At 45.4% G+C, this 144,179-nt stretch overlaps 1 protein-coding gene and 1 pseudogene across 6 annotated transcripts; both read right to left on the bottom strand.

The window, feature by feature from the left end:
* Nucleotides 1-26,834: 26,834 nt before the first annotated feature.
* asl (argininosuccinate lyase) lies at nt 26,835-136,811 on the bottom strand. 6 transcript variants are annotated; one of them, XM_078224977.1, is made up of 19 exons: nt 136,352-136,811; nt 128,808-128,937; nt 92,284-92,365; nt 69,453-69,563; nt 65,536-65,730; nt 59,929-60,012; nt 53,393-53,449; nt 51,547-51,644; nt 49,753-49,830; nt 48,211-48,288; nt 47,017-47,069; nt 46,242-46,304; nt 44,155-44,269; nt 40,590-40,674; nt 38,469-38,528; nt 33,650-33,733; nt 32,325-32,405; nt 29,891-29,997; nt 26,835-27,292 (listed from the first exon to the last, which is right to left on the bottom strand). In XM_078224977.1, exons 4-19 carry the CDS (start codon nt 69,465-69,467, stop codon nt 27,145-27,147), a joined length of 1,401 nt encoding a protein of 466 aa, XP_078081103.1. In that variant the 5' UTR covers nt 69,468-69,563; nt 92,284-92,365; nt 128,808-128,937; nt 136,352-136,811; the 3' UTR covers nt 26,835-27,144. The 6 variants fall into 6 exon arrangements, with proteins under 6 accessions (XP_078081103.1, XP_078081105.1, XP_078081102.1 ...); XM_078224979.1 differs by lacking the exon at nt 92,284-92,365 and having other exon boundaries at nt 136,352-136,386; XM_078224976.1 differs by lacking the exons at nt 92,284-92,365; nt 128,808-128,937; nt 136,352-136,811 and adding an exon at nt 69,670-69,980.
* Nucleotides 127,300-127,740, bottom strand: LOC144501881 (histone H2A-like; annotated as a pseudogene).
* Nucleotides 136,812-144,179: the final 7,368 nt, after the last annotated feature.

Genomic DNA, 144,179 nt, shown 5'->3' with positions numbered 1-144,179 from the left:
GTTTAACTCTGATCATAGAATCCCAACAGTGCAGAAGGAGGCCATTCAGTCCATCGAGTCTGCACCGACAGCAATCCCACCAGGCCCTATTCCCGTAACTCCGCATATTTACCCCGCTAATCCCTTTAATCTACGCATCCTGGGACACTAAGGGGCAATTGAGCACGGCCAATGCACCTAACCTGCACATCTTTAGACTGTGGGAGGAAACCCACGCAGATACGGGGAGAACGACATTGTTCCCCATGATCAACTGATTGTCAATTCTCAGTATCCATGGAATGATTGGTGCCCATGATGGGACTACTGGAGTCCATGGGGGCCAAACTTGATATCTGCCAAAATGAGCACAAGGATCATGATACATGATTAAACTGTTGCTTCCAATACAGGTAGCAGGCCAACTTCAGGCACCTACTACTTTAATGATTGCTGTGTTTCCTAATAGTAAATGTGCGAATCGCTTCAACAAGCTCCAAAGTCTGTGTCAGGCTGGCACCAATGAAAGGAAAGATGCATTCTGGCTCATTAAAGTGCTGAAACTGTTTGTGGGAAAGAGTCTAATGAGGAAGAAGAATGAATTATAGCACAATGTAGCAGAAAGTGTTCTCCAAGGTTCTTAGACACAGCACTGGAGTCCTTGGTGAAGGAGGTGGAGAGGAGTCCCTCTCTTTGCAGGGGATCAGGAGGGCAGCACAGTTGTTAGTACTGCTGCCTCACAGTGCCAGGGACCCGAGTTTAATCCAGCCTCAGGTGACTGTGTGGAGTTTCCCCGTGTCTCCATGGGTTTCCTCCAGTTTCCTCCCTCAGTCCAAAGATGTGTGGGTCAGGTGGATTAGCCACGCTAAATTGTCCCTTAATGTCCCAAGATGCATAGGGATTAACGGGGTAAATGTGTGGGGATAGGGTGGAGGGGAAGGTCTGGGTAAGATGCTCAGTCAGATAGTCAATGCAGACTCGATGGGCTGAATGGCCTCCTTCTGCACTGTAGGGATTCTATGATTCCATGACCTTCAGACAAACTCTGCAAATGCAGTAGAAACAGATAGCCTTGAAGGCCATTGCTAGCAGACAAGCCACGAGGACCGGATGCAATGTTGTAACAATCTCAATGACCTCACATGAATGGTCAGTGAATTCATCTTCAAATGCCATATCTCACCCACCACAGCACTAACTTACATCGCACACCTATCATTCACCTGCCAACAATCTCTGTCAACCACAATTGCAACCTTGTACTCATAACTTCATCTTACCTTCCCAAACTCAGACTGCTGTAACCCACATAGCTACATCTCACACCTTGCACAAAATGCCAGCTATTCAACCATGACAGCCACATCACCTAAACAAATTGCATCACACTCACCGGCACATTGCCCACTCATTTGTAGGAGAAGATTGATGATGGAATACAGCAAGAGCTAACCAATGGAGATGAGGCATGATTGTGATGGGGGAGATGGTGGTTGCACCATTAGAGCGACCATCGATGAGAGAGTGCCCAGCGCAGTGTTGGACACACTGAAAGGGAAGTTGTAGTTCGGGTGTTCCCATGTATCTGCTGCCTTATAGACAGTAGACGTCACTGGTTTGGAAGCTGTGAGGGAAGCCTTGCTGATTTGCTGCAGTGCATTTTACATGCACTACTGCAGGTACCATGCACCAGTGGTGAAGGAGTGCATGTTTCAGGTTCCAAGCAAGCAGACTGCTTTGCCCTGGATGGTGTCGAGCTTCTTGAGTGTTGTTGGAGCTGCACACATCCAGGCAAATGGGGTTATTCCATCACACTCCTGACTTATGCCTTGTAGATGGTCGATAACTTTAAGGAGTTAGGAGATGAATCACACTGCAGAATACTCTGCTCTGTCCTATTTTTGTAGCCATGATGTGGAGATGCCGGTGTTGGACTGGGATAAGCACAGTAAGAAGTCTCACAACACCAGGTTAAAGTCCAACAGGTTTATTTGGTAGCACAAGCCACAAGCTTTCAGAGCACTGCTCCTTCATCAATGATAATGCTATTGAATGTCATGGGGAGATGGTTAGACTCTTTCCTGTTGGAGATAGTCATTGCCTGACACTTGTGTGGTGTAAATGTTATTTGCCGCTTGTCAGCCCAAACCTGAACATTGTCTAGTTTGTGCAGCTTGTGGACAAGGACTGTTTCATTAGCTGAGGAGCTGTGAATGGTACAGAACACTCTGCAATCATCAGCAAGCATCCCCACTTCTGACCTTATGATGGAGGGAAGCATGTGGTAAGAGACTGGACACAAGTATCCCAGCCAGGACAGGGGACCATAGTATCAAAGTGCCAGCTTGCCAAAGGGGGAGGTCGCAAATGAGTTCTGCTGCAGAGGGATGAGGAGAGGCTGTTGAAGGGACAGAATACAGAAGGTTGCTGATGGATATCCACAGTGAAATACTTGTTGCATTGGCAGACTGACCAGAAAATATGAGTGTAATGTCGGGGAGTACGGAGGGATCTGACACCAACTTATCACAGAGCTTTGCACAGAGCTTGGAGCCCATCCTCTCCTGTGTGGGTGTGATGGCCAACTCCATTAGCATACTTGAGTACACAATCATGAAGCAGTGACCGATCGCCTTGTCTCAGCTTCCATTGCAGCGCAAGCAGAGGCCACCCATCATCTGGATGCTGCAGTGCAGCTCAGATTGCAAGCTCAGCTTGCTGCTGTCATGTCTGCGGGTACTTGCAGGATCTCAGCAGTCTGGCTATCTGTGCTGCAGCACTTGGCTGGATTGACGAGGGACCCCTCCCCCCCTTCCCTCACCAGAAGTGGCAGTGACTTCATGCAGCACAAATCTGTATCCTCCCTCAGGATGACATACACTCCCTGACCCCGCTGTGTCTTTACTGTTGCTTGAAAACCAGTCAGCCCTCACTGCTGCTGCCCACGCCAAGATGGTGCAGTTGAAAGCCGGGACTCCGAGGTGCAGAGGTCTTCGAGGGCATCCTCCAAGGCCATCCAGAATCTCCCTTTTTGAAAGTCAGCAGCCCTTCACAAGTCATGCTGCAGTCACTGGGCAAAGACTGAGCAAAAACACCAAGCCAGCCAAAGGGATATGGAAGACAGAAGCTAACGGTACAGATAAGGGTGATTGGTTAACATTTGCATGCAAAATGTATACATTCATACATTTGGTCTGGATTGTTTATTATGAAAGTAAGGTGTTTGGACAGCTAGTGAATGAGGTTAGTGTTCGATGTACTGGCACCACAGTTGGATAAATAATTCATGGATAATGCAGCCAGAAAGGGCTTGTCTCGTTCCTGTCCTCCCTTTCCCCTCTTCCTCAGTTGCTCACCATATGGTTGGAGGCAAGGGCCGTGCTCCCATGATGGCAGACCACCACGGATCTTAACATGCAATGTGCTGGTCACTGCAGGCTGCTGCTAAATAGGCAGTGGAAGCATGGTTTCAGCTTGTCAGTGCTGTGCTCTGACATGGATTTGGCTTGATATGTGTTGCCCCCATGTGCATGGGTTGTGCACTGGAGCATGTCATCAGCGATAGCCTTTTCCACCCCATAACCACATCCTGGTTGACACTGCAGATTGCCATGGAATGACAGCATCGTAACGGCTGCCAAAGCATTGGACCTCCCCGTATTTGGCTGGGCACCAGCTGGACTTTGAAGAGGTGGAATTCCTTTCCGATGTGGTAGATCTCCATGTTTACATGCAACGTTTGAATTTTGACCAGCCTTTCAGACCACGGAAAGAATGAGCAAAGTGAGGAGATTTTCAGGAAGGAATTCCAGACCCACTGAGCCGTGGTAGATGAAAGCTGTGTGTTTAGGAGAGGATGATCGGGTTGCCAGAGTTGAAGGATCAAAGGACAAATGCTGGAATGTGGGGCTGAAGGAGATTTCAGATATTGGGCAGGACAAGACCACAAAGACTTTCACAAACACAAACAGGGATTGTGAGTTCAGTGCAGCAGAAGGTATAACTAGTGCACGTTGACAAAGGGAGGGGCAATGTGGGCAGGATAACAACTAGGTAGCATTTGTCAGTGGATATAACTATTTTCTTCAACTAGCTGAAATGGCAGTTCACTAAAAACCATGATGATAACTGATGGGTGGAATCTTCCAGTCCCGTTAGCAGCAGGATTCATGGCAGGCGGATTGGAAAATTAGGAGTGTGGTTATTACAGAAAGGAGAGGAGAGTGTTAATTTAAACAGCACCAATTTTTCCTCTCACCACGCGTCTGTGAGGGAAACAGAAAGGTGATTGTGATTTGTTTACCCCTTTTATAAGCAGTGACACATTTCCCCAACCCCTCAGTTTTGGTGCGATCTAATTTCTATTGATAATCTCAAAGTGAACTTGAGATAGGATGAACTCAAAGGGTTAGTTTATTTGTACAGACTCATCTATAAGACCATGACTGGTCTCGACTGGGTCAATGTTGAGAGGATCATAGAAATCATAGAAACCCTACAGTGCAGAAGGAGACCATTCGGCCCTTCGAGTCTGCACTGACAACAATCCCACCCAGGCCCTATTCACATAACTTTACATATTTACCCCGTTAATCCCTCTAACGCATCCCGGGACACTAAGGGGCAATTTAGCATGGCCAATCAACCTAACCCACACATCCTTGGATGCTTCATCATGTGGGAGAATCTAGAACTAGGGGTCACTGTTTAAAAATAAGGTGTCACCCATTTAGGACAGAGATGAGAAGAAATCTTTTTCTCTCAGAAGATGGCGAGTCTTTGGAACTCTCTTCCTCCAAAAGGCAGTGGAAGCAGAGTCTTTGAATATTTTCAAGGCAGAGGTATATAGATTCTTGATAAACAAGGGTATGGAAGGATATTGGGTGTAGCGGAAGGTTAGGCCCGACTTGTCCTGATCTAATTGAATGGCGGAGCAGGCTCGAAAGGCCGAATGGATTACTCCTGCTCCTAGTTCATACATTCATATGTCAATGTGGGGGAGGGGGTGGGGGGTGTCACCAAGTTAGCCCCTTTGCATTCATAAGAAAAGAGTGAGAGAGAAAAGAAAGATTTACAGTACAGAGACCACAGAGAAAATAAATGATATTGTACAAAGAACAAAGAACAAAGAACAGTACAGCACAGGAAACAGGCCCTTCGGCCCTCCAAGCCTGTGCCGCTCATTGGTCCAACTAGACCATTCGTTTGTATCCCTCCATTCCCAGACTGCTCATGTGACTATCCAGGTAAGTCTTAAACAATGTCAGCGTGCCTGCCTCCACCACCCTACTTGGCAGCGCATTCCAGGCCCCCACCACTCTCTGTGTAAAAAATGTCCCTCTGATATCTGACTTATACCTCACCCCTCTCACCTTGAGCCCGTGACCCCTCGTGATCGTCACCTCCGACCTGGGAAAAAGCTTCCCACTGTTCACCCTATCTATACCCTTCATAATTTTGTATACCTCTAGTCGGTCTCCCCTCATTCTCCGTCTTTCCAGGGAGAACAAGCCCAGTTTACCCAATCTCTCCTCATAGCTAAGACCCTCCGTACCAGGCAACATCCTGATAAACCTTCTCTGCACTCTCTCTAAAGCCTCCATGTCCCTCTGGTAGTGCAGCGACCAGAACTGGACGCAGTACTCCAAATGTGGCCTAACCAGCGTTCTATATAGCTGCAACATCAGACTCCAGCTTTTATACTCTATACCCTGTCCTATAAAGGCAAGCATACCATATGCCTTCTTCACCACCTTCTCCACCTGTGCTGCCACCTTCAAGGATTTGTGGACTTGCACACCTAAGTCCCTCTGTGTTTCTATACTCTTGATGGCTCTGCCATTTATTGTATAACTCCCCCTTGTATATGGGTTCCAGAATCCAGAATCAAAGTCCAATGAGGTACTCCTTCACTGCAATTGGCAGGTTGAAAAACAATGCTGGATAATTCACTTTTCCAAGAGAGGGTGACTTCACATGATGAGATGGACTTGCAGAGATGAATCAAGTGGTACAGAAATTCCACTGAAAACAGTGTAGATGGGGCCAGGTGTTCAAATCTTGCCAGAACACCTTTAAAGTTAAAGTTTTAAAGTTAAAGTTTATTTATTCGTGTCACCAGTAGGCTTACATTAACACTGCAATGAAGTTACTGTGAAAATCCCCTGGAAGTTCAAATTTATCTTTAAGCTGTTAACAGTCTCTGGAGATTGTAACAAAATTGAAGTTTAATCACGTCTCTACTTGACAGATCGAAAAACGTCAGGTACACTGTAAACCAAGAATTATGGTTTTCACCACAGTCACTGAGAGAGAGAGACACTGGGGGATCTTTTTTAACTTTGCTGTCTAGGGGCTCCACACCTTTGCACGCACATTGGCTTTCATTAAATGGAGTTAATCCAGCAGGAAAAATTAAAACTGACCTGCAGCTGAGAGAAAAGAAAGACAATTGACATGGACTAAGCACTATCCAATTGTCAGGACCATTCTGAATTCCACATCCCTGCAAGCATAGTTATGTAGTTTGCAAACTGGCGATGAAACAATCAATAATTGCAGAAACTTCTCTGTAATCCCATCAATGTCTTCAAACAAACCTGATATCGGGTAGAACAAATCAATAGCATTCATTGCAAGCTGCGAGCAAAAATCTGACATCAAGGAACTGCTCCGGATTATCCACATTGATGGAAGTGTTTCTATGGAGTGATCGTCATGCTATTTTTATGACTTACTTTCAGCAAAAAAGGCATGAAAAGAGTTCAATGTCAACAAGTAATTTCATTTGGTATCTTTCATGAATTACCAAAATCCGTGGTAAATGATACCAATTATACAATTGTTTAACCACTGGACCATGAAATGTTTGATTCTGGAGATAGCCAGAGAAAGCTGGAGAAGAGAAGGAGGTTCATCTTGATGATGGCTTTTGAGAGTAGGGTAAAGCCATTATGGCGACAAAATGCTACAATAGTGGGATAAGTAGAATTAGCCCACGAGGAGGCAGTTACATGGATATTTTGTGAAGATTCTATATTCCAATAGAGTTATCCTGTGAAACACTGACTCCAACCTGATAGCATCTACCCAAAACATTGGATCTGGTTGGGTCAGTCATTCCTCATTTGGAGTGATGTGCACAGAAGAACATGCTACAATATTGTTGCCACTGTGCCAAAAGTGTTGGTCAAGGCAAAACATGGTCCTGATAAAAATCCATGCAAATTGCACAGCCGATAGTTTTAATAGATTGAGAGTAACAAAATGGATGAAAAAGGTGATTGATTATTTAGATCTGTTGATAATGTGTTTAATAAATCTATAATAAGTCCTCGGAGGCTGAAGTCCCTTCACCAAAATCCCTTTATTTACAAGTCTGACAATAGCATACAGAGTGCTCTCTGTTATCAGACTACACTCGGAGTCCCAGAGGAACTGACATGCCTGGTTAAGTACAAAGCAAGAGGCTTCCTGATTGGCCCATCAATTTGGCCCTTAATCAGGGACATCTTTTTGTGTCCAACCAAATAAACAAACTCAAATTAACTTAGGGACAACTCAAAAGGGGCAACTCCCTAAAAGGAGGGGAACCATCCACCCTTAATCAGGGAGTTCATATTCTAACAGGCCCACCTCAATTGCCTGATTAAAGTCGTTACAAACTCCAATATGGAACCAAAGTTTGTCTTGCTTGCATTACTTTTGTGTGGTGGAGGAGTCATGTTACCTTTGATATGAATGATTACTTTATAAGTTCCTCAAATGCCTTTGACAAACACTTTCACACAGCACCTGAAGCAATTTAATAGTTAGCTGTTTAACTGGATGTCTGGTACTCAATCATGTTTGGACATACTTTTAGTTCAGGATAATGGACACAGCCTGACAATGCTTCCATTCCTAGTGGTGCACTAAAGCAGACTTTCATCTCTTTCCATAGCTAGTATTTTCCAGGATAGACCGCTAGTCTGCCACCAGAGGCTGATAATGTGAGGGCTGCCATTCCCCATCAAACCTGGCTGACAGGAGTCACTCCCACTCTTACCGCCAGCCTTTGGTGTGTTTGGAAGGATTTGCAGGTTGACACATTTAACCTGTTATGAATGGATTGGACTCGAACCTGGAGCTTCTGGCAGGACGCTACCCACTGCGCCACAAGACCTTCACCTGATGATGGTTTGTGTGTTTCAAATGTCATGCCAAAGCTTTTTAGCCACTGTACTGTATTGAAACTTCATGCAGTATCAGTGCAAGGCCAACAACGCCACTAGATGGAGCAACTGCTGTAGAGAAAGAAGCATGTGCATTGCTATTTTTACTTCAGGTAAATGAAATCCACTACACAGCTAGTGAGCATTTCCAGAGCTGTAGGCTTTATTGCACCAGGATCAGTTATGTAATGAAAAATGCTTTTGCTTACTTTTGAAGTAGAAATCCTGCAAATTCTGACAACGTTGGGGCAGCACAGTGGCACAGTGGTTAGCACTGTCGCCTCACAGCCCCAGGGACTCAGATTCGATTCCGGCCTTGGGTGACTGTGTGGAGTGTGCACGTTCTCTCCGTGCCTACGTGGGTTTCCTCCGGGTGCTCCGGTTCCCTCCCACAGTCCAAAGATGTGCAGGTTAGTTGGATTGGCCATGGTAAATTGACCCTTAGTGTCTCAAGATGTGTAGGTTAGGGGGATTAGCGAGGTAAATACATGGGGATAGGACCTGGGTGGGATGCTCTGTTGGAGAGTTGGTGCAGACCCGATGGGCTGAATGGCCTCTTACTGCACTGTAAGGATTCTGTGGTAAACAGCATCCAACTGGTGACAGGTTGACACCAATCAGAAAACAGTTGGAGTTATCCAAATTGATTGCCACAGCGAACAACGCTTACAAACATTAACTAATGAATATGTTGCTGGTGGTAAAACAGTAAAATGGAGAATTAGACTCAGTGAAACATGGACCATTATTTAGAGAGATAGAAGACTTAGAGAGCAGAGATAGAATTGCTCAATATACTGAAATGTTTTATGGCACGTAAGAATCCATTTTTTGTCGTGAAGTCAATATGACCACCCATGAAATGGCAAACTCACAGAACTTGATTATCTCATGGGATTTGAACAAAGATTTCAAAAATGTCACAAAATTTGCATACCGTCTGGAAAAGAGGCAAATGAATTTGAAAAGAATAGCAAAGAAAAAATTAATAAGGGGATCAAGGGTTATGGGGAAAAGGCAGGAGAATGGGGATGGAGAAAAATATCAGCCATGATTGAATGGTGGAGTAGACTCGATGGGCCGAGTGGCCTAATTCTGCACCTATGTCTTATGGTCTTATGATCTTATAACCAAAGATCAAATAACCAAATCCAATAACTACAATAACCAATAAGCACAAAGTCCAAAGATGTGCGGGTTAGGTTAATTGGCCAAGGTAAATTGATCCATAGTAACAGGGGGATTAGCAGGGTAAATTCCTGCGGTTATGGGGATAGGGCCTGGGTGGGAATGTGGTCAGTGCAGGCTCTGCCCCGAATGCCTTCCTTATGTACTGTACAAATTCTACGATTCTATGACGATCATCAGATCTACTTAATTGGCATTGACATTAAGGAGGTCCAGGGAAGAGAAATTCATTCCCAACATTTCAGCCATTTAGTAAACCCTGAAGTACAATTCTTTTTTGAAACAATAACCTTGTATTGTAAAACTAATTCAACTGGGCCGTAGCATCTTTCAACATTGTAAAGACTTTATTTAGCATGAATAAAATCCTTATCAATTAGCTCTTCCAGTTTTGTGTTTCTGGATCATATCATAGAAATCATAGAATCCCTACAGTGCAGAAGGAGGCCATTCGGCCCATCATGTCTGCACTGACAACAATCCCACCCAGGTCCTATCCCCATGAATTTACCCTGCTAATGCCCCTGACACTAAGGGGCAATTTAGCATGGCCAATCCATCTAACACTCACATCCTTGGAGTGTTAAGTCCCAGGTCATAATTTGAGCAATATTCCACAAATGTTATCTTCATCTGGACTACAACCGTCCCGGGGGAGGTTAAGCAAAGAGGAATTGACTGGGGGCGGTTTGATTATTTAATAAAAGAAAAACTAACAGCAGACACAAAATACATAGCAGCCATCCATGTGCTGTTGTTGAGTGGGGCAGGTGAAACTATTAATATCTTTGATTCATCATTGACTAGTATCCGAACTTGACCAAACTATAAAAAAACACCAGACATACAAGAGCAGGGACATCTCCCCTCCTAACTTCTCAAACCTTTTCACCATCTATAAAGCTCGAAGCAGAAATGTTAGGGAATGCCACTTGCTTGTATGAAGGCAACTTCAGCAGCACTCAAAGAAACTCAATATCATCTGGGACAGAGCAGATCATTTATTCAGTGCCTCTCCCACTGGATTGGTGATCCAGCCCCCTCCCATCAGAGATAAGTTTCAACAACAGTAACCAGAATTACAGCTCTGGATACAAATATCAAAATGTGGAGATGCCGGCGTTGGACTGTAAGAAGTCTAACAACACCAGGTTAAAGTCCCTCTCCACTTGGAGCCGGCGGTTTGCGGTGCCGGTGGCTTTTGCTACCAAATAAACCTGTTGGACTTTAACCTGGTGTTGTTAGGCTTCTTACTAAAAATATCAAAGCCAACCTGGTTGGCACAGTAGTTAGCACTGCTGCCTCACAGCGCCAGAGACCCGGTTCAATTCCGGCCTCGGGTGACTGTGTGGAGTTTGCACGTTCTCCCCGTGTCTGCGTGGGATTCCTCCGGGTGCTCCGGTTTCCTCCCATGTTCCAAAGATGTGCGGGTTAGGTTGATTGGCCATATTAAACTGGCACTTAGTGTCAGGGGGTTAGCAGGGTAAGTACATGAGGTTATGGGGATAAGGCCTGGGTGAGATTGTTGTCAATGGACCGATTGGCCTCCTTCTGCACTGTAGGGATTCTATGATTCTAATGCCAGATTTTCAGGCAAATCTGAGACTGAAATGTAAGAAATTCTTTGATGGTGTTAGCAAGCAATAGGTGAAAACTCGGTGGTTAAATATAATTCATATAATAATGAAATATAGAATTGTTAATGTTTTTATTTTGTTTGAAATCTTATTTTGTGTTTTGGAAGTTTCATTACAGGGGATATATTGTGGATTCTTCATGTCTGATAGAGAGGTAGATTCATCTTCAGATCCTGCTAATGTGAATTATGTTGATATGGGCGTTTGTTTTGCGAGGTAAAATTGGTTTCTCCTGATTTTTTTATTAGGTGCACCAGCGCGCATACTTCAGGAGGCTGGAGTTAAACTGATTCCTTTAGAAACCTGCCAACAGAGCAACTGGTACGGCCAGACTGTAAATGACCACATGATCTGTGCAGGTTTTGCAGGAGGAGGGATTGATGCCTGTCAGGTAAAACACTGCTTCCCTTGTTGCTATGTCTGGAATATCAGTTAATGATATGCCTTGTGCTAAATTCACAAGTGCATGTACCACAAAATTCCCCATGCATTATTAACCTTGGCCCGCTGTTCCGATGTAGACAGCACACAATCTTTGTGCTACCTCCTTATTCATGGTTGCAGCATGCAGCCAATAGTATGGGCACTTTTGAGCATCTGTAGCCCCTTGCAGGCTGCATAAGATTACAAGAGTCTCACATTAGTTCAGCTCGCCAGCACTGTGTGGAATCAGCCTGCAGTTCTTAAAGGAGAGCTGCATTTTAACTGGAAAAGTCATCTTGGAATCATAGAATCCCTACAGTACAGAAGGAGGCCATTCAGCCCATCATAGAATCCCTACAATGCCAAAGGAGGCCATTCGGCCCATTGTGTCTACACTGAGCACACTCCCACCCAGGCCCTATTCCCATAACCCCATGCATTTACCTTAGCTCGTCCCCCTGATGCTAGGGACATTTTAGCATGCCAATCCAACTAACCCGCACACCTTTGGACTGTGGGAGGAAACAGGAACACCCGAAGGAAATCCACGCAGACACGGGGAGAATGTGCAAACTCCACACAGACAGTGAACCGAGGCCGGAATTGAACCCGGTCCCTGGCGCTGTGAGGCGGCAGTCTAACCACTGTGCCGCCGTGCTGCCCATAATTATTGTTAGAGGGTGCGAACCCAGTGAGCGAAGTAAATTTGCAGTGAAAGCATTAAGTACTCCCGTGGTCTACTCAATGACATTTTATGTGACAACATAACTCTTGTTCTACACGTGCTGTACACATGTGGTGGATTGCACTCAGCAGTCGAGTCTGATAGCGCTTGTCACCCAATAGCCACTCTCTGGTTTCTCATGTTGGTTCAAATGCTGTTGGTACAGCGATCGGGCACAGAGTAAAGCCGTTGTGATTGCTTCCAGGATGGAGCTGTGTGAGGTGTGGAGTACATCACACTGAGAGAAAGGAATTCCTTCAGGCTGTGGCATGTCTCTGAATTTACACATGGTGCTTGCAATGTAAAAGTGGGTGCACTCAGTGGCACCCTGCACCATGGGGAAGTTTGCTATCCTGGTAAAGACATGTGCTGGTTCTGCTAGCTTCTCTCTGGAAAGAGAGAATGCAGCATGCTCCATCTCCTTGCATTCAGAGCAACAGGGACCTCCCTGAATGAAGGACAAACAATGAGGTTAGAGATGTCTCCTGCTCCAGCCTGGAAGATGCCCAAAGTGAAGAAGTCTATGGTCATGGTTACCTTTCTAGCCACTGGCTGTACTTGCTCTGTGCGGAGGCTGCAGGTCTGTCTGTTAACAGGCGGCAGGTCTTTGTGAGTGCCTCCTTCAGTGAGATGGAGAAGCCACACAACACTATTCCTCAGTGAGGTTGAGATAGAAAGCCCCAGGCTGAGCATCCTTCTCCCCCATCTCTTGCTCCTTGTTCAAGAAGCTTGTCCTCTGTGTTGCCTCTGCTCATTCTCACTACAATGTTAAAGCCTCAATATTTATAGGGACTCCTGCAATGGGCAGTGTGGATCCATTCTACAAGTGTCATGATAGAGACAGCAACGGCTCTGATAGAGTCTCAACATCAGGAAGCCCTTCCCTCTGGTTCCCTGAGGCATCCCGGCAGGTTGTAAAGACCGGCAGAGAAATATTCTTCCTGGCAGACGGGAGGAAGAGGCCGGACTCTGAAACTGAGCAGGCATGGCGGGAAGTGGTTGCAGGGGTGAGCAGCAGGTATGTGGTCTCTTACGGTTCATTGCTGCAAAGGGTTCAATGACCTTATCAGGGTAGCTGTGTGCCAACTTCAAGTTTCAACTCTCTCAGCTAATCAAATGTGAGCCTTTACAGCTGTAAAGATGTGCAAAGTCCAAAGATGTGCAGGTTAGGTTGATTGGCCAGGTTAAAAATTGCCCCTTAGAGTCCTGGGATGTGTAGGTTAAAGGGATTAGCGGGTAAAATATGTGGGGGTAGGGCCTGGGTGGGATTGTGGTCGGTGCAGACTCGATGGGCCGAATGGCCTCCTTCTGCACTGTAGGGTTTCTATGATTTCTATGATGATTCCAAACATTATTCATGTAAATTGAGTTTGTGTCATGGTGCCTTGTTTGTAATCAGAACTCCCACCCACCTGACAAAGGGACAGCCTGTTCCGAAAGCTCGTGGCTTTTGCTGCCAAATAAACCTGTTGGACTTTAACCTGGTGTTGTTAGACTTCTTACTGTGTTTACCCCAGTCCAACGCCGGCATCTTCACATCATGACAGGCTGTGGCAGCTCTAAGCCACCTGATGGCAGCAGAGGTCAGTTCTAATTGAGTGGTTCGGTATCTGTTGCGTGTGGATGGCTCTCAAGGACACAGCTGCCTAGATCGCTAACCCCCAGGATCACCCCAGCGTACAACTGGAGACATTGGCGGAATCTCTCAAACAGCCGCAAGTCATTGCATCAAGATTGTGGGCCAGTGCCCTCTTCAGGAGTGCCAATGACAACATCAACTTCACAACAGATAGTCTGGATGAGAGAGCTAGAGGCTTCTGGGATATGGTTGGATTTTTCCGAGTCAAAAAAATTGTTGAGTGTGTGTGCTGCAAGGTGGCAGCCAGGTGGATTCTGCTGCTGCTGAATTTGGCAGCTAACCTACCTTCCCCTTTGCAGTCGTTGCTGACAATGTTGTTGCAGAGCTGGAGGCTCAGCCACTGGACATGGCTGCTACTTGAGGCTCTGGCTGCCAATACCCCACCTCCCGGACCCCAGGCTGTGGCTATACCCCCCTCCGGGACCCCCAGGCTGTGGTTGCCGACCCTCCTGCCCATAAGCCTTCATTTGCTGGCAGTTACACTGGCCGGCCTCCAATTGGCCATCTGGTGCTCAATCATGGCAATGAGTGCAGACTCGATGGGCTGAAGGGCCTCTTGTGCACACTGTATGATTCTACGATTCTGTGGTTTATAGCAGATATGGAGATCATGGTGGGAGGGTCTTTGCTCCCACTTCCACCTCTGCTGCTATGACCCCACCGTGTGAGGTTAAATACCAACCAATATGTCGGCTGAAAAGTCTATTTTTTTAAAACCCAACACGATCTTCTGTCAACACAATGACAGGCCCATTTCTAATTCTGCTGGAGTAATTGACAGCATCTAAAGATTACTTTTGGATGTTGGTATTTCTTATAATTATCTTCATCTTTGTCAACACGGCATGGTGGCACAGTGGTTAGCACTGCCGCCTCACAGCGCCAGGGACCTGGGTTCGATTCCCGGCTTGGATCACTGTCTGTGTGGAGTTTGCACGTTCTCCCCGAGTCTGCGTGGGTTTCCTCCAGGTGCTCTGGTTTCCTCCCGCAATCCAAAGATGTGCGGGTTAGGTGATTGGCCATGCAAAATTGACCATTAGTGTCAAGGGGACTAGCTACATGGGGTTATGGGAATAAGGCCTGAGTGGGATTGTGGTTGGTGCAGACTCGATGGGCCGAATGGCTTCTTTCAGCACTGTAGGGGTTCTATGAACATCTTTTTAAAATCTAAATCAAGGTCGATGTGAGAAATAGATGTTGAAATGCTTGAATTTAAACCACGTTATACTTCACTCAACACTATGTATAAAATGTCCTATTTGCATCTGGAACCAGCTTCCCTGTGCTGATTTTGCTCTGACTTTATTGTCTCCCAGGGTGATAGTGGTGGACCCCTGTCATGTCAGCTCAAAGGTACTGATCGGTTTTACGTGGTTGGAGTTGTGAGCTGGGGAAAAGGCTGCGCAGAGCGTTTTAAACCTGGTGTTTACACAAGCACAAACATATATGGCGAATGGATTGAACAGAAAACCGGGATATCGACTTCCCAAAGTGAAGATTCCGGCGTGGAATACGCAAGTGAAAACAATGCCGCAGCCACAGCGAGTTGGGCAGAGAAACCCCCAGTGACATTCGCCATACAGCATAGTTCACAGAAGCCTGCCTCACTCATGCACAGAAACTCACCTGGACTAGCAAGCCCTCTTTTAAACTTGCTAATTGTTCTGTATCACTTTTGTAGTGGTTGTTTCTGAATCAAAATCCTTTTGTTTTATAATTAAAATACGTTTCAGAAAGATACACAAGAATCCTTACTAAAATTGTTGTTGCATCCAATGAGTCCTAATTTGGACTGAGGTGCACCACATCTCTGCCCTCAACTTTCATTTCAATCTGTCATTATTTGTACCTCAACTGAGGCCAATTTCACCCCCTAAGTGTTAAAAGCAATAGAGGAAAACAGTAAAAAATGAAAGTGAAGTTATCTGAACCAGTTTTTAAAAAATACATACATGGGATGTGAACTCGTTAGGACCGCAATTTTGTGCAACCCTAATTGCTTTCTTGAACCATTGGTGTCTATATGGTGTAGGTACAACCACAATGCTGTTAGAGAGGGATTCCATGATTTTGACCCAGTGACAATAAAGGAACGCTGACATATCAAGTGTTTCCAAGTCAGGATGGTGTGTGACTTGAAGGGGGTCTGACGGGCGGTAGTTCTCTCATGTATCACTAGATGATAGATGTTGTGGGTTTGGATGGTACTTTTGGCAAATTACTGCAGGAATCTTGCAGAATGGATGGTACACACTGCTTCCATTGTGCTGGATGGTAGCGGAGAGAGTGAATGTTTGCCAGAGCTGCTATGTCCTGGATGGTGTCGAGCTTCTTGAGTATCATTGGAGCTGCACTCATCCAGGCAAGTGGAGAGTATTCTTTCACACTCTTGACTTGTGCCTAGTGGATGAATAGGCTTTGGAGAACAAGAGATGATTGAGTTCCCTATCTCAGGATTCCCAGCCTTAGCCACTTAAGCAGCAGCTGGCCCTGAAGAGTTTTGTTGGATCAGGAGGAGAAAGTTTCACCCTGACCCCAAAAACTTTTCATTTTAAATCCCTGTGACCAAGTTGTTTGAAAGCATGTAGTTCACACCCATACCCCAAAGCCTGTCCCTATTCTCACAAGCTTCAAGCTTTTAAAACTTTAGCTTGGCTTCAGCTAACACCCACTGTAGTTTAGTTTTTATTTTCAAATTTGGTGAGATTCCTGGCATTGCCTTTTCTTTTATAGTGATTCAATAAAAAGGAACTTCTTTCATTTTACAATCGTGAAAATGAGCAAATGGATTTGTTTTAGTGTGTACACTAACAACATCAGTAAAGGGTTTGACCGACCTGCTAGTACACCCTGTTGTGGCTTATTGCTCAGTTTGCTAATAACTAATGCTCTGTATTGTATTGGACTTCTTGTTTAAAAAGGATGTCATCAATTTTTTGTTCAGGTTATATTTGCCATGATTTCTTTGCATATTGTTCATGAAATGTTTCAAAAAGTAACCACAAATTATGAAGGCCATTCTATATTTTGAACACTAATAACTCAGAACATACAAGGGTGGAGTTCCCATTGGTTTGTGCCTGTAATATCAGCGCAATCTGAGTGTAATTGGCCAAGAGTTGGAAGATTTAAAGGTGAATTTGCAAGACTGCATATTTCCATCTCCATAACGTCACTCAACTCGCTCCTGTCTAAGCACACCTGCTGCTGAAACACTCAGTCATGTCTTTGTTACCTCTAGACTGGACTATTCCAATGAACACTAAGCTGATCTCACATTCTACCCTCCATAAACTTGAGGTCATCCAAATCTTTGCTGCCCGTGACATAAAACGCAGCAAGTTCTGTTCTCCTATCATTTTTGTGCTCACTGCAATGTCTTCCAGTCAAGCAGCATCTTTACTACAAATTCTCATCCTTGTTTTCAAATCTCTCCGTGGCCTTGCCCCTCCCTATCTCTGCATTCTCGCCAAGCCCGACAAACCTCCCAGATAACGGTGCCTCTCTAATTCCAGTCTCTTGTACATTCGCAATTATAAATGTTCCACCATTGGTGGCTGTGCCTTTACTTGCCTGGGCCCCAAACTCAGGTTTTCCCTTCCTACGCCTCTGTACCTCACTCTCCTTTAATATGGAGATGTCGGCATTGGATTGTTGCATCCAATGTGTCCTAACTTCGACTGAGGTGCACCATATCTCTGCCCTCAGCTCTCATTTCCATCTGTCATTATTTGTACCTCAGCTAAGGCCAATTTCATCCCCTAAGTGTTAAAAGCAATAGAGGAAAACAGTCAAAATGAAAGTGAAGTTATCTGAACCAGTTTTTTAAAATACATACATGGGATGTAAAGTAGTTAGGACAGCAATTTGGTGCAACTCTAATTGCTTTCTTGAACCAATGGTTTCCAGATGGTGTAGGTACACCCACAATGCTGCTAGGGAGGGATTCCATGATTTTGACCTAGCGACAATGAAGGAACACTGGTCAATGAAGGAATGCATCTCCTTCTTTAAGACACTTCTTTAAAAAAGTGTACGCTGAAGAAGCTAGTATATCATTGCGGATGGTTTTTTTAATGTCATTTTCAGCGATTTTTGAATTGGATGAGGACTGAAGACTAATTAACAATGTATAAAATCTGTGACAAATCTATCTTCATCTGTATTATTAAAAGTGATGCAGTTACTACTTCTAAATGCATCTAGCAGTACATTTTAATATAAAAGAGAGAAAAAAAATAAACAATTACTTTCTTTAACACTGCCCAATTGTGCTAATTTATTGAAGATTTTACATTTTGTGATGAGGCAAGTGATGTTTATTGGAAACTTGCATAGGCGTAATTTCAAAGTTAAAACTCTACTCTTGAAAGTTGAAATGAAAGATCTACAACTCAAAGCTCTTGGGGTAAATAGAATAAAAATGTTTCCCACTGCCTGCGGATAAAGTACACAGAAGGGGTTGGATTGCCTAAACATTGAAGCCAGAATGAAGTTAGGAAACACTTCTACACACAGATGGTAAAAGTTGGGAATTCTCCTCCAGAAACTGAGTGGAATTTTATGGCCTCGCTCATCTCAAAACTGTAAGCTTCCACCCGAGGTCAGAGGACCTTCACATTGTCTGCCCCTCGCCGATTCCCATGGCGGGCGGGGGGGGGGGGGGGGTAAAATCTTGGCATAAGGCCGGAATTCTCCGGCTGTCCACACCAGTGGGATTCTCCCGCCAGCGGTGCAACCCCTGCCGCGGGTTTCCCAAGTGAATGGGGTGATTTCAATGGGAATTCTCACTGACAACGGCGGGACCGGAAGATCTGGCCGTCTGTAAATGACACGCCACCTCCTGTCACCGGGAAAAACACTGAGGGGAGGCCGAGGAATCTCGCCCATTATCAATTGATCATCTTAAGTATGAGATTAATCAGTTTTATTAACCAAAAATATTACGGGACATGGGGCAAAGGAGGATTTATGGAGTCAGGTCACAAATCATCTGATACCTCACTTACTGGCGGAAATAGTCTCAAGGAGATGAGTGGCTTACTTCTGTTCCTATGAGTTCTTAATATTCATTTTTCTATTGCTATATAAACATACAGTGAAATATTTGATTAACTAAGAAATTTTTCTTCAATACTTTTGTTTCTGCTGTAATATTAGGTGGGTCCTTGTAAAGTGTAGCTCAACCCTGATAAGATAGCAACAGACCTTGTGATTTGTAACTTGTTCAGACATTTAATGGACACTGTGAGCTAGCTCAAAATGTTAACAACATAGAGGCTACCAAAAGGTTTGCACTACCTAAATACTGCTGCTTGATACAGAGTTGTTTATCTATATCTTAATTTGATAGTGTTTTGTAATAGTTAAGTACTTATATTATCAAGGCTAGAATTGAAAGAATAAACAGACCTTGACATGATTACTCTCTGTGCCCAACCTTTCTTGTCCAGTGCATTCCAGTGTAGTTGCCAAACATGTTCGACCACACCATTCAACAAATATGATTGACAGGAACACATAATTTAGTAAATCCAGTTCCCATTTTCAACTGAGAAACTTCTCCACCTCTCCACCAATTTACTGTCATCCCAATACCTAATCATAGAATCTAACTTGTGTGTAAGTTGCCAACGTGTGTGTCAGTGCATTTAAATATGTTTAAATTAAATTGTATAATGTCTTATCAATGTGAGAAACAGAATGCTTATCAGCTTGGGATTTTATTGATATATACCCAACCTATGCAGGTCCGAGTAAACATTTCCAAGTGTTTGTGTTGCGTGCTGATGTTCTGAAATAATGAGATTTTGAAACATCAAATACGCTAAGATTTTACTTTAATTCAGTCACAAATAAATTGTTATTCCTGTCTCCGTGCACTCTTACAATAAAATCATAGAAATCATAGAAACCCTACAGTGCAGAAGGAGGCCATTCGGCCCATCGAGTCTGCACCGACCACAATCCCACCCAGGCCCTACCCCCACATATTTTATCCGCTAATCCCTCTAACCTACACATCCCAGGACTCTAAGGGGCAATTTTTTTTTTTTAACCTGACCAATCAACCTAACCCGCACATCTTTGGACTGTGGGAGGAAACTGGAGCACCCGGAGGAAACCCACACAGACACGAGGAGAATGTGCAAACTCCACACAGACACACATTCAATGCTCAATCCTTTGGAAGTTCAGCAAGAAGTTTACACTTTGCACCAGAGAAGGTGATTATCTTCGGATGGACTCAGTGAGCCCACAACACAGCTTGATTACATGATTATTGAAGCTGGAAGACAAATGCTAAACTAACATCAACCCTGGTTCACTGGACATTTTTCTTTCACACACAGTCAGTTGTATGATCTGGGAATGCATTTTCAAAGGGGAATTGGATATGTTACGGGGCTTCTTTGAAGTTTTATTTGTTGTTGTAGTTAAAACTACCGTTCCCCTCAAGTAGCCAGACAAAGTCATGGAGTGGTTCAAAATTATTTATTGAAGACTATAGCTATAGGACCCGGATTTGGGTATTCAAGGCCAGTCAGAGTACAGAATTCAGATATACACGTGGAGTTATAGTTTCAAATTCAATTACAAGTAATCAGCATGTACCAATCAAGGCATAGGAGTTATCTCTATCCACTCACGGTTATTGATTAAGGTTGCGTCATTTATAAAATACAGATATTAAAGCCAAACACATGGGTATTACTCCCCTCAGGATAAGTGCTTTAAGAGAAAAGATTTTCAAATAATTGCAGGGTTATAGGCAAAATGTTGGCTGAATTGGATAAACCTTTCAAAATGTGAACACAGACATGATGGGCTGAATGGCCTCCTGTGCTGTATCATTCTATAATATTTTACCTCCGTGACTGCAATCAATTTACACAAATAATTATTGTGTTTATGGACAGCAACACACAGCAAAGGAGTAGGAGTGATGTCAGAAAAAATGTTTTCACCTAGAGGGTTTTTGGAGTCTGGAACAAACTTCCTGAGAGGGTGGTGGAGGCAGCCTCGATCGAGGTATTCTAAAGGGAATTGGATTGCTATCTCAAAAGGTTACGGAGATAAGGCAGGGGAGTGGGACTGGGTCGAATGCTCCTTCAGCAAGCAATGCAGACTCGATGGGCTGAACGGCCTCCTTTTGCACTGTAAAAATTCTGTTAGCAGGATCTTGAGCCCGCACCCTCTGTCTGTGAGATCTTCAGAGGGGGCTCAACATCTGGTGAAACCTAAAACCTGTAAATCTCGCCAGCGAGATTATGGTTTCCGATTTTACCCGCCCCTTGCCAGCGATGTAATCAGGTTGACACCAAAAATGGCGCCCCGATCTCAGTGGTGTCGGTTCCCAGCTCCAAGTGCCCCCATCCCGCCAGAGTGATGGTGAAACCCCCCCCCCCCCCACTCTTTTTTTGTGGGTAAAGGGACAAGACCTGGAGAGAAACCAGGCCAGTGGAGCTGGAGAGTTCCACCCCAGTTTTCTCACCAAATTCTCGGACAATTCAACCCAGTTTATCTGTAATAGATTAATAAAGTAACAGTAATCCCTTGAGGCAAAAAAATGATTTGAAACTGTCAACAGAGAAACCCAACAAGGTTAGATTAACAATTCAGAAAATAATACATACGTGTTTTTTGTAATACTTATTTATTATTCATTGGTGTCACAAGTAGACTTACATTGACACTGCAATGAAGTTACTGTGAAAATCCCTTAGTCGCCACACTCCGGCACCTGTTTGGGTACACTGAGGGAGAGTTTAGCATGACCAAAGCTAATGGGTCCGTTGATCTTTGAAGCAATGGCTGGAATTCTCTGATCTCGTATGATCCATCACCACTACAAGGGAAAACAGAGAATTTGACGCTCAGCCAAAATACCATTCACTGCAGCGGGACCGGATAATTCCAGCCGCGGACGAGGTTGGAGAATTCAGTACCTTCAGTATTTTATGTGATAAGCACCTTTGAAAGCAGGAAGGGGGCGATTCTCCCAACCCGATGCGCTGCTTTTGTAGTGCAGCAGGCCGGGAGACTCAAGCGGAGACCGTGTTGCGGGCTCCCCGCTGAGCGCCACAGATTCTGTGATTCTCCGGGTGCCGGCTTTCTGGCGTCTGCAGCTCTGCGCCAGAAATCGGCGCGGAGCTGCATAATTTATGTTAATGCACATTTAAATGTACTTTCAATCTTGCTAGCAGGCCCGGGACTGAAAACCCCAGGCCCACTAGGGTCTCCCCCATCCCCCCCAGGAGTGGTTCACTCCAGCGGGGTTTATTATAGCTCCCCACTTGCGGAGAGCTGGGGGCCCGACCCCGTTGGAGTGAAGGGGGGGCAATCGAGCCCCCCACAAAGAGTCGGGAGCAAGGGAGAGGGTGCCCCCTGGGCATTGTCACCTTGGCAGTGCCAGCCTGGCTCCCGGGCATTGGGCAGTGCCAAGAGAGTGAGACCTAATGTGGGTGGGGGCTGATGGGGTGGGGCCTCTGGGGGGATATCTGTGGGGGTGGGGGTCCTGCTGCGGGAGGGGGGAGCAGTGGGTGTTTGGGTTGCCGGTGGGAGGATCAGGAGATCAGGGCTGCGGGGGAGGGGGGGGTGCGAGATCAAGGCGGGCTGGGGGTGGTTCAAGGCTGGCCCAGACAGATTTGGGGGGCCAGCGATCTGGCCGTGAGTGGGTCGTACGGCCAGCGTTGCAGGGTTGCGGAGCTGGCCAGTGATCGAGCTGGCCAGCGATCGGGAGACTGGCAGTGCGGGGCCATTGTGCGTGCGCCGATCTCGGTGCTGACAGATCAGCGCATGCGCAATGGCCCACTCAGCGCTCTGCTGCCGGCCTCTCCAGCGGGAATAGGCCCCGTCCACTGAATTTCATCGTGAGTCACGCTGAAGCACTCCGCAGGGCACAGAGAGTGGGAGGATTTATTTTGAAACTCCCGCTGAATAAATCAGAGGGATTTACTCCAGTTTGTACGTGAATTCGGAACTTAGAATTTTTTTGGGAGAATCGCCCGCAAAGTTTTTGAAAACAGGATTTCATTGACAAGACAATGGCAAAAATGAAGGATCTTTGCCAAATGCAGTTATATTATTCACGTTGCTATGTAAACTCTGATATTATTACATTTGTTCTTCGTGGAGGCACCATCTCAGTTATAACAAAGCATTTCAAAGATGCTAATGATGTTAACCTCTTATCAGGAAGAGAACCTTCGGGAGACCGGAACTCAATAACAGCATAGTGAGTGTGGAGGAGAGGTACTGTACATGCACTATGGAAAAAACCTAGTGACACTGAGGTTTCACTGCAAGTTCTCTGCTGGATTACCGTTCCAATGATGTAGATCAGGCTGACTGTGAAGTCATGGGCAGGGTAAGGGACTGGAGAGGGGTTAATTTAAACAGCCCTGATTTCTCCTCTAATCGCTCCTCCAAAGTAGAAAGGTGTTTTGATTTGCTTGCACCTTTATAAGTGGTGGTTCATTTCCCAATCCCTCAGTTTTGGGACGGGATTTTCCGGCCATGCTCGCTCCAAGGCGGGAAATTCCCACCCGAGGTCACCGGACCTTTGCATGGTCCGCCGCTGCCTGCTATAATTACCGTGACAGGCGGGACTGGAAAATTCCACCCCCTGGTGTGATTCAATTTTTTAGCAACAGCCCCACGGCAAACTGAAGATAAAATGAACTCAAAGGGTTAGTTTATTTGCAGACACTCAAATGAGGGAGGAGGGTAGCAACTTTGCCTCCTTTACACTCATGCAGTGAAAGAGTGGTAGAAAGATTTACAGGGGCAATGACCACAGAGTAAAGAATTATTGTTACATGTGCATCCAGAGAGCAGAATGAAAGTCCAGTTATGTGTTCCTTCACAAAGGTCAGCAGGCTGAAAAACATTGCAATAAAGTACAGATTTCAGCAGAAACAGTGTAGATGGGAGCCAGGTATTCAATCTGGGCAGAGCCCCTATTGTTCCTGTGCTGCTGCTTGTAGATAATAAGATGGTTGACTGACCTTTGCAATTCCACAAGGCACTATTACTGATTCCGCAAGTGAGGTCCACATCACATGACACCCATGTCACATGACTCCAATGTCACATGACTCCCCCCCAACTAACAAAAGACTTCATGATGCAAAATGGGTATAGCAAGGATGAATGGCTACATAGCAGTCACCTGAATGCAACATGAAGGGATAAAGAAAGAAACAAACCAGCAAAAAAAACACATAGAACAAAAGCAAAATACTGTGGATGCTGGAAACCATAGAGGTATACAGCACTGAAAAAGGTCCTTTGGCCCATCGTGTCTGCGCCAGTCAAAAGACAACCACGTAACTATTCTAATCCCACTTTTCACCAATTGGCCCATGGCCTTGTATGCCTTGGCATCACAAGTGCACATCCAAATACTTCTTAAATGTTATCAGGGTCTCTGCTTCCACCACTTTTCCAGTAAGAGGTCTCACAACACCAGGTTAAAGTCCAACAGGCTTATTTAGTATCATGAGCTTTCGGAGCGCTGTTCCTTCATCAGGTGATCGGAGAGTTGGGTTCACAAACAGGGCATGTATAGACAGTGACTCAATTGCTAGATAATGGGTTGGAATGCGAGTTTTTACAGGTAAACAAGCCAAAAGGAATGGTCATTAAAGTGTTGAGGACTAAGGCAGGTGCTAATAGTGTCATAAAGGTCACCATAACAAGGGTCAATACTTTCTGAAAGCAAAAGATGAGAACAAGTTAGCACTCTCACATTTCACTCCTCAGCCTGGTACAATGTTCCAGTGAAGCCCAACACAAACTGGAGGAACATCACCTCATCTTCCAATTAGGCACCTTGCAGCCTTCTGGACTTATCATTCAGTTCAACCATTTCAGACCATTAACTTTGTCCTCCATTTTGATTACTCCCCCTCCCCCCCCCCCCCCACCCCCACCTCCCACAAGGACCAGTCTGAAACTTATTCTCAAGCCACCAAAGAAGTGCAGGGTTTTCATGGTGAAAATTCACCCCTCATTGAACACCATTGACTTCACTAGTTGTGGGACCTTACTGTATGCAAATCTGCTGACAACATTAGAAAGGTAATTCATAGGTTGCAAGGTCCTAAGGATGCGAAAGGCACTAGGTGAGTACAAGATACTGCTTTGTGAGTTAATGAATAATATCTATTAGTTTGCAAGTTGACACTTTGCCCAACTGGACAGTCTGCTGTGCAATTGTTCCCAGTTCTTTAGTTGGACCACAAACCTTGCTTGGATTGTCAGTTAACCTGCTTCAGCTTTCTTTCGATACAGCTCTGAAATTGGCCACAAGGTCTGTGAGTAAACAGACCTTGCTGTTAAATGGACTGTTTGGCATCTTGCTTCCAATTCATTAGATGACACAGCAGTGGTATTGTCAAGGCTATGGACCAATGGAAAATGAGATTAGGATAGGTGCGTGAAGGCTTGTGTAGATGCAATGGGCTGAAGGGTCTCTTTTTGTGCTGTAAAACTCGATAGGCGGGATTTTCCAGCCACACTTGCACCAATGCCGGAGGTCAGTGGACCAGTCCCGTCGGCTACAATTCCCGTGGCAGGCGGGATGGGAAAATTCCACCCCCTGACTATCATACCGGGGTTGTAGGCACTGATTCATATCATAACATCATATGGGCTCTATATATCTGAGGGGTTCGGTTAACTCGTTCGGTTCGGATGGATGGCTGATTTATGATGTCGAACAACATCAACAGCGCAGGTTCAATTTCCGCAGTGGCTGAGTTTCTTTATGAAGGCCCACCTTCTCAACCTTGCCCCTCGCCTGAGGTGTGGTACCCTCAGATTAAATCACCACTAGTCAGCTCCCCCCCCCCCCACCCAAAGCAGACAGCAGCCTATGGTCCTCTGGGACTATGGTGACATTTACACTTTTTTATATAGTTGACCTTTTTAACAGATCAGATGGACCTATCTTTGTCTTTTAAATGTGTTTCACTGCAGAACTCAGCTACACAGGCTTTTCTTTGTTTGCTGCAGGCATTTTCCACTGCTTTGTGTTGTACATTTAAACACCCTGCCACGGGTATTCTAGCATTTTAGCCATAGAGAAAAGGTACGCCTGCAGCACATGTGGTGAAAGGTTCTTCAGTTTAGCTGTGACATGTTTAAGTGGATGCCAATTGGAAAAGAAAACGTTTGAAGTAAGAGTATGCTGTTTTGGATTTCCTTTCTTAAGTAAACTTGGAACGGATGACTTCCATTGTGTCGAACAGTACAGCTGTGCAAAGGGTCAGTTAGCTCAGTTGTCTGGACGGCTGATTTGTCATGCGGAATACCGTCAACACTGTGGGCTCAATTCCCAGTTGAGGTTATTCATGAAGGCCGTGCCGTCTTAACCTTGTCCCTCACCTGAGGTGTGGTAATCCTCAGGTTAAATCACCACCAGCCGCTGGTCATCTGGGACTATGGCGACTTTACCTTACTTGCCTTAGGAATGCTTAAGTTTTAAGTTTACTTATTAATTAGTGTCTCAAGTAGGCTTACTTGAACACTGCAATGAATTACTGTGAAAATCCCCTAGTCGCCACACTCCAGCACTTGTTTGGGTACACTGAGGGAGAATTTAGCATGGCCAATGCGCCTAACCGGCACACCTTTTGGATTGTGGGAGGAAACTGGAGCACCCGTAGGAAACCCACGTAGACGCGAGGAGAATGTGCAGGCTCCACATTGGCAGTGACCCAAGCCGGGAATCGAACCCAGGTCCCTGGCGCTGTGGGGCAGCAGTGCTAACCACTGAGCCAACCACTGTGCCACCAGGCTGCCCTCAGCTTACAGTAGCCATTATACCTCTGACTTACACATCCACACTGTTGTAAAAATTATCCTTCAAACCTGAATGGCGATTGTTTCAACAGCAGCTCATATGTGATGCAGCATTCAAGAACTCTCGATTCTATAAATGGTTACTAAATGCCCCTGTTTAAGTTTAATTTTACTCCAAAAAAGAGATTAAAGTAGAAGTGGGTGTCTGCAGCACAGTGAAATAACTGACTATTCAAGATTTATTTTGCTCAGGTTTTCTCTGACAGAACAGCTATGAAGTACAGCAGGATACAATATCATATGAGAGCAATTCAAACTCAATCCCCATTACTCGATTAAGCACCATCACCGTGGCAACTGGCCAGATAGATACTTATATTAATTCAAACATTATCGTAATTTAGCAGAAATGTTGCACCGGACAGAAAGCTTTTCCAGTGGTTAGCATGTGGAAAAATGTTGCGTTTTCCAATGTAAATTACATGGATGTTCCATCTGTCAAATCGTAGTTGGCGACAAGAATGGGACAGTTTAAGTGCTCTGTCTTCTTTTCAGCCAGGCTCTCAGTTGCTCAATCTGTGAAGTCACGCTACTCCGTGCGGTGCCCCCAGGGCTTGTGTACTGCTCCACGCTGTTGGTGTAATTCCAAACCTTTGACACATCACTCTCAAACAGAGGACTTTATGTAAAGAAAAGAGAAGACATTTTATTAGGTGGAACACAACAATTAGACCCTTGTCACTCAAGGCAGTTCACAACAAAGGTGATTGTTTCAACAGAAAGCATCATAGTGAGAAACAAGCACTTATGTGAGGGCAGCACAGTGGTTACCACTGCTGCTTCACAGCTCCAGTGACCTGGGCTCGATTCCCGGCTTGGGTCACTGTGTGGAGTTTGCACATTCTCCTCGTGTCTGTGTGGGTTTCCTCCGGATGCTCCAGTTTCCTCCCACAGTCCAAAGATGTGCGGGTTAGGTTGATTGGCCATGCTAAAATTGCTCCTTAGTATCCTGAGATGCGTAGGTTAGAGGGATTAGCGGGTAAATGTGTAGGGATATGGGGGTAGGGCCTGGGTGGGATTGTGGTCGGTGCAGACTCGATGGGCCAGATGGCCTCTTTCTGCACTATAGGGTTTCTATGATTCTATGTGGTAAAGCCTTGACACAAGCTACTCTGATGATCACATTCTGTCTACCTTGTTTTTTTAAATTAACCCCCCACTTCCCCCATTTCAAATGAAAAATGACACTTACAATAGGCATACAAAGTGAGCAAAATGAAGAATGTCTAGTAAAACTCTTTCATGGGTATAGAAGGAATTTTCCAAAAATTGTAACAGCAATAATTTTATATCTTAATTTACAATAGGTTACAATACATTTACAATGGGGCAGCACAGTGGTTAACACTGCTGCCTCATAGCACCAGGGACCCGGGTTTGATTCCCGCCTTGGGTCACTCACTGTCTGTGCGGATTCTACCCTGTGTCTGCACGGGTTTCCTCCGGGTGCACCGGTTTCCTCCCACCGTCCAAAAGATGTGTTGGTTAGGTGCATTGGCCATGCTAAATTCTCCCTCAATGTACCCGAACAGGCGCCGGAGTGTGGCGACTAGGGAATTTTCACAGTAACTTCATTGCAGTGTTAATGTAAGCCTACTTGTGACATGAATAAGTGAACTTTAAGTTTCCTTCTTTGATTTAGTAATTAGAGGTTACCAAGGGGAGGTGGTGGCATAGCACTGGACTAGTAATTCCAGAGACCCAGAGTAATGCTCTGGAGATTTGGGTTTGAATCCCACCATGGCAGATGGTGACATTTAAATTCCATAAAAGTCTGGAATATGAAACCATTGTCCTGTAACCCGTCTGGTACACTCGTATCCTTTTGGGAAGGAAATTTGCCACCCTTACTTGGGCTGGTCTACATGTGACTCTAGATTCACAGCAGTGTGGTTGACTCTTAAATGGCCTAGCAAGCCACTCAGTTCAAGGGCAATTAAGGACGGGCAACAGATGCTGGGCCAACCAGCCATACCATGAATGTATATAAAAAAAATAAATTTGAAAGAAAATGTTTTTCCCCAATAAATGACGAGTAAACTTCAAGTTAATTTAATTTGTTCAAACAGAACTAACTGCTCTGCTCCCAGGTATGAAAACACTATTCAAATGTTTTTTTTCCCAAAGTAGATGTAATTAAGTGCCGGACAAAAACAAATCAGTTTCTATTAAAACAGAAAAAATGTTTCAGCTTACTTTCTGTTATCCATTGATTTCATAACTCCAATCTTCAGATGCAACCAGAAACACAGCCAAGAGGTAAGTTTTACCCTATCTCGACAGGAAATCTACTACCCCTTTCTCAACAGCCCTCCCTCTACATTCCCATTTAACTTTCACCAGTACTGCGCAGCCCTAACCTGGGCTTGCTGTTGCTGCTTGTTCCTGACCTATCCCAATCCAAACCCCATCTGCTCAAGGCAGCTTTAGGCCTCAACTCCTATTTGCTCCTCTTGCATGTTGCAAGGTTGTACTGCTGAGGCTTTAAATGGCTCTGGTCAGACCACATTTGGAGTATCGTGAGCAATTTTGTGCCCTGTATCTAAGGAAGGATGTGCTGGCCTTGGAAAGGGAACAGAGGAGGTTCACGAGAATGATCCCGGGAAGGAAAAGCTTGATGTACGAGAAGCGTTTGAGGACTCTGGGTCTGTACTCGATGGAGTTTAGAAGGATGAGGGGGGGGGGGGATCTCATTGAAATTTACGGAATACTGAAAGGCCTGGATAGACTGGACGTGGGGAAGATGGTTCAATTAGTAGGAGAGACTAGGATCCGAGGGCACAGCTTCTGAGGAAAGGGACGACCCTTTAGAACCGAGATGAGTAGGAATTTCTTCAACCAGAGGGTAGTGAATCTGTGGAATTCATTGCCACAGAAAGCTGTGGAGGCCAGGTCATTGAGTGTATTTAAGACAGAGATAGATGGGTTCTTGATTGGTAAGGAGATCAAATGCTATGGGGAAAAGGCGGAAGAATGGGGTTGAGAAGCATATCAGCCAAGGCTGAATGGTGGAGCAGACTCGATGGGCCGAATGGCCGAATTCTCCTATATCTTACGATCTTCTTGTTGCCCCCACTCTTCAATGCCAAACAATGGGCCTGGTAAAATAACAAACTGGAAAAGTGAATCACCAACTTATTGTGATTCATTACTGTTTCCTGTATTGACATCTACTCTTACTAAATAAAGGTGAATGCAATTGATCAATAATACATACCTAATGGTCTTCAAATCATCCAGGGAGAGCTGATTTAGTCCAATACCTTTCTGTTCTGCCAAATAAACAGCTTTTCCAGAAGCACTGTGGGCATCTCTAAATGGCATCTGCAATGAGGCAAATCTGGTCAAGAATTCAGTGTAATCACAAACAAGACTTTAAAATATGCCAACACAATGAGTTTAACCATGAGGAATGTGGAGTTTCTAACCATATAGGACTATACACCCGTGATTGTACATGGGATGTTTGTATCATAGAATCCTACAGTGCAGAAGCCCGCTATTCGGCCCATCGAGTCCTGACAGAGCATTTCACCCAGGCCCTATCCCAATAACCCTGTATATTTGCCCCGCTAATCCCCCTCACCTATACATCTTGGGAGACTAAGGGGCAATTTAGCATTTAACCTGCACATCTTTGGACTATGGGAGGAAACTGAAGCACCCGGAGGAAACCCACGCAACACAAGGAGAATGTGCAGGCTCCGCACAGATAGTCACCCAAGGCCAGAATTGAACCTGGGTCCCTGGCACTGTGAGGCAGCAGTGCTAACCACTGTGCCCTAGTCCTTAATAGGCAGTATGGCCCATTTAAAGAGAGATATTTTAGAAACCAGGATACTAGAGGTTAACCAGACCGAGTTGAAAATCATTGAAACCATGGTTAGATTTCTGAAATGATTGAAGACTTTAACAATAACAAGGCACAAAGGCAACAAAAACAAGATGATCACAGCTTAGTCATTGAGACCGCATACCCATTGTCACTGCTTAATGCACGATAGGTCGCAATGACATCTTGCCTAAATCTGTATTTCCAGGGATTATTTCACATAAAAACAAAAAGACAATAGATTTTAATTTACTATCACTGCTAAAGTATCATCAAATTTCACGACTGACAAAGCAATCTGGAGAAAGGCAGAGAGAATTGAGACTCATTTTATTTGTGAAATTGATATTCTTATACCACAGAAATCTCCGAATTGGCAAATAAAATTAGTGTAGCGTAGCATTTTTGAGAACTGAATGACTTTTGGAAGTTGTGTATTTGTTAACCATCAATAATATTTTTTTCTATTCAAGTAGACTTGCTACACTATAGAAGATTGTGAGAACATCATCACTGTCACCCTGAACAAGAGGGTGATGGTTTAATGGCTGATTGAGTGGAGTGATCTGAAGGATACTGCTGCAGCGTAACAGTAAACAGTAGATCAAATCTCGGCTTTTTGGCGGAGATCGAGTGCAGTTGTGCGGATGCTGCACTTGGTAGTGGCCATTGGGTTGCATTTAAGCTTCATTTTCATGTGGGGCAATTTTTGAGAGCGGTGTCTCGGCCTTTTGGCTGGGATGCAGGTGGGATCAAGCCTGGGGGGGTGGAGGTGTCTGCCTACTCCAATCAGCTTGGCTCGTATAGATCAGGCCCAAGACAGGGTAAAGGGTTGCATACCCTGTCTTGTCAGCTTGGATCGGAAATGTCTCAACTTGTTGAGACTCTGAATTGGACTTGATTTGATTGAATTGGAAAAGTATAAAAACAAAAAAAAAAAAAATCGCCGAGCAATATCGCTTCTTGGCCTTTTGGCTAAGATCAAGCCCACGATCAGGTGCATTATGACATGGTGGCTGCCTCACAATGCCAGGGACCTGGGTTCGATTCCTGGCTTGGCTCACTGTCTGTGTGGAGTCTGCATGTTCTCCCCGAGTCTGTGTGGGTTTTCTCCGGGTGCTCCGGTTTTCCCCCACAGTCCGAAAGACTGGTTAGGTGCATTGGCTATGCTAAATTCTCCCTCAGTGTAACCCAAACAGGGCGGGAGTGTGGCGACTAGGGAATTTTCACAGTAACTTCATTGCAGTGTTAATGTAAGCCTACTTGTGACTAATAAATAAATAAACTTAAAAAAGCAATGCCCTTTCTTGTCAGCTTATAGGGGACCATGAATTGAATTAAATTTAAATTGGGTGTTTTTGGAGCAAGCCAGGAGATGGATTCGGGCTTGCCTGGTCCACTCTGCGCATCAGCATTGTAACCTTAAGAATGGAGTAATTGTTATTTATTTAAAAGCTATAAGTTTCTGGGTAACCACTTGCTTTATTGTACTTCATGCTGAATGGCTCCTGATACCAGAGCAGATAGTCCAAGCCGAGAGCGCTAGGTTGTAACGCACTAGCTGATCTTAAGTAGACCTTGCGGAACTGGTTGATGGAAACAGCAGTTGGATCTTACTTTCTCTTCATTGTTATTGACTGGGGGGGGGGGGGGGGGGGGGGGGGGGGTCTTAAGGAAGAAGTTCCTTGCTAATCCACACTGGCTTTCTTCCTGGACGATTCCCAGGCACTGCACTAAAGGAGCTGCTAAATTCACTGGGTGATGCTTATGGACATTATCTAAAACAGCTTCAACTTTAAGGCATGGTACAAATGCTCACCTTCTTTCGCACCAAGTAATAGGCCAGATCTGTAGCCAGCATGTCTGGGCTCAAAGCCTTTTCCATCACATTTTCATGAACCTTCAGGAAAAAGTAATGTTGCACACAATGAAAAAACCATGTCTTTTTTAAATTCTTAGCTGGGATGTGGGCATTGCTGGCAAGGCCAGCATTTGTTACCCATCCCTCATTTCCCTCGAACCGAGTGGCTTTCACGGTCACCATTCCTGATACCAGCTTTAAATCACAGATTTTATGAGCTGAATTTACATTCTACCAACTGCAATAGTGGGATTTGAACCTGTGTTCCCCTCCCCCAGGGCATTAGCCTGGGTCTCTGGAGTACTGGTCCTGTGACATGACCAAGACACCAGCATCTCCCCAATTCAAGGGCCAAGAAAGTCTAAGGGAAATTCATTTTGTTCAAAGCATTTCACCATGATAAATTCTCCCTCAGTGTACCCGAACAGGCGACTAGGGGATTTCCACAGTAACTTTATTGCAGTGTTAATGTAAGCTTACTTGTGACACTCAGAAATAAACTTTAAAAACTTTTAAACTTTAAACCCACCCAACCTCATAGAATAAAACATTGAGGATTTAGAATGAAACTTAAAAATAACAGAACTAGGAGACAGCCAGATAGCGGTGTCTCAACAAAAAGTACTCAGAGTAAAACTTTTAACTGCTGATTCTACAAGTATTTAATAAGAACTTAAATATTTGTCCCAATATTGTTTTAAAAGCTGTAGGACCTCTGCAACTAGATAATTGATAGCAATGATAATCTTAATAAATGTTAGATTACTGTTTTACAAAAGAATTAATCTAAAACGAGATCCAGAATAGCTCCTGTCCTAAAGTAAGAAATCTAAAGGGTATCTTTAAATTAAATAGCCAATACATGCCAAGAGCATATGACGGAGGAGTTTTAGTTTTTGCTCGGAGGTTAAAACCTTGGATAATGGAAGAAGGGAATGTCCAATTCGGTCACTGAATATCCGCATCAAGTGACTTGCCACCGACTGATTAAAACCTTGATCCTAATGATATTCTTTAGTCTTGCCTCGGAAATGCTGCTAGAGTAGCATGAATCTTTGCAATTCCCAAACCGCTGAGAGAAACTATGTAGCTTTTGGATGCAGAATGGGAAGATAGGCACATTGCTCTCCAGGTTTGACGTCCTTGCAGTCGGTAAGCAGCGAAACTCTTGATTCTGCCATTTGGGGTCGGCTTCCAGTCAAAGCATCAGACATGAAATGTAGAGGTTTAACTCAGTGTGACACAGCATTAATATCCTGAAGGTAAAATGAGGAGGCTATTACCTTTAATGTAGATATTACACCTGATGCCACCTGGAGTACAGCAGTGATGGTGTCAATGGTTTCAAACATTGTCTCCTTGTCTTCCTGTAAAAGTCAAACAGATTCTCATAATTTATAATCGACTACACTATTTCATTCCTTCTTGGTTAGCACTGCTGCCTCACAGCGCCAGGGACCTGGGTTTGCTTCCCAGCTTGGGTCACCATCTGTGCGGAGTTTGCACATTCTCCCTGTGTTTGCATGGGTTTCCCCCGGGTGCTCCGGTTTCCTCCCACATTGGCCATGCTAAAATTCTCCCTCAGTGTACCTGAACAGGCACTGGAGTGTGGCAACTATGGGATTTTCACAGTCACTTCATTGCAGTGTTAACGTAAGCCTTTCTTGTGACACTAATAAATAAACTTTACTTTGTTTCTTTCTATCCTTACCTCAGTTTTCTTTTCCCCACCCCTTCCTAAACAAGTCAACTTTTTGCTGATGTACAGGGAAAGGACTTTGGGCAGAGCGCAGGGCAGTGGAATTTAATTGTGTGTTCCAGGAATATGGACAAGATGGGCTGAATGGTGAATTAAATTCACTGAATGCCTATTGCTCTACAATGCTGGTTGTGGAACACATCCAAGTGGTCATTCTACTTACTCGAGTCTTGCAGGTGAATGCTGACCGTCTATTTAATTGTTGGATCGAGTCTAACAGTTAACCTTGAATCTCTTAGCTCTTTGGACAAGAGATAGGAACTGGAACCCAAGCTAACCTGTTATAGGAAAGACATTGATAAACTGGAAAGAGTGCAAAGAAGATTCTCGAGGATGTTGCCAGGACTAGGAGGCCTGAGTTATAGGCCAGAAATTTACCACCCCGCCCGCCATGGGAATCGAAGCGGGCGGGGGGTGGAGCACAGAAAGTTCAGTTGACCTCAGGCAGGATTTTACGGTTTCAAGACGAGTGAGGCCGTAAAAATCCAGCCCATAGGGAGAGGTTGGCCAGGCTAGGACTTTATTCCTTGGAACGAAGGAGAATAAAGGCTGACCTTATTGAGGTGTATAAAATCATGAGGGGCATAGATAGGGTGAACGCACATTGTCTTTTTCCCAGGGTAGGGGAATTGAAAACTAGAGGGCATAGGTTTAAGGTGGGAGGGGAAAGATTTAAAAGGGACCGGAGGGGAAACTTCTTCACGCAGAGGGTGGTGCATATGTGGAATTTGCTGCCAGATAAAGTGGTTGAGGCAGGTACAATAGCAACATTTAAAAAACATTTGGATAAGTGCATGGATGGGAAAGGATTAGAGGAATGTGGGCCAAACGCAGGCAATTGGGACTATCTGGGAGTGCACCATGGCTGGTATGGACCGGTCGGGCTGAAGGGCCTGTCTCCATGCTGTATTGCTCAATAACTATGACTCGAAGCCCCTAGCAACCCAGAAATGCGTAAACAATTGCTCCCCTGCACAAGATCAGCTAACTCAGCACAGGCAAAGATTCAAAACAGAAGATCCTGGTTTGCATTGGCTCAGTATTGCATTGCTAAATGATGTACCCACACCACATAGATTGCAACATTTCAAGAAGGCAGCTCACCACCACCTTCTCAAGGGTAGTAAGGGATGGACAATAAATTCTGACCAGCCAGTGAGATACACAGCCCACAAACAAATTTTTAAAAATTAAAATGATTCATCACAAGGACTATTTGATATAAACCCTGGGTTTTGGAGTTTTAAGGGTTAATTCTCAGTGATGCAGTGTCAATTTGCCACTTTGATAGGGAGATGCAAAGTGCCACCAGGCAGCCAAAGAGAATTTGGTATGAATTTCTTTGGATCCAAATCCATTCTCAGGGTGTGGCCATCATGGGCAAGGCTGGCATTTATAGCCCACCAGTAATTACCCCAAGATGGTACTGGTGGATCCTCTTTTTGAACCTCTGCAGTGGTTTAATACAATTAATTGGCTTCATAGAGCAGTTTAATCTGGCTGCTATCCAAGGTCAGGTGGGGACTGCTTAAAACTAGCTTTTTTGACTCTCAAAATTCAAATATTTCCAGTCTGTAGTGTGTAAATTGCAAAACTGCTCTCTGACACCATTTAGAAGTCAATTATATCAGTGACTAGGCAAATTCAGCAAGTTTCCTTCCCTAAAGCACTCTCTGTTACCCAGTTGGGTTTTTACAATAATATCATAACTTCAATTTCCACAGATACCGGCTTTCAAGATCTTTTCCTACATTGAATCACAGAATCCTTACAGTGCAGAAAGAGGCCGTTAGGCCCATCGAGCCTGCACCCACAACAATCCCACCCAGGCTGGTTTCAACTTAACCCCACATGTTTATCCTGCTAATCCCCCTTACACTAAGGGGCAATTTATCATGGCCAATCCACCTAACTCGCACATCTTTGGAGCGTGGGAGATGGAGGAAACCCCCGCACACTGGGAGAGAACTTGCAAACTCCACACATTCACCCAAGCTGGGAATCGGATCCGGGTCCCTGGCACTGTGAGGCAGCAGTGCTGAACACAGTGCCATCGTGCATCAAGTAACACTCTGAGATGCTGCAACGCAGTCAAAGAAACATTAGAGACATTTTACACAAACCACCTGCATGATCATGGTTACACCCTGCCAGGTACAAGATCAATTCTTAAGCGAACAGAGGGGGATATCAACTGGCATTCTCTGGATTAACTGTCATAACCAGGGAGGATTTGCCCAATAGTTAACAAGTCAGTCATTAAAACAGTTATCTTTATCCGACTGAGACAAATTGATAAGTTAACATATGTAAATATTTCTGATAAACATTGACATGTTAAAGACTGGAATACTTAATGGTTCGAGGGTCACAGGAGCTAGTTTTAAACAGTTCCCACCTCACCTTGGTTAGCAGCCAGATTAAAATGTTTGATCTATTGGCCAACATCAGGTCAAGGGAATCAGGGATGCGTCTGCCAAACTTCAAGCTGGGTGCAGCACAATCTATGTACAGTAGCAGCAGTGTGTACCATCTACAAGATGCACTGCAGCAACTTGCCAAGCTCCTTCAACACCTTTCATAGCCATGACCGCTAACACCTAGAAGAATAAGGCCCACAGATACATGGGGCAGGATGTGGCCCGCACCCGTAGACTAAATTGCCTATGGAGTAGCCAGCTGGGTGGCCCGGAACCATTGTATGTTTGGCAGTGAGACTTCCATCCCCATCGGAGGATGATCCAATCCAACTGGCCTTCAGCTCTGCAGTCCCAGCAACCACCAATGGTAAGTAGTGGCCATTGCTGGGGCTGCAGCCAGTCCTCGAAGAAGGGGAGATTATGGAGGCTGAACTGAAGGTAAGTCCAAGGGGGAGAGTCCTGGTCCTGGTCAGCAGGTACTAGCGAAAGCTGCGTGCCACTGTGTTCGAGAGGCTGGGAGGAGGGTTAACTGGGGGTGGGGGTGCAGGGGGAGGAGATACCCTCAGGGTGCAGGACGAATCTCTAAGGTGGACCCCGCTCCTGTGTCCAGCAAAAGTGCTCAGGTTACTCACATTGTGTGGGCCTCCCATTACCAAAATTGTGGAGAGGGGGGTAGAAGTAATGGGGGGGCAAGATGAGGCCAGAAATTGACCACTTAAGGACCTCAATCGACCCAAGGGTGGAAACATTGTCTACACTTTCTCATAAAATGGTGGACAGGTCAGGATTGGCGGGATAGAAGCAAAGGGGCAAGCCTAGGTACTGCGTTTACCATCCCCCATCTGCCTTCAAATACACGGGCAAAGGGAGCCTAGAATCCAGGCCATCAGAACAATGCCACCTCCAATTTATCATTCTTCCTTCAGCATCGCTGTGTCAAAATTCAGGAAATCCCTCTGTTGCTGGACTGTGTGACTTTACCACATTGATTGCAATGGTCCAATTATGCTGACCTTGCCAGCAATGCTCATATCTCATGAATGAATAGATAAATGGAATTAAATACGGCCTGATCACATTTTTTTGACATTCCCGAGCAGCTATTATGTACACAACAAGATTCCATTAACAGCAATGAGCTGAACAACCAGTTATACTGAGAACACGGAGGTTAACTACTGGTGGTCACAGTTCTGCCAACAGTTATGGTTTGATAATAATAGATTTAGGTTATGAAAGAAGTGGGGTGGCACGATGGCACAGGGGTTAGCACTGCTGCCTCACAGCACCAGGGACCCGGGTTTGATTCCTGGTTTGGGTCACTGTCTGCGTGGAGTTTACACATTCTCCCTGTGTCTGGATGGGTTTCCTCCGGGTGCTCCGGTTTCCTCCCACAGTCCGAAGGTGTGCGGGTTAGGTGGATTGGCTAAAATTGTGTCAGGGGGACTAGCTAGAGTAAATGCATGGGGTTATGAGGATACAGCCTGGGTGGGATTGTGGTCAGTACAGACTTGATGGGCCAAATGGCCTCCTTTTGTGCTGCAGGATTCTATGATTCTAGCAGACATTATTGAACATTTATCTAAAATGTTTCCTGGTGCTGAGCAATTAACTTTAAATGTTTCAGTAAAATTCATCAGATTTTTGTGAAAGGAAACAAGAGAATTACATAAATATGTGTAACTTTACTGTTGAGGTGTGAAATGAAAGTTGCCGAAGTCCCAGAGGCTGCTTTTTGAGGGAGACAGTGTTAGCTGGTGGTGATTTAACCTGAGGATCACCACACCTCAGGCAAGGGGCGAGGTTGAGAAGATGGGCCTTCATGAATAACCTCAGCCGATACATGCTCCACATCATGGACCAGCCGTCCAGCTAACTGAGCTAACCGGCCCCCTGACTGAGGTGTAGTGAATATCTGGATACCTGCAAATCTTTATTGTATGTGCTTGGCAATCCTTTGAGAGTGACTAAAAATCCAGTGAACTGTAAAACAAAATATAAAAAGTACACTTCAGTAGAAAACCAGAGATGGGGAATAATGACTTTCAAACACTGTCAGATCTAGAGAACTGGTTGTACATGCATGCACTAGACTGCTGGCATAGTATCAATGATACCAGCGCAAAAGGCATATCGTCCAAATCCTTGAAAGATTGCTCTGAAATTTCAATTTGTGCAGTGGATTTTTTTTTACAGCAAATATCACATCGTTGCAATTCCGAAGCTTTGTTAAAGAATTCTCAGTTGCATCAGTCAAATCAATCATAGAAATTTCTCTGCAGCTGGAGTGACTCTGGGTTGAGATGTATGCTAACACGAAGAGGGGTTATAACAGCTGTAGTGCCGTTCCAATAATACCTGTTCAATGTGTACAGAGGCCACATTCAGCTGTGATGTCCTCCATGGGTGAATAGCCAGCCAATACTCATTCTTACACTTCATGTGAAACATTGGGTGGAATATAATGTTCGCCCACCAGCCGGTTTGTAGGCTGGGTTGGGTGGTGGCGGTATAATCTGTTGCATGGCCTTCCCACAGGGCTCTCGCCCACCTTGACCTCACTGAATTTTATGGATGGAATGGGAAAGGCCTGGCCAGTACATCCATTCTTGCCCCAACTGGGGCCCTTAAGTGGCCAATTAACAACCACTTAGGGGCCACTTACTGTCATTCCTCAATTTTCAGGCTGGCAGGCAGAATTCAGGGGTGGGGAGTTGCCGGGGTGGGGGGGGGGGGGGAGCAGGAGGAGAGCCTGAAAAGTCACCCTCAGGCTTCCGGCAGGAAGGGGGGGACATAATTTGCGGCATCGGGTAACCTCCATCCCCAAAATAAAGGTCTGGCCTCTGCAAGGACTTACTACCACTCTGGTCTCTCCATTACCACCCCTACCCCTCTCTGCCCACCCCACCCAACGCTTGGGCCCCCGTCTGCTTTGAGAACTCCAAACGTACCTGGGCTCCCATGACTTGGATTCTGGGGACTGCTGGCAGTTCCAGTCCTCACCACTGTAGCGACCTGCCACTGCTGGGACTAGTGAGCTATCAGGCAGTCTGACTGGCTGACAGCTCTCTGAGATGGGACTTCCTCCTCCTACGTGAGGGGCAGAAGTCTGGCCTTCAGGTCCTTAATGCTCGTTGGAACGTTAAGTGGCTGCGGGGAGCCAGTATTGGCAGTGATGTGTTTGCCAACGTCTCCTAGGATGACAGGAAGGGAAACGCTGCCCTCCGAAAAATCCTAGTCATAGTCACTTGGGCACAAGGTCCTGTCAAACTGGAGCCTGGCAAAAGAAGGGGACGATATTTTGGGGTAAAAATATCATGTAGGCTGCATTAACAGTGAGGAATTGTAAACCAGGAGGTCTTTTTTTTTTGCACTGCAACTTTCGTACAAATGAGAAAGTGTGATTGGGACTGAGGAACATTTTTACTTTGACACAGCCAATGGTTAGGATCAGGAATGTACTGCCCGAGAGTGTAAGGTGGAGGCAGCATCAATCCCGGCTTTCCGAAGAGAAATGGATAATGACCTGAAGAGCCGTGGGGAAAGCATGATGGACTGGGACTGGCTGAGCTGTTCTAGCAGAGAATCCAGATGGACTCAGTGGGCCGAATGGCCTCTTTCTGCATTCTAACCAAGGCTTTATGCCTGGTTTCAGAACTTGAGGTTTAATGAAGGTGATTGAATGCACATAGACACAACAGTGCTGAGTCATTGAAATTCTGTACTTTGGAGAGTGCGTGTGAATTCTTCAAACACACCCAGGTCAGATTTGGCACAAACCAGTTTTAGCAGTGTGCTTAACTTGCCTCAATATCTTGCTGATTTCCCAGGTCTGTGCCTTATTTTTGAAAAAAAAAGCCCAGGGATTTTATTTCATGAGGGAATTAACACATGAATCAATCGTTTAGATTGTATTTGTACTTAGTGACTGACAGTCAAAATGGGTAACTCAGTTATAAATAATCATGGGAGAGAGAATGAGAGAACAGCTGAAGTGATGTGACTCCTCAGTAAGAGTGTCACACAATATCACGATATACTTACCCGCCCAAGCACAGTTCCAGCCTTGCCTCGAATCAGTTCCAAACTGTCTGCGTTCTTCTTCTGGGGCATCAGGCTGCTCCCAGTGCTGAAACCACAAACATTTAAGTGTACATAACAGTTTCTCTTTATCCTCACCTCACCAATCCATTAAGATACACATTATTGGCCCCCCCCACACATCCAAATGGAAGTAGAATAAAGCAACCCCCAGCACTTAGGTGGATTGGCCATGCTAAATTGCTCCTTAGTGTCAGGAGGACACTAGCAGGGTGAATGCATGGGGTTGTGCGGAGAGAGCCTGGGTGGGATTGTGGTTGGTGCAGACTCGATGGGCCGAATAGCCTTCATCTGCACTGTAAGATTCTATGAACATGTCATCACCCTTTCAGAGAGTTTCAGCCCCTTTCACAATTAATCAGACGAGGGAAACGCAACTTCCTCTTGAGGTATATTTATACCAGGAAACGATTTGAGTAATCAGTTCTCCAGTGTCACTGCCACAGCTGTAGAAACTTCCCTGAAGCAGACAGATAGGGCTGTGTTCTTGCCATGGAGACAGGAATCAGGATTGTTTTCCCATCAGGAATCTGCCTCCTGTGGACAACTAATTAATGTCCCAATTTTCACATGGGTGGGTCCTTAATTGATATTGAGACAGGTTCCCCACATTTCAACCCAGAGATGCCTCGGTCCATTTGGCCACTGCCCCTTTTACTTTGTTCCTCAGTTTGTTTCATTGATTTTCAACAAAAGATGGGCCAGATGGGAGTGTGGGAGTGATTTAGACCCCCCAGGTCATCAATGAGGCTGCTGCAACCAGCCTTATCTGGCTTAGTCTTGGGTGGCACGGTGGCGCAGTGGTTAGCACTGCTGCCTCACAGCACCACGGACCCAGGTTCGATTCTCGGCTTGGATCACTGTCTGTGTGGAGTTTGCACGTTCTCCCCGTGTCTGCGTGGGTTTCCTCTGGGTGCTCCGGTTTCATCCCACAGTCTGGAAGACGTGCTGGTTAGGTGCATTGACCCGAACAGGTGCCAGAGTGTGGCGACCAGGGGAATTTCACAGTAACTTCATTATAGTGTTGATGTAAGCCTTACTTGTGACACTAATAAATAAACTTTAAACTTTGGGGGCCCTCAGGAAGAGCTCTGGCCAAAGCCAGAGAGAATTGAGATGTCTCAGTTGTAGCCAGAGGTCTGGCAGTAGGAGCAGGGCAGCCCCTCGATTATTCACTGCTGACCTGGATCTCATGTTGGAGACATTGAGGGAGGGCAGGATGGCTGGTCCTGCAAAGCACTTACTGGGTCTCTGATATTGTCTTTTTACTATCTTTGTCTGCTGTTTTTCTCCCTTTTCACTGAATAAATAACCACTTTCAGTCTAGGTATCTGGGACTCCTTTTATTCATCTCGTGACAGGAAAAGTGTGACCAGGTTGTGAAATTAGTAATGGGTTCCTTCATGGCAAGGACAAAGTCTCAAGGCAGATGTAATTCCTTCATTGGCAGGAAATGATTGGATGTTCCAGGCGATCTTCTGTGTAGCCACCTTGTCATGCAGTAGGGGCACATCTCTGTTCAGTATCATCTCATTTCATACAGTCATAGAATTTTACAGCACGAAAGAGGCCCTTCGGCCCATCGTGTCTGTGCCAGCCTTCAAGCAACTATCTATTCTAATCCCTTTTTCCAGCACTTGGTCCATAGCCATGTATGCTATGGCGTTTCAAGCACTCATCTAAATGCTTCTAAAATGGTGTGAGGATTCCCACCTCCACCACCCTTTCAGGCAGTGAGTTCCAGATTCCCACCACCCTCTGGGTGAAAAGGTTTGCCTCACATCTTCTATAAACCCCCTGCCCCTAAACTTAAATCGATGCCCCCTGGTTATTGGTCCCTCTGCTAAGGGGAAAAGTTCCTTCCTATACACCTTCTCTATGCCCCTCATAACTTTCTACACCTCAATCAGGTCCTCCCTCAGCCTTCTCTGCTCCAAGGAAAACAACCCCAGCCAATCCAGACTCTCTTTATTCCTGAAACACTCCAGCCCAGGCAACATCCTGGTGAATCTCCTCTGCACTTTCTTTAGTGCAATCACATCCTTCCTATAGTGAGGTGACCAGAACTACACACAGTCCTCCAACTGTGGCCTAATCAGTGTTTTACACAGCTCCAGCATAACCTCCCTGCTCTTATATTCAATGTAAGAGTTTTAACAACACCAGGTTAAAGTCCAACAGGTTTATTTGGTAGCAAATACCATTAGCTTTCGGAGCGCTGCTCCTTCGTCAGATGGAGTGGATAGAGATTAAATTGACCAACCCACTTCATAATTTTCAGTCCACAGACCAGAATGAAGACATTGATCAGAGAGCTGCCTGAAATCACCATGCCAAGAGTGATGCTCAGGTTTCCCCAGCCTAGAAAGGGCAGTCTAGACATTGTCCCCATCCCTGTGGAAAGTGCCGAGGTCAACCCCTTGCCCCCAGCCTGAGCCAACCCAAACCCCAGCACTCTTGGGGAATCCTCGCTCTGCAGCCTGGCAATGTCAGAGGGGCACTTGGGCATTGCACTTACCTCCTTGACCCCCCTCGGGGTCCACTGCGCCAGGTCAACACTACTTATGACCAGCACCAAAGCCCGTCCAGTGCAGATCCCACTGGGGAGGTGGGTGTATGACAGGAGGGTTTTAAATTGAGGTTCGAGCCCATTAATTACATTCCAGTTGGTCATTTGGCATAATCAACAGGCTCCGGCCCAGTCTGGGCAGGACTCTAATCGGAGCCGGTATGGCAGGTCGGTTGAATGGCTACAGGTTTGATGGCCCATCGGAAATCCTGTTTTAGCCCCGATGTTCCAGTCAGCGGGACGTCTGGATTCCCGCCACCAGCGAACGGGACTGATGAATTCCGCCCCCCCCCGCCGAGGTGTTTTCAGTTGGGAGTGTCAATGATGCAGCCAAAAGTATATGGAACATAAATGAGATTCAGGCATAAATATCGAAACTGGGACTTTAACTTGAGTCTCCTTATCAGCAACTGTAACAGTGACATTGCAATGTACCAGGGTGATTAAATGAACTAAATAAGAAAGAAATCAGTCACCTCTACCCTTTTCACTGTCACCTTCTATCTAAACTTTCTACAGTCAAACTTTGAGCAAAAATGTGTCCATTGGTGCAAAAAATGCACCTCACAGGAAGACAAACTTAAAACAAAAAGCTCAGGCAAAAAATCTTGTTGTTATCAATCATTTATCCATGAAGGAATTCCATTGAAAAGGAACTTCTACTTGAATGATAATGAAACTTCTACCTTGAATGATAAGGTCAAATACTTCCACAGCTCAGATGTACATGTCGCTATTGATGGATCTATTTTTGGGTACATGTTGCCTAGGGCTCTTCATATAAACTGTGGTTATAATTCTCCAACTGCTAACAGCGACAAGGAAAATTTACACATTTAAATTTTAATAAAATGTACACCCAACCCAAACAAATAATGCGTTGTTATTTGGAACCAGCTCCAATAGAAAGTATAACTAAGTTACTGGTTCTGGGCTCACCTGTAGGCATCAGACAGGCTTACGAATCCAAATTCCTTGGTGCTGTAAATGATTAGATCCTCAGATATCTTACTCAGGTGGATCTGACACAGGGAGCACCAGAACAGGATCTCAGCTTGAATAAACCGGAGCAAAATGTTAAGTACGTAACCTATGGCAACAAACACGACGTTTCCCTGTGCAGATAAAACACACTCGCATACATTTACCTCACAGCTGTAATTAGTTTCAAAGGCAACTGGATTAGCCACTGAAGAGGAAAGAAGAAAATTTATAGGGCTATTGGGAAAGATGAGAGACTGGCTAAATTCTCTTGCAGCGAGCCAGCTCTTGCACGATGGACCAAATGGCCTCCTTCCGTGATGTAACCATTCAATGATTCTTAGCTTCTGAGATCTTACAGAGCTCCTTCAACTCCTCTTTGGCCAAACATATACAAAATCATGTCGACTTAAGTGTAAAGTAGTGCAGATACTGGAAATCAGAGTGGAGCAGGGCAGGCAGCATCCTAACAGGGAACAGAGTTGCATCCTAGTGAGTGCTTCCAGTATTTTTTGTTCTTGACTGACAACCTAATGTACGAACGAGGAAGACTTCATTACAGGTCACAAGATAGATACAAACGATGGTCATTTGGCTATTGTAGCTTATGCATGGAGAAATGGACTGGTACAGTGGCACAGTGGCTAGCACTGCTGCCTCACAGTGCCAGGGGCCCGGGTTCAATTCCAGCCTTGGGTCACTGTCTGTGTGGAGTTTGCATGTTCTCCCCGTGTCTGCGTGGCTTTCCTCCGGGTGCTCCAGTTTCCTCCCACACTCCAAAAATATGCAGGTTAGATTGATTGTCCATGCTAGATTGCCCCTTAGTGACTAGCAGGATAAATACGTGGGGTTATGTGGATAGGCTGGGATTGCTATCAGTGCAGGTTCAATGGGCCTCCTTTTGAACTGTAGGGATTCTCTGATTCAATGAAATGACCCCAGTCCCACCATCCAACTATGCCTGAAACAATTCTGGGATTTTTGCCTCCACCATACTACCCAGAAGTTCAGTTTGCTGATTGAAAAATACTAGACGGTCATAAAGAAAAACCCATCTGGTTCATGAATGTCCTTTAAGAGAGGAAACCTGCCATCCTTACCCATGACTCAAGAAACATAACCGCACGCTTGAACATCAACGGGCTGCTGGAACAGCCTAGCAAGCCACTCAGAAGGTAGTTAGGAGTGGGGAATAAATGCTGCCCTTGCCAGTGAGATGCTCATCCCAAGCACTAATAAAAAAATACCCTTACATAATTCCTAAACTTGCCTTTCTCTAGTGTATCAAAGCCTATCTAATTATTTTCTCACCTCTTTCCTTAGCAGAACCCTCATTGTAGACAAGACACCACACGGTCTGACACTACTCTTGGGAAAAATCCTTCCCCATCCACTTTATCTCAGGCAAAAATCTTTTGATCCTACCCCATTAATAGGCAGAAATGTTAAATAGGAAGACAACTGCAAAACCATTTCTTTCAGAAGTGGCTGGTTTAAGTTTTTATTCATAAGCAACATCACAAATGTATAGACAGAGAATACTTCAATTTAGCAACTTGATTCATATCATGTTTTTATTGCAGTAAAAGGTCCTAATGCTTTCCTTGAACAAATCTTGGTACCAAATCATAAAAAAGACGCAAATAACTGAAGGTTTGGCCAAAGAGATAGGTTTTAATGGAGTAGGAGGAGTAAGCGGTGCAGATAAGTGGAGATGTTTAGAGAGACAAGTCTAGACTTCAGGGTCTAGGCAACTGAAGGCACCCCAAACAAAAGTGGAGTGGTAGAAATCAGGGATGGGCAAGAGTCCAGAATTGGAGGAGTGCAAACCTTTTGGCGTTGTGCCGGAGGGGAGGGGTGAAGCCACGGGAAGGATTCGAAAACAAGGATGAGGAATGTGAAACGTAGTCATTATCAGGCTGCAGAATTTGAGAGATTGCAGGGTCAGGTGATGCAATGTTACTCTATTTGTATTTGAATAAGGAACTATTTACTCTGTACAATCATCTACAAATTGCTTGCTTAGTGAGAGGAATTGTACCCACCAACAAAATCTCGTCCACTGGTTGCATCCATGCTGTTCAAACTAATGGCATCAAATTGCAGCTCTGAAAGTCAAACAGATCGACAATTGGTTTTATGCAGTTTAATTGCTAACGGACAATAAAACAAACTCATTGGAGGTCCTGTTGCAAGCAATTTAAATCCTGGGGAACTCAGAGGAAGATATTTATCTTAAAGAAAGCACAATGGACTGCGTCCCTTTTGAAAATAATTGTCAGCAAGCTTCCTATCATCTTTTTCTCCATTCCCTAACCATCTGGGGCAATCTACAATCGACAGCACTCAACCTTCCAGTAATTGGTTTTATTTATTAGCGTCACAAGCAGGCTTACATTAACACTGCAATGAAGTTACTGTGAAAATCCCCTAGTCGCCACACTCCGGCGCCTGTTCGGGTACACGGAGGGAGAATTTAGCATGGCCAATGCACTTAACCAGCATGTCTTTTGGACTGTGGAAGGAAACTGGAGCACCCGGAGGAAACTCACGCAGACACGGGGAGAATGTGCAGACTTTGCACAAGCAGGAACCCAAGCTGGGAATTGAACCTGGGTCCCTGTCGCTGTGAGGCAGCAGTGCTAACCACTGTGCCACCGTGATATTGCTCTTCGAAACCATTTTGACACAATTTAGTAATGCTAATGTAAAAATATGACAAGGATATATAATCTTCTCGGGTTACTGAAATAGCCAGTAACTAGTTAACACAGTCCTCATCAACTATCTAAACTTGAGCAAAGACTTTTCAAAACTTACCCTTAGAAAGGAATTCTCTGTCAATCTTAAAAGGGTTTCCAGCAATAGCACCACTAGGAGAATAAAGCAGTAAGTTTAAATGAATAGATCATGGGACATTTCTAACTGATGCAATTAATATTGAAGGACAGACTTGCCCTGTTTGCTAGCGAGAACCAGTATGTTAAATTACCACGCACACACGCACATGCACACGCACACACACATGCACACGAGAAGCATTAATGTAATGATATGAGAGATAACTTTCTTAGTCATAAAATGGCACAATTCTCTTGGCATCCCATTGCTATAACCAGCGAAGCGTTCAATTCACGTCAAATTGAAGGAGGTGCAAGTGAAATGCTACTTCACCTGAAAGGAGTATTTGGGGTCTTGTATGTTGAGGAGGGAGGAGGTATGGGGACTGGTGTCTTTGAATGCGAAGGTGTTATAGTAAGGAGATGAGGAGTTGGCAGAGACAGAGGAGTGAACCAGGGTGTCATGGAGGGAATGGTCCTTACGGAATGCTAACAGAGGGGGGAGGGGGTGAGGGGAAGATGTGCTTGGTGGTGGCATCATGTTGGAGTTGGCAGAATTGGTCTACTGTATTTACTGTCCCTAATACAGTCTCCTCTACATTGGGGAGACCCACAGGGCCATCTGTCACTTGTTCTTAAGTTTCGCTTCCACAAGAGTGTGGAATCCTGTTCTACTATTAACACACAATTACCTTTCTGCCACTATCCTCACCTCCTTTAGTCTGTAACACTACCACTAACACTCCCTGTGTCTTGTGTTCTAATCTCTGTGTCAAATCTCTGCTAGCTCCCACCTCTCCCTGACCTATTTTGCTCCACCTACTAGGCCCCCCTTTAAACAGTATAACATCCATCACATTTCTCCCTCTCTTTAACCCTGAAGACTCATATGGACTTGAAACGTTCACTCTGTTTCTCGCTCCACAGATGCTGCCAGGCCTGCGGAGATTTAAGCATTTTAAGTTTCTTTAATTATGAAGGGGAAGAGAATAACAGATTGTGCTGAGGGAATTAGATAAGGAAAGATAGAAGGAGGTTCCAGTGGAGCATAAATGATTACATTGGCAAGTTGGGCTGAATAGCCTGTATCTGTGCTGTACATTTTACAATATTCTATGTAATATTTATTATTACTTTCTATAAGGCACTGGATATACAAAGACAAATATTGCACCTTCCCAAAGGCAGGACATTGGTTCTTTTCCTAATTTCCTCCAGTCTTTCAGCATCACGAGACAAGGCAACAGCGTGGCTATAAAACAGAACAAACATCTTCTTTGACCAACTAATTAACCTTGTACAGGTCCACAGTCAACAATATAGTTAATTCACACTAATGTCTTTCAACCAAAAAAGCATAGCGAGAACATTTTTGGACTTTTAAGAGGGGTCAGTGCCCAATTAAAATAAGTTACATCTTAAGATCTTTAATATCTTCAGGCCTGCTGGAATTTTTCAAACCATTTGAAATAAACCAAAACACAATAATAAGGAACGTCTAACTGCATAAAAGCATCTTCGGACCATTCAGATTTTAATTCTTGCTATTAAATGAGTTTGATATCTTGACAAAATTTAAGAATTGCAATGTGTTGATGTCGTAGGAACAGTATGGATATTGTGTCAGGATGTCTGAAAGCACTGTTGAAGTGTGATTATCGTCATGTTCTGCAGCAGCCTACCAACAGAAAATGATATGGCAATCCATTTTTGGTGTTTGAGATACTAATACTAGCCAGCACATTTGAGGAACTTCCTGCTCTTCTTAGAATAGTGCCACTAAATGTTTTTTTATGCAAGTAGACGTGGCACAGTGGTTAGCACTGCTGCCTCGCAGTGCCAGGGACCCGGGTTTGATTCCCAGCCTGGGTCACTGTCTGTGTGGAGCTTGCACGGTCTCACCGTGTCTGCGTGGGTTTCCTCCGGGTGCTCCAGTTTCCTCCCACAGTCTGAAAGACTGATAAGGTGCATTGCCCGTGCTTAATTTTCCTTCAGGGTACCCGAACAGGTGCTGGAGTGTGGCAATTAGGGGATTTTCACAGTAACTTCATTGCAGTGTTAATGTAAGCCTATTTGTGACACTAATAAATAAACTTTAAACTTTTGAACTAGACAAGCAGAATTCGGTTCCATGTTTTGGCAAAAGATCAAGATAGAATTACTTCTATTAAAAGCATGATTATAATTGCTTCTTTGCCTAATTTATAGCTATTTTTATTATGGTAACACTGAAACAGCTTTCAAATTAGAAATAAAAACTAACTCTGATCATCCCTGAAAAATGTCCACGCATGGTTGAAGTCACTGAATTTCAACTGCTGGTTAAAATGCCCTTCGTTTAATATTCCAGTCATTTCTTTCCAAAGCTCTGAACAGATCCTATGATATTACAGTAGTCATTTGAAAATTAGAGTTAATGGCGTGAATGCATCATGATGTGGAGATGCCGGCGTTGGACTGGGGTAAACACAGTAAGAAGTTTAACAACACCAGGTTAAAGTCCAACAGGTTTATTTGGTAGCAAAAGCCACACAAGCTTTCGGAGCTCCAAGCCCCTTCTTCAGGTGAGTGCATCACCCAGTGTGTGACTGTAAAGTGGCATCTCTTGTTACCTGTGCTAACAAATATAGACATGGAGTTTGACTAACATTACCATTTACAGTGTGTCTGCAACTTTTCAGCTGCTTAATCTAACACCAAGTAAAATAGTGATCACCTCAGAATCCAATGACTCCATCGAATTGGTTGTGCTCTTTGCATATGAGTATATCCAGGAAAAAGGATATCAATCTCACTGAAGGACAAAGCAAAACAGAGAATATTTTAACAATGCAACAACCGAATCACATCTCTTGTGGAACAAACTACCAGAAATAGGAGGTGACGGCCTAGTGGTATTATCGCTAGACTATTAATCCAGAAAATCTGCTAATGCTCTGGGGACCTGGATTCGAATCCTGCCATGGCAGATGGTGGAATTTGAGTTCAATTTTTAAAATATCTGGAATTAAGAATCTACAACAATTCATTGCCGATTATTGGAAAAACCCATCTGGTTCACTAATGTCCTTTAGGGAAAGAAATCTTCCACCCTTGCCTAGTCTGGCCTACATGTGACTCCAGAGCTACAGCAATGTGGTTGATTCTCAAGTGCCTTCCAAGGGCAACTAGGGATGGGTAATAAATGCTGACCAGCCAGCGACACCCATGTCCCATGAATGAGATTTTTACAAAAAATCACAGTTCGCAATTAATACCTTGTGAAAAGGAAAGAGAGAATCCATGAGCAAGATTGTTACTCACAGACGGGTGGGCACGATGAGCTGAATGGTCTTTACTAAACCTAATTTTGTTGATAGTTGACTAGTGATTGGTTTGATGGCCCAGTTCAATAAGCAGGGTGAAGAGACGGGCGGCAGAGGATGGAAATTAAAATCAGCCAGTTATTCTACTGCATATTATTATTCACCAACTTCTCTCAGAAGTCCTGTTGAGTGAAGGCAAGATTGGACTTGGCTTTGACGCCAATGCCCCACACCCTCCCCAACATCCTCGCCCGCTGAGACTATTGCAGTGACTATCGAGTTGTTGCTGGTGCCAAAAGAGTTCTGGAATTTTCCCTCAACGTTAAGCAGAAAGGAAGGAAAGGGGAAAAAATAGTCATGATCTTCACTCCTGCTCACCAATGTAACTCCTGGAGGAAATTAGATAGAGAAGAAATTAGATATAGCTCCTGGGGCCAAAGGGATCAAAGGATTCTGGGATGGGGAGGTGGGGGTGGGAAAGGTGGGATCAGGATACTAAATTTGATGATCAGCCGTGATCATAATGAATGGTGGAGCTGGCTCAAAGGGCTGAATGAGCTACTCCTGCTTCTATTTTCTTTGTTTCTATGTAAATATGGATATGCAAAGAGGACTGGTATGGACATGACGTTTTCTGAATGGTAGCCTGCAGGCAGCTACATCTGGGCTCCAGCTGGAACGATGGTCATTTGGGAGGGGCACCAGAGAGCTGTTTACTCCTGTGGAGCAATTGCTCCAACAGGAAGCCAGCACCTACCGTACAGGAGCTTAGGGCCAAGTTAGAAAGACAGCTCTGAAAAAACAACTGATGACAGTGATTAAACTAGCTAAACTAGTGCCATACGCCACAGGGAATGCGGCGATTCAAGATGGTGGCTCACCACCACCTTCTGAAGAGCAGTAAATAAATGTTGGCTAGCCAGCGACGCCCACATCCTGCAAAATTAATTTTTTAAATATCGCATTGCGAGGGAATTAGGATCCTGCAGATAGAGCTTCAAAATGCAGGCAAAACTACCACAGGCAAGGCCCCAGGTTTGACTTGGATTGATGATATGTGCCCCACTGAAATCAGAGATTCTGCCTCAACTGACATTAGGTCATGTGAACAACATAATGCAAAATAAATTGCAATCATCTGTGAATTGATTTGAAAAATCTTTACACGCTGTCAAAAACCACGAAATACAGAATATAGAACTTACGCGGCAGCCCTTTCAACCATCGTTTTTATTAACTGCTGCAAGTGACCCATCAGAACGGGGATTTCATCTTGCAGCCACAGCCTCATATCAGTTACCACCTACAAAAGAGTTCATTGTGTACAGTTATGAATTGCTTATGGTGGACTGGCAGTAGGGTACCCTATCCAATGGCACAAACGCGCACACAACCAGCTGTTGAAAACAGTGAACAAATGTGAGTCTTCAAGACACAGTGCGCTTTGCTGCAAAAACAACAGATGCCAATCTTTTCAAAAAGGACCTTTGATCCCTATCAAAAGGCAACGTTTTCTGGACTGAAAGCTCACTGACAAACATATAAAACATGTGAGCAGTATCTTGTGACAATCCTCATGATCTGAATGGGGAATCATTGACTGATCTGCCAGTTGGGCTCACTGACCATGAGTTTGCTGGGGATTGGTAATTAGTCAATCAGGTGGAGCTCGTATACCAAGCCCTGTGTAAAGCAAGACCCCGAGAGGGTCCATGAACCTTTTAGTCCCAGTTGGGACCTGCTGCATTCACCACAGGCTTGTGGTTATTGCTTATTTTCATTTTGTGCAATAAAAGCACGGTTCCTTCGCAGCTGACTCCTGGAGTTATATATATATATATATATATATATATATATATATATACACACACGTTAACACGGTAACTCTGCATCCCATTTAAGTATTAACGAAAGCTTGCACTCATCAATTCATCTTAATGTGATCAAAGCAGAAACCGTTCTTGGACCTTTCTTTCAATAAGTGAAATAATGAAGACTCAGCTACACAGAACAAGATGGCCTCCCATTGTAAACCATGGCTCTTGCTGAGTTAAATGCCTTTAGTTATGGTGCCATATTTCACTTCAGCTTCCTTGGGCTAGGGGAGCAAAGATCAAGTCACCTAGGATTTCCAAGCAATGACGTTAGGCTAAACCTTCACAATTCTCAGGTTAGATCCGAACTCGGATTACTGTGATCTATTCCAGCCACCACAATTTTAAGAAGGCGTTTGAGGCCTTGGTGAGGACATTATCCAGAATGATTCATGGGATGAGAGAGCAGATAGTGCGAGGCATTGAAGGAGAACTATCCCAATGGCTCTAGAGTAGAGGTTGAGGGGAGATTGAGGGGCGGCACGGTAGAACGGTGGTTAGCACTGCTGCTTCACAGCTCCAGGGACCTGGGTTCGATTCCCGGCTTGGGTCACTGTCTGTGTGGAGTTTGCACATTCTCCTCGTGTCTGCATGGGTTTCCTCCCACAGTCCAAAGATGTGCGGGTTAGGTTGATTGGCCATGCTAAAAAAAAATTAGTGTCCTGAGATGCGTAGGTTAGAGGGATTAGTGGGTAAATCTGTAGGGATATGGGGGTAGGGCCTGGTTGGGATTGTGGTCGGTGCAGACTCGATGGGCCGAATGGCCTCTTTCTGTACTGTAGGGTTTCTATGATTTAATGAGGAAGTTCAAAATCGTGAAAGACTCCAAAGATGTGCAGGTTAGGTGGATTGGCCATGATAAATTGCCCCTTAGTTTCAGGGGGTTAACAGGGTAAATAGGTGGGGTTAAGGTGATAGGGCCTGGGTGGGATTGTTGTTGGTGCAGGCTCGATGGGCCGAATGGCCTCCTTCTGTGCTGCAGGGGTTCTATGAAATAGAGCAAATAAGGATGAACAATTTTCTATCGGTGGGTGGGTCAGTAATCATAGATTAAAAATATTGGTAACAGAACTAGGGGGGAGGAAGAGGGAAAATGAGAAATTTTTAAAAACTAAAAACCCAGCAAATCTTCATAATCCTGGTGTGATGTTACGATTCCAATGTGTATAAAATTTACCTGATCATTCCTGCTTCGACCAGTATGCAATTTTCCTGCTGCTTCTCCAATCAGCTCCTGAAGTAAAAATTACACAAAAGGTATTCATAAGAACACTCCTCAAAGTGGTTAATCAACTTTGCTAACTTTACACATACAAATTTAAATAATGGCACTGGAAATCTGCCAATTTGTACAATCCCAACTATGGTCCAGATTTTGTTCCACGTCAGGCTACCAGCACTTAACATCAATACAGGGCAAGTCTGACATTAACATCTTCCATCTGCACAGGAGCAGTTAACCCTGAAAACCCACAAGCTGCTGTTAGAGATACCATGCTCTTTCACATAATGCGCCATTATGGGGTGGTATGGTGGCACAGTGGTTAGTGCTGCTGCCTCACAGCGCCAGGGACCTGGGTTTGATTCCCGGCTTGGGTGACTGTCTGTGCGAAGTCTGCACGTTCTCCCCATGTCTGCATGGGTTTCCTCCGGGCACTCCAATTTCTTCCCACAGTCTGAAAGACGTGCTAGTTAGGTGCATTGACCTGAACAGGCGCCAGAGTGTGGCGACTAGGGGAATTTCACAGTAACTTCATTGCAATGTTAATGTAAGCCTTACTTGTGACTAATAAATAAACTTTAAACATTGTAGACTTGACCAGTAGACTCTGCATTAACTGATGGCAACATGGACTGAAAAAACTTAGGGTTGTTGCATTCAGGAGTGAGTTAGTTTTTTACAGCATTATCAATGATAATCACTGCTGAAAGATCACTGTGACGCTGAAAAATGTATTATACAAGTGACGAATCACATTCTTTCAGAAGGCATTTGATGCTGAAGATTTAGAAAAATATATATATTCATAGGGTGGAAGTTTACCGGCATATCCGCCCGAGGTTTGTACGATCCCGCCCGAGGCCGGCTGAAAATGCCGTTCTCCGAGCCTCGCCCGCCCCCGGAATTGGGGCGGGCGTGCTGGTAAAATTCCGGCCATACTCTCTCTCATCTTTCTCCCTTAATATAATCCATCTTGATCACGGATGTCCTTGAGGGAAGGAAATCTGCCGTTGTCACCCAGTCAAACCTACATGTGACTCCAGGCACACAGCAATGTGGTTGAATTTTAAATGTCTTCTGAAATTGCCCAGCAAGCCACTCAGTTGGACTGCAGTGATTCAAGATAATGATTCACGACCAACTTCTCAAGGACAATTGGGGATGGGCAATAAATACATACTTTACCAGTGACTCACATTCCATGAAATAATACATATTTCTTAAAAATATTTCCCAATCTTTATTTTGCTACATGTACATCAATTAAATAGCATTTGTATTTGTTGTTTATACTTCCTGGTTTGAACTCGGCGTGTCTCAATAAGGATCCTTCAATCTGTTTAGCTGAAGAACTTGCTATGCCTGCCACAACCTCCCTGTAGGAGGTGCCACACTGAAATAGACACCACATTAGAGGATATATCCACTGTGAGGCCCCCCTGAAAACTCTGGGCAACTGTTAGCGAGATGGCCAGAGAGTGTTGCTCCTTCGTCATTGAGAGCAAATTGTGTGTCTATATCATTACAAAGACACCAGTAGATCTTCCCTGATGTTGCCCGTAGTGAGTCAATTGTCCAATAAAAAGGGTGTTATCAACAAAAAGTGACTGGGAAGTACTAAGTTCATGCTACATCCAAGCCTTCCCTTTTTAGTATATCGATTTCAAATACATAAAAATCAATAGACAACAGAGTCATCAAAACATACAAAGTTAGCAACAGGAATAGCCAATCTGGCCCCTCCATTTGATCTTGGCCAACCTTCTATCTTAACTTCACTTTCCCACACTTTCAATTCCCTTTGTATTCAAAACCTATTGACCTCTCTCCTGAGGATGCTCCATGTCTGAACATCCACAGCTCTTGAAATAAAGAGTTCCATGTTTTCACAATCCGTCGAGTGAAGAAACTTCTCTTCATCTCAGTTCTAAATGACCGACCCCTTCATTTGAAACTGTGACCGCCCCCACCCCCCACCCATCTTCCTAGTTCTAGGCTCCCCATCCAGAGAGGCTATCATCCTATAATCAACCTGTCAATGTCCTTTTAAAAAGATTCTATGCTTCTATCAATAATGGAAAATGGCAATGCTCAGTAATTTTACTTCCTCTAGGTATGGCAATGGGATTGTTCAAAAATGATGGGCTTTCTTCTTCCTTTTTCCTGGGGAACTTGGCATTGCACAGTTTTGGGGAGCGGATGGTAGAACAGACACTCAATAAGTCAGGTCTTTGCCTCTTTCATGCTGCTCTGGAACTGGGAGGATTTTCCCCAAGATGTGAAACTATGGAAGGAATTTTCCTACCACGCGAATCATAGCGGGCAGGGGACAATGCCCATGCAAAGGTCCGTTAACCTCGGGAAGGATTTTTCAGTTTTAGGGCAAGTACGGCCGGAAAATCCCGCCCTATGGCTATAGCATGCACAGACCTAACATAGCAATTTTACTGAAGTGAGAGAGATTCCCAGCAAACCTGCTCAATTTATTTTTTGGAATCTGTTCCCAGCGTGGCCTATGCGGAGCAGGGATGCTAACGAAAACCCAGTGCTAAGCCCATGAATCCTCACTGACTCAAGTACCTGCAGAAGCCTCTTCTTCACTGTCGCCGGGTCAAAATCCTGGAACTCCCTCCCCAACACCACAGTGGGTGGCGTATCAGCACCTCAGGGACTGCAGAGGTTCAAGGAGGTAGCTCACTACTGCCTTCTGAAGGGCAACTAGGGATGGGCAATAAATGCTGGTCTAGCCAGTGACACCGACATCCCGTCAATGAATTTTTAAAAAGCCTTGAAGACTTGAGAGTTTTTAATTCTCTTCCTGATCTCAAAATATCACTTTAGCACCAAGAGCGTTCTGGTCACTGATCTTAATCAGTCGTCAAAAGATCCCAATATTGACAATCCAAGCCTGAGGCAGTGTTCCAACTTTCTTCCATTTACTTAGGCTTATATGGGCCTGTGCCTGGACTTGCATTGGATCATGCAAGAAGCCCAAGGGAGGCAAAATGGTGAGCAATTGCTTACTGAACTGGGAAACCACTGAGGAGAAGTTACCCAATTACAGGAAAACCTGTTATTCTTGCACATGTCCTGCAGCAACTTCTCAGCTAAAAAAAATACACAAATTTCTCAAAATTATTGCGTGCACATCAATCCTATTTGGCACAGACTTCTCCACATACTATTTCCCCTTCTTTCCTTCCCAGTTTCCAAATCAAGAGGGGGTAAGAGACAAATGAGGCTGTTTAAAAATAAGGGTTTATGCATTTAAAACAGAGCAGAGGAGAATTTTTTCTCCCTCAGAGGGCAGCGAGCCCTTGGAACCCTCTTCCTCAAAAGGCAGTGGAAGCAGTGTCTTTGAACACTTTTAAGGTGGAAGTAGATTGAGATTATCAGGTGTCGGCTACAATCAGATCAACCATGATTTTACTGAATGGTGAAGCAGGCTCAAGAGACTGAGTGGCCTACTCCCTGCTCCTAATTTTTTTTTTCTATTCATGGGACATGGGCGTTGCTGGCTGCCCTTGAGAAGGTGGTGATGAGCTGCCTTCTTGAATCACTGCAGTCTGTGGGTTGACCCACAATGCCATCAGGGAGGGAATTCCGGGATTTTGACCCAGCGACTGCAAAGGAACAACAATATATTTCCAAGTCAGGACGGTGAGTGGTTTGGAGGGGAACTTGCAGGTGGTGGTGTTCCCATTTATCTGCTGCCCTTGTCCTTCCAGATGGAAGTGGTCATGGGTTTGGAAGGTGCTGTCTAAGGATCATTAGTGAATTGCTGCAATGGATCTTGTGGATAGTACACACTGCTGCTACTGAGCGGAGGTGGTGGAGGGATTGAATGTTTGTAGATGTGGTGCCAATCACATATGTTCATAAGAGGCAAGAAGGTGGAAATCAGCCAGACATTTGGTACTGATTATCTCAAGTCTCCATGATCGATGAGGCCGAAAACATTTAAAAAGTAATTCAAAGTTCCAGTTAACAGCTGAAAAAAACTACATAGTAAGATTTCATATTTATTGTGTTGATGTGGTTTTTTTAAAAAAAAAATATTTTTAACACTTTTTGGATTTTTGTAATACACCTATAAATGATACGGAAAAGATTAACATTGGTTCAATGGAGGAGACTCATTTGAAAACACCAGTGGAAAGACTTTGCACCTTCTTTTCAGTAAAACAATCTAAATCTTCCCTTAATCTCTAACAATCAAACTACTCTGGCTTACTGTAACAAATAATTAAAAAACACTATTGACTAAACTCAACTTTCTTTTTGTGAGCAAATTATACCTTAAACTATAGGAAGGAAAGTTTCTCTTTATATCTATCACATATTACACTCTTCACAGAGTTACATTCCTTAGAGAAAACAGTTCACAGTTATGTCCAGCTTCTATTAGGTACCAATAGATCCCATATCCTCTGTTTTTGGAAAGTTCATTAAATGCATCACCAGCATTAAAGCCATTTGTAATTATTCTTATTCACTCAGGGCATGCTAGGACCAATCTCCCAGAACGTGTCGAAGTCTACAGGATATGTCTCTTGAACTAGAGACTGTCTCTCTCCAGTGGGAAAATCCCACCCCGCAGGGTAGGTAGAAATGCTAATTAGCAATTCTTAATCCCAACTCCCTTTCATCTTCGAAGTAAACAGACAATTTACAGCATAGCTGTTTACAATTCAATAACAACAACTTTCTGGGACTTTGAGACACTCGGGTGGGATTTTCTGGCCACATTCGCTCCAAGATCGGAAAATCTCGGCCGAGCTCAATGCACCTTTTCATGGTCTGTGTCCCGCCCGCTACAATTCCCGTGGCGGGCAGGACAGGAAAATTTTACCCTCGAAGTCTACTCATTGCAAACCCAGTGACTGCTGCCATTGCTGTCCTGCAGAAGTACCTCACACTTTCTTCTCAGTAAACAGAAATCGGATTGTAAACAGCTATGCTGTAAACTGTCTGTTTACTTCGAAGATGAAAGGGAGTTGGGATTAAGGATTGCTAATTAGCATTTCTACCTAACCTGCGGGGTGGGATTTTCCCACTGGAGAGAGACAGTCTCTAGTTCAAGCCCCCCTTTGATCTCAAACAATCAAACCACCCAAGCTTCCTGTCAGGCAGGTGCCAGAACAGGTCACATGACCCCTTTTATTTAGCCTAAAGACGGAGTAACGAAAATAATATTATAACCCTCTAATTGTAATGACTGCAGCTTTAATGAACAAATGTTCAGTTATCACATCCCTGCTTCCTGGAATCCCCAAATTTCTCAATTTTTCTACATGTCCTTCAATTATTAATATTTTCATCAAAAATGGAATTCTTCAACCAAGTCTATTGATTTCTGTCTTGAACCTGTTCATTGATTGAGCCTCCATAGCCCTTTGGGGCAGAGAATTCCAAAGATTTCCCACCCTCTGAGTGAAAACATTTCTCCTCAACTCAGTCTTAAATGGCCTGCCCCGTATTGTGAGGTTATCTCACCAGCCAGGGAAAACATCTCATCGAACATCCACCCTGTCACACCCTGTAAGAAGTTTGTAAGTTGCAACGAAACACATTTCAATTTTGCTAATCAATAAAAAAGTCAATTTAGCATTCCGAAAGAATTCATGACAAGAGGCCACCTTGGGGACTTAAAAAAGGGCGACACGGTGGAACGGTGGTTAGTACTGCTGCCTCACAGCACCAGGGATCCGGGTTCGATTCCCGGCTTGGGTCACTGTCTGTGTGGAGTTTGCACATTCTTCCCCGTGTCTGCGTGGGTTTCCTCCGGGTGCTCCGGTTTCCTCCCACAGTCCAAAGATGTGCGGGTTAGGTGCATTGGCCATGCTAAATTGACCCTAGTGTCAGGGGGATTAGCAGAATAAATATGTGGGATTACGGGGATAGGGCTGGTTGGGATTCTGGTCACTGCAGACTCGATGGGCCGAATGGCCTCCTTCTGAACTGCAGGGATCCTATGAAAAAGGGTTAGAATGAGTAAGTGAAGGTCATCAGGATTTATTTCCTAACTAAAACACAGGCTGAGCATGAGCTACGTTACCCACCACCAACTATTCTTAAAATAATTAATGATGGCTGTACTTGGTGATAGATTTGTTGTCCTATGTCGCAACTAAAATGCCAATCAATAGCTTGACATTGAGACTGTCCCTGATGCGTCAGATCTAATGTTCCCATGTTCTCTTATTTCTTGCTGGTCACAAGAGCTTTGAAAAATAAGATGAATTTACGTCAAACCACATGTTCAGTTGATAAGATGGTTACTTTCCAAAAAGATTGTCACTAATACAATAATGAAGAATTGCAATGGATCTTGAACCAGATAGAATCTGGACATCAGTGAAATCCAGGTTATAAATTCAAGGTTATTTCCAAACCTACATCTGGATGTTCCAGAGTTTATCCATCTACTGTATTATTCTTGAAAAGGATCCTTGAGTTTTCAGAAACATATGTTGGATGGCCACCCTTACCTTCAGTCTTCGTTCATGGGCAGTGTGAATGTCTTCATCTCCTTCTCTAATCTGGAAAGTGCCATTTGTCCATTCTTCCGAAATCTAACAGTTTGAAATCAAAATTTTTTTTTTAAAGCACTGAATCGCACAGCTCCTGAGACACCATTTGCATTAAAAAACCCAATTCCATTGCCTCCAGTAAAAATCAGGAGAGCAGCTTTCGAAACATTAGTGTTTGGTTTGTGAGAAGATGAGTGTTGCAATTCAAGTTTTGCAACATGTGCACTTAACAGACTGACACAGTGCAAACTGCAACTGCTATCCACAGCAGAGAAAGTTAAGGGAAGATTTTATTGTGATACTTGGAACAATGAAGGGTTCTGATTGAGTAAATAAGAAACTGTTTCCTTCTGCAACAGGGGGAATCAGAGGACAAATTTTAAATCATTGGCAAGACCACAACAGCGATAAGGAAACATTTTCTTTTAAAATACAATTGTTACAATTTGGAATGCCCTAAGTGCAAGGGTAGAGGAGGAAGATTCGATAGTAACCTTCATAAAAAAATTCAACATTTACAGTTAAAAAATAATCCGACCGACAGGGGAAAGAGAAGGGGAGTGCGACTAATTGGATAGCTCTGTCATAGTGCTAGCACTGTCCTGGTGGGCTGAATGCCCTCCTATGATTTATCATTCTATGATTTTATACTGACTCACATTACAATGATGTGGAGATGCCGGCGTTGGACTGGGGTAAGCACAGTAAGAAGTCTCACAACACCAGGTTAAAGTCCAACAGGTTTATTTGGTAGCAAATACCATAAGCTTTCGGAGCTTGCTGCTCCTTCGTCAGATGGAGTGGTCTCTGTTCTCCAACAGTGCACAGACACAGAAATCAAGTTACAGAATACTAATTAGAATGCAAATCTCTACAGCCAGCCAGGTCTTAAAAAGGTACAGATAATGTGGTTGGAGGGAACATTAAACACAGGTTAAAGAGATGTGTATTGTCTCCAGACAGAACAGCTGGTGAGATTATGCAAGACCAGGGGCGAGCTGTGGGGGTTACTGATAATGTGACATAAATCCAACATCCCGGTTTAGGCCGTCCTCATGTGTGCGGAACTTGGCTATCAGTTTCTGCTCAGCGACTCTGTGCTGTCGTGTGTCGTGAAGGCCGCCTTGGAGAACGCTTACCTGAAGATCCAAGGCTGAATGCCCGTGACTGCTGAAGTGCTCCCCCACAGGAAGAGAACAGTCTTGCCTGGTGATTGTCGAGCGGTGTTCATTCATCCGTTGTCGTAGCGTCTGCATGGTTTCCCCAATGTACCATGCCTCGGGACATCCTTTCCTGCAGCGTATCAGGTAGACAACGTTGGCCGAGTTGCAAGAGTATGTACCGTGTACCTGGTAGATGGTGTTCTCACGTGAGATGATGGCATCCGTGTCGATGATCCGGCACGTCTTGCAGAGGTTGCTGTGGCAGGGTTGTGTGGTGTCATGGTCACTGTTCTCCTGAAGGCTGGGTAGTTTGCTGCGGACAATGGTCTGTTTGAGGTTGCGTGGTTGTTTGAAGACAAGAAGTGGGGGTGTGGGGATGGCCTTGGCGAGATGTTCGTCTTCATCAATGACATGTTGAAGGCTCCGGAGGAGATGCCGTAGCTTCTCCGCTCCGGGGAAGTACTGGACGACGAAGGGTACTCTGTCCACCGTGTCCCGTGTTTGTCTTCTGAGGAGGTCGGTGCGGTTTTTCGCTGTGGCGCGTCGGAACTGTTGATCGATGAGTCGAGCGCCATATCCTGTTCTTATGAGGTCCTCATAAGAACAGGATATGGCGCTCGACTCATCGATCAACAGTTCCGAAGCGCCACAGCGAAAAACCGCACCGACCTCCTCAGAAGACAAACACGGGACACGGTGGACAGAGTACCCTTCGTCGTCCAGTACTTCCCCGGAGCGGAGAAGCTACGGCATCTCCTCCGGAGCCTTCAACATGTCATTGATGAAGACGAACATCTCGCCAAGGCCATCCCCACACCCCCACTTCTTGCCTTCAAACAACCACGCAACCTCAAACAGACCATTGTCCGCAGCAAACTACCCAGCCTTCAGGAGAACAGTGACCATGACACCACACAACCCTGCCACAGTAACCTCTGCAAGACGTGCCGGATCATCGACACGGATGCCATCATCTCACGTGAGAACACCATCTACCAGGTACACGGTACATACTCTTGCAACTCGGCCAACGTTGTCTACCTGATACGCTGCAGGAAAGGATGTCCCGAGGCATGGTACATTGGGGAAACCATGCAGACGCTACGACAACGGATGAATGAACACCGCTCGACAATCACCAGGCAAGACTGTTCTCTTCCTGTGGGGGAGCACTTCAGCAGTCACGGGCATTCAGCCTTGGATCTTCAGGCAAGCGTTCTCCAAGGCGGCCTTCACGACACACGACAGCACAGAGTCGCTGAGCAGAAACTGATAGCCAAGTTCCGCACACATGAGGACGGCCTAAACCGGGATGTTGGATTTATGTCACATTATCAGTAACCCCCACAGCTCGCCCCTGGTCTTGCATAATCTCACCAGCTGTTCTGTCTGGAGACAATACACATCTCTTTAACCTGTGTTTAATGTTCCCTCCAACCACATTATCTATACCTTTTAAGACCTGGCTGGCTGTAGAGATTTGCATTCTAATTAGTATTCTGTAACTTGATTTCTGTGTCTGTGCACTGTTGGAGAACAGAGACCACTCCATCTGACGAAGGAGCAGCAAGCTCCGAAAGCTTATGGTATTTGCTACCAAATAAACCTGTTGGACTTTAACCTGGTGTTGTGAGACTTCTTACTCACATTACAATGTCAGATTGACACCTAACCGATCAGCCAAAATTCATCCTGTAACTTCAATATGCACGCAACACTAAGATTAATAAAGAAAACATTGACAAATGCAAAACAAGACATGTTAAAACACAAGGGAATATGGCAAGACAGGATGGCATTTATTTTAATGCAAGGAGTCTTAGGGGTAAGACCAATGAACTGAGGGCATTGATTAACTCATGCGAGTATGATATTAATTGGGATAGCCAGAGTGTAAAAGGCTTAGAGGGGATGGAATGCTTTAGGGAATGAAGTGGTAGAGATGTCAGTGGGGAGCATTTTGGTGATAGTGATCATAACTCAGTAAGAATTAAGATAGTTAAGGACAAAGATGGACCAGAAATTAAGATTCTGAACTGGGGGAGGCCGATTTTAATAGGATAAGACAAGATCTGACCAAAGTGGACTGAGAGCAATTACTGTAGGAAAATCCACATCAGAGTAGCGAAAGTCATTCAAAAAGGAAATTGAGAGAATACAAGACCATCAGAATTGGATAAGGAAATAAAGGAAGGCTTATGGCAAATATGGGATGGATGCCCTAGAGGAATATAGAAAGTAGAAGGAGGGGCATTTTGTAAATCAGGAAAGCAAAGAGGGGACATAAAAAAACACTCTCAGGGAAAATAAAGGAGAATCCCAAGGTATTTTGTAACTATATTAAGGCAAGAGGGTAAGCAGGGAAAGAGATGAGCCCATTAGAGGCTAAAGTGACAATCTGTGTGTGGAGCTATAAGATGTAGATGAGGCATTAAATGAATACCTTGCACCTGTGTTCATTATGGAGTAGGACCAGATATGCATAGAAGGCAGGGAGGGGAGGCTGGGTATAATTGAGCAGGTGAGGTTCCAGGGGACTGGAGGACAACTAATATGCTACCATTATTCAAGAAGGGAAGTAGGGGAAAAAAACAGGTAATTATAGGCCAGTGAGTCTAACATCAATGGTAGGGAAATTATTGGAAAAAACTCTTGAGGGACAGAATTAATTCCACTTGGAGAGGCAAGGATTAATCAAGGACAGTCAGCATGGCTGTGTTGAGGAGAGATCATGTCTAACAAATTTGAGGAGGTGGCTAGTTTTGTAGATGAGGGCAATGCAGTTGATGTAATCTACATGGACTTCGGTGAAGCTTTTGATAAGGTCCCTCGTGACAAACTGATCAAGAAGGTAAAAGCCCATGGGATCAAGGGCAATTTGGCAAATTGGATCCAAAATTGGCTTAGTGGCAGGTCGACGGTTGTTTTGTAACTAGAAGCCTGTGTCCAGTGGTGTGCCGCAGAGATCAGTGCTGGGTCCCTTGCTGTTTGTAGTGTACATTAATGATCTAGAAAGGAACGTGGGAGGTATGATCAGTAAATCTGCAGATTATATAAAAATTGGTGTTGTGGCAAATAGCATGGAGGAAAGCCTCAGATTCCAAGGCGCTATAGATAGGCTGATCAGGTGGCCAGAACAGTGGTGAATGGAATTTAACCCTGAAAAGTGTGAGGTGATGCATTTGGGAGGACTAACAAGACAAGGGAATGCACAATGCTAGGAAGTACAGAGAGCCAGAAGGACCTTGGGGTGCTTGCCCATATGCCCCTGAAGGTAGGAGGACAGGTAGATAAGGTGGTTAAAAAGGCATTTGGGATATGTGCCTTTATTAGCTGAGACAAAGAACATAAGAACATAAGAAATAGGAGCAGGAGTAGGCCATCTAGCCCCTCGAGCCTGCCCCGCCATTCAATAAGATCATGGCTGATCTATAAGGGCAGAGAGATTATGATGGAGCAATATAAAATACTTGTAAGGCTACAACTTGGATACTGTGTGCAGGTCCGGTCACCACACTATAGGAAGGATGTGATTGCACTTGGAGGGGTGCAGAGGAGATTCACCAGGATGTTGCCTGGGCTGGAGCATTTCAGCTATGAAGAAAGGCTGGTTAGGTTGGGGTTATTCTCCTTAGAGCAGAGGAGGCTATGGAGGGATCTGATTGAGGTGTACAAAATTATGAGGGACATAGATAGGGTAGATAGGAAGAAACTTTTCCCTCGGTAGAGGGGTCAATAACCAGGGGGCATAGATTGAAGGCAAGGAGCAAGAGATTTAGAGGGGATTTGAGGAAAAACCTTTTCATCAGATGAGGTGGGAATCTGGAACCCACTGGCTGAAAAGATGGTAGATACGGGAACCCTCACAATATTGAAACGTCATGGCATGCAAGGTTACGGACCAAGTGCTGGAAAATGGGATTAGAATAGATAGGTGCTTGTTGGCTGGTGCAGGCATATTGGGCCGAAGGCTGTAAAACTCTGTGACTCTATTTTTCTGTCCATTGAAATAAACATGAGGAATAACTAATGGCTGTCAAACACACAGTAAGAAGTCTCACAACACCAGGTTAAAGTCCAACAGGTTTATTTGGTAGCAAATATTTGGTATTTATTTGGTATTTGCTACCAAATAAACCTGTTGGGCTTTAACCTGGTGTTGTGAGACTTCTTACTGTGTTCACCCCAGTCCAACGCCGGCATTTTCACATCATGTCAAACACACAACCAGAAAACTCACGCCTACAAATTGCATCTGAACTCAAAAATTATATTCTGTTTAACTCAATCCTTGGGACACTTCAGTGACTGACTGACGTACAGATTAAAGTTGCATTCAGGACAGGAAACCTCATTACTTTGATAGTTGAGCATTAAGCCAGTTCATTATAAAATTTCTTACCTTGTTCATTCCATTAAGAATTTGATCCAATTCAGTTTTTGTTAAAAGTCCAGCTTTCTCCAAAGCTTTGGCATAGGCCTTGCTTCCTCTAATATCTGCAGCCCACATTCGTTTATCGCAAACTATAGAGGAATTAAACTTCTCCATAATTGGATCAACGCTTCCTACAAATCTTCCACCCCATAATTTAGCACCCTAGGGGACATGAAATCATTGGCATTTATTATCAAGTCTGGCTTGCAAAATGTTCAAAATGGCCTGAGCTTGGAAAACACAAAATACACACTCATCATCTCTATCCTTCTTGAAGCATGAATGATCATGTGACATATTAAAAATATAGCCCATTGAATTGTCCTAAAATGCTCATTCTAAAGGTGAATTTCTAAATCTCCTGGTTACACTCAGTAACCTGGTTAACTCTTTAGAAACACACTGAGTTTAATGTTTAAACCAGGATGGGGGTAGGCAGCCACGCAATCCTGTGATGCCAGCTTCACCCTGGGGCATTTTTCTAGAAGTGGGGTGGGGGGAAGGGGCAGGGCTATCCATATACAAACAGACGGTAGCCAACTCAATCAATTAAAGGCCTATCGTCGGAGATCAACTTTGCAGTCAGCCTCCGAGGTAACCAGAGGTGGTAGGGAACGGGGCAGCTAGCTGGAAGTGACATCCCAGTAGCAGTTTGGGATGGAGCAGGATTATGTGGGAACAGGCATCACTCCAGGCCTACATTGAGGCCCTCTCGCCCTCTTCCCTGCCTGCCTGGTTTCAGCTGCCCTCTGGAAGGGTACAACCCATCTCATGGCCAGGATGCTGATTCTGATTTCCAGTTCAACTGTAAAAAATTTGGAGGAAGCCAGCTCCATCTTATGACATCCTCTCCCTCACTTCGCTTCAAAGGTGCTGGAATGTGTCCAATTGTCCCTCTGGCTTCGAGAACTCTCCCACCATCCCTAATTGGGCAGCTAGCTTGCCCTCTGGCTTATTCATTGGGTGGGTCAGGGAAAAACACCTGAGAGACTGTTCCTGGCATTGTGGGCGGAATTTTCCTGTTCCGCCCGCCATGGGAATCGTAATGCAAAGGTCGTTGACCTCGTGAGGGAATTTCCAGCCTTGGGGTGAGCGCGGCCGGAAAATCCCACCCTGTGCATGTTTCTGAGCCCCATTTCGGTCTGACAGTAAGGTCCTGAAGCCCACAAGGAAAAAGCTGCCCCTGACTTCAGCCGGAAAGAACAAGATGTGTGGAAAAGTTGCAGACACGTTACATTGGGAATTCACACAGTGAGTTGGGAGTAAAATTTCTCAACACTTTTGCTTCATGTTGTGATTTCCTTTTCTTTCCCCAAGGAGTACCCCTTTAAGGGGCCGCCCCTTTAATTTGTCCCTCAGTTTATTTGATTTAGCTTAATTGGTTTTTTTAGTTATCCAAAATAGGAATAACCTGATAGGTCACAGAAAAATAAAATTGGTTATTTGATTTATTTTACAATAGGGTTTTCTCAATACCACCAGGTAAATTTTGAACAAAGAGTCTACTAGACTGTCTCTGCCCTGGAGTGCAAACAAGGAGGTCATACAGCTTCTTTTGTAATATTTAACATGGGCAGCATGGTAGCACAGTGGTTAGCACTGCTGCCCTCTTTTTAGGTCAAACCAAATAAACAAACTCAGATTAAGTCGGGACAAAGTAAAAGGGGCAGCTCCCCAAAAGCGCCAGGGAGCCGGGTTTGATTCCCAGCTTGGGTCACTGTCTGTGTGGAGTCTGCACGTTCTCCTCATGTCTGCATGGGTTTCCTCCAGGTGCTCCGGTTTCTTCCCACAGTCCAAAAGACATGCTGGTTAGGTGCATTGGCCATGCTAAATTCTCCCTCAGTGTACCCGAACAGGTGTTGGAGTGTGGCGACTAGGGGATTTTCACAGTAATTTCATTGCAGTGTTAACGTAAGCCCAGTTGTGACACTAATGAATAAACTTTAAACACTATGTAAATATAACAGAAAACATATCCCCTTTAAAATGTACATTATACACAGAACCATAAAGCTGAGATTCAATTAATTGTACTGGTATAACATGCACATGAAAGTTATCAGCTTGTGATCAATAAATACTTATTTTGTAATAATTTGGAATGATTCCTAAACTATTAAATGGCCCCACACCCCTTGTTGGATTTGCACGTTAGCAAGACATGTAATCTCTTACTCAACTGAGGAAAAATAACGTGCATTGCAACATACAGGAATTTACTCCATGAGCTAACAGAGTCTCCTTGCTTAATTCTATAACAAATTCATATAAGAACATAATAACTAGGAGCAGGAGTAGGCCATCTGGCCCCTTGAGCCTGCTCCGCCATTCAATAAGATCATGGCTGATCCTTTTGTGCACTCAGCTCCACTTAACCGCCCGCTCACCATAACCCTTAATTGCTTTACTGTTCAAAAATGTATCTATCCTTGCCTTAAAAACATTCAATGAGGTAGCCTCAACTGCTTCACTGGGCAGGGAATTCCACAGATTCACAACCCTTTGTGTGAAAATGTTCCTCCTCAACTCAGTCCTAAATCTGCTCCCCCTTATTTTGAGGCGATGTCACTTAGTTCTAGTTTCACCCGCCAGTGGATGCTTGGGAGAGGGCAGGAAATAGGCACTGAATCAAGCAATGATGACATCTGCATTCATTTAGAAGTTTTCTTTTAATCCCCAGATTAGAAAACACTTGGACCAAACTCTCAGCAAAGTGGTGCTGCATTAGTCATGTCCCTAGACTAGTAATCCAGAGGTCCAGGCCAATGCTCAGGGGATAAGGGGGTTCAATCCCACCACGGTAGCTGGTGGAATTTAAATTCAGTTAATACGATCTGGAATATAGAGAGTTAGTCTCAGCAATGATAACCATGACCTACACACTATGGATTGTCCTGAAAATACGTCTGGTTCATTACTGCCCTTTAGGGGAGGAAATCTGCGGCATGGTGGTACAGTGGTTAGTACCGTTGCCTCACAGTGCCAGGGACCTGGGTTCAATTCTGGCCTTGGGTCACTGTCTGTGCGGACTTAGCACATTCTCCCTGTGTCTGCGTGGGTTTCCTCCCACAGTCCAAAGATGTGCAGGTTAGGTGTATTAGCCATGCTAAATTGCCCCTTGGCGTCCCAAGATGTATAGGTTAAGGGGATTATCGAGGTAAATACGTAGGGTTACGGGGATAGGGCCTGGGTCGGTGCAGCCTCGATGGACCGAATGGCCTCCTTCTGCACTGTAGGCATTCCATGATTCTATGATCTTTACCTGGTCTGGCCTACATGTGACTCCAGACCCACAGCTCCGCAGTTAACCCTTAACTTCCCACTGCCTCTCCGAACAAGGGCAATTAGGAATGGGAAACAAATGCCCACATCCCTTTAAAGAATATAAAACAGGTATAAAGGGCAGCACCGACTGGTATAACCCAAATATGTCCAGACTGATGGGAGGATTGAGTTAAGGAAATAGACGCCAAAAATGACAGAACAGAAACCCACCCTTCGCTTGTGACACACATACAGATTTTTTATCCAGCAGCTTCTAATATTTCAGTGCAAGGAAATGATTTGTGTCCTGAAAATAATCTGGAACCAGAGGTTTTCATGGAGTTCTGTCCAGGTGTATTGCTGCGACTCTGGATAGTAACGTAACACAGGGCAGAATGGAGAAACAACTGTGGGACTTGCTGAATTGTGAAGCAACCTTCCAACATTTCACTGTCCACGTCTGCTTCGGCCCGAGTCAGAATCTCCAAACAGAAGGGGCAAAAGAGGAGAGAGGAGTGGCAAAGGGAAACTTTCAACAGGAGGAAATTCTGGACAACTTCCCTATAGCTCGGAAAACTGGAATTAAAGTGTTGAATTTGAATAAAAAGAGCAGGCATTACCTCTGAGCTGGCCATCTCTAACAGTGAATCTCAGGGACCCAGGACAGAAGGAGTTCTGAAACACACAGGTAGGTCGCCGCTTGTGCAGAACAGTCTGGAGCTTTGATCAGTCTGTGGAATGAACAAATGGCAGTGTTTACATTGTTTAAATGTCAGTTATCAGCTCAGGTCACCGATCTTTGGACGGGTGAGCGCACCCTGTAAAACACCAACCTACTCCTGACAGCAGCCCGGCTAACAACTGCTCTCTCTCTGTTTGCTTCAATTCCGATCAGTTCCAACCTCGAAACTCCCAGTCCCAGGAAGCGGAAAAGAAAGCAGCCAGTGAGCTTGCTGGGACTCGTAGTCCACACCTAAACCTGTTCCAGTTACTCCAAATTAAACACAAAGCTAACATTTGCCAACTCTCTCTCTCTATGCAGATATCCTCCATGCGTGATAATGCTTAATGAATTCTGCGCTAGAAACTAATTTATTTCGACACGTATTTTACGAAGTGGAGCGGTAACATAATACAGACTTCAAGAGGAGAAGCCAGAGGCTGGTGGAATGAGTGGGTGGGGCAGCTGAAATTTATTGCAGAGAAGTGTGAAGTGAAGCATTTTGAGAAGAACAAGGAGAGGCAATACAAACTCAATGATACAGAGGTGCAAGAACCCAGCCAAGGACCTGGGATTTATGGTCCTTGACACAAATTGTTGAAGGTCATTGAGAGAGTGGTTAATAGTGCGTGGGAGATCCAGAGCTTATAAACAGAGGTACTGGCACGACCCATGGGCACTGGGAGTCCCAGGGACCTCACCGCTGACTAATTTAAACTTCTGACAGGCATTTCCCCGGGAGCCTCTGTGAAAGGCTTTGACCAGAGTCGGATTTACAATGAAACACACCGTGCCAAGGCACAGGGCCTCGAGCAATGGGGAGGGAGGGGGGGTGCTGGCCGGTGTCTGTGGGAATTAAATCCAGTTTACTTAGTGCCAAAACTCAGGATAGAGGCAACGTAGAGAGAATTCGCCTTTGTGACTGTGGGCCTTTTCCTGTCAACGGGTGTCTTGTGTAGAGTCTATGAGTGGCGTCAGCTTCTCGGGATGCAATCTTACCAGCCGTTCACACCACGCTCCCGCTGCAGCGAGGTCGGAGGATTTTGTGTCCAGCCAAATCTCCGTTCGCCGCAGCGGGATGTGAAAATCCTGCCAGCGTGAATGGTGATAAGATTCCGGCCATAAGGCGGGATTTTACCGCCTCACTTGTCCCAAAAGTGTAAAATCCCACCCGAGATCAATGGACCTTCCCATGCTCCGCCCTTCGCCAGCTCTGATTCCCGTGGTGGGTGGGCTGGTAAAATTCCGGTAAAAGTCCTGGTCCAGGTATACCCTTCACACCACATCGCTGAATAAGGGCTGTTTGTGGAAACTTGTTGCGTAAATTGCCTGCAGCATTTCAAATACAGCAATGAATGTGATGTAAAAAACATTCAGAAGTAAAGCTATTTCTGGGTGATATATGAGTTGATGAAATACCATTTTCCATATTAGTGCAACATTATGAAATTCAGAGTTGGATTTCCTGCTAATAGCTCTCTCTCTCTCCCTCTCTCTCTGACAGTTCATCCATCCCTCTTTTTTTCTCTCGCTCTCTCTTTCTCTGTGTCTCTCATTATCCAATGTGCCCATTATTCAACTGCCTTTTAACTCAGTCCATTTTAGCCGTTTGGTCTACTGTTGACTTCTATGGTGATACTTTTACAGATGCACCATAGAAAGCATTCTTTCTGGTTGTATCACAGCTTGGTATGGCTCCTGCTCACCCAAGACCGCAAGAAACTACAAAAGGTCATGAATGTAGCCCAATCCATCACGCAAAACAGCCTCCCATCCATTGACTCTGTCTACACTTCCCGCTGCCTCAGAAAAGCAGCCAGCATAATTAAGGACCTCATACACCCCGGACATTCTCTCTTCCACCTTCTTCCCTCGGGAAAATGATACAAAAGTCTGAGGTCACGTACCAACCAACTCAAGAACAGCTTCTTCCGTGCTGCCGTCAGACTTTAGAATGGACCTACCTTGCATTAAGTTGATCTTTCTCTACACCCTAGCTATGACTGTAACATTACATTTTGCACTCTCTCCTTTCCTTCTCTATGAACGGTATGCTTTGTATAGTGTGCAAGAAACAATACTTTTCACTGTGTACTAATACATGTGACAATAATAAACCAAATCAAATCAAACAATTAGAGTTAAACTCCTTCTTCTGGTTAATTTAGGTTGGAGTTATTGGCGAATCTTCCCTGGCAGTCAGGCTGGAGGTGCCATTTGTTTTAATTGGGTTCGGAATTAGTTTGATGTGAGTGAGAGATGATTTTGATTTGTTTCATGTGCACAAATTTAGTGACAAGAAGAGAGGCATGTTTTGCCCAGTGCGTGTAAAAGCACCTCAAAGCTGCTATGTTGTAGGGAGCGTCGAGTTAATCCAGACTGATTTTTTAATTTTTGCTACAGCTGTTTTGACAAATTGTGCCTTTGGTTGTTGACAATGGCCAGAATTTTACTGGCACGGGCGGGCGAGACTCCGAGAACTGCAATTTCCATTGGTCTCGGGTGGGATCATATGAAACTGGGGCAGACGTGCTGGTAAAATCCCACCCAATGTGTATTCAGGTTTTATCTGAGCATCTTCTCGTGGGAACCTATTAGCCCTGCTGAGGTTGCTACATAATAATAGCTAGCTTGGTGAGGTGTGTGGTAGGGCTGTGTGGATTAGTATGTATGTGGGGTCTGAGGGGTTGGGGGATCTATTCAATGCAGGCTATACCCATCTCTCTCTCTCCCTCTCTCTATCTCTCTCACCTCCTATCTTTTTAAATGAACGTTTAAGTGTACAAATGTCAAAAATAAAATGAAATATGCTCATTTAAAAGGGGAAAATGAGGTAAAGAATGAAGCCCTGTGAGCTTTGGTGTGAGCCAGAGTGGGATCTGGCCTTTGTGACTGGGGCTGTTCCTGTCAGTGAGCCTGTGGCGAACCTATGAGTGGCACCAGCTCCTTAGAGTCCAATACTGTAGTCATAGTCCTCTCTCACTCTCTCTGTCTGTCTCTCTGACCTCCTGGGCAATGTATACATCCTAGAAAACATCACTAACATCACTATAAATTTAAGCTGAAAGGCTATGTTATAGCTAGTTGTGAATTCTATTGACAAAATGTTTATATACTGTGAAGTAAACCACATGATGAAAACAACTTGTGAAAAGGAAGAACATTGCATTACTCAATTATAACAACCCTTGTGGGGAGGGGCATGACATTATTGGGGGAGGCCCAGAATTGAAGGTGAATGCAGGGCCCCACAAACTCTAAGTCTGACACTGGTGTTGACACTGAGCCAGAATCAGAATCTTTGGACAGTTCTGTGGGACTTACCTGAATAGTAACCCAGGGAATATTAGACAGAAAAATCCTAGACCAACCACTGAGGAAGTAGAGAATTGACCCCCCACTCACGCACACTGATACCCCAAATACACCCCCCTAACCCCTGGCTGTGCCTTTGACTTCTGACTAACCCCTCAACTAACCCCCCCCCCCAATTGACGACCCCCAACCATCCAACTATCCTCCCAATCAGATCTGACTTTCCATACTACCTGACTGCCCTTCACACCCATTACCTCACTCACCTGCCACCTCACCCACCTGCCACCCTACCCAACTACCTATTACCCACCTGTCCCCCTTACCTATCATCTCACCAACTTGCCACCCTGCCCACTTATCACCTCACCTATCTACCACCTCACCCACCCATCACCTCAACTACCTGCCTCCTCTTTTGTGCAGTTCCACAACGTGCTAAAGAATCGTTGTCATTCTCAAGTACTCTCTGGTCTAATTGATTCACTATGCCTTCTGTGAGAACACGTCCACTCACTCCCTCCTGGACATCTTCCTGAAACGGGCTGGATTATAAATCTCCGTGAAGAGTGTCAAAAAATCAACGCAGAGTCCCAATCTGTATCTTCGGTGCAGTTGAAGAGTTTCAGAGGCTCTGTTTCAATGTCATTCTTGACTATCTGTTATTGACATCCTCCATTGTCTTGAGAAAAATGATGTGTTGATTTAGAAGGGAGAATTCCTGGATCCATAGAACATAGAATGCTTTCAGTATCTGTTCTCCCTTGTGCTGGGCAAATGTTCCTTTGACTTGTAGTTTGCTCCCTCCTGGACCATATAATTGGGTTTCAGTCGGCTTGAGGCGTTGTGTTACTAACCATTGTTCTTTGTCTGGTAAAACTGTTGCACTGGTTCCAGTTTAAAGTTGGTGGTATGTCCATTGACACTAATATCTGCATTCCACTTGAGGTCTCTGATCTCCCTTCGGAAACATTTTTGTTCCTCTTATTGACATTGTCAGCATGGCTTTGTGAGTGGAAAATCATGTCTCACAAATTTGATTGAGTTTTTTGAAGGGGTAACCAAGGAGGTAGATGAGGGCAGTGCACTTGATGTTGTCTACATGGACTTTAGCAAGGCCTTTGACAAGATACCGCATGGTAGGTTGTTGCATAAGGTTAAATCTCACAGGATTCAGGGTGAGGTATCTAAATGGATACAAAATTGGCTTCTTGACAGAAGCCAGAGGGTGGTTGTAGAGAGTTGTTTTTCAAACTGGAGGCCTGTGACCAGCGGTGTGCCTCAGGGATCAGTGCTGGGTCCACTGTTATTTGTCATTTATATTAATGATTTGGATGAGAATATAGGAGGCATGGTTAGTAAGTTTGCAGATGACACTAAGATTGGTGGCATAGTGGACAGTGAAGAAAGTTATCTCCAATTGCAACGGGATCTTGATCAGTTGGGCCAGAAGGCTGACGAATGGCAGATGGAGTTTAATTTAGACAAATGTGAGGTGATGCATTTTGGTAGATTGAACCAGGGCAGGACTTACTCAGTTAATGGTAGGGCGTTGGGGAGAGTTACAGAACAAAGAGATCTAGGGGTACATGTTCATAGCTCCTTGAAAGTGGAGTCACAGGTGGACAGAGTGGTGAAGAAGGCATTCAGCATGCTTGGTTTCATCGGTCAGAACGTTGAATAGAGGGGTTGGAATGTCATGTTGAAGTTGTACAAGACATTGGCAAGGCCACACTTGGAATACTGTGTGCAATTCTGGTCACTCTATTATAGAAAGGATATTATTAAACTAGAAAGAGTGCAGAAAAAATTTACTAGGATGCTACCGGGACTAGATGGTTTGAGTTATAAGGAGAGGCTGGATAGACTAGGACATTTTTCTCTGGAGCGTTGGAGGCTGAGGGGTGATTTTATAGAGGTCTATAAAATAATGAGGGGCATAGATCAGCTAGATAGTCAATATCTTTTCCCAAAGGTAGGGGAGTCTAAAACTAGAGGGCATAGATTTAAGGTGAGAGGGGAGAGATACAAAAGTGTTCAGAGGGACAATTTTTTCACACAAAGGGTGGTGAGTGTCTGGAACAAGCTGCCAGAGGTAGTAGTAGAGGTGGGTACAATTTTGTATTTTAAAAAGCATTTAGATAGTTACATGGGTAAGATGGGTATAGATGGATATGGGCCAAATGCGGGCAATTGGGATGAGCTTACGGGTTTAAAAAAAAGGGCGGCATGAACAAGTTGGGCCAATGGGCCTGTTTCCATGCTGTAAACCTCTATGACTCTATGAAATTCATCAATTTTGTTAATGGCTTTGTGTGTAAATTTTTTCTCCTTATCACCCGCATCTTACCAGTGTTTTCAATCCTTTTACAGTGAAAGCATTCTGCAGGCTAGCAGGACACTGTCCGTGTCTGCGGGGTTTTCAACATCACAGCAGTGGCATGGTTTGACAGTGTCTTTTATTTTTTTCCTCCAAATAGTATCTTCTCACATGGAATTTCTTTGGCTTGACTATCTGATAGACTGTATGGTCACTAGAGACTTCCTGAGCCAAGATTTTTCTTCACCTCTCAGTCCTGTCCTGTTCATGGACCTACCTCTGTCTCCAGCTTTCTCCAAGGTTAAGTCTTCTTTGGATTGCAGTAAGACCAATAGGATGTCATTGATAACATGAACTAAAATGCAGTTATGTACTAATTCTGTTTTTAGGTCTCCATATTTGCCACCCTTAGCCAATCTGTAAAGAACGTTGATAAAAGCACCTACTGGTTCACCTGGTTTCTGGACCCTTTGTTGAACTTGCCCCTTCCTTGTTGCTATTTAAGTTAAAATAATTAACAAAGACTTTGAAGACTTCTTCAAATCTGTCTGAGGTTTCATTAATGCCTTGTGTTGCAATAGCATAATCTGCTATTGTTCCAATAGAGTACAGTAATATGTTGACCTACTCAACTTCAGACAAATTTTCCAATCCTGAGGCAACTTTAATAATCTTTTCCTCCAAAATGCCCAGTTCTGAGATTGATTTGTTCCTTCTATATATCTTAATCTCTCAGGTAATGTAAAATTGGAATTTCTAATGACTGCTCTATCCTGCTAGGTGGTTTGTCTTAATTTTTTAAACCTCTCTTGCAGTAATGTAGTTTACCCACTCTGATCAGTATCTCACTGATAACCATTGTGGTCGCAGACAGTTTTAGGTGCAGGATTTGCTTTGTAAACTCTGCAGAGCTTTTAAAACTCCTGCTCAAAGTTACTACTAAACTCTCTTCACTCCACACCTGCCCCCCCCAGAGCATTGAATAATTGTTGCTATTTTTGTTTCTCTCTGGTCACTTGCTGCCACGTGTTCACCACATGTAATGACATCGAGTTCGGACCCAGACTGCAGGGTGAATCAAGACCCCATGCTCACTAAGAATGGAATTTTCCCAGTGCTGCCTGCTTAGTATGTCTTTGAATTGAGGTTTTGCCCTTTTTAAGGGTTATTCAGCATTTATTTGATTGTCGATAGATTCTCCGACTCGATACTCTCTTCACAGACTACCACGTGCTCTGATGCAGCCCTTACTGAGTTGAGCAGTTGATTTTCTGGCTCTTCCTGCCTTCCTTTCTTCTATGGAACATCTTTTGGAGTTCTTCAACTGTCTTACCGAGTTCTAGAATTTAGCTGCCCCTTCTCCAGTTCAACGTGCAAACCTCTTTAAAGCTGATTTATTTTGGGATTTATGCGTCCCTCACCGCTGCCACCATGTTGGATGCTGTTTGCGACTGGTTGAGGAGTGATGCTGGGGCATTGTTGTGTCTGCACAATAATTGGTTTATTACAGAAACAGAACTATACTACAGATATACGTGACTGGATGTTGCTCAGTTGAAGCTAGAAGCATTCTCCCTCTTGACACTTGGAGTGGGACTTTCCTGTCCCACCTGCTGCTGGGATCGTCTGGTCCTGCGAAAGGCCATGAATCTTTGGCTGGCCCTCTGCATCCCCCACGCCAGGTCTTGCCACAGCAAGGTGGAAAATCCCAGCCTTGATCATGTAACTCTTTCATCACTGTGCTTCCTCAGTCCTAGGCATTAACTTTTTCAATTCTAAAACTGGACTATTCACCTGCCATTTCACCCACCTGCCATTTCACCCACCTGCTGCCCTATCCATTTACCTCACCTACTCTACCTACACTACCACCTTCGCTATGCCAACCCACCCACCTGCCACCCTACCCACCTGCTATGCTACCGATCCAGCAGTTCACCCACCTGCCACTCCACTTACCTGCCACCCTTCCAACCTACCACTTCGCTCATCTGCTACTGTATCCACCCACTTACCACCCTACCCACTTACCTCATCTACTCTACCCACCTTAGCCACTTGCCACCCTATCCACCACTCATCATTCATTCATCCACTCATCCATTCACCCATTCACTGACATTCACACTGAGCATTTAAGCTTACCATATAGCAGCTACTGCTGTAAAAAGGGAGTCTGTCTTGTCTTCATCCTGACACTATGCAGCACTGCAATGGAGTTCTCCCAGTGACATGGATTATCCTGGAGTCACCAGGAATTAAAGGTTACATAGAACATAGAAAAGCTACAGCGTTACATTCCGAGACTTTGCTAGAAGCAAACATGGCAAGAAACCATATATATATAGCATGAAAAGAAATTGGGTGATTCTTTTTGCTCTTTTTCTGACACTATTGTTTATTATATATTAGTGTTTATCTTTAATTTATTATTTCATGTAATATGGGCACTGCTGGCTGGGCCAGCATTTGTTACTCCTGCATAACTGCTCTTGGGAAGATTGTGATGAATTGCTTTCTTGCACCACTGTGGCCCATATGGTGTAGGTAAACCCACATTGCTGTTAGGGAGAGAGTTCCAGGATTTTGACCCAGCGACAGTGAAGGAACAGCGATATAGTTCAAGATAGGATGCTGTGTGGCTTGGAGAGGAACTTGCAGGTGGTGCCATTCTCCTGCACCTGCTGCCCTTGCCCTTGTCCTTCTAAGTGGCAGGGGCCACAGGTTTGGAAGGCACTGTCGAAAGAGTCTTGCTGAGTTGCTGCAATGCATCTTGTAGATGGTGCACGCTGCTGCCATTGTGCGTTAGTGGTGGCGGGAGTCAATGGAGTACCAATCAAGCGGGATGCCTTGTCCTGGATGGTGGCAAGCTTCTTGAGCATTGTTGGAGCTGCAACCATCCAGGCAACTGGAGATTACTCCATCACACTCCTGACTTGTCCCTTGTAGATGGTGGAAAGGCTTTGGGGAGTCAGGATTTGGGTTAGTCTCTGCAGAATTTCCAGCCTCTGTCTTGCACTTGTAGCCACAGTATTTATATGGCCAGTCAATTTCAGTTTGGTGAACCAAAAATTGTTGGTTCAGTGATGGTAATGCCATTGAATGTCAATGGGAGATGGTTAGATTGTCTCTTTCTTATCATTCTTTCACAGGATATGGGTGTCACTGGCTAGGCCAGCATTTTTTTGCCCATCCATAATTGCCCTTGAGAAGGTGGTGGTGGGCCACCTTCTTGAACCACTGCAGTTTGTGTGTTGTAGGTACGCCCACAGTGCTGTTTGGAAGGGAGTTCCAGGATTTTGACCCAGCAACAGTGAAGGAATGCTGATACATTTCCAAGTTAGGATGGTGTATGACTTGCAGGGGAATTTCCAGGTGGTGGTGTTCCCATGAATCTGCTGCACTTGTCCTTCTAGGTGATAGAGGTCACGGGTTTGGAAATTGCAGTCGAAGCAGCCTTGTTGGGTTGCTGTTTTGTTGGACATGGCTAATGCTGGCACTTGTATGGTGCAAATGTCACTCTATGGTGGATATTTGTGGATAAGACTGATCAAAAAGAGAGGGTAGTTGCAGGTCAGGTGGTGAAACCTCTTGGCACTATGTTGAAGCACAGACAGCAACTTATGGTTCAGAGTAAAGGACCTCACTCTCGTCACTGAATGCAGGTGAGGTCCCAGAGGATTGGAGGATAGCTAATGTGGTCCCGTTATTTAAGAAGGGTAGGAAGGATAACCCGGGTAATTATAGGCCGGTGAGCTTGACGTCCGTGGTGGGGAAGTTGTTGGAGAAGATTCTTAGAGATAGGATGTATGCGCATTTAGAAAGGAATAAACTCATTAACGATAGTCAGCATGGTTTTGTGAGAGGGAGGTCATGCCTCACTAACCTGGTGGAGTTTTTTGAAGAAGTGACCAGAATGGTTGACGAGGGAAGGGCCGTGGATGTCGTCTGTATGGACTTTAGTAAAGCGTTTGACAAAGTCCCTCATGGTAGGCTGGTGAAAAAGGTTGGATCTCATGGGATAAAGGGGGAGGTGGCTAGATGGGTGGAGAACTGGCTTGGTCACAGAAGACAGAGGGTGGTAGTGGAAGGGTCTTTTTCCGGCTGGAGGCCTGTGACTAGTGGTGTTCCGCAGGGCTCTGTATTGGGACCTCTGCTGTTTGTGATTTATATAAACGATCTGGAAGAAGGTGTAACTGGGGTGATCAGTAAGTTTGCGCACGACACAAAATTGGCAGGACTTGCAGATAGTGAGGAGCATTGTCAGAAGGTACAGAAGGATATAGATAGGCTGGAAATTTGGGCAAAGAAATGGCAGATGGAGTTCAATCCTGATAAATGCGAAGTGATGCATTTTGGTAGAAATAATGTAGGGAGGAGCTATACGATAAATGGAAGAACCATAAAGGGTGTAGATACGCAGAGGGACCTGGGTGTGCAAGTCCACAGATCCTTGAAGGTGACGTCACAGGTGGAGAAGGTGGTGAAGAAGGCATATGGCATGCTTGCCTTTATAGGACGGGGCATAGAGTATAAAAGTTGGGGTCTGATGTTGCAGATGTATAGAACGTTGGTTCGGCCGCATTTGGAATACTGCGTCCAGTTCTGGTCGCCACACTACCAGAAGGACGTGGAGGCTTTGGAGAGAGTACAGAGGAGGTTTACCAGGATGTTGCCTGGTATGGCGGGGCTTAGTTATGAGGAGAGATTGGGTAAACTGGGGTTGTTCTCCCTGGAAAGACGGAGGATGAGGGGAGACTTAATAGAGGTGTATAAAATTATGAAAGGCATAGATAGGGTGAACGGTGGGAAGCTTTTCCCCAGGTCGGTGGTGACGTTCACGAGGGGTCATAGGTTCAAGGTGAAGCGGGGGAGGTTTAACACAGATATCAGAAGGACATATTTTACACAGAGGGTGGTGGGGGCTTGGAATGCGCTGCCAGGTAAGGTGGTGGAGGCGGACACACTGGGAACGTTTAAGACTTATCTAGACAGCCAGGAGTGGGAATGGAGGGATACAAAAGAATGGTCTAGTTTGGACCAGGGAGCGGCACGGGCTTGGAGGGCCGAAGCGCCTGTTCCTGTGCTGTACTGTTCTTTGTTCTTTGACATCGAATTTCTGTATCACAAAAGCAAAACACCGTGGAAGCTGGAAATAGTACCAGAATATGATGGAGTTACTCAGCAGGTCTGGCAGCAGATAGGGATAGAGAAACAGAGCTAGCATTTCAGATCTTTCACCGGAACTGGGAAAAGTTATGATCTAAAATTGCTGAACACTGTCGAGTCTGGAAGGATGTAAGGTGGCAAATGATAGATTTGCTGTTCCTCCAACCTATTGAGCTTCACTGGAAATACTGCAGCAAGTCAATGTAGTAATGTAGGAAATGTGACACAGCAAGATCCCACAAACAGCAAATAAATAAATGACCAGATAATCGATTTTAGGTGTAATTTGAGGGATAAATGTTGACCAGGAAAGTGAAAAACTTCTCCTGTGCTTCTTTGAATAGTGCGGTGAGATATTTTACTTTGAACTGAGAAGGCATGTCTTGAGCTAATGTTACATCAGAACGATGGCACCTCTGACAGTGCAGTGCTCCCTCACTACTGAGCTGCAGTGGAGGCCAGGTAATGTGCTGTCTCTGGAGTGAGATTGTTCTGCAACCTATCCACTCAGAGATAAGAGTGAACTGAAGCTTATAAAGGCAGAGCGAGAGAGGTGGAGAACCATGGGGTTTAGGGAGAAAAATCCAGGAATACAGGTCACAATGATAGATTTAGATGAGGAAAGATGGGAGAAAGCTCAAGTGGAGCATAAACATTGGCACGGATTGTTTGGGCTGAATGGCCACCGTATTTCTTATATAATCGCCCATCGTGCCATTTTATTGTGCAAACAAGGAAGAAAACACGACATGTTGTACTTACTAGGAGCATATGCACAGTGACGGATATGTACCAAATGTGCTACCTGTCATAGACCTTCTGCTGGAGGCATGCACCATGCAATTTAATTGTGTTCCAGTACTTTTATGTGAGAGGTATGCAGTCTTAGCATGGTATGTGTACATCAGGCTTTTAACCTGTATATGATGCATATTGGTATGTTTTTGAGGCTGTTTCTCTTCTGTGTTTGGTTTTGCAAATAGTGCACATGCAGGTGAGCAGGGCCTGTCTATGTATCGGCAAATGCATGCTTTGGTACTTACATTGTTGAGTTAGTTGCCTTATTAAAGACAAGATTGGTGGCATGGTGGACAGTGAGGAAGGTTATCTCCAATTGCAGCGGGATCTTGATCAATTGGGCCAGTGGGCTGACGAATGGCAGATGGAGTTTAATTTAGACAAATGCGAGGTAATGCATTTTGCTAGATTGAACCAGGGCAGGACTTACTCAGTTAATGGTAGGGTGTTGGGGAGACTTACAGAACAAAGAGATCTAGGGGTACATGTTCATAGCTCTTTGAAAGTGGAGTCATAGGTGGACAGAGTGGTGAAGAAGGCATTAGGCATGCTTGGTTTCATCGGTCAGGATGTGGAGATGCCGGTGTTGGACTAGGGTAAATACAGTAAGAGTTTTAACAACACCTCTTTAACCTGGTGTTGTTAAAACTCTTACTGTGTTCATCGGTCAGAACATTGAATACAGGAGTTGGGACGTCTTGTTGAAGTTGTACAAGACATTGGTAAGGCCACACTTGGAATACTGTGTGCAATTCTGGTCACCGTATTATAGAAAGAATAGTATTAAACTAGAAAGAGTGCAGAAAAGATTTACTTGGATGCTACCGGGACTTGATGGATTGAGTTACAAGGAGAGGCTGAATAGACTGGGACTTTTTTCTCTGGAGCGTAGGAGGCTGAGGGGTGACCTTATAGAGGTCTATAAAATAATGAGGTGCATAGAACATTACAGTGCAGTTCAGGCCCTTCAGCCCTCGATGTTGCGCTGCCAGTGAAACCAATCTAAAGCCCATCTAACCTGCACTATTCCAATATCATCCAAATGTTTATCCAATGACCATTTAAATGCCATTAATGTTGGCGAGTCCACTACTGCTGCAGGCAGGGCATTCCACGCCCTTACTACTCTCTGAGTGAAGAACCTACCTCTGACATCTGTCCTAAATCTATCACCCCTCAATTTAAAGCTATCACCATCCGAGGAAAACGGTTCTCACTATCCACCCTATCTAATCCTCTGATCATCTTGTGTGCCTCTATTAAGTCACCTCTTAACCTTCTTCTCTCTAACGAAAACAACCTCAAGTCCCTCAGCCTTTCCTCATAAGACCTTCCCACCATACCAGGCAACATCCTAGTAAATCTCCTCTGCATCCTTTCCAATGCTTCCACATCCTTCCTATAATGCGGCGACCAGAACTGTACGCAATACTCCAAGTGCGGCCGCACCAGAGTTTTGTACAGCTGCAACATGACCTCCTGGCTCTAAAACTCAATCCCTCTACCAATAAAAGCTAACACTCCGTACACCTTCTTAACAACCCTATCAACCTGGGTGCCAACTTTCAGGGATCTATGCACATGGACACCGAGATCTCTCTGTTCATCCACACTACCAAGTATCTTACCATTAGCCCAGTACTCGGTAATCCTGTTACTCCTTCCAAAGTGAATCACCTCACACTTTTCCGCATTGAACTCCATTTGCCACCTCTCAGCCCAGCACTGCAGCTTATCTATGACCCTCTGTAACCTGCAACAACCTTCCGCACTGTCCACAACTCCACCGACTTTAGGGTCATTTGCAAATTTACTAACCCATCCTTCTACGCCCTCATCCAGGTCATTTATAAAAATGACAAACAGCAGTGGCCCCAAAACAGATCCTTGCGGTACACCATTAGTAACTGAACTCCAGGATGAATATTTCCCATCAACCACCACCCTCTGTTTTCTTACAGCTAGCCAATTCCTGATCCAAACCGCTAAATCACCCTCAATCCCATGCCTTCGTATCTTCTGCAATAGCTTACCGTGGGGAACCTTATCAAACGCTTTACTGAAATCCATATACACCACATCAACTGCTTTACCCTCATCCACCTCTTTGGTCACCTTCTCAAAGAACTCAATAAGGTTTGTGAGGCACGACCTACCCTTCACAAAACCGTGTTGACTATCCCTAATCAAATTGTTCCTTTCTAGATGATTATAAATCCTATCTCTTATAATCCTTTCCAAAACTTTGCCCACAACAGAAGTAAGGCTCACTGGTCTATAATTACCAGAGTTGGCTCTACTCCCCTTCTTGAACAAGGGAACAATATTTGCTATCCTCCAGTCTTCTGGCACTATTCCTGTAGACAATGATGACATAAAGATCAAAGCCAAAGGCTCTGCAATCTCCTCCCTAGCCTCCCAGAGAATCCTGGGATAAATCCCATCCAGCCCAGGGGACTTATCTATTTTCACACTTTCCAGAATTGCTAACACCTCCTCTTTATTAACCTCAATCCTGTCTAGTCCAATAGCCTGTGTCTCAGTATTCTCCTCGACAACAATGTCTTTTTCCTGCGTGAATACTGACGAAAAATATTAATTTAGCGTCTCTCCTATCTCTTCAGGCTCCACGCACAACTTCCCACTACTGTCCTTGACCGGCCCTAATCTTATCCTAGTCATTCTTTTATTCCTGACATACCTATAGAAAGCTTTAGGGTTTTCCTTGATCCCACCTGCCAAAGACTTCTCATGTCCCCTCCTGGCTCTTCTTAACTCTCTCTTTAGGTCCTTCCTGGCTAACCTGTAACTCTCAAACACCCTAACTGAGCCTTCACATCTCATCTTTACATAAGTCTCCTTCTTCCTCTTCACAAGAGATTCAACTTCTTTAGTAAGCCATGGTTCCCTCACTCGACCACTTCCTCCCTGCCTGACAGGTACATACTTATCAAGGACACCCAGTAGCTGTTCGTAGAACAAGCTCCACATTTCAATTGTGCCCATCCCCTGCAGTTTCCTTCCCCAACCTATGCATCCTAAATCTCGCCTAATCGCATCATAATTTCCTTTCCCCCAGCTATAATTCTTGCCCTTCTGTATATACCTATTCCTTTCCATCGCTAAAGTAAACGTAACCGAATTGTGGTCACTATCACCAAAGTGCTCCCCTACCTCCAAATCTAACACCTGGTCTGGTTCATTACCCAGTACCAAATCAAATGTGGCCTCGCCTCTTGTTGGCCTATCTACATACTGTGTCAGGAAACCCTCCTGCACACATTGGACAAAAACTGACCCATCTAAAGTACTCGAACTATAGCTTTTCCAGTTAATATTTGCAAAAGTTAAAGTCCCCCATAACAACTGCATAGACAAGGTAGAAAGTCAATATCTTTTCCCAAAGGTAGGGGAGTCTAAAACCAGAGGGCATAGGTTTAAGGTGAGAGGGGAGAAATACAAAAGGGTCCAGAGGGGCAATGTTTTCACACAGAGGATGGTGAGTGTCTGGAACAAGCTGCCAGAGGTAGTAGTGGAGGTGGGTACAATTTTATCTTTTAAAAAGCATTTAGATAGTTACATGGGTACGATGGGTATAGAGGGATATGGGCCAAATGCGGGCAATTGGGATTAGCTTAGGGGTTTTTTAAAAAAAAGGTCGGCATGGACAAGTTGGGTCGAAGGGCCTGTTTTCTTGCTGTAAACCTCTATGACTCTAAGTGCTGATAATTGGCGTAAACTCCAAAAGATCATAAATGGACATTGCTGAAACAGTAGGTGTGGGCGAACCATAGGAGTTTGCATCCCTACTGAGTTGTATGTAGAATAAACTTGCTGAAGATAAAAGATCATATACTAACAATTATATTAATATGGCACCCACTCCTGCCACATCTGCTGTCCTGATGTCTTCAAGAGAGGATGTATCTCCCTTTCTTGTCCTTCGTAACCTCTTCATAAAGCAGCCATCGAATGGATAAATACTGCATTGCCCACAAACTCACTTCCTGTCTACAACATTCCATTGGTTATTACTGTTATCTATTTAAGTTGTTGCAGATTGCTTTAAGAGCTGGTCATATGATTTGATGATGATGTCATTAGGGTGTTGCACAGGCTGCTATTATAGTTTCAGTTTGTACTCTGTGCAGGCAAACAGCTCCTTCAATAAATCTGTTAGTTTGAATCTATGTGTGTAAACCACATCTTTTATTTTTGTTTAAAACCCATAACCCCTAACATTGTTAGGACATTACAATTACCAGTCATTTTCCTACCCAAAAAAGCTTTTAAAATGCAGTCCGAGCTTTTCAAATGTTAACACAGTTTTTACTCTCAGATGCAACAAATTTACTTTTACAGCTTTTTTAGATTTGCCATTATTTCTGTAAAATCTGCATGTTCCCATCCCCTCTGGACCAGTAGCTCAATAATTTTATCAGAGTCAGATATCCTGACCAGACCAACATTCATCCATTTGGGTGGACACCATTCTTGCTGTTCTTACCTTCTGCTGAGTCTATGGAGGGATCAAAACATTGTTTTAAGTTTATTTATTAGTGTCATGAGTAGGCATACATTAACACTGCAATGAAGTGACTGTGAAAATCCCCGAGTTGCCACACTCCGGCACCTGTTCGGGTACACTGAGGGAGAATTTAGCATGGCCAATGCACCAAACCAACATGTCTTTTGGACTGCTATTTCGCTCTAGCTGTCATTCCTCCACCTGTAAACAAATCAAACTTTTATTATTCACCCGGTGGTCTGATGACACGACATAGAGTCGATGACTCTATATTTCCAACTTTCAAAAACAGCAGGAGAATTTCTTGGGATCCCACATGACCCCTAGTGGTGAAATCACAAAGTTGATCAATCTCTGCCACTTTATCCAAATCCTAACACTCACATACGGGCATATCTTCAATGGTTATTTAACATTGTCACCAAGAGAATAATCCAGGAGAAGTTTCTTTACGTAGAGTTAATGCAGCACAGAATATCTCATCACAAGGCATGGTTGAAGCATAGACCATTATATATTTTAATTAAGAACAGAATAAATATTTGAAGTAGAGGCAATGGGCAGAGTAGTGTTAGTTGAATGATCTTCTGTGTAATGTTGTATGGATCTAGGTTTTAGTTCTTCAAAGGTTCAATTGAATCATAGAATCCTTCTCGGAGGCCATTCGGCCCATCGTGTCTGCACTGACTCTCCAACAGTGCATCCTACCCAGGACTACCCCCCACCCTTTCCCATAACCCAGTGCATTTACCCTACTAATACCCCCGAACTTCGGCATCTTGGGACACTAAGGGGCAATTTACCATGGCCAATCCACCTAACCTGCACATCTTTGGACTGTGGGAGGAAACTGGAGCACCCGGAGGAAACCCACACAGACATGGGGAGAACATACAAACTCCACACAGACAGTGACCCAACCGGGAATCAAACCTAGGTCCCTGGCGCTGTGAGCCACGGTGCTAACCACTGTGCCACCATGCCGCCCTTGGGGGCTGCCAAATGTATAATTGGCTGACTTTGAAATTCCCTGGGTTTGTCACTTTACTCTGCCTGATGTTATGGGGTCTATTGTGCAGCTTTGTGCTGTGTTAAAACTGCACTGCCGTCTCTCTGGAAAGAGGCGAAGGATATACAGAAAAGGAGCCAGATTAAGCAGTCCTCACCACCTCCTAGCACGAAAGAGTCAGGAGCAAGCGGAGAGTGCAAAGAATGCAAAACGTTAGCATAAATACTTGACTTATAACTTCTACCTGTGTAATGGACAATGCAGAATGAAGTGAAGTAGTCACAACTAAGTCATCACGTTACCGTGCACAGAATGTTTGATAAAGACAGGTTTACCAAAATGGGGCTGAGAAATAAAACCATTTCAAAAGAATAATAAAAGCTATGTTGAAGTTCATTCCTTTGATAGTCAGTAAAGACACTGGATCTCGTATGTCTCTTTTGTGGGGACCTTGAATTAGATTCAATTTGAATTTGAATTGGTTTTTGGAGCAAGCAAAGAGATGGGCTAAGAGTTCTCCCTGTCCACTCTGCACAATGTCTTTGTAACTCTGAGAAAGGGAAAAAAAGAGGTTTATGTGAGGTTCATCTGTTTACCCTGGACTGAATGAGGCTCCTAACTGCTTCAGTAGCTTTTTATTTCCAGATTCACACAGACTTGTGCTGAATCACCTTAACTCAGCCATAATTCTTCCTTGATGTTTGCTGTCCACTAATATCTGGCTGGGAAATCCATGTGAATGAATGCTGGGCGAGGGATGGAAAGTTGGAAGTTGAATGGTGCTGCCGCCTGTAGTTGGAAAGCTTGTCAAAACTCATTGCCAAATCTCACAAAGTATAGTGACTTAAATAAGGCCCCAGAGTACAACTGGCGGCTCTCATGGGAGTGTGACCTTTAAAAGAGGAAGGGAGAAAATGGACAGTAAAAAAATGAATACATTCGCCAGAATTTTATCACCCTGCCCGCCACAGAAATTGGAGCGGGCGAGGGGCAGACAATGGGAAGGTTTGTTGATCTTGGGCAGGATTTTATGGTATCGGACCAAGCGAGGCCATAAAATCCCGCCCATTGAAACCAGAATACTCTATATACTTTATTAAATGTTTTACACAGGTCTGAACTTAGTGTTTTACTTGATGCTGTTTATTGCTTCCCAATGTAATCATTATGTCGGGTGGGATGGGGAGGGGGGATGTTATAGTTTCTGCAGGGACAGGAAACCTGGCAGGTGGGGTATCTTAATCAGACAGGAGCCAATATCTTGTCTTCCCGAGGGCGGATTCAAATTTAGGGATTATGTCAGTGGTGTGTCTGTTGCAGGTCGGACCTCACACTGTCCCATGGTGGGTTCCTACTTGTATTACGTTTGTGTGCCATGAATGCTCATTTTATTAAATCTTCTTTTATTTACATTCTACATTCAGATGAAGTCAGTTGCTCGGGAGAATCCTGTGGCATCCAGTTCACGTCCATTTAAAAGTGGCGTCATATTCAGCCTTGGGCAGTTGCTGCGTGAAGTCAGCAGTATTCCTTGTTGAACTCTGCGACACAAGGTGGGGGGCGGTGGGGGGGCGAGGCGAGTAGCAGACTGGCAGCATGTGTGGAGGGGGTTCAGGATGGGCAAGGGTGAGTCAGGGGTTGGTGGGGTGTGTGGAGTGAGGTGGCGGAGGATATGAAGAGGGTTCCAAGAGAGAGAGAATGGAGGATGGGGTCAGGGGCGTGGAAGAGTGAACTGGGAAGGGCCTGATGTCTTGGGTGTAGTGGGTGGGGGGGTTTAGGCTGGAGGAGCCGTCAGTCAAGCTGAGAGAATGAGGGATATAAAGGGTGGGGTCACTACTGTCCAATTGTGTGTCCAACTCAGGGTGTTGGCTGGTAGAATTGGCGCAGGGCTTTGAGTTCACCCACAGTTACCCCTGCTGAGAGTGACCTTGGATAATGGTCTTTACGATTCAGTGAAGGGAGGGGTCAGCTGACCTTGCCAGTTCAGCCATGTCCCACAGAGCGGCGAGTACAAAGCTGGACACGAACATTCAACAAAGAGTGGACACAAAGCAAAATAGTTTCTCCCACTGTGAAGAAATGTCCCTAACTCCCGGGTAACCATCAATGCCAACCATGAAGGGTGTCAATACATCGTGATCTCTGACTAAGCTGGTGTCAACGATTAACAATGATGTACATATAAATGAAGTGAAAACAATGTAATGTGAAGTATTTAGAAGAGAAATTTAAATTTGAAAGGCATCTGTGCCACCTACATGCTCTGCAGATTTATGTTAATAGCGAAGATGTTGGGCAGGCAAGTTTTGACTGTGGTGCAAAGCCTCCCTGTTTGACTGGGCGGTTCTTTTATAACTCACTTGTACCTGCTGCATTGTCAGCAGAGGGTGGGTTTCACCACTTAAAAGCACCACCCCCCCCCCCCCCCCAACCATGCGATCCCACATGTCCCCATGCACCCCACCAGCACTTTAAATTTTAATTGGAATCACATGGGGACTGGCGAAAAGTGAGTGGAACTGGTCATCGCTGGGAAAGGTGCACCATTGTTAAAATTCCACCTGTTTAAGGCCCAGACTAGAAACTCCAAAGTATTTTGTGAAGTTAGCTTGGACTTTAAGTTTTACATTTGGTTTTGACATTAGGGTGAGCATAAGATGTTTCACTCCAGATGTTTCAAGTGATAAAAGCAAATTACTGCAGATGCTGGAATCTGAAACCAAAAGAGAAAATGCTGGAAAATCTCAGCAGGTCTGGCAGCATCTGTAAGGAGAGAAAATAGCTGACGTTTCTGGTCCAGATGACCCTTTGTCAAAGCTTTGATTCAAGTGACCCACTAGGAAACGTTTATCAAAACAAACTTTATTTAAGAACACAGTTAGAATATTACAAAAAGAATTAGCATAAGTTTTGTCAATAAAAATATTTAGACATGGCAAGGTATAATCCTTAATAGCTAGCTATCTCTGTTGTTCCAATTTAAAGCAATACCCCATTGACATACATCCTTCTTCAGAATTAGCACAAAAACAAGTATGCTCACGTAATGCTGGATTTTCAGTCTTTTAACACTTCTGGACAGAGATCCAGACAGCAGTTTGCAGAGAAGGGTATGTTCTCAAAACAGCAAAACGTGAGAGAAGTAAACTTAGTCTGTGGCAGCTCCCAGTCTCCAGACTTCAGAGACAGAAAGGGATACCTCTCTCTCTGCAGCTTCCAAAACAGCAACTGTTAGAGAAAGATCCACTCTCGTACAGCAGAATCCCCAAGAATGAAACTTATCTCCAGACAGATTCCAGTCTCCAACATCAGAGAGGGGGAAAAAAGAGACACGGAATATTCCGTGTAAGCCCAGCTTCCCCGTCACATCCTGCCAATCATCCCAATCAAGCCCCACTCTGCAAAATCCCAGGGAAAAACAGCAGAACAGCATTAGTTCAGATTGAAACCAACGTTCTAGCCATTAGAAACAATTGTGCTGCTGCAGCAAAATACAGGATGCCGGTAGACAGAACGGCTCTGATAAAATGAAAGGGCCTGCTAGAAACATCCTGCACAAAAACATGACTAAAGTACATTTTTTAAATGCGCAGTATCGCCACACACCCCACACGCATAACCCAGTGCGCACGATGGATGGAAAGGTATTGCTGGATCTTCAGGAGAATGGGAACTACTCACTGTATTATAGAAACTGTGTTATACTCATTCTGCCATTATTCCAACGATAAATCAAGGTATAAAGAGCACAGTGTCAAAATTAAGTCATAGTCTTATGGAATGAAAAATAGAGACATGGGGCGGGGTTTTCCGGCCACGCTCGCCCAAAGACCGGAAAATCCCTCCCGAGGTCAGTGAACCGTTCCATGGTCCGACGACCCCTGCCCAATATGATTCCCGTGGTGGGCAGGGTGGGAAAATTCTACCCATGCTATTTGTTAAAGGATTTATTTATTTACAACAATATCATCTTCCACCAAATGGGGGCAGTGTTGTGCTTCCTGAAAGGATTTTAGAATTAGCCAAGGAATTATTTAGTTATCACTTTGCCATGTATTTGTGCAGAGGAGCTGAAGGAAAACACATCTATAGTTATGTAAAGGAGAGTACGTCCATTTTAATATAAAGAACATTCCTAGGGTTAGGGTGCTATTTCTTCTCATTTTCAAGCATTTTTATTCCATTACCACTAAGCGTGTAAGCGTCAGAGTGATTAACAGCGCATTGATATATTTTTAAAAATTGATCAGATAATATTCTTCAGAAAACAAATAATTGCCGCCTTTCTGGTTATTGTCACAAAACCTGGGCCCTGCAGCCTCCAAATTAATAAATATATTATTATAGATTATTTTTCTTGCACAGGAAGTTGCTGACTTCCATTCTAGCTCTTCCCAAACCATCTACAAACAACCAGCAGCCTATAATGAAAATCATGTTCCAAGTGACCTGCGAAATCATTAGGCCCCTTGGTTTAAGCTGCAAAGGCTGAGTTCAGCATAGCTGGAACCCTCAAACCGCACCTGCAGTTGCTTGGGTGACTTTGGTCAGTGCTCAGCTGGGCCACCAGAGAGAGCATCGCACAGTGATCCATCTGGAGAAGCTGGGAATAGGCTGACATTGCTGGAATTACAACCTCCACGTCACTGTGGAATGTAGAATACTGTGAAGTGTACTCCATAGTGTGGTTAACCATAGCATTGCAGGCAGATTCAATTCTAACAAGGGACCTCACATGAAAAGGGAAGCGTTGTGCTGTTCATTACTCAACAGTTCTAGTTGATGACTATTGTGTCAGCTTCCTTCATGCATTTGCCATTTTGGTGTTGCGCCGCCAACTTATATCAATGGGCAGAGTGGCTTTTTCTTTCCATTTCATATCTCACTCTATCTTTATTTCTTGGCAGAAGAGACACAGGAGCAATTGAGCAAGGCCGGATTGATGAGATTGTACCAGATACACGTGGCACTCCACAAAATCAATAGATCTGCATTTACATGACACATTAAATGCAGTAAAATGTCTCAAATTGCTTTACAGGAGCATTGCCAAACAAAGATAAAAGCAAAATACTGCGGATGCTGGAATCTGAAACAAAATGCTGGAAAATCTCAGTGGTGGAATTTTCCTGTCCCACCCGCCACAGGAATCGGTGCAAAAGTCCATTGACCTCTGGCAGGATTTTCCAGTCCTGCCCATCGGGTCTGACAGCATCTGTGGAGAGAGAATAGAGCCAACGTTTCGTGCCTGGATGACCCTTCGTCAGAGCCTGAACTTTGACACTGAGTCACATGAGATATAAGGGCAGGTGAAGAAAAGCTTGGTCAAACAGGCTGGGTTTAAGGAGTAACTGAAAGGAGTAAAGGGGAGGTATGGGGAGGGACGTCCAGAGCTTCGAGCCTCGGCAGCTGAAGGCACAGTCACAAATGATGGAGTAAAGAAAATCCGAAATACACACAGGATCAGAATTAGCAGAGCACAAAGTCACCTCAGAGAGTTGTTGGTCTGGGAGAAATATCAGAAATAGAGAGGGGCACATTAACGGAGAGATGTGAACTTGCCTACCAGAGTGAAACAGGGTAGCACCTACCTGCATGTAAATGATCACCAGCATTCATAGAAGGTTTGCTTTCTAAAGTTGTGTCCATTAAAATCCGTGTTGATTACTTTTTCTGTCCAAAAAGAAATGTTTCTTTATCAGGTGTTTTCAGTTTTAATTTTTAATGTAAAGAAAATTAGGGTAAAAACGAGGGTAAATTCCAATAAAATCAATAGTGTTCATCTGCAACTTCATTCAAATTTAGTGTGAATGATTGTATATGCATGTTCCAACGTAATCTAAGTCTCTACAATCACAAACTACTGTCAAGCAAAATCTGTATTATTTGTAAATGGATTATGTATTGCAAAACACTGATTGCTCAAGTTCTTTATTGAAAATAGTGAATCTCCATCACAGTACTGTGAGACACAATATTGTTAAAATCAATCGGAAATACGACATAGTTATGGCTATATTTTAATTTTCCAATGTGATGTGTCAGTTTCATGAGCTATGCATGGTTAATCATAGAAACCCTATAGTGCAGAAGGTGCCCATTCGGCCCATTGAGTCTGCACCGACCACAGCCCCACCCATGTCCTATTCCCGTAACCCCACATATTTACGCTACTAGTCTTTAAGACAGAGATAGATAGGTTCTTGATTAATAAGGGGATCAGGGGTTATGGGGAAAAGGCAGGAGAATGGGGTTCAGAAAAATATCAGCCATGATTGAATGGCGGAGCAGACTCGATGGACCGAGTGGCCTAATTCTACTCCTATGTCTTATGGTTTTATGGTCTTATAGTCCCCCTGACACTCGGGGACAATTTAGCATGGTCAATCAACCTAACCCACACATCCTTGGACTGTGGAAGGAAACTGGAGCATCCGGAGGAAACCCACACAGACACCGGGGGAACGTGCAAACTCCACGCAGACAGTGACCCAAGGTCACTGTTGAACCCGGGTCCCTGGAGCTGTGAGGCAGCAGTGCCTGCCACCGTGCCACCCCATTAAGTCAGTCCAATCATTGTATGTATATTTATTAGGAACATTGCTGTAGTCTTTTATCAAGATCTCCAGATACACTTCAGTTTATGCATTTAGCTTCAGGGTAATCATTATTCCACAGTATAAAAACTTTTAATGGGCCTTCATCTTGTATACAATGGGCATAGCAATGTGCATCTCAAGAACTACTGAGACAAGGAAGTATTTAGTCCATGAAGGGACAAGATTAGGATAGAAATTGTTATTTTTTAATTGATTCAACATCCGACCAAAAAATTGGGAACTTGCCAGTGAAAGTTACAAAAAAAGGAACAAATTTGAAGTTGTCTAGAATCATAGAATCCCTACAGTGCAGAAAGAGGCCGTTTGGCCCATCGAGCCTGCACCGGCAACAATCCCACCCAGGCCCCATCCCCATAACCCCACGTATTTACCCTGGTAATCTCCCTGACACTAAAGGGCAATTGAGCATGGCCAATCAAGTTGACCCACACATCTTTGGACTGTGGGAGGAAACCGGTGCACCCAGAAGAAACCCGCGCAGACACAGGGAGAACGTGCAAAGTCCACGCAGTCACCTGAGGCCGGAATTGAACCCGGGTCCCTGGTGCTGTGAGGCAGCATGCTAACCACCATGCCGCCCAAGTCGTCTAGTTGTGACATTTGCTGCAAGTGGACCTTTATAGCCATTCCACCGGCTGCATAGCCACTGCACAGGCAGAGGCCCACACTTTCTATGCTGCAGAGTAATTCCTGTCACGGGGGACATCTGTAACCTTAGCCAAGTAATTCCATGCTGATTCATCAAGCAAGCTGTGAAAGCTTTCATCCTAAAGTTAGCTATCTTATCTCCTTTCCCATGGGCAAACAATGGCAATATGATAGTGCGCTGTAATTGTACAGAGTTGCGAATTCGCCAACATTGAAGCGCCTCAGATTGAACCCATGTGGCCCTGTTACTTCCTTGTTCAACTCTGCACCTTTGTCAAGAAAGGAACTTCATATACTCTCAATGTGCAGGAACTGGCAGCACACTGTAATGTTTATTAACCTAACGACTGTCACAATGCCTTCGTTTTATCATCATTAGTCATACCAGCACCCTTTGCTTGATGAAAGCTCCAGCACTTTCCCGGCACATCAATTGGGTGGCACTATCATGGGCTCCATTTAGCCACCAGGGTCAGCACCAAGCCCACCTCTGGCAGATTGACAGGGCTTTCCATTAATTTGGCATGATTTGCAGCTCATTCCTGCAGGGTGAAGCACGTACATTAGACAAATCCAATTGCATGTTCTCTGTGTGTCTGTGTGGGTTTCCTCCGGGTGCTTTAGTTTCCTCCCACACTCCAAAGATGTGTGGGTTAGGTTGATTGACCATGCTCAATTGCCCCTTGACATGGTGGCACAGTGGTTAGCACTGCTGCCTCACAGTGCCAGGGACCTGGGTTTGATTCCTGGCTTAGGTCACTGTCTGTGCAGAGTCTACACATTCTCGTGTCTGCATGGGTTTCCTCCGGGTGTTCCGGGTTCCTCCCACAGTCCGAAAGACGTGCTGGTTAGGTGCATTGGCCATGCTAAATTCTCTCTCAGTGTACCCAAACGGGCGCTGGAGTGTGGCGATTAGGGAATTTTCACAGTAACTTCATTGTAGTGTTAATGTAAGCCCACTTGCGACACTAATAAATAAACTTTACACTTTAAGCCTTACAAAGAGGTCTCTTAATGGAGGCGCTGGTAGACAAAGGCCCCAGAGAACAACAGAGGAGTTCTAGCAACCCAAGGAAGATGTAGATGATAATTTTCTGTTGGTTACAAGACACATTTTTAAAGAAGATCTTCCCTTGACTTCCCTCTCTTCCTCAATCCCTCTTCTCACCACTCATATGCCACTATCTACAAACCTTATCAACAAACACTGCTCCGTTATCAACAAACACAGCTTCCCCATGAGAGCAATTTCCGGAGCTTTCCTTGAACAACGGCTGGAATTTTCTGGCCATTCACACCAGCGGGATTCTCTGGTCCCACTGCAATGATGTGGAGATGCCGGCGTTGGACTGGGGTAAGCACAGTAAGAAGTCTCACAACACCAGGTTAAAGTCCAACAGGTTTATTTGATAGCACAAGCTTTCAGAGCGCTGCCCCTTCACCTGATGAAAGCTTTGAAAGCTCGTGCTACCAAATAAACCTGTTGGACTTTAACCTAGTGTTGTGAGACTTCTTACTGTGCCCACTGCAGTGAACGGAGATTTGACTGAGTGATTAAATTTTCCATCCTTGCTTGCAGCAGGGAACGAACGGCCGGAAAATTCTAGCCAATACCTGGATGATATTTTCGGTTGATCTAAGATGCAAGGGAGGGGGTGGACGTTATCAGTCCAGGAGTGGTTGGACAGACTGGGCCTTTATCCATTGGAGTTTGGGAAATGAAGAGGTGCTCTTATTGAAGAATTAGATTCTGAGAGGGCTTGACCAGGGGGTCGCTGAAAGGGCGTTTCCTCGAGAGACCTAAGGGGACACAGTTTAAAAATAAGGGGTCTCCCATTTAAAATGGAGATGAGAAAATTTTATTCTCTCAGTGGGTAGTGAATCTGCGGAGCTCTTCACTGGAGAGTGGTGGAAGTTGGATCATTGAATATGTTTATGGCAGAGGCGATAGATTCTTGGCTAACCAAGGGACTCAGATGTTAACGGGGGTGGGCAAAATGTGGAGCTAAGGCCACAATCCAATCACCCATGATCTAAACTGAATGGTGGAGCAGGCTCGAAGGGCCGAATGGCCTACTTCTGCTCATTATTTATATGTTTGTATGTTCATAAAGCCTGTTTAACATTATGCTTCTCCCTGATACTAGTATGCGATGTGTGAAATCTTAAATCTATATTTTGTGCTTCTCCAGCTTTTCCTGAGTGTTTGGGGTGTGAGAGCTGGTTAGCTGCTGCTTTCCAATAGCACTTTCCTGGGATCCTGGTCTCAAAGCAGCTCATTTATCTGGTGCTTTTCACAACTCAGGATATCCCAAAGTGCTTGGCAGCCAAGGAAGTATTCTTGAAGCGTGGTCACCTGTTGCAATATAGAGACCTGAAATGCGCCCGCTGAATGTGGGCTGCAGCTCCTGCGTTGCTGCATGGGCTGACAGGTCGTGTGCCCTTTAGGCCAGATGTGCATGGTTTTGTTGAGGCTGGCTGGACGGCCTCCATGTTGCTATCCTGAGAGACTGCACCACCCTGTGTGCCTACTCCTGCCATGACAAGAGCATTGAGGCCTGCCTCCATCGACCATTAATCTGTGAGAAATTAGACCTGGCGGTACGAACTCAGTCAGTGAAGCTCCATGCAGTGATTGTCTGTAACCCAGCCCCAATCCTTTCAATGCCAGTAGAGTTAGTCCACTCCAATTTAGTGCCCCAGGCCTCGGTGGCAACAGTTCATGAGACTTCCCGTAGGGTCTGGATCACGGGCTTTCCAGTATAAGTATCCCTGAAGTTTCCACATGCTGCCAAGTGGACTGCAGTGCTTCACTGAATCTATCAGTGACAGCCCACAGACCTGGCCTTCTGCAACTCCGCATATATTTTCCACCATCTGCTTCCACTTAGGCTCTGTGTGGCACCAGATCAACTCAAGAACACATTCCCCATGCGGTGGTTGCCTCTGGATGACCCTTCCAAGGGACAAAGTAAAATAATGAGCTCTAAAATGCTAGCAGGGACAAATTCAACTTGTGTCATGTTCTCTGGCACATCTCAGGAAGAAAAGTTCTTCACCCGAGAGGATATTGAGAAAGTGGAACTCGATACCAGAGGGAGTGTTTTAAACATTATTTTATGGGATGTGGGCTTCACTGGCTGGGCCAGCATTTATTGCCCATCCCTAATTGCCCTTGAGAAGGTGGTGATGGTGGTGAGCTGCTTTCTTGGACTGCTGCAGTCCAGGTGTTGTAGGTACACCTACGGTGCTATCAGTGAGAGTTCCAGGATTTTGACCCAGCAACAGTGGAGGAACAGCGATATATTCCCAAGTTAGGATGGTTCGTGAGTCGGAGGAACTTGCAGGTGGTGGTGTTCCCATGCATCTGCTACCCTTGTCCTTCTAGTGATATAAGTCATGGATTTCGAAGGTACTACTGAAGGAGCTTGGGTGAGTTGCTGCAGTGCATCTTGTCGATTGGGCACACTGCTGCCACTCTGTGTTGGTGGTGGAGGAAGTGAATGTTGCAGGTGGTGGATGGGGTGCCCATGAAGGGGGCTGATTTGTCTTGGATGGTGTCGAGCTTCTCGAGTGTAGTTGGAGCCGCACTCATCCAGCCAAGTGGAGAGTATTCCATCACACTCCTGACTTGTGCCTTGTACTATGAAATAAAGCAATTCATTGAATGGTGTTAAGCCTGCTGTCCATAGGAGTGTGTACAATCTGCCCTGGAGAAAGATTGAAGAACATTGCAATGGGAAGTTACTCTAAAGCAGCATTTGAATAGAGCAGACAGGAAGACTACACACAGTGGAGAGAATTTGTCATTGCCCACTTGTTGGCATATTCATGAGTGATGAGGAGAGATAGTAAACTTCAACAAGTGCTCACTGTTTGATACAACTGCACTGTTTACAAATTCACAGTTGTATCATTATGAGACTGGGCTTGGTGTGGAGTGCAGTGCTGTACAAACAAAATGGTCTCTTTGGTAGAAGGAGCAGCTATTAGTACTGCAGTATCTAATTTGGAGGCAGTTCACTACCGTGAGTTTGATGACAATAATGTTAACAGTATGAAAGGACTGAACAATATTAGTAATCTGTCTATGAGGAAACTACACCAATGGGATGGAATTTTCTGGCCATGCACCCCCGAAGGCCTGAAAATCCCTTCCGAGGTCAATGGACCTTTGCATGATCTGTGTCCTGCCCGCTACGATTCCCAAGGTAGGTGGGATGGGAAAAGCCCCTCCCCACCATTTGAAAGTTAGAAGTCAATTGAATGTAGAACTGTATGAAATAACACATTTCAGGAGAGGCTACATAACACGCGAGAGATGAAGGGATAGAGTGTGTACATTGATGGGGTTAGATGAAGAAGGATGTGAAGAGGCTTATGTGGAGCATAAGCACTAGCAGAGACCTGTTGGGCTGAATGGCCTGTTTATGTGCTGTGAGCCCTCTGTAATATTTACATTATGTCCCGAGGCTTTTCATAGGAGTGTAGTCAGACAAAAATTGACAGCATTTTTGAACGTATGTAGATATTTGAGGAAATTGCTGTCCTGCACTTTTGACATGGTTCTATGTTGCGCTGGGACTGTTTGATCCTTCCCATTCTTGGCCTCACTGTGACACTCTATAAGTATCCAGGGATGATATCATCTACACATTGTTCAATTTTTTACAAAACAAATTTTAAAAAAGTAACAAAAGGACATTGTCATTAATTCAAATTGTTTGATCTTAAAAGTTGCACTTATGTTGTAGCTTCCTCCCTGCCTTAGTATAAACAGAACATTTCAAGCTTTTTCAATACAGCATAGCAATATGCCAAGTTCACTGACAACTGGCAATTATCTTTTTATCCATCATGCAAAAGATTCAATTATACAGGAATTACAGATTTTGTAGACAAAATAAACTTATCTCTCTAGTATGAAAAATATAAGTTGTGTAGTTGTGAACATTTTTAAAATGGATGTAAGAGATCGGAAAGTTGAACTGAATTTAATTCCCATGCAATAGCCATTCCTTCTGTCTGGGTTCAGGCAGTGCCAGCCAATTGTGGGGAACAAGACAGCTGAACTTCATCTATTGCTCACTCAAGGATTATAGATTTCCCAGGAGGGATAAGTCATAAGCGGGAAATCCTGCCGAAGTGTTCCATCATCCAGCTAGAAACATCAAGGCCAGTCTCTGAGCCATTAATGCTGCTGCCCCATGGCTAAGACTGTTTAAGTCACCAATTTAGACCAAGGGATGGGTCTGTGATCTTCCTGGCCTGAATGGCTCCATCCATTTGGCAAAAGGAGTCATTGTGATTGCCCATAATGATAAAATCATAGAAAGCGTGAATGCAGAAAGGAGGCCATTCGACCCATCAAGTCTGTGCCGACTCTCTGACAGACCCCATCCCTGTAACCCCATATATTTACCCGTTAATCCCCCTAACCTACACGTCTTGGGATACTAAGTGGCAATTTAGCATGGCCAATCCACCTGCACATCTTTGGACTGTGGGAGGAAACCGGAGCACCGGGAGGAAAGCCACACAGACACAGGGAGAGAGTGCAAACTCTATGCAGACAATCACCCAAGGCTGAAATAAAACCCGGGTCATTGGCCATGTGAGGCAGCAGTGCTAACCACTGTGCCCTTTTATGTGTCTTATATGTTTCTACATCTTGAAAGATGAGTGTGATTGCTCCAATGGTATGATTTCACATGCTAAGGTCTGTCAGTGAAATGCAGTACACAGACGTTTCATGCTGAGGTGAATCTGGAATCTGGGAATCACAGACACCGAACAGCACGGAAGGTATCTGAGTGAAAAGACATCTCCTCATCTCCCTTCCACATCTTTAGCCAATGATTTTGAACTCTAGTCATTGACTTACTCTCCAGAATATATGATTATTCTCCATCTACGTGATCAAGTTCTCCCGTCATCTTGAAAGATCGAGATAAGGAGAAATCTTTTCATGCAGGTAGTTGTCAGGATCTGGAATACTACCCAGAATGGAGGTGGAAGCTGATTCCATGACTAATATTAAGACAATTGAACAGGTTTACCGATAGATGGTGGCATAATGGTATATTAGCGGAGAGAACCAGGGTAATGATCTGGGGATCCGGGTTCGAATCTAATTACTGCAGATTGTGATATTTGAATTCAATAAAAAATCTGGAATTAAAAGTCCAATGATGACCATGAAACCATTGTCAATTTTTGTAAAAAGCCACCTCCAATGTCCGTTTAGGGAAGGAAAAGGACTGGCTTACATGTGACTCCAGATCCACAGCAATGTGGTTGACTCTGAAATGGCCAGCAAGCATTAGAGATGGGCAATAAACTCTGTCCTGGCCAACAATTAATAAACAAAAGGTGCTTGGAGATAAGGGACAAAAAGATACGGGTGTGGGCCTAAGGATGACTGCTGTTTCCAAGAGCAAGCACATGCATGATGGGCCAAATGGCCTCTTCTGTGCTGTTAAGCTTCTATGATTCTAAATACACCTCAGTCTGTATGTTGCATTTCACCGAATGGCCTTGACATGTGAAGTTATAGCGTTGGAGTAATCACACGCACCTTTGAAGTTCTACACACATAGAAAACATCATCATGGGCATTCACAATGACTCAATTCATTTTGCCAGAATTCAGGTCAGGAAGGTGAAAGGTCCATTAAACAGCCTCAGCCATGGGACAACAGCATTGATGCCTCAGAGGCTGGCCTTGATGTTTCTAGCTAAACAAAGGAAAACTGAGGTACGATTTCCCCCTTACAGATGTCATTCAGTTAGCTCTCTTAACATTCTCTGTTCCAAGGACAGTAGCGCTAATTTTTCTAACCTCTCCAAAGTGCGATCTTGGAACTCCCTGCCTCAGAAGGCAGTGGAAGCGGGGTCACTGAATAGTTTTAAGGGGGAGATAATTAGATTCTTGCTGGGCAAGGGAATTAACGGTTTTTGGGGGCAGATGGGGAAAGTGGAACTCAACACAGGCAGATCAGCCATGATTTAATTGAATGAAGGAGCAGGCTCGAGGGGCCGAATGGCCTCTTTCTTTTCCTAGTTTGTATGTTTGTATAACTGAAGTCCCTCATACCAAGTTGCATCCTGGGTTCTCTGTACCCTTTTCTGAAGTGTGGCACTCAAATCTACCCATAATATTAATAAGTGACTTATAAAATTCTAGTATCATCTTTTTATAACTTTTTTCATTCTAGTCCTTTATTTATAAACTCAAGCAACACATGCTTTTTTTTGACTAAATTAGCAACTTGTCCTGCCACCCTTATGGACACAAAGTTAGCTCTGTTCATCTCCGCTTCTCAAAATTGTGCCATTTATGGTCAATTTTGGTTCATCTCTAACCGTCTCTTAGAATCATGGAAGGTCCACAGCACAGAAGGCGACTAGTCAGTTGGCCATGTCCATTCCAACTCTGCAAGCTCAACTTAGCTAGTCTCTCATCCCCATCTTTCCTCGTACCCCTTCAAACTTTCTATCTCCGGGTGCTTATCCAAGTCCCTTTCGAAAATCACAATTGAATCTGCCTCTGCCGCACTCTCTGGCAGTGCCCAGGGACTCCGAACCACACCTGGTGTAAAACAGCTTTTCCTCATGTCATCATTGGCTCTTTTGTCTATCACCTTAAATGTGGCGAGTAACTCACCTCCTGACTCCCCAGAGCCTATCCACCATCTACAAGGCACAAGTCAGGAGTGTGATGCAATACTCCCCACTTGGCTGGATGGGTGCAGCTCCAACAACATCAAGCTTGACACCATCCAGGACAAAGCAGCCCCGCTTGATTGGCACCACATCTACAAACATCCACTCCCTCCACCGCCGACGCTCAGTAGTAGCAGTGTGTACTATCTACAAGATGCACTGCAACAATTCACCAAAGATCCTTAGACAGCACCTTCCAAACCCATGACTACTTCCATCTAGAAGGACAAGGGCAGCAGATAAATGGGAACCATCACCTGCAAGTTCCCCTCCAAGCCACTCCAATCTGTAAATCCCTCATCCCCAGAACAACCTTTCTTGTAAATTATTCTTCACCCTCTCAAGTCTTCAGATCTTTCCTAAACTGTGGGTGCCCAGCTTTAGACACAATGCTCCAGTTAAGGCTAAGCCAGTATTTTATAAAGGTTCACCATAATTGTTTGCCTTTGTACTCAGGGACGATTCTCCCAAAAGAATTCTAAGTGTCGAATTCGCGTAAAAACTGGAGTAAATCACGCTGTTTTTTTCAGTGGGAGTTTCAAAATGAATCTCCCACACTCTGTGCATCACGGAGTGCACGAGCATGATTCACGCTGAGATTCAGGGGGCGGGGCCTATACCCACGGGAGAGGCTGGCAGCATAGCGCTGAGCGGGCCACTGTGCATGTGTGGGTCAGTCAGTACCGAGATCGGCGCATGCACAGTGGCCCCGTACTGCCGGCCTCCTGTTTGCTGGCCAGCTCAATCGCTGGCCAGCCCTTCAACCACCGCATCGCTGCCCCTTCGAGCTCACCACGGCCCAATTGCTGGTCCCCGGAATTGTCCGGGCCAGCCTCTAGTCCTTCCGCCTCTGCCCCAGCCAACTTGATGTCCTCCCCCTCATGGCCCTGATCTCCCGTTCCCCACCCCCCCACCCCCGCAGCCCCGACCCCCTCCTCCCCTGAGGAGGCTGACCCCATCCCAATCTGATGGCCAGCCGATCGCTAGCCTCCTTCCCTCTGTCACCCAGCCCAATTGCAGAGTGGCAGCGGGACCTCCGCCCCTACCAGTCTCCCCCACACAGAGGCCTCACCCCACTGGGCACTGCCCTATGCCCGCTGGCCAGTGTCCTTGTGCCCCTGGGCATTTCCACATTGTCCCTTGGGCAGTGCCAGGGAGCCTAGGTTGGCACTGCCAAGGTGACAGTGCCCTGGGGACACCTCCCCGGCACCTGACCCTCCAGGCGGCCTCAATTGCCCCTCTTCACTCCAGCGGGGCGGGCCACCTGATCCCCATTAGTGGAGAGGTATAGTAATCCCTGCTGGAGTGAACCACTCCCGGCGGGAGGTGGGGGGGAGATGCTAAGTGACCTGGAGATTTCAGTCCTGGACCCGCTAATGATATTTAAATTGTAGGGAAATGAAGATTTACATACATTATGCAGTCCTGCACCGATTTCTGGTGCGGAGCTGACGGTGCTGGAAATCCGGGTGCCGGTGAGTCACGGAGGCCATGGTGCAAGGACGGTCACCTCAGCACTTCACTGTACTACTTTTCCAGATTCCACCCTAAACACGTTAAAGAAGCCATCCCCTACGGACAAGCCCTCCGTATACACAGGATCTGCTCGGATGAGGAGGATCGCAACAGACACCTCCAGATGCTGAAAGATGCCCTCATAAGAACAGGATATGGCGCTCAACTCATCGATCGACAGTTCCGTCGCGCCACAGCGGCAAACCGCGCCGACCTCCTCAGAAGACAAACACGGGACATGGCGGACAGAGTACCCTTCATCGTCCAGTACTTCCCTGGAGCGGAGAAGCTACGACATCTACTCTGGAGCCTTCAACATGTCATTGATGAAGACGAACATCTCGCCAAGGCCATCCCCACACCCCCACTTCTTGCCTTCAAACAACCGCACAACCTCAAACAGACCATTGTCCGCAGCAAACTACCCAGCCTTCAGGAGAACAGTGATTACGACACCGCACAACCCTACCACAGCAACCTCTGCAAGACGTGCCGGATCATCGACACGGATGCCGTCATCTCACGTGAGAACACCATCCACCAGGTACACAGTACCTACTCTTGCAACTCGACCAGCGTTGTCTACCTGATACGCTGCAGGAAAGGATGTCCCGAGGCATGGTACATTGGGGAAACCATGCAGATGCTATGACAGCGGACGAATGAACACCGTTCGACAATCACCAGGCAAGAGTGTTCTCTTCCTGTTGGGGAACACTTCAGCGGTCACGGGCATTCGGCCTCTGATCTTCGGGTAAGTGTTCTCCAAGGTGGCCTTCATGACACATGACAGCGCAGAGTTGCTGAGCAGAAACTGATAGCCAAGTTCCGCACACATGAGGACAGCCTCAACGGGATCTTGGGTTCATGTCACACTATCTGTAACCCCCACGACTTGCCTGGGCTTGCAAAATCTCACTAACTGTCCTGTCTGGAGACAATACACATCTCTTTAACCTGTGCTTAACGCTCTCTCCACTCACATTGTCTGTACCTTTCAGACTTGATTACCTGTAAAGACTCGCATTCCAACCATTATTTTGTAAATTGAGTTTGTGTCTTTATATGCCCTGTTTGTGAACAGAACTCCCACTCACCTGACGAAGGAGCAGCAAGCGCTCCGAAAGCTTGTGGCTTTTGCTACCAAATAAACCTGTTGGACTTTAACCTGGTGTTGTGAGACTTCTTACTGTGTTTACCCCAGTCCAATGCCGGCATCTCCACATTATGTTCATTTGCCACGGGTCTACCTAATCCCATCGCCTATTTCCTCTTGAAGTTTATTGCTTCTTCCTTACACTTCACATTACTTTCAGGTTCTGTGTTATCTGTAGATTTCTAGCACTCAAGTTTAGATTATCAATAAATATCAAGAAAAGCAGTGATACCCATACCAACTCCTAGGGAACCCCACTGTATAGCTTCCTCCAGACCGAAAAACAACCACTGTTTCCTGTCATTCAACCAAATTCATATCCATTCTGCGACTTTTCATAGAAATCATAGAAACCCTACAGTGCAGAAAGAGGCCATTTGGCCCATCGCGTCTGCACCGACCACAATCCCACCCAGTCCCTACCCCCATATCCCTACATATTTTACCCGCTTATCCCTCTAATCTAGGCATCCCAGGACACTAAGGGGCAATTTTACCATGGCCAATCAACCTAACCCGCACATCTTTGGACTGTGGGAGGAAACCGGAGCACCTGGAGGAAACCCACGCGGACACGAGGAGAATGTGCAAACTCCACACAGACATTGACCCACGCCCGGAATCGAACCCAGGTCCCTGGAGCTGTGAAGCAGCAGTGCTAACCACTGTGCTACCGTGCCGCCCCTTTTCCTTTTAGTCCCTGGGCTTCAACTTTGGTGGCAAGTCTGTTAACTGGTACTTTATCACTGGTCTTTTGCAAATCCATATACACCACATCAACCACATTACCCTCTTGATTCCAACATCAAATACTCAGTCAAGTTAATTAAGAACTATTTGTCCTTAACACTAGAGAAAATGCTGGAAAATCTCAGCAGGTCTGGCAGCATCTGTAAGGAGAGAAAAGACCTGATGTTTCGAGTCCCGATGACCCTTTATCAGAGCTTTGTCAGCTCTTTTCTCTCCTTACCTGCCAGACCTGCTGAGATTTTCCAGCATTTTCTCTTTTGGTTTTAGATTCCAGCATCAGTAATGTGCTTTTGTCTTTAACAATTTCATGCTGGCCTCCCTTAATTAATCCACATTCATCTAAGTGACTTATTTTTGTCCTGAATTATTGTTTCACAAAACTATCTCACCATTGAGATTAAACTGACTGGCATGCGGTTGCTGAATTTATTCTTACACTTTTTTTAACAGGAATGTTACACTTGCAGTTCTGCAGTCTTCTGCACCACCTCCCTATCTAAGGAGGATTGAAAGATTAGGGCCAGTGTCTCTGCAATTTCCACCTTTATTTCCTTCAGTATCTTCAGATACAAATAGTCCTGTGGAGTGATGGGCTAACAACAGGGGTACACTTGGAAACAACTATACCAAGTATCCTTGTTTCAATGTTGGTGATTTGTAGCTATAGTTCCTGGTGTAAACATAGTATGATGGTATATTAGTTTGAGTATGAAATGTGGAGATGACCCATTTTAGCTTTCCCTTTTGTTTACTGCTAAGAAAATTTCGTTCTCCCAAATCAGAGGTTTAAAATCTTTGCGTTCCACATTGTTTTAGCAGCTCATTGGCAGCAGTGAGGAAGTTGCTCATGAAGGCAGGAGGATTGGCTTTCCAAGGTCAAAATTCTGTGTCATTCTGGCTCAGTGTAGTTAATAACAGTTCAGCCCCTGTGGTACCGAGGCTTCAGATCCACTCCAGGGCTGAAGCACATCATCTACCCTGATACATTGGTGCTGCATTGAGTGAATGCATCCCCCCCCCCACCCCCACTTCCCCTCACAATCCAGCCACAGCCCCCCCCTCCCTCCCCGGTCCCAGCAGTTCCCATAAACCCAAACAGAGCAACTGTGCTTACTTGCATGCCTGGCAAGAACATCTGTCTGTAGCATTCTCCAACACTTCCCAGGCGTCTCAGTCTTCTTTCCCAGCCAATAATTGTGTCCCTGGCTAATACCCTTTAAGAGTTTTAACAACACCAGGTTAAAGTCCAACAGGTTTATTTGGTAGCAAATGCCATTAGCTTTCGGAGCGCTGTTCCTTCATCAGATGGCGTGGAAATCTGCTCTCAAACAGTGCACAGAGACACAAAATCAAGTTACAGACTACTGATTAGAATGCGAATCTCTCCAGCCAACCAGGTCTTAAAGATACAGACAATGTGAGTGGAGGGAGCATTAAGCACAGGTTAAAGAGGTGTGTATTGTCTCCAGACAGGACAGCCAGTGCGATTCTGCAAGTCCAGGAGGCAAGCTGTGGATGTCCCAAGGCATGGTACATTGGGGAAACCATGCAGACACTACGACAACGGATGAATGAACACCACTCGACAATCACCAGGCAAGACTGTTCTCTTCCTGTGGGGGAGCACTTCAACTGTCACGGGCATTCAGCCTCTGATCTTTGGGTAAGTGTTCTCCAAGGCTGCCTTCATGACACATGACAGCGCAGAGTCGCTGAGCAGAAACTGATAGCCAAGTTACAATACACATCTCTTTAACCTGTGCTTAATGCTCCCTCCACTCACATTGTCTGTATCTTTAAGACCTGGTTGGTTGGAGAGATTCGCATTCTAATCAGTATTCTGTAACTTGATTTTGTGTCTCTGTGCACTGTTTGAGAGCAGATTTCCACTCCATCTGATGAAGGAGCAGCGCTCCGAAAGCTAATGGCATTTGCTACCAAATAAACCTGTTGGACTTTAACCTGGTGTTGTTAAAACTCTTACTGTGTTTACCCCAGTCCAACGCCGGCATCTCCACATCATAATGCCCTTTAAACAGTGCTATTGAGGGGCCCCTCATGCATTCAGCTGTGCATGTTGAAGAGACGGGGCGGAGGGGAGGTTCAGGGCGTACCCTTTAAACAGCAGCCACAAGCCTTTTAGAGCTGGAACAATGCATATTTTCTATGTTGTCTGCAGGATCAGAGAGAGGAACACCCAATGGTTATGTAAATGCACCAGCCTTGGGAAACTACACGTGGATGGAAACATGGAATTTTGTAGCAAAAAAGCTTAAGTATTAGAATCAAAAAAATACAATTACTTATTCATATATCGAGCAATTGCAAAGGGTGGTGGAGAGTGTGGTTGTTGTGTTTTATAATGTATAGATTCTATGGGTGGGAATTTATGGCCTCGCTCGACCCGAGACTGGAAAATCCTGCCCGTCGTTAATGGACATTTCCATTGTCTGTCCCTCGCCCACTCCGATTCTGTGGCAGGCAGGGTGGTAGAATTCAGGCGTATGTCACCAATAATGCAAACAATGTCAAAAAACAGCAAGCAGCTCATGGTGATGTGATACACAGTATTGAGCTGGACACACCTACACTTATTCCATAAAAGATTAACCGAAAGTAATTGACGCACTGGAAGGGGAGCTTTGGTCAAACGCACAGACCACATTTCAAGACTTCTTGAAAATGCAGAGGAACTCAATTGAATTTTGCGAGAGACTCTTTTAAACCGGTGACGTTAATCAAAGCGGTCATGCTGACGATAAAGATGTTTTTATCATATTGGTCTTATGTCTGGAACAATCTATCAAGTGACATGCTCAAGGCAAGATCATTAGTGACATATTCAAGGCAAAACCATTCAGGATGATCAAAACAGAACTAGATGCTACAATAGCCTAAGGGAGGGGTAAACTTTCCATCGTTGCAATGGCTCTTTCTCAGCCTTGACAATTTTTATGAGTTTTGGAAGTGTCACCCTCTGTACCTACTGAAATGCTTTGGGCTAATGTTTAAGAGTGTTTGGCTGCCAATAAAACGTTCTGTTGCTTTAGTTTATGTCGCAAATGCAATTTAGAGGCACACAAATGATGCAGACCATGTCATCCTCTCATAAGCAGCAGCATAAAAATGTTGCAATACACAAAGCAATGCAAACATGAACAGGAATATTATAGGTTATAATACCTATAACCGTTTTTATTTGTTCATGAGATATGTGTGCCACAGGCAAAGCCAACATTTATTGCCCTCACTTATTACCCTTGAAAAGGTGAGTCACCTCCTTCAATGGTTGCAAGTCCTCTGGTGTAGGTACACGCTGTTAGAAGGGGAGTTCAATACAGGTTTTGACTCAGTGACAGCGGAGGAATGGCGATGTATTTCCAGGTCAGGATGGTGTGTGACTTGGAGGGGAACTTGCAGATGGTGCTATTCCCATGTGTCTGCTGACCTTGTCCTTCGAGGTGTTAGAGGTTGTGGGTTTGAAGGGTACGCCTGAAGGAGCCTTGGTGAGTTGCTGCAGTGCGTCTCATAGATGTACACATCCTTTGCCTGTGCACTGGTGGTTGAGGGAGCCAATGTTTAAGACTGTGGATGGGGTGCTGATCAATTGGGTTGCTTAATTGTCCTGAATGGCCTGGATGGTATCAAGCTTCTTGAGTGTTGTTGGAGCTGCACTCATTCAGCCAAGTGGACATTATTCCACCACACTCATGACTTGTACCTTGCAGATGGTGGATCAGTTTTGAGGAGTCAGGAAGTGAGTTACGTGCCATTGAATCTTCTTTAGCCTCTGATCTGGTCTTGTAGCCACAGTCATCTTTTGCCTGATCCAGTTAAGTTTCTTGTCAATGATAAGCCCAGGATATTGATAGTGGAGGATTAAGTGTTGGTAATGCACAGATGCTAGCATCAATCTATAGGGCTGTTTCTGCATACCTACACCACAGGGACTGCAATGATTCAAGAAGACAGCTCACCACTGTGGTGAACCATAGTTGGTTACCACTATGAGTACTGAACCATAGATGGTCAGCACTATGGGTATTTGTAGATATGTTACTGTTGTCACTGTTGCGGTTAGGGTTGGGCTGTTCTACCTGTTGATATTGTTCTGTGGTACACTCCAGTTGACTCCGCATTCCTGGAGAAGTATAAAGGTCACTGCACTGCCTGGTGACCCTTTAGTCTGGGATTGTATTGTATATAGTGTGCTCCATTCTTGTTAGTAATAAAAGCCTTTATTTCCCGGGTACAATCTAGCCTCTCGAGTGATTTAATCGCGCATCAATTTTATTACGAACAAAATTTTGGTAAAAAAAAACATGGAGCAAATGTTGAAACCCGATCGGCTTACTTTAGATCCACGTGCGGCAGGAGCGTCAAACACTTTCGACCATTGGTTAAAGTGTTTTCAAGACTACATCGATGCCTCAACAGCCATTCAAAACGACGCCGATAGACTGCGGGTCCTCCACGCGAGGGTAAGCGATACCGTATACTCATCAATCCGCGATGCACAAGACTACAAAGGGGCCATCAAACTACTTAAGAAACTGTACAACAAACCGCCAAACGAGATCCATGCTCGACATCTTCTAGCCACTCGACGGCGGCAGCCCGGCGAAACGACAGGACAGTACCTGCGCGAACTTCAGCAGCTAGCCAGAGCCTGCAACTGCAAGCCAGTGTCGGCGGCCCAGTATACGAACGACTTGATCCGAGATGCGTTCGTGGCGGGAATCGGCTCATCGTATATTCACCTTCGGCTGCTAGAGCAAGGTAACCTAGACCTCGCTAAGACGGTAGAATTGGCTGACACAATGGAAACGGCCTCCAGAAGTCTAGAAACGTACCCCACCGACCACGTGGGAACATCGTGGCAAGTACAGCCACCGACTCAACTTTACCCAGCGGCTCCGAAAAACTGCGCAATTGTGCTTTCAACCTCGGACCTGACGACGGCGGCAGCTCCAGGAGGCCCGTGGTGTTACTTCTGTGGATTGGCGAAACACGCTCGGCAGCGATGTCCAGCTAGAACGGTATTTTGCTCCGCGTGTGGAAAGAAAGGGCATTATGCCAAAGTCTGCAGGACCAAACCACCCTCCAAGCATAGCAGCGCGGCGTGTGATTCTCCAGAGCCTGTCTCCTTGTCTCCAATTTCTTCAAGGTCTTCCACCACGTGCGATTCCAGAGCGCCGCCATTCCTGACGACGAAGATGCAAAACACGTGCGACCTGCAGGGGCCGCCACTTTTAGCGCCACCGACCACGTGCGATCCATGGGCGCAGCCATTTTGGTCGGCACCGACCACAGACGACCAGCAGGGGTCATCATCATCAACCATCTCAGCTGCCTGCAGTTGCACTCAAGACCCAACGGTGGCGTCAATCATCCTGGACCAGGCCAAGCCTCACAGACTCGACAAGTCCATGATGGGCATAGAGGTAAATGGACGCCAAATTCATTGTTTGTTTGACAGTGGGAGCACGGAGAGTTTCATTCATCCTGACACCGTGAAACGGTGCGGTCTCTGAGTACGGACTGTCAGACAGACAATTTCGATGGCATCGAGTTCCCGGTCTGTTACCGTGCTAGGGAGCTGCGTGGTCAACCTAACGGTGCGGGGCACAGTTTACGAGAACTTCAGGCTCCTCGTGTTACCGCACCTTTGTGCTCCGATACTCCTGGGACTAGACTTTATGGTCTACCTGAGGAGTGTAACCCTGTAGTATGATGGGCCACTCCCTCCACTTTCAGTGGGAGCACAGCAGCCTCCAAATTCCCCGCGCGTTCCACGTGTAGCCTCTCGACACTCAGAATCACCCCACCATCCTTATTCAAGAATCTCGTGCCAGGCTGCAAGCCCATCGCAACCAAGAGCAGGCGTTACAGTGCTAAGGATCGGATCTTTATTCGATCTGAAGTTCAGCAGCTCCTCAGGGAAGGGATCATTCAACCTAGCACTGGTCCAAGAAGAGCGCAAGTCATGGTGGTTAAAACTGGAAACAAACCCCGGATGGTCATAGACTATAGTCAGACCATTAATAGATACACGCAGCTGGACGCGTATCCTCTCCCGCGCATATCTGACATGGTCAACCAGATTGCGCAGTACCGGGTGTTCTCCACCATTGACTTGAAGTCAGCTTACCACCAGCTCCCCATTCGCCCAGAGGACCGAAAATACACGGCCTTTGAGGCAGATGGTCGTCTTTACCACTTTTTAAGGGTTCCCTTTGGCGTCACGAATGGGGTCTCGGTCTTCCAGCGTGCAATGGACCGAATGGTGGACCAGAACGGGCTCCGGGCTACCTTCCCATACCTGGATAACATCACTATCTGCGGCCATGACCAGCAGGACCACGATGCCAACCTCCTTAGATTTTTACGCACTGCGTCTCGCCTGAATCTGACCTACAACAGGGAGAAGTGCGTATTTAGCAAGCGCCGCCTAGCAATTCTCGGATACGTGGTGGAAAATGGGGTCCTTGGCCCTGATCCAGACCATATGCATCCCCTCCTTGAACTTCCCCTGCCCACTAGTGTCAAAGCAATGAGAAGATGCTTAGGTTTCTTTTCATACTATGCACAGTGGGTTCCCAATTATGTGGACAAAGCCCGTCCGCTCATCAAGTCTACCTCTTTTCCCCTAGCAGCAGAGGCTCGCTTAGCCTTTGAAGGGATAAAGCCGACATCGCGAAAGCCACGATGCACGCTGTTGATGAGTCCATCCCCTTTCAGGTGGAGAGTGATGCATCTGATTTCGCCCTGGCCGCCACACTTATGCAGGCGGGCAGGCCCTTCGCCTTTTTCTCTCGCACCCTCCAAGGCCCTGAAATTCGGCACTCCGCAGTGGAAAAAGAGGCCCAGGCCATTGTGGAGGCCATTCGGCATTGGCGCCATTATTTGGCGGGAAAACGATTCACCCTGCTCATGGACCAGCGGTCCGTGGCGTTCATGTTCAACAACACGTTACGGGGTAAGATCAAAAATGATAAAATCTTGAGGTGGAGAATCGAACTCTCCACCTACAGCTATGATATCATGTACCGTCCAGGGAAGCTCAATGAGCCTTCAGACGCCCTGTCGCGTGGAACATGCGCAAGTGTGCAGGAGGATCGATTACAGGCCCTCCACAATGATCTCTGCCATCCGGGGATCACTCGGCTCTTCCATTTCGTAAAGGCCTGGAATCTACCCTACTCAGGTCCATAACCCGAAGCTGCCAGGTATTTGCTGAATGCAAACCGCACTTCTACCGACCTGACAGGGCACACCTCATTAAGGCCACTCGCCCTTTTGAAAGACTGAGTGTGGACTTCAAGGGCCCCCTCCCTTCGACAGATCGGAACGTGTACTTCCTCAACGTGATTGACGAGTACTCACGATTCCCTTTTGCCATTCCCTGTTCAGATATGACCACTGTCACGGTTATCAAAGCATTACGGGATCTTTTCACCCTGTTCAGTTACCCCAGCTATATCCACAGTGATAGGGGCTCGTCATTTATGAGTGACGACTTGAGGCAATACCTGCTCTCAAAAGGGATTGCCTCAAGTAGAACTACGAGTTACAACCCTAGGGGTAACAGACAGGTTGAACGAGATAATGCTACAGTCTGGAAGGCTGTCTTACTGGCATTGAGGTCTAAAGGTCTTCCAGTCTCCCGTTGGCAAGAGGTACTCTCTGATGCGCTCCATTCCATCCGCTCCCTCCTGTGTACGGCAACCAACGCTACTCCACATGAGAGGATGTTTTCCTTCCCTAGGAAGTCTTCCTCTGGGACCTCATTACCGTCTTGGTTGATGTACTCAGGACCTGTCCTCCTGCGGCGGTGTGTTAGGACCCGCAAGTCCGACCCTTTGGTTGAACAGGTCCATCTCCTCCACGCCAACCCTCAATATGCCTATGTGGCATATCCTGACGGGCGAGAGGACACGGTCTCTATTAGAGATCTGGCGCCTGCAGGGGACTTGGAAACCCCAGTCGCTCCCACACCCCTAGTTAGGGACCCCTTGACCTTTATCTCCCCTCCTGACACGGCGCGGGCAGTATCGGGACCACCATTTAATCCTCTTACTCCCGTGTACAGCTTGCCTGAGTCCAGGAGATTGTCGCCACCTCGAGGCGTGCTCGAGTCCAGTAGATTGTCGCCACCTCGTAGTCCACCCATCCATGAGGAACTGGAGAGGTCACTGGGCACCGCCTTGGAGAGAAGGTCACCACCGTCACCAGAACCGGCGTTACCGCCAGTGTTGAGGAGGTCGCAGAGACGGTGCGGTCCTCCAATACGACTGAACTTGTGAATATATGAACAGTTGTTCTGTTTTTTTTGCCCCGCCGGCCTTTGTTTTAAAGGAGGGGTGAATGTGGTGAACCATAGTTGGTTACCACTATGAGTACTGAACCATAGATGGTCAGCACTATGGGTATTTGTAGATATGTTACTGTTGTCACTGTTGCGGTTAGGGTTGGGCTGTTCTACCTGTTGATATTGTTCTGTGGTACACTCCAGTTGACTCCGCCTACCTGGAGAAGTATAAAGGTCACTGCACTGCCTGGTGACCCTTTAGTCTGGGATTGTATTGTATATAGTGTGCTCCATTCTTGTTAGTAATAAAAGCCTTTATTTCCCGGGTACAATTTAGCCTCCCGAGTGATTTAATCGCGCATCAACCACCACCTTCTCAAGGGTGATTAGGGATGGATCTGGCCTACCCAGCGATGTCCACATCCCCTAAATGAGATGGTTAGTTTTTCTCTTGTTGGGCATGGTCGCTGCACTTGTGTGGCATGAATGTTACTCCTCACTCATCGGCCACAGCTTGAATTCTGAGCAGCTGCAGCTACGTGTGGACCCAGACTGCTTCAGTATCTGAGAAGTTGTGAATTGAAAAAGATGCTGCCCGATCATCAGCAAACATCCCCATTTCTGATCGTAATGGAGGGAAGGTCATTTCATAGGTTCTTCTTCAACACCGAAATTTCAGCAACCCATCTCTGCCTTGGGATTTTGCCATTTTATTGGCATCTCAGTCAAGCTAGGCAGGCTGTTTTATCCTTTAAAATGCTTTTGCTTTATCAACAATTTACCCTTTTTCTGAATTGCTGATGTTGTCTCCTAGCTGAGATCTGGTTCTGTGGATGGTAAGGGTCGAGTTACCTTGCAAAAGTGGCCATAGTTTCATCGCTGAGCCTTGGTGAGTGCAGGGTGCGGATGGGGGTCTTCAGAGCTGAGCCATGGTCCTGATTTCACTGAATGGCCTTTCAGCCAGTGGTCACTCGACAGTGACATCAGAGAAGAGACCCCCCTGGCTGATTCTTCCCTGCATAATCAGGTGACATTGAGGTAAGTTGTAGGACACATCCTTCAAGTCTAACTGAAATAAACTAACTCAGCACAAATTGAAAATCAATCCTGGGATCCTTCCACCCACTTACTTGCCAAATAACACATTGAAAAGCTGCCCTGCGAGTTTACTGTTACAGCGATAGAATTATATGAGATGTACAGCACTGAAACAGGCCATTCATAGAAACATAGAAACTAAAAGCAGGAGTAGGCCATTCGGCCCTTCGAGCCTGCTCCATCGTTCATCTTGATTATGGCTGATCATCGAATTCAATATCCTGACCCCCCCCCCACCTTCCTCCCTTGATCCCTTTAGCCCCATGAGCCATAACTAATTATTTCTTGAAATTAGACAATGTTTTGGCCTCAACTACATTTGGTGGTAGTGAATCCACACATTCACCACCCTCTGGGTGAAGAAATTTCTCCTCACCTTAGTTCATTCAGCCCAACAGTTCCATGCCAATGTTTATGCTCCACACAAGCCTCCTCGCATCTTACCCCACCTCTCCCAGTCAACATACCCATCCATCCTTTCTCCCTTATACTTGTTTAGCTTCCCTTTCAATACATCTATGCTATTCACTTCAAGCTCTCTTTGTGGTAGCGAGTTCCACATTCTCAACCCTCTGAGTAAAGAGTTTTCCCCTGGATTCTTTATTGTGCGAATTAATGACTATCCTTTATTTATGAGCCCCAATTTTGGATTCTCCCAAAGGGGAGCCACCTTGCCTACACCTCACCTATAATTTTACAATTTTAAAGGCCCCTATTAGATCAGAACTTTACCAGATGCAGTCTAACCAAGATTCTTGGTATCATAGACTGGTCACAGCACAGAAAATTTTCCCTCATGCTGCCATTACTCCTTTTGCCAATAACCTTAAATCTGTACCCTGTGGTTCTCAATTCTTCCACCAATAAGAAAGGTTTCTCCCCAAACCCCTCCTGATTTTTTCATACCTCTATCAAATCTCCTCTCGACCTTCTTTCCTTCCAAGGGAACAGCCTTTCTATGTAACTGACATTTCTCAGTCCTGAACTATTCTCTTGAAACTTTTCTGGACTCTCACCAATGCCCTTACATCCTTCCTAAAGTATGATGCCCAGAGCTGGACACAATACTCCAGTTGAAGCCAAAATAGTGCTTCATACAGGTTTAACATAACTTCTTTGCTTCTATACTTTACATCACTTTTGATAAAGCCCAGGATGCCACATGTTTTATTAACTGCTTTTGCCACCTGTCTTGCCACCTTCAATGATGTATGCACAGGTGCCTTTGCCCTGCACCCACTTGAGAATTGTACCCTTTGTTTTATATTGTCTCTCTGCTTCTGTCTGCTAGAACGAGTAACTTCTCTCAATTAAATTTCTTTTGCCCATTGCATTAACCATCTCCGTGAAATTCGACACTATCCTCCTCATGGTTCACAATATTTCCAAGTTTTGTATCATTTGCAAATTTTGGAAATTGTGTCCTGTACAGCAAGGTCTAAGCCACTGTTATATATCAGGGCCTTGGAACTTCAGGTAAGCGTTCTTCACGACACACGACAGCGCAGAGTCGCTGAGCAGAAACTGATAGCCAAGTTCCGCACACATGAGGACGGCCTAAACCGGGATGTTGGATTTATGTCACATTATCAGTAACCCCCACAGCTTGCCTCCTGGGCTTGCAGAATCTGACTAGCTGTTCTGTCTGGAGACAATACACATCTCTTTAACCTGTGTTTAATGCTCCCTCCACCCACATTGTCTGTACCTTTAAGACCTGGCTGGCTTTAGGGATTTGCATTCTAATCAGTATTCTGTAACTTGATTTTGTGTCTGTTTGCACTGTTTGAGAGCACATTTCCACTCCATCTGACGAAGGAGCAGTGCTCCAAAAGCTTATGGTATTTGCTACCAAATAAACCTGTTGGACTTTAACCTGGTGTTGTGAGACTTCTTACTGTGTTCACCCCAGTCCAATGCCGGCATCTCCACATTATATCAGGAAGAGCAGGGGCCTTAACACTAATCCCTGGGAAACTCCACTATAAAATTCCCTCCAGTCCAAATGACAACTGTTCACCACGACTCTTTGTTCTCCTGTCACCCAGCCAATTTCATCTCCATGTCCATTTGATTCCATGAGCTATAACTTTGCTCAAAAGTCTGTTGTGTGGCACTTCATCAATTCCCTTTTGGAAGTCCATGTACACTACATCCACAGCATTATCCTCATCAACCTTCTCTGATACCTCATCGAAAAACTCAAGCGAGTTGTTCAAACATGAGTTAGTCTTTACAAATTCTGGCCTTAATCCTTAGCTTTCCTTCATTAACCCACATTTGCCCAAGGGACTATTACTTTTATCCAAAACTATTGTTTCTAAAAGCTTCTCCGCCACAAGAGGTTAAACTGACAAGTTTATAGTTGTTGTGCTAATCTTTATGCCATTTTTTGAACAAAAGTGTTACATTTGCAATTCTCCCACCTCTCTGGCAACATCCCTGAGTCTAAGAAAGTTTGGAAAATTATGGCCAGTGACTCCACAATTTCCACTCTCACTTCCCTCTGTATCCTTGGGTGCATCTCATCTGGTCCTGGTGCCTTGTCAACTTTGGTTAAGGCAGTCTATCCAATACATCCTCCTTATCAAATTTAAATCCTTCATGTGTCCGAACGACTTCCCCTTTCACCATAACCTGGGCAGTATCTTCTTCCTTGATAAAGATGCAAAGTATTCATTTATATAGAAACATAGATAGACGGGCGGCACGGTAGCGCAGTGGTTAGCACTGCTGCTTCACAGCTCCAGGGTCCCGGGTTCGATTCCCGGCTTGGGTCACTGTCTGTGTGGAGTTTGCACATTCTCCTCGTGTCTGCGTGGGTTTCCTCGGGTGCTCCGGCTTCCTCCCACAGTCCAAAGATGTGTGGGTTAGGTTGATTGGCCAGGTTAAAAATTGCCCCTTAGAATCCTGAGATGCATAGGTTAGAGGGCTTAGCGGGTAAAATATGTGGGGGTAGGGCCTGGGTGGGATTGTGGTCGGTGCAGACTCGATGGGCCGAATGGCCTCCTTCTGCACTGTAGGGTTTCTATGATTTCTGTGAGAATACAGGAGGAGGAGGCCATTTGGCCCTTCGAGCCTGCTCTGTCATTCATCACGATCATGTCTGATCATCCCATTCAATAGCCTAATCCTGCTTTCTCCCCATAACTCTTGATCCCATTCACCCCAAGTGCTCTCTCCAGCCACCACTTGAATACATGCGTTCAATGTTTTGGCATCAACTACTTCCTGTGGTAATGAATTCCACAGGGTCACCACTCTTTGGATGAAGAAATGTCTCTTCATCTCCGTCCTAAATGGTCTACCCTGAAGCCTCAGACTGTGACCCCTGGTTCTTGATACACCCACCATCGGGAACATCCTCCCTGCATCTACCCTGTCTAGTCCTGTTAGAATTTTATAAGTCTCTATGAGATCACCCCTCATTCGTCTGAGTCAGATCTTAGTCATGGCTCCTGCCTCCATGTGGAAATCCTCTTTTTGATCGCCAATCAGCCTCACTCCTCCTCTTACCACCATTGCAGTATTTATGAACCTGAAGAAGACTTTCAGCTCCCCTCAGTTTTAATTCTATTCCTTTAGAAATGAAGCACTCCCAGTTTTCTTGCTCCACAAGGCAACAAAATTAAAAGCCTAACGGCCTCTTTTGACTGTCAATCCCTCTCCTGATGGGGTTGGTGAGTCTGGGAAGATGTCACTCCTCCCACGCTGAGGCCTCAGAACAATTACATCATCCCAGCTGCAAAACAGAGTCCATTGGGAAAACATTAGAATTGGAGAGGGCAAGACATTCCCCTCATTCTAACCATCTTCCAGCCTGATATCTGTGGTGGGGGAATTCAATCTAGGGCCAAGTGAGCCAATCCCTGTTGAATGATTCACTGGGATTCCTGACCCTAACATACACAAGAAAGCCAAATGTGATCTACGGAGATCCATCAAAGATGCCAAAACATAGTACCGAACCAAGCTAGAGTTCCAGGCTAGCCACATGGACTCCCGCCGACTATGGCAAGATGTGCACAACGTAACAGGTTACAAGATGAAGTCAGGCAAAATCGCCGGCCCCAATACACCCCTCCCCAATGAGCTCAATTCATTCTATGCCCCCCGTTTTGAGCAAGAGGTCAGTGAGAGCATGCCTCCATCTCAGAAGCCTCGGATGAACCTGTATCTGGGGTCACCATTGCCGACATCAGAGCAGCCTTCTCAAAAGTAAATCCACGGAAAGCAACTGGCCCAGATGGGGGTAACCGGACAGGCACTCCGGTCCTGCTTGGACCAGCTGGCAGGGGTATTCACAGACATCTTCAATCTCTCTTTACACCAATCTGAGATCCCTATCTGCTTTAAGAAGATGACCATCATCCCGGTACCAAAGAAAAGCCAGGCAGCGTGCCTTAATGACTATCGTCCGGTGGCTCTGACATCCATTATTATGAAGTGCTTCAAAAGGTTAGTCATGGCACAAATCAATTCCTGCCTACCAGACTGCCGGGATCCACTACAGTTCACTACCGCAACGGGTCACAGCAGACACCATCTCCTTGGCCCTGCACTCAACCCTGGAATAGGTAGATAACAAAGACATCTACGTCAGACTCCTATTCATAGAAGACAGCTCAGCCTTCAACACCAGTATTCCTATGAGATTCATCTCCAAACTTCGTGGCCTGGGGCTCGCTCATCCCTCTGCAACTGGACCCTGAAACTCCTGACCCACAGACCACAATCAGTAAGGATAGGCAACGACACCTCCTCCACGATCATCCTCAACACTGGTGCCCCACAAGGCTGTGTTCTCAGCCCCCTACTATATTCCTTATACACCTATGACTGTGTGGCCAAATTCCCCTCCAATTCAATTTTCAAGTTTGCTGATGACACCACCGTAGTGGGTCGGATCTCAAACAATGACGAGACAGAGTACAGGAATGCGATAGAGAATCTGGTGAACTGGCGTGGTGACAATAATCTCTCCCTCAATGTCAACAAAATGAAGGAGATTGTCATCGACTTCAGGAAGCTCAGAGGAGAGCATGCCCCTGTCTACATCAACAGGGACGAAGTAGAAATGGTCGAGAGCTTCAAGTTTTTAGGTGTCCAGATCACCAACAACCTGTCCTCGTCCCTCCATGCCGACTCTATAGTTAAGAAAGCCCACCAATGCCACTACTTTCTCAGGAGGCTAAGGAAATTTGGCATGTCTGCTATAACTCTCACCAACTTCTACAGATGCACCATGGAAAGCATTCTTTCTAGTTGTATCACAGCTTTGGTATGACCCCTGCTCTGCCCAAGGCCGCAAGAAACTGCAAAGGGTTGTGAATGAAGCCCAGACCAATCACTCAAACCAGCCTCCCATCCACTGACTCTGTCTACACTTGCTGCTGCCTCGGAAAAGCAGCCAGCATAATCAAGGACCACATGCACTCTGGACATTCTCTCTTCCACCTTCTACCGTCGAGAAAAAGATTCAAATGTCTGAGGTCATGTACCAACTGACTCAAGGACAGCTTCTTCCCTGCTGCCATCAGACTTTTGAATGGACTTACCTTGCATTAAGTTGATCTTTCTCTACACCCTAGCTATGACTGCAACACTACATTCTGCGCTCTCTCATTTCCTTCTCTATGAACGGTATGTTTTGTCTGTATAGTGCGCAAGAAACGATGCTTTTCACTGTATGCTAATACATGTTACAATAATAAATCAAATCAAAACAAAATCAAAGACTGAGAAGTCAAACGTTTTTCTTTCGTTGCAAAATGTGCATCAGTTAATATCAGACTCAGGTCAGCTGTGTTTTCTGGAGAGTTGAATGACTTGCTGAAAATATAAAGTAGCAAGAGAAAATACTGGAAACGCCCAACATGGCAGGAGCAACTGTGGAAAGAAAAGGAGAGTTAATGCCTGAATTATCTAATTCCCAAAGGTCAGGACCCAATGCGAGTGCAATTTAAAAATTTGCGACCCTGGAGATTATCTCCAAATTCTGGCACCTTCGGCACAGTATGAAATTTTTAAAGAGCTGTTGTCAGGGTGGGGAGGAAATTGGGGAATGTACTTGCCTCCAGTTAATGACTTGTTAATCTGCTGTTGGAGCTCGTTTTAATGGATCAAAGAGGTCAGCACTGCAGTTTCTAATCGGCAAACCCAACTAGACTGGTAAGACTGCAAAGTTGTCCACCGTGAGGCCAAAGAAAAAATAATCTTGACAATTATTGAACCCTTAGTAACCTACGCCAGAACATGCACACTCTTTTAACCCAGTTTCCCTCAGTCCCATGCATTTCTCTTGTTATAGGGTCATAGAGGTTTACAGCATGGAAACAGGCCCTTTGGCCCAACTTGTCCATGTCGCCCCTCTTTTGTACCACTAAGCTGGTCCCAAAGGTGGTAAAAGAGGGGGAGGTGTGGCATTGTTAGTCAAGGACAGTATTACGGTGGCAGAAAGGACATTTGATGAGGACTCGTCTACTGAGGTAGTTTGGGCTGAGGTTAGAAACAGGAAAGGAGAGGTCACTCTGTTGGGAGTTTTTTATAGACCTCCAAAAAGTTCCAGAGATGTAGAGGAAAGGATTGCAAAGATGATTCTGGATAGGAGCGAAAGTAACGGGGCAGTTGTTATGGGGGACTTTAACTTTACAAATATTGACTGGAAAAGCTATAGTTCGAGTACTTTTAGAGGGGTCAGTTTTTGTCCAATGTGTGCAGGAAGACTTCCTGACGCAGTATGTAGATAGACCAACAAGAGGCGAGGCCACATTGGATTTGGTACTGGGTACTGAACCAGGCCAGGTGTTAGATTTCGAGGTAGGTGAGCACTTTAGTGATAGTGACCACAATTCGATTATGTTTACCTTAGCAATGGAAAGGGATAGATATATTCTGAAGGGCAAGAGTTATAGCTGGGGGAAAGGAAATTATGATGCGATTAGGCGAGATTTAGGTGGCATAGGTTGGGGAAGGAAACTGCAGGGGATGGGCACAATTGTAATGTGGAGCTTGATCAAGGAACAGCTACTACGCGTCCTCGATAAATATGTACCTGAGGCAGGGAGGAAGCAGTCGTGTGAGGGAACCGTGGTTTACTAAAGAGGTTGAATCTCTTGTGAAGAGGAAGAAGGAGACTTATGTTAAGATGAGATGTGAAGGCTCAGTTAGGGCGCTTGCAAGTTACAAGTTAGCCAGGAAGGAGCTAAAGAAAGAGTTAAGAAGAGCCAGGAGGGGACATGAGAAGTCTTTGGCAGGTAGGATCAAGGAAAACCCTAAAGCTTTCTATAGATATGTCAGGAGTAAAAGAATGACTAGGGTAAGATTAGGGCCAGTCAAGGACAGTAGTGGGAAGTTGTGCGTGGAGTCTGAAGAGATAGGAGAGGCACCAAATGAATATTTTTCGTCAGTATTCACACAGGAGAGGGACAGTGTTGTCGAGGGGAGTACTGAGATGCAGGCTGTTGGACTGGACGGGATTGAGGTTCATAAGGAGGAGGTGTTAGCAATTCTGGAAAGGGTAAAAATAGATAAGTCCCCTGGGCCGGATGCGATTTATCCTAGAATTCTCTGGGAGGCTAGAGAGGAGCTTGCAGAGCCTTTGGCTTTGATCTTTGGGTCGTCATTGTCTACAGGAGCAGTGCTAGAAGACTGGAGGATAGCAAATGTTGTCCCCTTGTTCAAGAAGGGGAGTAGGAACAACCCTGGTAATTATAGACCGGTGAGCCTTACTTCTGTTGTGGGCAAAGTTTTGGAAAGGATTATAAGAGATAGGATTTATAATCATCTAGAAAGGAATAATTTGATTAGGGATAGTAAGCACGGTATTGTGAAGGGTAGGTCGTGCCTCACAAACCTTAATGAGTTCTTTGAGAAGGTGACCAAAAAGGTGGATGAAGGTAAAGCGGTTGATGTGGTGTATATGGATTTCAGCAAAGCATTTGATAAAGTTCCCCACGGTAAGCTATTGCAGAAAATACGGACACATGGGATTGAGGGTGATTTAGTGGTTTGGATCAGGAATTGGCTAGCTGTAAGAAAACAGAGGGTGGTAGTTGATGGGAAATATTCATCCTGGAGTTCAGTTACTAGTGGTGTACCGCAAGGATCTGTTTTGGGGCCACTGCTGTTTGTCATTTTTATAAATGACCTGGATGAGGGCATAGAAGGATGGGTTAGTAAATTTGCGGATGACACTAAAGTCGGTGGAGTTGTAGACAGTGTGGAGGGAAGTGGCAGGTTACAGCGGGACATGGATAAGCTGCAGAGCTGGGCTGAGAGGTGGCAAATGGAGTTTAATGCGGAAAAGTGTGAGGTGATTCACTTTGGAAGGAGTAACAGGAATACAGAGTACTGGGCTAATGGAAAAATACTTGGTAGTGTGGATGAACAGAAGGATCTGGGTGTCCATGTGCATAGATCCCTGAAAGTTGGCACCCAGGTTGATAGGGTTGTTAAGAAGGCATACGGTGTGTTAGCTTTTATTGGTAGAGGGATTGAGTTTCAGAGCCATGAGGTCATGCTGCAACTGTACAAAACTCTGGTGTGGCCGCACGTGGAGTATTGCGTACAGTTCTGGTCGCCGCATTATAGGAAAGATGTGGATGCGTTGGAAAGGGTGCAGAGGAGATTTACCAGGATGTTGCCTGGTATGGTGGGAAGATCATATGAGGAAAGGCTGAGGGACTTGAGGTTGTTTTCGTTAGAGAGAAGGTTAAGAGGTGACTTAATAGAGGCATACAAGATGATCAGAGGATTAGATAGGGTGGATAGTGAGAGCCTTTTTCCTCGGATGGTGATGGCTAACACGAGGGGACATAGCTTTAAATTGAGGGGTGAGAGATATAGGACAGATGTTAGAGGTAGGTTCTCTACTCAGAGAGTAGTAAGGGCGTGGAATGCCCTGCCTGCAGCAGTAGTGGACTCGTCAACATTAAGAGCATTCAAATGGTTATTGGATAAACATATGGATGATATTGGAATAGTGTAGGTTAGATGGGCTTTAGATTGGTTTCACTGGTCGGCGCAACATCGAGGGCCGAAGGGCCTGTAAGGCGCTGTAATGTTCTATGTTCTAATTGCCCGCACTTGGCCCATACCCCTCTATACCCATCCTACCCATGTAACTGTCTAAATGCTTTTTAGAAGACAAAATTGTACCCACCTCTACTACTACCTCTGGCAGCTCGTTCCAGATGCTCACCACCCTCTGTGTGAAAGAATTGCCCCTCTGGACTCTTTTGTATCTCTCCCCTCTCACTTTAAACTGATGGCCTCTAGTTTTAGACTCCCCTACCTTTGGGAAAAGATGTTGACTATCTAGCTGATCTATGCCCCTCTGCTGTTGTTCCTGTTAGGAGCTGTTTGCTCTCCTTGGGCAAAGCAGCAACTGGCCACTAAAGGGCTGCCACCTGCCTTTGCCACCAACACCAGACAGGTAGTTCCCACTTCGTAAAGAGGCGGGGTGCCACTAATCGGATGCTGAGCTTGACTCCGGTCCACTTTGGGCATTAGCAATTCAAAATAATGTCCTCTGGACGGCACAGAAGCCGATTCCATTCAGGTGCTGGAATCCAGAATCTGCATTGCAAATCAGGCCCAAAGTTCCAGGCTGATGACCTTTCATCAGAACTAGAACTTCACTTAGAAATACAATCTCATTCCTTATTTTGAATAACTGCTTGAATTAAATGGACTTTCAGAATAATAAAGTACTTCTTTATTTCTTACAGTGGAAACAGTTCCTGGTATTCATGTTGCATTCAATTCCACTAAGAATGTATTAAATATTTCCCTTTGTTGCGGATAATTTGGTAAATAGAACAGCTGCTAACAAATCTTAGCTGATTTGAAAGATTGTATTCATATTGCTGTACACAATTTAGACATACAGTGATAAAAGCATACGTGATAGACATACAGTGAATGGTGGTTTTCTAAGTTAAGAACTTTCAGGGGACAAACTGTTGGGAGACCAACAGCCAGAGGGATGGCACGGTGGCGCAGTGGTTAGCACTGCTGCCTCACAGCTCCAGGGAACAAAGTTCAATTCCTGGCTTGGGTCACTGTCTGTGCGGAGTTTGCACATTCTCTCCGTTTCTCCGGGTGCTCCGGTTTCCTCCCAAAATCCAAAGATGTGCAGGTTAGGTGGATTGGCCAGGATAAATTACCCCTTCATGTCAGTGGGACTAGCTAGGAGTAAATGCATGGGGTTATGGGTGGGGTTGTGGTCAGTGCAGACTTGATGGGCTGAATGGCCTCCTTCTGCACTGTAGGATTCTATGATTCTATGAGATTCTGGAACTAAAAGCCACAAGATTGAAATACTTAAAAGCTTCACAGGGTTGGTTGCAGAGATGAGGATCTTCAGTTATGAAGATAGATTGGAGAAGTTGGGCTTGTCTTCCTTGGGGAAGGACAGCTCAAGAGGAAATTTGATGGAGGTATTCAAAATTATGAGGGGTGTGGACAGAGTAGATTGGGGCAAACTGTTCCCATTTGTGAAAGGATTGAGAAAAGAGAGCACATGTGAGGTAATTGGCAAAAGAAGCGATGGAGACATTGGAAGAAACCTTTTTACACAGTGGGTGGTTAAGATCTGGAATTCACGACCTGAGAATACAGTGGAGGCAGATTCAATCGAGGCATTCGGCAAGGGATTGGATCATTATCTGAAGAGGAATAATGTGCAGGGTCACAGGAAGAAGGCGGGAGTGGGGGGGAGAGCTGGGGCAGTGGTGATGGTGATTGGGGCAATGGTACCAGGTGCATTGCTCATTCGAAGAGCTAGTGCAGATACTAAGGAACAAATGGTCTCCTTCTGTGCTGTAACCACTCTGTAATTCTGTAAAAGTTTCTGAAAAGCAACATTTCCCACCTATCTCTGTCCGTGTTACTGGCTTGTTTATTTTAGGGTTTATCTTTTGGTGGGACTTTGACTCAGAAGACAGCAGGAGAAGGGCAGAGAGAGGGAATTTACAGCACAAAGCAGTGCGGGCAATCAATCTGTGGACCAGCCGCATTCTGAGAACAATCAAAGTGTGACGCCACAGGGAAACAGGTAAGTGATTTGTTGGTGAATATTTTGTTCATTTATCTTTCAAAACTCATGCAATTTACCAGTAATTGTAAATCTTTATGGGAAGTAGCAGCAGGGAAGCTCATTGGGAGCAGTAAGGTTTATTAAGTATAAACTAATTAAGAAAAATAAATTAATGAACTCATCATAAAGAGAGCAGGGCAGGTGATTGGTTGCAGCTGCAGAATGTCGAAATGATTTGAATTCTAATCAATGAATACGGAAGTTTAAACTGATTCTGAACTGGTTTTCCAATGGCGCAGTGGTTAGCACTGCTGCCTCAGCGCCAGGGACCTGGGTTCGATTCCCAGCTTGGGTCACTGTAGGTGTGCAGTTTGCACGTTCTCCCCGTGTCTGTGTGGGTTTCCTCCGGGTGTTCCGGTTTCCTCCCACATTCTGAAAGACATGCTGGTTAGGTTCATTGACCCAAACAGGCGCCGGACTGTGGCGACTGGGGGAATTTCACAGTAACTTCATTGCAGTGTTAATGTAAGCCTTACTTATGACTAATAAATAAAAACTTAAAACTTTAACTTTTGGGATGCTTTAGCTCTTCTGCTGTTTGTCCTGAGGTGTTCATACTGTCTTAAGCTTCTGTCCCAATGGCTAAGCAAATTTTTAGGGCTTGCTTGTCTGGTGAAGACACACCTGAATCAAGGAACCATCGCTCTGTACATTTAAACATTCTGGGCAGGAATTTACAGCCTCGCTCATCCGAAAACCGTAGAATTCCGCTCGTGGTCAACGGACCTTCCCATGCTCCACCCCCTGCCTGCTCGGATTCCCGTGGTGGGCGGGCCACTAAAATTCCGGCCTCTGAATTGAGATTGCAGGCCAGCTGCATCCCAGTTTAAACTGGGGAATATCCCTTTGACCCTCCTCCTGTAGTGCTTGGGATGAGCGTCGCTGTCAGTTTAGTACATCAAATTTTAAATTAAAAACGTCAAGGTTCGGAGTGTTATATCTGGCTGAGAAGCAGTTTGTTGGCTCCCCTTCAATTATGCCCCTTCAGCTGGCTGCAACAAGGGTTTTAAAGGTTTATTTTCTCCATCTCTGCCATTTCCAATCCAAATGCATTTGTTTGTTAATGAGGATCCAATCAAACTGGATTTTCGTAAGTCAAAGGAAGAATAATTTTACTAAATCCGAAAAGAAATAATAAAAATGTCACACGTACACAAAAACCTCAGAAGGAACTAAGTTAGAGTTCAATGAAAGTTAAAAGAATATACAATTAAGTCCTTTGCCAGTCTTGGAGGAAACTTCAGGGTGAGTTGTAGAATGAGAGTGGAGCTAAAGAGTCCACCTAGAATTCGACCAGAAAATAGTTGCAACTGTTAGAATGTAACCGGTGACAACTTTGTATTGGATGTAATGTGACCAATGGGAACAAGATGTAAGGGTCAGCTGAACCCAGTAAACCATGGAACCAATTACAGAGTGATGTAATAGTCAGCTGACCAGCTGATTCACTATAAATAAGAATCTGTGTAGAATTGTGGAGAGCTTGGAGTGGCCCAGGGCGAGGCCCCAAGTTTGGAGTAATTATGTTTCTTTATTAAACCCTTTCTTTGATTTATAAGTTAGAGTAAGTTTTGTTGTATTTTTATTAGCTGCGTTTTGAAGATTTCCTTCAGAAGAAACAGCAACCTCTCGTCACAATGATTTGATCAAAGTCCAGCATTTTGCATCTTTACTGCATTCCTTTCAAGAGCGTCCCTTTTTGAAATTCTTTCTTTCATCTGGTTCCTCCAACCACCTCCAGGCATAAACCTTGCTTTGGTGTCTGGTTTTCTTGGGCAGCAGCATGGCCTGGATGTTGAGTAGGATCCTGCCATAGGCGATGGTGGCCCCACCCAGGCTGTTGAGCTTCTTGTCATTGCGGATGGTGAGCTGCAGATGGTAGGGAATGATGTGGGTCTCCTTGTTGTCCTGTGCTGCGCTGCTGGCCAGCTTGAGGATCTCGGCAGTCAGGTACTCCAGCATGGCAGTCAGGTAGACCAGGGCCCTGGTGACCACCCACTCGGCACAGTGGCCCTTGTGCATCAGCCGATGGATGCGTCCCAGAGGGAACTGGATGCCGGCTTTGCAGGAATGGGTCTTGGCCTTGGTGCGCCCTTTACCTCTGGTTTTGCCACGACCCTACATCCCTGAGGGACAGTGTCCCTTTTTGAAATGGGCATTGACCCCACCAGTGTGAAATTGCATGTAACAGGTCTGCAGTGTATTTCATGTAGAAACTTCCCAGAAAAGTGATCAACTTTACAGTATCATCCATCAGGTGACTTGTGGCAGCTCTTTTTGGGACAGTACCTTTCCTTGTCTTTTTTTAACACACCTTCTTTAAACAGTACAATATGTCTGTGGCCAATTGGTGAAATTGCAGGTAGCTATCACTCAGTCACAGTTTCCTGTCATCATGACAAGAGATTGCGACTATTTTCTGGTCTTTTTCAGATGGATTCTTGAGCTTCACACTCATTCCACAACTCACCTTGAAGTTGGAACATTAGCTGGAAATCCCACTAGACTGGAGATAAGTCTATTACTTATCAAAACAGCTCAGACTGTTATGTTTTGCGTTTAAATTTTAAAGGGAAGAAAAGATCACCAAGGAAACCACTGAGAGGATGATCTGAGGTGTGACTTGATTACCATGTGTGTGCAGTCAATGTCTTCCTGGACCTGTGTGAACTCAGCCAGAGGCAAGGAAATAAAAGGTTGTGGTTATTTTTACTTTGACTGGTAATGCATTGCACCTGATCTAATTGGCAGGTGGTCTTCTTCTCAAATGTCTGATGACTACTTGACAGGGACCTCTTTTCCCCCGGGTGCTCCGTCATGTACAGGAAGCTTATAGTCTGTCTGTATGTATCTGTCTTAAAGCTCTAACCTCCTCTGAATTGGAGCTTCATGTTCTTCCCCATTGTGCTTTGGACTGGCAAGTGGTTGTGAAGAAGACTGCTGCTCCTTCTGCTGTTGGTGTTGCTAAAGGAGCTCATCTTCATTCCAAATCTGAGGTCCAAAGTAGCACTGAGCTTAGTGTTTGGAAACATGTTAGGTTCTCCGCCTCATTAAATCCCATTGCCTCCTCAAACAGTTTTCCCTGGAGAGTTCCAGTGAGCCCAGGAAACACTACACACACGGGTATAGTCAGAACTCAGAGCTGAAGCAGCAACAACTGAGCAGTTTACATATTCGAATAGGAGACTCACCTGTCCCACAGGTGCTTCCCACGTGTTGCAGGTCACCAGGTTAAAGGCTGAAGTCGGTTTTAGCTCTTTTAACTTGCCATCCACTCAGAAACTCAGCCACTTTATCAGATTAAAATTCCCCATGAAATGACTGTGGAAATGGAAATTGCACATTAGATACATCTCTCTCACCCCAATCTTTATACTCTTGATGCGCGTTATCACACACGAGGCTTGAGATGCTCAAGGAAATAAAGGCTTTTATTTACTATTACAACGAAGCTACCATGTATAGTACACGATCCCAGACTGAGGGGTCCCAGACAGAGCAGTGACCTTTATACCTCCCCCAGGAGGCGGAGCCCGGCTGGGATGTACCATAATAACTATAATACAGGTGTAACAGCCCAACCCTAACCCCAACAGCAACAAGTAGAACAACCCATCCCTAACCCCAACAGCAACATATATACATACTCGTAGTACTGGCCAGACCCTGGCTCAGTACTACCTAGTGGGAACCAGCGATGGTTCACCACATTCACCCCTCCTTTGAAGACAAAGGCCGGCGGGGTACAAAAAAAACAGAATAATTTGTCATCAGTCTATAAGTTCAGACGGTCAGGGGGACCGCACCGTTGTTGTGACCTCCTCAACACCGGTGATGACACCGGAGTAGGCACTCGCGGTGGCGTTCTCCCCAAGGCGATGTCCAACGGTTCCTCCACAGTCTCACGGGCCGGCAGACCCCGAGGTGATGATAATCCGTTGAGTTCCGACACGCCCTGAAGTGGTGACCATCCCCTGGACTCAGGCAAGCTGTACACGGGAGTAAAAGGGTTAAGTAATGGTCCCGATGCTGCCCGCGCCGTGTCAGGAGGGGAAACAATAGTTGGGGGGTCTCTAACAGGAGGTATGGGAGCGACAGGGGTTTCTACGTCCCCTGCTGGCGCCAGGTCTCGAATCGAGACCGTGTCCTCTCGCCCGTCAGGGTATGCCACAGAGGCATACTGAGGGTTGGCGTGGAGGAGATGGACCTGTTCGACCAACGGGTCGGACTTGCGGGCCCTTACATGTCGCCGCAGGAGGACAGGTCCTGAGTACGTCAACCAAGACGGTAATGAGATCCCAGAGGAAGACTTCCGAGGGAATGAAAACAGCCTCTCAAGAGGAATAGCGTTGGTTGCCGTACACAGGAGTGAGCGTATGGAATGGAGCGCATCAGGGAGCACCTCTTGCCAACGGGAGACTGGAAGGCTTTTTGACTTCAACGCCAGTAAGACAGCCTTCCAGACTGTAGCATTCTCACGTTCCACCTGTCCGTTACCCCTAGGGTTGTAGCTCGTGGTCCTACTAGAGGCAATCCCGTATGAGAGCAGGTATTGCCTGAAGTCATCGCTCATGAACGACGAGCCCCTATCGCTGTGAATGTAGCAGGCGTACCCGAACAGAGTAAAAAGATCACGGAATGCCTTGGTAACCGTGGCAGCGGATGTATCAGAGCAGGGAATAACAAAAGGGAATCTCGAGTATTCATCAATGATGTTGAGGAAGTACACATTCCGATCTGTCGAGGGAAAGGGGCCCTTAAAGTCGACACTCAGTCTTTCGAAGGGACGGGTGGCCTTGACTAGTTGTGCCCGGTCAGGTCGGTAAAAGTGCGGTTTCCATTCCGCACATACCCAACAACTTCTCGTTATGGACCTGACATCCTCCACCGAGTAGGGCAGATTGCGAGCTTTTACGAAGTGGTAGAGCCGAGTGACCCCAGGATGGCATAGGTCATTATGGAGAGCCTGCAAACGGTCCTCCTGTATACTGGCACATGTTCCACGTGACAGGGCATCCGAGGGCTCGTTGAGTTTCCCTGGACGATACATGATGTCGTAATTATAGGTGGAGAGTTCGATTCTCCACCTCAAGATCTTGTCGTTCTTGATCTTGCCCCTCAGCGTGTTATTGAACATGAACGCCACGGACCGCTGGTCCGTGATCAGGGTGAACCGTTTTCCCACCAAGTAATGGCGCCAATGCCTGACGGCCTCCACAATGGCCTGGGCCTCCTTTTCCACCGCTGAATGTCGAATTTCGGGGCCTTGGAGGGTGCGGGAAAAAAAGGCGACGGGCCTGCCCGCCTGGTTAAGTGTGGCGGCCAGGGCGAAATCAGATGCATCGCTCTCCACCTGAAAGGGGATGGACTCATCAACAGCGTGCATCGTGGCTTTCGCGATGTCGGCTTTAAATTTATCAAAGGCTAATCGAGCCTCTGGTGTTAGGGGAAAAGAGGTGGACTTGATGAGCGGACGGGTTTTGTCCGCGTAATTGGGAACCCACTGTGCATAGTAAGAGAAGAAGCCTAAGCATCTTCTCAGTGCTTTTGCGCTATTGGGCAGGGGAAGTTCAAGGAGGGGACGCATACGGTCTGGATCAGGGCCAATGACCCCATTTTCCACCACGTATACGAGGATGGCTAAACGGCGCGTACGAAATACACACTTCTCCCTGTTGTAGGTCAGATTCAGGCGAGATGCAGTGCGTAGGAACTTAAGGAGATTTGTGTCGTGGTCCTGCTGGTCATGGCCGCAGATGGTGACGTTATCCAGGTATGGGAAGGTAGCCCGCAGTCCGTTATGGTCCACCATTCGGTCCATAGCACGCTGGAAGACCGAGACCCCATTGGTGACACCAAAAGGAACCCTGAGAAAGTGATACAAGCGACCATCCGCCTCAAAGGCCGTGTATTGACGGTCCTCTGGGCGAATGGGGAGTTGGTGGTAGGCAGACTTGAGGTCTATGGTGGAGAACACCCGGTACTGCGCAATCTGGTTGACCATGTCAGATATGCGCGGGAGGGGATACGCATCCAGCTGCGTGTATCTATTAATGGTCTGACTATAGTCAATGACCATCCGGGGTTTGTTCCCACTCTTGACCACCACAACCTGCACTCTCCATGGACTAGCGCTAGATTGTATGATCCCTTCCTTGAGGAGCCGCTGAACTTCAGATCGAATGAAGATCCGATTCTCAGCGCTGTAACGCCTACTCTTAGTCGCGATGGGCTTGCAGCCTGGCACAAGATTCTGGAACAGGGAGGGTGTGGTAATCTTCAGCGTCGAGAGGCTACAAGCGGGGCGCGTTGGGCAATTTGGAAGCTGCTGTTCTCCCACTGAAAGTGGAGGGAGTGGCCCACCGTACTGTAGGGTTACACTCTTCAAGTGGACCATGAAATTTAGTCCGAGGAGTATTGGCGCGCAAAGGCACAGTAACACCAGGAGCTTGAAGCGCTCGTAAACCGTGCCCTGCACCGTTAAATTTACCACACAACTCCCTAGCACGGTGACAGACCGGGACCTTGATGCCATCGAAATCGTCTGTTTGACAGGTTGGATCTGGAGGCCACACCGCTTCACAGCGTCTGGGTGAATAAAACTCTCAGTGCTCCCGCTGTCAAACAGACAATAAATCAAGTGTTTGTTTACCCGAATGTCCATCATAGACTTGTCGAGTCTGTGAGGCTTGGCCTGGTCCAGGATGATCGACGCCACCGTTGGTTCGTGAGCGCCACTGCCGGCAGCTGAGATAGATGAAGATGACCCCTGCTGGTCGTTCGCGGTCGGTGCCGACCAACATGGCTGCTCCCATAGATCGCACGTGGGTGATGGCACCAAAATCAGCGACCCCTGGTGGTCGTGCATCTCTTGCGACTTCGTCGACTGTAATGGCGGCGTCCTGGCCTCGCACGTGGACGAAACCCTCGACGATGCCGACGATGAAGAACCGGGCTTCCAGAACTGCTGTTCCTGGAAGTAAGTTTGGATCGGCATACCTTCGAATAGTGCCCCTTTTTACCGCAGGCGGAGCTCAACACAGCTTTAGCGGGACATCGCTGCCGAGTGTGCTTCACTCCCCCACAGAAGTAACACCGCGGGCCGCCCGGAGCTGCTGCCGTCGTCAGGCCCGAGTGTGGGCACGCCATCACGCAGGTTTTCGAACCCGAGGGACGAGGAGGGATCAGCGACTGCTCCTGCCACGTTGTCTCCACGTGGTCTTCGGGATACAATACTAGGCTTTTGGAGGCCGTCTCCAACGTATCCGCTAGTTCTATCGACTTAGTGAGATCAAGATTACCTTGCTCCAACAGTCTGAGTTGGATATAAGATGATCCGATTCCCGCCACAAACGCATCTCGAGCGAGGTCGTTCATGTTCTGGTCTGCCGACACTGCTTTGCAGTTACAGCCCCTGGCTAGCTGTAGGAGCTCATTCGCGTACTCTTCCGTCGTTTCGCCGGGCTGCCGTCGTCGAGTGGCTAAGAGGTATCGAGCATGCATCTCGTTTGGCGGTTTAATGTAACGCTTCTTAAGAAGCTCAAGGGCCCTTGTGTAGTCGGTGGCCGCAAGGATCGCGAGATATACGGTGTCGCTTACCCTCGCGTGGAGGACCCGGAGTCTGTCTCGTCTGTGGTGACCGCTGCGGAGGCTGCAAGGTAGTCCTCAAAACATTTCAACCAGTGGTCAAAGGTGTTAGAGGCGCCCGCCGCACGTGGATCCAGTGTAAGACGTTCGGGTTTTAACATTTGCTCCATACTCTCTGTATCGTTTTCTTTTTTTTTAACGACGAGAGTTTAATTAATAGTAAATAAAATTGATGCGCGTTATCACACACGAGGCTTGAGATGCTCAAGGAAATAAAGGCTTTTATTTACTATTACAACGAAGCTACCATGTATAGTACACGATCCCAGACTGAGGGGTCCCAGACAGAGCAGTGACCTTTATACCTCCCCCAGGAGGCGGAGCCCGACTGGGATGTACCATAATAACTATAATACAGGTGTAACAGCCCAACCCTAACCCCAACAGCAACAAGTAGAACAACCCATCCCTAACCCCAACAGCAACATATATACATACTCGTAGTACTGGCCAGACCCTGGCTCAGTACTACCTAGTGGGAACCAACAATGGTTCACCACAACTCTAAAGAAATCTTTCAGTATTGTATTGTAGTTTTGGCTCATATTTTTCCTTAGCAACTAAATTAGACTTTGCCAGAAGTTGATATCTTACCTGAGGGTGGCACAGTGGTTAGTACTGTTGCCTCACAGCGCCAGGGACCGGGGTTCCATTCCCGGCTTGGTTCATTGTCTGTGTGGAGTCTGCATGTTCTCCCCGTGTCTGCATGGGCTTCCTCCGGGTGCTCCGGTTTCCTCCCACAAGTCCGAAAGATGTGTTGGTTAGGTGCACTGGTCATGCTAAATTCTCCTTCAGTGTACCCAAACAGGTGCCGGAGTGTGGCGACTAGGGGAATTTCACAGTAACCTCATTGCAGTGTTAATGTAAGCCTACTTGTGACACTAATAAAATAAACTTTGTCTTTTGTTATTCTTTGACACCAGAACCGTGAACTGAATGCACATTCAGTCAGGCAGTCACGTCTTTGAGAGGTACTCAGCACAGAGCAAAACAGGAACAATGCTTTTATCCCTTCTTATAAGGGAGACAGTTTTGAAGAAAGCCTGGACTCAGGGTGATATGAAGGTGCGATATGTTCTTCGGAATAATTGACCAGGGAAAGACCCCAGGGAAAGATACAAGGAAGGGAGGAGAGAAACTAAAGTGTAAGTGAGACAATCGTGAGGGAGAGAGCAAGAAACAAAAATGGAGGAGAAATTTACAGGGGAGACGAGGAGATTGAAAGCAAACTTATAAAGGAGAGAAACAGAATGGAAGTGAGGAGAAATGTTTTTTGTACCTAAGTCTTAACAGTTAGAGCTTGTGAGAGGCCTGAAGCGGGAAAAGGGTTTGTGAGGCATTCTGTTGAAATACTGTCCTGACAACACCTAAAAAGACTTTCCTTCAGATGCATCTCGCACTGTCATGTGGCTGCTGTTGGTGAGTGAAGCTGGAGTTAAAGACCCTTCATAGGATTGTTTGAACTTTCTTTTCGACTCTGCTTGAAGTAATTTACTTTGTTTATTTATATCTCCCTTGCTCATTGGTTGAGCACTCTTCCTGTTGTTGTGCAGCTTAATTTCTGAAATCTTTAAGTGATAATATCTTGGCCATGAGGGATTTCCCCGTACTCTATTATTTAGAGGAAGATAAGGGAGGAAAGTGTGTATAGGCTCTGTGACAGTTCCAGTGACCACCCACACACATTCCCAGGCTTCCACAAACTCGAAGCAAGGATTTCCTATCTGACCAGTGAACTTCAGGAGAGAAGTGGAGGGTTGCCTCAGTTCAAGTTCATTCTGGAATTATGGAGTTGTTGCAGCCCTGGCCTTTGAATAATGCTGCCACAGTGCAGTTAATGAAATGCATTACTTCTAGGCCACTTTGACATTTAGAATAAAGGATTCAATGTAAATGTCCTTTGCTTGCCTGAGCATCCCTTAAACAGAGTCATAACAGATGAAGGAATATCATTTGAGGCTTTCACTTCTTTTCTTCCTGTCAGATAGTGAGTGAAGGAACAGTAATTGGAGAGTAAAGTGCAGGAAGGATCTTGCGATCACTCATGGTCAACTCTGGTAAGTAAAAGGTGTTTAGAGGGAGGCCAAGGTGCTGGAAATGTAAAACATCCTTATTACATTGCATTGTCACCAAGGGGAGGTGGTGGCCTCGTGGTATTATCGCTAGACAATTAATCCAGAAACTCAGCTAATGTTATAATGTTCTGAGGACCTGGGTTCAAATCCCGGCATGGCAGATGGTGGAATTTGAATTCAACAAAATATCTGGAATTAAGAATCTACTGATGACCATGAAACTATTGCTGATTGTTGGAAAAACCCATCTGGTTCACTAATGTCCTCTATGGAAGGAAATTTGCCATCTTTACCTGGTCTGGCCTACATGTTGAGAGTCAACCACAGCAATGTGGTTGACTCTCAACCGCCTTTGGGCAGCTACGGTTGACTCTCAATTGCCCTTGGGCAGCCAGCAACGTCCATGTCCCATGAATGAATTAAAAAAAAGTAACCTTACTTCTTACCTCGGCTAACCTGGTTAGGTCATTGAATTTCTTCTGGTGCTGAATTGTCTCGCAGGAATTAGTGCTGCAAGTCAAGGCAAGCCCCTTACACAATGGCCATAACCATTCCATCCAATCTATTTCTTATTTTGGCCCATAACATTTTCTGTGGAGGAAACTAGGGAAGTCTAGACCTTCAGAAATACTTCGCCATGGTCCCTCTGCTTAGTTCATGATGTTTCTAGTGGAGAATGCAAACAGAACTGCAAGCCGCTGCAAGCATGATAGAACATGGAAACCCTACAGTGCAGAAAGAGGCCATTCGGCCCATCGAGTCTGCACCGACCACAATCCCACCCAGGCCCTACCCCCATATCCCCAAATATTTACCCGCTAACCCCTCTAACCTACACATCTCAGGACACTAAGGGGCAATTTCAGCATGGCCAATCAACCTAACCTGCACATCTTTGGACTGTGGGAGGAAACAGGAGCACCCGGAGGAAACCCACGCAGACACGAGGAGAATGTGCAAACTCCACACAGATGATCATTAAACTGAGGAAGAAAAGTACAGCGGGATCATACCTGTTGGAGAAGTCCTGTTCCAGTGCAGGGGCACAGCCCCAAAGGAAAATGCTGTCCTCTATCAAAACACACAGATAATTGGGGCGTCATTAATGTCATGATATGAAAACAAACCCACGATTCCTGGACACAGCTGCAGTGTAAAAATAAAGAGCTGTTATTTCAGCTGAAATGTTTCTGCGACTGAACTTTTGAACAGCAGCCAAGAAACACAGTGAAAGCTGCTCGGTCCTTGGTACTAACAAGATCAGAGCTTGTCTCTTTCGTTGAATGGGCACTCCCCACTGCACCCTCGCCTGCTTGCCCTGGGTGAGTTTCACACAGTTCACAAAATCTGCACCCTGATCGTTCAAGCCAGAAGTCTCAGTTAAAGCAAAAAAAAACACAATTGCCAGCTTGAGTATTTGGATTACTTAGCCAACAGATCCACAGGGGTCCCCCACTTGCCTCCCGCCCCAGTGACACTCAGCTGTGGGTGAGATCATGTTAGATTTCCGAGCCCACGTCACATTTCATGGCTTTGACCATCCCCCTTCCACCCCACCCCACCCACCCTTCTGCACTGATCTTGCCTGATCAGAATGCACAACATCAACTGCAACAAATATAGATCAGAACAGTCAGTGAGGATAAACTCAAGGCTCATTAGTTTTTATTTTGTTTTCAGTATGCCACAAGTATGGAGCAACGAGCAGGCCGAGGTACAGCAACTGATAACCTTCACTGTTATGTTACTGAGGACGAGGCCTGGGGATGAATTTTAATTGCCCACAGTGAAGTGGGCTCAGGGTTCAGATACGGGAGGGTGGGATGGAAGGGGGATGGTCAAAGCCATGAAATGTGACGTGGGCTCGGAAATCTAACACGATCCCACCCACAGCTGAGTGTCACTGGAGCGGGAGGCAAGTGGGGGACCCCTGTGGATCTGTTGGCTAAGTAATCCAAATACTCAAGCTGGCAATTGTTTTTTTTTTGCTTTAACTGAGACTTCTGGCTTGAACGATCAGGGTGCAGATTTTGTGAATTGTGTGAAACTCATCCAGGGCAAGCAGGCGAGGGTGCAGTGGGGAGTGCCCATTCAATGAAAGAGGCAAGCTCAGATACCTTCAAACAATGAAAGCAAAGATCTCCAGCCCTTCCTCGGTGCTGGTGCACGCAGCACTTGGTCTGAAAGAGTCCTTCCACTTCTCGGCTTTCTGGGTGCCAGTTCAACTGTCTTGCACTTTGCTCATCTTCACCTGAACTTTGTTGCTGTCTCTGCTTTAGATCTTCAGTGAGCTGAACCAATCGCACCATCAATAAGAGGAATCTCTGACAACTGTAGACATTGCCGGATCCTGTACTGAGATTATAAGCACTCTGTCTCTCTTGTAAAAGATCCCTGCTTGATGTTTACAATGTGGAGATGCCGGCGTTGGACTGGGGTGAACACAGTAAGAAGTCTCACAACACCAGGTTAAAGTCCAACAGGTTTATTTGGTAACAAATATCATAAGCTTTCGGAGCGCTGCTCCTTCGTCAGATGGAGTGGAAATGTGCTCTCAAACAGTGCACAGAGACACAACATCAAGTTACAGAATACTGATTAGAATGTGAATCCCTAAAGCCAGCCAGGTCTTAAAGGTACAGACAATGTGGGTGGAGGGAGCATTAAACACAGGTTAAAGAGATGTGTATTGTCTCCAGACAGAACAGCTAGTGAGATTCTGCAAGCCCTGGAGGCAAGCTGTGGGGGTTACTGATAATGTGACATAAATCCAACATCCCGGTTTAGGCCGTCCTCATGTGTGCGGAACTTGGCTATCAGTTTCTGCTCAGCGACTCTGTGCTGTCGTGTGTCGTGAAGAACGCCTTGAAGAATGCTTACCTGAAGATCCAAGGCTGAATTTATGTCACATTATCAGTAACCCCCACAGCTTGCCTCCTGGGCTTGCAGAATCTCACTAGCTGTTCTGTCTGGAGACAATACACATCTCTTTAACCTGTGTTTAATGCTCCCTCCACCCACATTGTCTGTACCTTTAAGACCTGGCTGGCTTTAGGGATTCGCATTCTAATCAGTATTCTGTAACTTGATGTTGTGTCTCTGTGCACTGTTTGAGAGCACATTTCCATTCCATCTGACGAAGGAGCAGCGCTCCGAAAGCTTATGGTATTTGCTACCAAATAAACCTGTTGGACTTTAACCTGGTGTTGTGAGACTTCTTACTGATGTTTACAAAACAGAGACAACACATGATGCATCACAGGGAACGTACGCAGAGACCCAGCTGGAAGGAGGCGAGATCCCACCCCCTACCACCCCCCCCACCCCACCCCCCAACGCCCCCCCCACAACACCACCCTCCCCCCACCCTCCCCCCCCCCCCCCCACCCACCTTCCTTCAACAAAACACAGGATTTATAGGCAAAAATATATATAGTGTGCAGTGATCTGAGTGAAGAACCACCATGTCTGGCAGAGGGAAAGGAGGCAAAGGCAGGGCAAAGCAGCACCGCAAAGTGTATTGGGTGGCACAGTGGTTAGCACTGCTGCCTCACAGCGCCAGGGACCCAGGTTCGATTCCCGGCTTGGGTCACTGTCAGTGTGGAGTTTGCACATTCTCCCCGTGTCTGCGTGGGTTTCCTCCAGGTGCTCCGGTTTCCTCCCGCAGTCCAAAAATGTGCAGGTTAGGTGCATTGGCCATGTTAAATTGACCCTCAGTTTCAGGAGGTTAGTAGGGTTATTAGGTAGGGTTATGGGGATAGGGGCTGGGTGGGATTGTGGTCGGTGCAGACTCGATGGGCTGAATGGCCTCCTTCTGCACTGTAGGGGTTCTATGATTGTATGAAGGGTTAGCTCCCTCTCTTTATTCCTTTGATGATAGATTAGCCTCTCAAGGAGCCAATGGTTAAATAAGGCGGGATTGAGTAAATTGTTTTGGAGCCATCCTCTCAAACACAAGAATAGACATAGCTCAGAACACTGTTCTTCAAATCATAAAGTAATTTGTAGTGTGCACTCCTATATCCACAACAGATACTACTTATTACTACAGTATTTATCATGGTGACTCTCATTGCCATTCATAAGCTATCTCTGTGCTGTGCCGATTACTTGTTTTCATTATTCATTTTATGGGACGTGAGCATCACTGGCTGGGCCAGCATTTATTACCCGTCCCTAAGTGCCCTCCATTCCAGAGGGCATTTGAGAATCAGCCACATTGCTGTCGATTTGGAGTCACATGTAGGCCAGACCGGGCGAGGATGGCAGATTTCTTTTCCTAAAGGACATTAGTGAACCAGATGGGTTTTTACAACAATGGTTTCATGGTCATCATTAGACTTTTAATTCCAGATTTTTATTGAACTCAAATTTCACCATCTGCCGTGGTGGGATTTGAACCAGGGTAACTTGATCTTGCCCTGGGTCTCTGGATTATGAGTCCAGAGACAATACCACTCTGCCACTGCTTCCACTATCTGAGGGTCAAGAATACCAGTGACACTTGACTATACTGTCTACTCAGTAAGAAGTTTAACAACACCAGGTTAAAGTCCAACAGGTTTATTTGGTAGCAAAAGCCACACAAGCTTTCGGAGCTCCACAAGCTTGTGTGGCTTTTGCTACCAAATAAACCTGTTGGACTTTAACCTGGTGTTGTTAAACTTCTTACTGTGTTTACCCCAGTCCAACGCCGGCATCTCCACATCATATACTGTCTACTACCAGAGGTAGTAGTAGAGGCGGGTACAATTTTGTCTTTTAAAAAACATTTAAACAGTTACATGGGTAAGATGAGTAGAGAGGGATATGGGCCAAATGTGGGCAATTGGGATTAGTTTAGGAATTTTTTAAAAAAGGGCGGCATGGACAAGTTGGGCCGAAGGGCCTGTTTCCATGCTGTAAACCTCTATGACTCTATGATTTGCGACTGAGGTTGTCCTTCCAACATGGCCCCAAGCCCATGAGGACCCTACAGCAGGATGCGTAGCAACCATTGGTCTCATTATGTTCACAGCAGTCTCTCTCCAGAAAGAGCATCATGCCTGCTTACTGGGCATCTACCCTCTGCCTGCAAATAGCTTGTTCCCTTGCTCTGGATCTCCTTTAGTGGGACAAGTCAGGCTCTGTGAAGTTGGCAGCTCTTCTTTTGTTCCTTGGTGCCCAAGGTGACTTCTCACTGTCACGCTGCCAGTTCCCGATGTCCACGTGGTACCTCACTTCATGCGATGTAACAGGGTGATCAGACTTTCAGAGGTGTCAGATGAATAACCAGTGCGCCCACACTGAATTCCCCTGCGTGCTATTTTTAAAATGGGGATTAATCTATTCAAAGTAAAACAGTTACCAATTTGCATGCACATGCTCATGAACAGCGCATGTTGCATCAGTGGGTTTAATGTTCATACCAGAACCACAACGATTAACAATTATATTCCTGGGCATTTCCTCAGCAGTAATATCTATGACCTTCAAATGACATTCAAAGGAACAAAATTTCAGAAATGAATATCAAATGAAGCTCGCATGCCTTATTTCCTGATTAATAAATAATGCAAACATCTTTTCTAAAATTATCCATCGGTGTCATATGATCTTGGAGACAGAGTGACGTGACCATATGACTGTACGACATGTTCATATTAAATTTCTTATTCTCCTATTTATTTTGAAAGGTTAGAACTTATATTCAGGGAGGAGAGAGGAATTTAATATCGGTGCAGCGAACATTTGTACAATAACATTGCTCACAGCCATTTCCAGGCTATGGCAGTCATAAGGATTCTGAAGGGCGCTGATTTTCTGCGGCATTATTGCCACAGATTACGAAAACTAGTTAATTTATTTCAGTCAACTAAATGTTGCTGGCTAGTCATAAACTTCCCATTATTACTCAAACAACTATTCTGTTTCATTTTGCACACACAGTTTCTGCTAATTCATTTCCGATTCTATCAATCACATTGCCCACATGCACCTATTTCCCCATTATCAGTTTTAAATCACATTGGGAAAGAGTTCTGAATGGTACCAAGTTCAGCAAATATTTGCTGACAGGCATGACCGAGCATTATAATTCTGGTCTCGACTCAGGGGCGTGTGTGGAGAAGTCCGAGGTTGCATTGAAGGCAAAGAGGAGGAGGCAACATGAACAGGGCAGTGGGGAAAGAAAGAGAGAGGGATAATTTGCATTTACATCGGAGCTTTCGCAACTCCCAAAATGCTTTGGAGCCAATTAAGTGCTTTTGAATTATAGTGACGATATTCAGGAGAAGGTCGCGGTTAATTTGGGAGGAAGGGGTGAAGAGTTTGGCGGTGAATGGGGACGGGGGATGAAAAAGGATGATAGAGGAAAAAGAGTATCGCTGCAATATGGTGATAATCATAGAACAACGGGGCCAATAACACAGTCCTGTTGCAGGTCAAGGCACTGAGAGTGCTTTTCCTTCTATGCACAAGCTCGGGGCTGCAGCCGCAGAGGCGCAATGGGGAAAGGGCGCTGTCTAACACCTTTCATGATGTGGAGATGCGTCATTGGACTGGGGTGGACACATTAAGAAGTCAGAAGTGAGACTTCTTACTATAAGACCTTTCAGCCATAGTGAACCAAGCGGCTGGAAATTGTGTCAAACCCCTCGGGCTGTATGACTCGTATTAAATGTGTACGGTGAATAGTACATTATCACAATTATACTCAAGCACTTCAGAGTGCAACTTGACCTATGTAGACAACTTAAATACCATTGCACTTTCTGTGATGGTCATTTTGAAATGTTTGTAATGTTCCCTTGACTGTATTGAAGCACCTCTCGATGCAACATGACCTGTGTAGGAATCCTGAATATTAGTGCACTTTCTGTGAAGGTCATTTTGAAATGTTTGTTATGTTCTTGCAGATATTTTATGAATAAAGTATATGTTTTTCAGATAATAAACATTCTGGGTGTGCCCTAGGGGCAAAAGGCAAGTTATTAGGTGTCAGAAGATTGTTCCATCCCTAAAAAGATAAAGAAATGGCTGCACCGAGGAACTGCATTACAACATCTTGGGGGGGAGGGGGGGGGGTGAGTGGGGAGGCGATGCATTCTCCCATCTCGCTGCGCTATAGCAGCGTCCGATCCGCGGGATCTGTGCTGGGTGGCCCCCCAGATAGCATCTCCCAGCACCGGATTTCCAGCGGCGTAAGCGCTGCGCCAGAAATCGGTTGGGAGGCGCATAAATTATTTAAACGAGCACCTCCATATATTTTAAATATGATTGCTGATAGCATCACTCCCCCCCCCCCCCCCCCCCCAACCACCACCAGAGTGGTTCACTCCAGTGGGGATTACTGTAGCTCCTACTTTTGGGGAGCTAGCGGCCTGACCCCGCTGGAGTGATGGGGGAGCAATTGGGGCCCTCCAGAGGGTCAGGCAGCAGCGGAATGGTGGTGCCCCCTGGGCATTGGCACCTTGGCAGTGTCAGCCTGGACCCCCTGTATTTGCTTAGCGGAGACTGGCTATTCAGGACTGTTTCCGTGTGGCTCTTCCGATGCACTGATTTCCAGCTTTCTGTGTTTCTGTTAAACAGCTTTTTAAAAACTCTATCAAGTGGCTACTCCCATTTTGATTTACATTGTAAGTGGTGAATTTTAGACAGCAATCCAATTGGGTAGTTCTCGTAAACACAAAGCAATCTGGTATCCCTAGTTCAACTTATAGCATCAAACTAGTTTTTTAACTGGTATATGTCCATCTGATTCAATCACTGTTACATATTATCCTCATGTGGACCTGAATCTGTGGTTATCAAACAAATTTATCAAGCATTAAAGAATTTTATCAAGCTCTTCCAGAATAGGTCTATTCATTCATTTATAGATATTTGGAATTAAACCGGTAAGTAAACTGAAGAGGTGGAATAAAATTAATTCAGTCAGGGCGGCATTGTGGCACAGTGGTTAGCACTGCTGCCTCACAGCGCCAGGGACCTGGGTTCAATTCCGGCGTCAGGTGACTGTGTGGAGTTTGCACATTCTCCGCATGTCTGCATGGGTTTCCTCCGGATTTTCCGGTTTCATCCCACACTCCAAAGATGTGTGGATTAGGTTGATTGGTCATGCTTAATTGCCCCTTAGTGTCAGGGAATCTAACAGGGTAAATACTTGGGGTTACAGGGATAGGGCCTAGGTGGGATTGTTGTTGGTGCAGGCTCAATGGGCTGAATGGCCTTCTTCTGCACTGTAGGGATTCTTTAATGCAGCTAGTGTCTAAGGTATCGAGGCTCTTTAGCTTCGGGGAAATGGATGACAGTTAACTGCTTGAAGCTGTGAATAGTTACAGAGAAAGACAACTATTATTGATGAAGTTCAAGTTACAGAGGGATTCATAGAAACATAGAAACATAGAAACCCTACAGTGCAGAAGGAGGCCATTCGGCCCATCGAGTCTGCACCGACCACAATCCCACCCAGGCCCTATCCCCACATATTTTACCCGCTAATCCCTCTAACCTACGCATCTCAGGACTCTAAGGGGCAATTTTTAACCTGGCCAATCAACCTAACCTGCACATCTTTGGACTGTGGGAGGAAACCGGAGCACCCGGAGGAAACCCACGCAGACACGAGGAGAATGTGCAAACTCCACACAGACAGATTCCACACATACAATCATATGCTTGTTGCTGAATGTTTATGGAGGGGACGTGGATATCTATATCAAAACCTGCAAGCGAATCCAGCATCCACAACCCAAGATTATACGGAAATTCCAGGCTTAAATTCAAATGTGAATCAGAGGGTGTTCAGCCCAAAGCAAAAACAAACTTTCACAACCTCAGACTCCACGCTGAGTTTAATAA

The sequence above is a fragment of the Mustelus asterias genome, chromosome 12, assembly GCF_964213995.1.
Source record: "Mustelus asterias chromosome 12, sMusAst1.hap1.1, whole genome shotgun sequence".
Lineage (NCBI taxonomy): Eukaryota > Metazoa > Chordata > Chondrichthyes > Carcharhiniformes > Triakidae > Mustelus > Mustelus asterias.
Note: the sequence above shows the minus strand (reverse complement) of the source record. Positions and strands in the feature narration are given on the sequence as shown.

Coding starts and splice junctions, on each gene's coding strand:
- asl (XM_078224977.1), bottom strand. Junction 49,831..51,546: donor ATGGTTGAAAGGGCTGCCGC/GTAAGTTCTATA, acceptor TTTGTCCTTCAG/TGAGATTGATATCCTTTTTC. Junction 40,675..44,154: donor AGCCTGTCTGATGCCTACAG/GTGAGCCCAGAA, acceptor TTGTGGTTTCAG/CACTGGGAGCAGCCTGATGC.